Here is a 111,609-nt window from a genome sequence, read left to right on the forward strand (position 1 = left end):
CTTTATCCTAAAGATAATCACAAGTCGATCACAATGGCGTGACTATGGACTCGATCACAATGGCCGACTATGGACCAAACGAACCCGTCTGCCGATATCAGGTCGTAGAAAAAGCTTGCCTGCCGTTGGTCCTCAAAAGCCATAATATATATCGTCCCAACCAAAACCAGAAGAATCATATCGATCAAGCTAGCAAAATGGTACAACTGCATGCATGTCGGAGGTGAGTCACTACAGACGGACTCACGGGCCCCATCATATTCAACTTCAAGGACCACTAGCTGGCGAGGTCTTTTCTTTTAGCCCACCCCACTCACCGATCGATCGATCATCATCTTCGTCTTTGAAACACAATCTGATCAATATCTGTGTGCTTTAGAAGGAGTCGCAATCGTTTTGATCTGAGTCCAAATCATTGAGGACTAGGATGTGATAGTAGGACAACGTGGTTGGCTGAAATTAAGACCACCCTCATTTATATATGAATGATTATATATAATTTATTTGTACGTATTGCGCGCTGAAAGTAAGTAGTTCTTGTAACTTCTCCATCGAAAGATTTTTATAGTGAACGTTTAGTTTGACGATAATATATTTGTTTAGGTTTTGTTGGACGGTTCAGCTTAATTTAGAACTCTAGTGGTCAGAGTAAAGATCGATGATGTTTCTAATTAGCAGTTTGCATGATATTCTAATTTTAGGTTTACCGATGCGCATGCATAGTGGTGGTCTGCATGTGCGCTCATGCCTCCTATAACCAAATCTCTTTCTAGTCTTGTAGTGCTTCTATACATAGTCCTATATAGGAATAATGGGAATAATCAACTTGGTTTATATGATTAATTAAAAAGAAATAATGCAGCTGCTTGCTGGCGCTCCTAAAAGTCGAAGATATCACCTTCTGACAAAGAATAAGAAGAAGTTCAAGCTAGATCACAAGGACGCACAGATGGTAGACAATCAACTAATTCACGTCCGATTGATTAATCAGAATCAACAATTAAATTGAAGAATTACTTGTTCCGTATAATCTTGAGAGTGCAGCACTTGCGTCGTCACTCTTACAGTCTTACTTGAGTTACTTCCGACACATATTTCATGTCTTTCTTTCAGATAAGTAATGAAGAGTTATCATTTTAAGTACGCAATTCCTTACGAAAAAATATTACTCGGGACTCGGGACTCAACAGCATCGCCCCTCGAATCGAATGTGAGCAAAATGAAGCCTTGATCAATTAGATACAAATTAACCTGTTATTCCAAAATACAAATACTATATACTGACGTGAATTACTGAAGACTCATCGCTCATAATCATGGATTAAACAATAGTTGCCGATAAAAAAGTCCATGGATTTGATGTAACTATATGTTAACATGTATATTTTAACTTCATATCTGATTGCTTATGTATAAATTATTAGTATATATATGATTAAAACATCTTCCATTATTGAAGCCTCAACATTGTAATTATGATATATCACCCGCCACTACTGGTCCTGGTCCAAGACAGTCTTCAATTTTAATTAAGAGAATGAAAGTGCGAACTCAAACCTTAACCCACCACTACTGGATTAATGGATTCTAATCCAAGATACGTAGTCTTTAATCTATACTACAGACTTTTTTTAATGGTAATTGTCTAATAAGGAAGGGCGTTTCTCTTCTTATATTTTTCTATAAACGTGATATCATGAAAGTTTTCTGATACGAAAATACTAATAGGAATTATCCGTAATCTAATGAAGGATGAAAAAATATATACGTAATCTAATTAAACATGCCACCATGCCGCCAGCACTCCATAAAAAGTTTCTGTAGATCGATCTTATTATTAAGGCCATGCATCCGAAGAGTTCAATACCAATATTAGTGGAACATGACATATGGATTTCTCCATCCATGCATAAAACAAAATAACAACGCATTTATTTTGTGACCATTACCACTCAGTTCTCTCTGTTGGCTGCTAATACAACCACTAATTTATCTTCTTGTGTAGATTTTTCTTTTGTGCCTTCTGCCAATTACGTAAATGCATTTCTTCTTTGTCTCTTATTATCTAGCATTTCTAGGATTATCAGAACCTGAACCTCCTTCAAGAATAAGATGAAACAGTACACGTAACTAAAAAAGTTACTGATCGGCTCTTTTCGTTTCCATATGCTCATATAGCCTATATATAATGGAGCTCCGTGGGTCATTTGGAGAAGCAGCTAGTAGGAAACCTTAGATGGAAAAGATGGAGGAGAAAGATAATCATGTTCATGCTACAAGGAAAAAAGGAGGCTTGCTCACCATGCCATTCATCTTTGGTAATGAAGTTTCCTGTCTTCTTCTTCTTCTTAATTTCTTTAGTTATCCATCCATTTTATTCTTTTAGGCAAAAATTTATTTTCATTGTTTCGAACATGCATGGTGGATTGGTGCAGCTAATGAGGTTTGTGAGAAGTTGGCTGTGGTGGGATTCAATGCGAACATGCTGAGCTACTTGACAACTCAGATGCATATGCCGTTAACACAAGCAGCAAACACCGTCACCAACTTCGGTGGCACTGCTAGCTTGACCCCTTTGCTCGGTGCTTTCATGGCCGATGCTTACGCTGGACGCTTCTGGGTTATAACAATTGCCTCCATTATATACACCGTTGTAATTACACTAATCTCTCTCTCTCTCTCTCTCTCTCAGTATATACATGCGTGACGATTACTGCTGATTTAAAAACTTTAGTACTTAATTAGTGTTGTATAAACTAATTTGAGAGTTACGGACCCAAAGACTGAAAAAACTTGGGTGAAATTTTGAAGTTATTTTAGTTAAATTAGGTTAACTAATTACTAGATGATAATAGAGTTTTAATTGTTAGCTAGCTAATATTCCTGTACGTTCAGTTCTCATAGTGACATATTGAACCAAGCGTTTAAAGATTTCATATATACTCTAAAATGAATGTGAAGTTTCTTCAATTTCAAACTCCTACGCAAGTAATTTGTTTGATAAACAAATGGCATCTGTGGCTTTATGAAATTATAATTAGAATTTGAAACAAAGGGCAAAAATTTAGTGCTCAGTGAATTATTTGACTATGATACTGAACTGTAATAATGAAGGTCTGAAAAGTGATAAGCTTGTAGTTCAGTAGTTCAGTAGTTCAGTTTATTGATTTGTGATGAGATTCTAAACACAGTGTCGATCTTTTGTACTATGCAGGGAATGATCAGCTTGACAGTATCGGCCGTACTTCCTCAACTAAGGCCTCCACCATGTGAGCACAACCAAGTGTGCCAAGAAGCCGACGGCGGACAGCTTGCAATTCTATACATATCTCTCTTACTAGGAGCACTTGGTTCCGGTGGGATCCGACCCTGCGTGGTGGCGTTCGGGGCGGACCAGTTTGACGAGAGTGATCCAAAGCAAAACACTAAGACATGGAGCTACTTCAACTGGTACTATTTTGTGATGGGGGCATCCATACTAGTTGCTGTGACAGTTCTAGTGTACATCCAGGACAATATCGGATGGGGTTGGGGGCTTGGAATTCCAACTATAGCCATGTTCCTTTCGGTTGTTACATTTTTGATAGGGTACCCGCTATATCGGAACCTGGATCCCGCTGGGAGTCCGTTTACCCGGTTGATACAAGTCCTGGTGGCTGCTTACAAGAAGAGAAAGATACACATGGTTTCTGATCCTAGATTGCTGTATGAGAATGATGAACTTGATGCTCCTATTTCCTTGGGTGGCAAGCTTCTCCATACTAAGCATATGAAGTAAGTGCTCTACTCTCCAGCAGTTCTTTTAGTATGCTATATTGAACAGAACCATTAACTTTAATTTCACACAAAGAAACGTATGCAAAATTAGCTTTTATGAATTCTTCGTAGTATCATATGTTTCAAAATCTTTTAATCATTGATAAATTAGAGTGTGGGCAAAATTTCATCGTACAGACATGACCGACATATCGGGTTGTGGCTAGCTAATAGAGCCCCCTTATCGTTATCCATCTTAGCTGGCCAATAATATAACGATGTCATCTTTAGGTGGATTCATATTGCAGAATGCAAAAGATGACTAAATCATTTCGTCCAAGAAACTATTCATGGCATGAAAATATGGATGTAGGGACTAGGGAGTAGGGACCATATATAATATTGACACTTTGATCTTTCTTGACCAGTAGAGCACTAGAAACTTGGGCTTCTATAAATTTTGGTCTGTTCACTTAGGAACGACGAGAGCTTGTTTCCTCTACTCCATTATCAGAGTTATCCCCACCTCCACGGTCCATAATGACCTAACAGCAGCCAAGAACATATAATCTAGACGCCTTTGCTTGTTTCCGAGTACATGTTGGCCTAATTTGCTACTTCACATGTTCACCTATCATATGTTCACCTATTCCGTAGACAGATACCATCAGTACAATAATTGGACAAGAAACAACAGATTGATTCTATCCCCAAAACACCCAAAATTTACTGTCGATGTTTCAGTTACTCAAATTTAATTTGGCTTAAGTTTCATATCGTTGATCAAATGCCCAATAGAGGTTAATGTGACTAGTTGTTTGCCCTGTATTTATCTTGGTAAACAGTTTTGAGGATTAAATTTATAAATTATTAAGCCTAAATTTGTAAGTAGCTAATCAATACAACTTGTGGCTGGAAATTGCAGATATTTTGACAAGGCTGCCATTGTGGTCGAGGAAGACGAAGTCAAGTCACCAAACTTGTGGAGGCTCAGCACCGTTCATCGCGTCGAAGAACTGAAATCTGTGATTAGAATGGGACCAATATGGGCATCAGGCATACTCCTAATCACGGCCTATTCCCAACAAAGCACTTTCTCACTCAGCCAAGCAAAAACCATGAACAGACACCTCACAGATTCCTTTGAAATCCCAGCAGCCTCTATGTCTGTGTTCACTACAGTCCCTATGCTTTTAACAATCGCATTTTACGATCGAGTTTTCATACCCCTAGCCAGAAAGGTGACAGGTTTGGATAGGGGGATCACATTCCTTCACAGAATGGGAATCGGTTTCGTCATTTCTGTACTGGCTACTTTCGTCGCTGGATTCGTGGAAATGAAGCGAAAGAAGGCAGCATTGGAACATGGGCTTTTGAATCAACCACATTCCATAATCCCCATTTCAGTGTTTTGGCTTGTGCCTCAATACAGCCTTCATGGGATAGCTGAAGCTTTCATGTCCATCGGGCACCTCGAGTTTTTCTACGACCAGGCGCCAGAGAGCATGAGGAGCACTGCCGCCGCACTGTTTTGGACTGCGATATCGGCAGGGAATTATTTAAGCACCCTCTTGGTTTCCTTGGTGCACAAGTTTAGTGCTGGCACTAATGGATCCAACTGGCTGCCGGATAATAATTTGAACAAGGGGAAGTTGGAAAATTATTACTGGTTGATCACCCTGTTACAAGTTGCTAATCTGATTTACTACCTTTGGTGCGCTAAGATATATACGTTTAAGCCGATTCAGGTGAAAGGGATAGATGGAGCTGAGTCTCAAGGAAAAGGTGTGGAGCTTGCTAATCGAGTTCAATAAGGAGTTTCAATCTACAACTAATTAGTTATTAGTCGTACATATAGTTTAGAGGTTGGTAATGTAGCAACCAGTGAGAACACTGGTGTACTTTGAATAATGTAATCCCCTCGTATGTATTGGTCAATATATTACTGATCTTCCAGTAATATAGTTCTCACATTAGACGGGAAGAAGATCTTCTTCTTCAAAAGCAGATGGCTGCCTTTAATCGGTGGCAGATTCGCATTTTCGATTCAATCTATATTGATTTTAAACATTCGTAATATGGAGTTTAAGAAAAAAAATTACATCTAAAATATTCATTATTCGAATCTTATAATATAGAATAGTTCAAAATACAACTAAATTAAAATAGTTCAAAGTTCATACAATAATATTAGAATAAAAGTTTTATTCAAATACAAATGAAAAGTTGTCACGACATATTACTTCTTTAGTTTGCTCGATCTCTCTTTCTACATGAATGGTGAATGTTCTTTATGGACAAGACCTGATAGGTCCTAAGCTCTGGTAAGGCAAGGTCAAAAAATATTGATGGAGTGACAAGGTAGCCTGGGAAAGGGATATGGTGAAAATAACTTTTTAAAATCGTTACAAAGGAAATAAACAGAATTGTGAAAAACCAGTAAAGGAAATTACACTGCAACTTTTGTTTTTTGTTTTTTTATTTATTTAGAAAAACACCGCAACTATCTCTTGATACAATACGACCATAAAATATAGGAAATATAAAGACCGGCTGCAGCAATAAACAGCGCACCAGCGCAGTACACCCAGATTGGTATTTTTGCTTTCTTGGCACTCGGCTGACCAGAGGAATAAGTCATAGTGATCTCAGCAAGTGAAGAGGCCGGTGGTTCTAATAGGCTTGGGGTTGAGGGTGATGAGACATCAGTTAAATTCGTGTCTGAGTTCAATGGTTCTGATTGGGTTGGGGGTGATGAGGAGTGAGTTGAAATCGGCGCAGCACCTGATGATTTTAGGGTAGGAAGTTTTGAAGCAGCAGTTACGTTAGGAGTTGAATTTGTGGCAGATGATGATCCAGACAAGCCCACGTCGTATGTCACAGTTCCATCAGGGAGAAACAGACCGAAATTCCTCTCCGAAGTTGGTCCCGTCTTCTTATTCTCGTTGAAAAGAGCGAAAATATAAACGTCAAGATTAGGCTTCAAAGGTGTACCTTCGTTCGCCAATTGCCTCTTCAACAAGTTCCCATTATATGTAGCAGCATTCTCTAAACTTGCACCAAGTTAATCAGGATCCCCTTTTGATGGCCACCCAGTTTCAGCCACGTTAACCTCTATATCATTAAACCCTAAAGCACGAATGGCAAAACTGACTGCATCTACTTGAGCATACAACAAGTTGTCATAGTGCAAATTGCTACTTGGGTCAATTACTCCTTCTGATGAACCGACATTGTTGAACAGAGCGTAGTCTAGATTAATTTCTTTGGAGTTGCCTTTATATGCAAAGTAAGGATAGGCATTGATCCAAAACGGTGCCTTCGTGGTTGACAAAAATTGTAGCAATTGCGGCATTACATCGGAGAACTCGCTTTTGAAACTACCGGCAGAAGGTGGATACGACTCTTCTATCACGGAATAAGAAAAAGGCGATGACACCTTGATGTGTGAATCAAGACCTAACTGAGACAGTGCTCGTTGAATGCTGGTCATGGCTGGTACAAGACTAGCTAGCAAATCTGTTGCATCAATCTCGTTTCCTATCATAATGCTTGTGATCTTAGTTGAGGGAAGGTAAGGCTTGATGCGTGTAATTACACATTGTACGGCTGCTTCAGAGCTAATTAGTTGGCTTATCATATCGTTTTCCACTGTCACAATGAGCTCGATATCTGAATTTGCAAAAGCAGATAGTATCTGAGGATTGGTGTCGTAAATTCTTGCTTTTGTGATGTTGTTGGATTTCAAGAGGCTCACAACTTGTTGTGGCTGTGGTAAATTGTCTCCAAGTTGACCATAGTTGATACCAAGAGCCTCAGCTCTTTGCACGAATCCAAGTCCAAAGAAACAGATCAACCAACAAAAAAGAAGAAAAACAACTTTGATTTTAGCACCCTGCCATGGTGAATTTTTTCTATAGGGGTGCAAAGTTCACTCGCAGATCACTTGAAATTATTAGCACTTGCTTCTCAATCTCAAACGAGAACACATATAACCTCACTAAATACCCAATGTACGTATTTATAGACCTCTACTGTAAGCCCAGAGCGCCTAGGTAAAACTTCCCTCAAACAATTAGGAAAGAGATGTTCCAGAATAAAGATGAAAACAAAACGGCTAAAATTAGGAAAGTCCAGTAAATAATCCTAAACTACTTTTATATGATCATCCTACATTCAATAGGTAAAACTATTGAAGCAAGTGCTGAAGCCCTCGACAATGTATTCAGCTTCATCTGAATCATCTCTCTCGATGAATTAGTCTGATGAAACCCTCCCTTCTATAGTGAATGGTAAAGTACAATTTCGTTAATGTCAGCCTAGCACGAAAATTAGACCTCAACACAATTGTGCTACAGAACTCACTATGTACTTATGCAGTGCCAAGCGAGAAAACGCATCATTTATCTTAGTTAACATGAATCATATCTTAGTATCTTCATTGTTTTGGATCATATTTGTTTTAATGTGGACTAAGGAGGTGTAGCCAGGGGTAAATTTGTTGCGCCTACAGCCTATGCTACAAGAAAGTAGTTTCCCCCTTCATAATTGAAGTGGCTTGTTGAGTGTTGACATAGGGACTGTTGACATATTGCACTATGCTGTTGAAACTCACAACTAGTGTAAAATGCAGAAAGAGACTAATATTTTGGATCGAACTCAGAATAGTTCTGCATATATATACTCATTGCATTTGCCCTCTCCAAAACTTGCTATTAGAATTGTTGTTAGCACAGATGAGTAGCGCATCTACGGCTATCACAGAAAATCTTATGAGCAAACGACTAAACTTAAGGCTCGTAATCACATTCACGGCTTCTCAAACATTTTAACCTTACATGAGTAAAGTTGTAATGCCATGACATAACGACAAAAACCAGCACCATGCTTTCTTTTTCAATATACTCGGTTACCAATAGTTTGGGAAAGAGACTTCAGCTGCGTGGTCCATTTATCTACAGCAGCATGCTTCTTCCTTCCCTTTGACCTGAGGTATTTGCCAAAATATCAGGGGCAATCATATAATGTAAACATGAAAAATAGAATCACAGAAGTAATAACATACCTGTCACTACGCTCCATGAGCTGGTTCACCTGATCAATATGCCCATCGATTCTGTTATCTAAAATAAGTGAAACCAAGAGCTGCTCAACATCTTTCTCAGGGACATTAAGCTCCTGAACACCAAAAAGTTTAGTAAGTTTCCAGGGAAAGCATAGCTGTAATTTATAGCAACAATAATGGCTAGATTACAAATATTTCTAAGGAATTAATAACTAAAGAAGCCTAACAATACATTATCTACAACAGCAAAAGATAAAAACTAGTGAAACCAGGGTTCACCTTTGATATGAAGGGAATTCGAATTCGAGTATATGGCTTGATGAGTTTAAGCAGCACTTGGGTTCTAATATTCTTCAACAGATCTTCAATATAGTTTCGAATGAATGGATCATCCATGATCGTCTTCCTATTACTCTGAAGAAAATAAAAACAGAAGGTCAATTGAGGGAAGCAAGGCAGAAAGAGAGAAAAACTAGCACATAACCAGAGGACAAATCAACATCGCAGATATACAATATAATGTACAACAACTACACCTTCAGAATTTTTTCAAACTCCAATATCTCATTTCGTTGATATGCTGCTACCAGATTTGTCATTGCCAAGATCTCAGGATCATTTTTATACCTGTACAACAGAAATACTCAAAACAGCAAATAAAAAAAGAGCCACTTCAAAGAAAATGTGTCTTTTTCAAAACTTACGGCTTTGCTTCTTGACCATCAAATGGATTAACCTCGGACTCCATCAGCATGTTAGCCAGAACCAAATATCTGCAGAGCCGTGCAAAGTAGAGAAATTTATACAAGATACAAAGCACTTCCTCAAATTATAAAGTATTAATATCCAAAAAGAATGTATTGTATCCAGTTCCAGAGTTCCCTCAGCTGAAAGGACACCAACCAAACTAATGTATTCATCGATACAAAACACCTGCCTAAAAGCGACCCCAGGACATCACAAAACTAGTTTTCAGCAAGGAATGAAGTTTGTCAAGTTACAGTAGTCCTCAATTTCAATATTCGTCACAAAGTGGAGACACTAAAGACATATCGGACATATCAAGAAATTTGCTACTAAAATTAGTAATCATCGGAAAAAGCTCCTATGGCATCTGAAATTAATAGCCTTATATCCAAACAACATGGGCACTTAATCCAAATGATCTTGCAGTCTACCTTGTCAAAGCAACTTCATTACTTCCAAACTTATGCTTACTTAGCACGATCAAAGAGTTAAATGTGGTTTTATAAAATCAACCCAACAACCGACATAACTTGCTCCTTACAAATGACAAAACATGTAGTGGACTCACTACCAATTAATGAATTGTAAACAATTGATTATATATACTGTGTGTGTAGAGAGAGAGAGAGAGAGAGAGAGAGAGAGCATACTTCAAGCATTGTATACGCCTCTGGTTCCCTGCTTCATCATAGTTCTTAAAGGCTTCAAAGAAATCTGTGGCAGCATCTGCCCACTGACGCTCTGTCATATGCATCTTACCCCCACACTCTCGTATAATTCCCATGATCCTAGGATGTGGTATTGCCGACTTGATTGCAAGAGCCTTTTGGTATAATTGCTGCATTCAATGTAGAGTCAGATGCTGCTTGGCAACAAAGGTAAACAGAAACACAGAAAGTGACTAAATCCCACTATGAATATTTACTGGACGATTTATAACCATTATAAGATATTACGGCCTTGTTGAGCATTTTTAATATAGTCCACTAACTATTAAGATCCATTAAATTATCACAATAAACTACCACTAAACACCTCTGTGATAGTATCTATAAAAAAATACATCATACAGCCACCAGTTGCAAAAATTTACCATAACAAACTTGAAAAATCCCAACCTTCCTGCAACATAGCTACTATGACTCATTGGACCAAACATAGAAGAAGATGAAGAACAGGTCCTAAGAAGTTGACACCAAATCAGCATTAAGATCATACTTTCCTGCTTTGACTATATGAATCTAACATGTTATTCGGGGGGGGGGGGGGGGGGGAGGGAGATAGGGATAGAGTTCATCAATCACAGAGAAATAGAAAGGCATTATGCATATGACAAAGATTCTTACCTTCAGCTTTTTGTTATTTTTAGTCTCAGTGTACATTTGGATCTCAATTGCATAAACCTCCAAAAGTTGACTTCCTTTCTTTTGATCATCAGTACCATCTTCTTTTTGACAAGACTTGTGGAGTTCCTTCAAAATCTAATAGTGGACAAAGGTTACTGCCAGCCTATGACGAACACAATATGCATAGTGTGATGCTAAAAGGTGATAATGATAGACATATACCTTACTCATTCGCCCATATTCACTCATATCAAACCAAATTTTGCAAAGCTTAAGATTTGTCTTGAACCAAAGCCGCTGCACAACAAGTCAGAACATGGCATGTGACTTATAGCAGAAAAAACACATAAACATAAAAAATAATGAATTTGAATCACCAAAGCTCTTGAACCACAAGCTGAACACTTACTGATGAATTGAAAATAAAAAGAAAAACCTTAATGCGAATGTAAACAATTGAATTCTGACCTCATTCTTTGCCTCTTCAAGGGCCTTTAGAGTAGTCTGATAAAACTCTTGCAGGAGGCCAGAGTTCTGACTAGCTGAGCCGGACACAAAATCCATAATGTTGTTGATACATTTTTCACTGTAATTCCGCGTTACAGCTGATTTGATGTACGTCAACATCTCCCTGTACGAATCCAGCATATCCTTATACCTCCCTAGCCGATAGTGAATCTTCACAGTTTGCTTCAAAGCTTTAAATCCCCTGGAACAAAACACAAATTCATAATTACAGAGGAAACAACAAGTGGATCGACCTCCTAGATACACAACGTGACGGTCTCTCGTGTGAAAAATAACTCAAGCACTCGGTATAAATTCAGCGGCCTTTGCCCAATTCTAAGTTCTAACTTAACAGATCAAGCATGTCAATCATTCCAAACACATTATCAACCTCCAATTCTCTAAACAAATAGAAATACAACACTATAAATTTTACTTCAGTAAATTTTGCAGGGAACAAAAAAGAAGTTAATGGTGTATAACTCACCACTCGGCCTTCTCAGGCTCCATGCCAATTACTTCTTTGAATCCTGAAAGTGCTTCTTCTGGATCAGACTCAACCAAACCTGAGAAATCAAACACACACAAAAATAGAAACAAATTAATAAACCCTAACGAAAAGAAAGGCTTAGAATTTAGATGGAAAAATCGGAAGGCTACCTTTGGAGTTGTAATACTGGTTTTCGATATCAACGTCCTGCTCCTCAGGCTCTTCATCCGAGTACTCGAATCCGTAATCCTCCATATCTGCATCTGCGAGCAAAACGAAAAAGGCGACGTATTATACCTAATGCTGATGCATTCAACTGATTCTCCTTCGAAATTTTAACCTAATATCGCAGAAAAAAGAAAACGAATTGTGAGTGTTGAATAACGGAGGAGAAAAATACCGGAACCCATGGCTGCTCGAGCGGCTGAGGACGGAGTCGGAGATTGTTTGGATTCGGACGCCACTGAAAGCACAGAACTAATGCGAAGGGAGAATATGAGTGGTTTTTATTTTCGTCCTTTTATTTTATTTTATCTCAGGGGCGTAGCAGTTCCAAACAGAACCTATTGTTACAAAGTCCCAACTAATGTAGAGCTCTTTTCAAATGCATCAGGTCAGGTCAGAAGATCAATAATTATAAGTCTTCAATTTATTTCTTTCAGTTCTTCCATCAAATCTGATAAACTCTAAACATTCTTAATATTCAACATAAGACAACAATTGACAAATATCTTGGCATTCACAATATTATCTTCTGGAAGGATAAAATTAATGCAAATGAACGACTTTTCAAAATATTTAACAAGCTTGCATGTTGGAAGAAAGGTACTTTGTCTAGAGATGAGAGATTAACTTTAATTAAGACTAATCTCTTCTCAATGCCAAATCACATCATGACCTATTTCAAATGTCCCAAAAAAGTGACAAATGAAATAGACAAAGTGGCCAGAAATTTCTTATGGGGATCTCATCATAAATGCTCCCTAGTGGCATGGGATCAAGTTTGTATGCCTAAAGCTATTGGAGGGCTCGGTATTAGAAAGGTTGTCTTCTTTAATAATGTAGCTTTAGGCAAATTAGCTTGGAAAGTTATTACTGACAATGATGATTGGTGGTCTATGATTGTTAAGAGAAAATATCTCTCAAAAGATTCCTTCTTTCAGGCAAAGAAAAAGCAAAGATGTTCAGCAGCTTGGAACGGCATTCTTGACACTAGACAACTGATCATGAAAGGTATGCGCTGGATTGTTGGTAATGGTAAGAGTATTAACTTCTGGAACTTTTAATTGGGTTTTTTATACTCCTCTAATCAATTTTATTCCTCTTCATATGAGAACAAACATTAACTTGGATGATAAAGTGGCTGACTATATTGAGCATGGTAAGTGGTGCAAGGATAAACTAAGCTTGATCCTTGACAGTGAGATTATGAAAAGTATTATCAGCATTCCTTTACCCTTGTATGAGCAAGAGGATGAAGTCATTTGGGGACTTGCTGCTAATGGCAAGTACTCCATTAAATCTGCTACTTGGATCCAACATGATAATCTTAACAAGCATCATAATATAAAGCTTCTGAACAAATTGTGAAAGCTTGATGTCCAACCAAAAATCAAGTTGTTTAGTTAGCTTTTGATCAGGGGTCGTCTTAAGATTAGAGATAGATTCTCAAGATTTGGTTTACATAATGATAATTCATGTGTCATGTGTATTGAAGATAATAAATCTACTAACCACCTCTTCGGTGAGTGTAGGTTTGCTCAACAGGTTTGGAACTTGGCTGGAATCAACCAGGCTGTTAACTGGTCTGATGGTTTGATTAAGGTTATGGAGAACCTGTTCCTTGTCCAAAATTATGATTATGACATATTTGCAAAAGTTCTAACAGTTGCTTGGTTCATCTGGAAAGCAAGAAATGATTTGGTTTTCAAGGAGATTAGGCCTAATGCTAATGTTTTTAGTTTAAGTGCAGCAAATTTCCTCGCTGCAGCTGTGACTAAAAACTCCATTTCTACGGGGATTATATCTCAACCATCCTCGGACATTATTAAATGGCAAAATCCTCCTAGAAACATAGTAAAGATAAACTTTGATGGTTCAGTTAGCAATGATTAAGCCGCTGGAGGATTCATCTTGAGGGGTGAAGATGGTCAGCCAATCTATGCAGCAGCTACTTCTTTCGGACGCACTTCGGTTCCTATTGCTGAAGTTATGGCGCTGAGGAACAGTTTGAAAGTAACTCTAGAACGTGGCTTTCATTCGGTGGATGTTGAAGGTGACACGAAGATGGTCATTGATGCAGTTAATGGAGTTACACAACCTCCCTGGAGGCTCCTTGTGATTATTAGGGATATTAAAACCCTAGCTGCCCAGTTTAGATGCATTAGCTTCCGACATGTTTTTAGGGAAGCTAATTTTGTTGTTGATGCTCTAGCTAATCTAGGATATTCCTCGCCGGCTTGTTGGATTTAGAAAGTTCTTAAAGAGGCTTCTAGAGCTTTGTTATTTGATGTTGTAAACTCTGGTTGCTCTAGGGGTTTCAAATTATAATTCAATTTCCTCTTTCAAAAAAAAAGAGACTACAAGCCCCAAAATTAAGAAACCACGACAACCATTTTATTTCGGATCTCAAATTTTTCAAGGAGGTCTATAGTTTGTTTGTCATTGTTCTAAGTTCCGATCAAGATTTTGATAGATGCAGTTTAGTACGCCCTGGTGCCGATTCCTCGTCCAAGATATTCACCGTCTTTGGTCTTCTTGGTCCTCAGGTTAATGTCCACCATGAGGTTCATTTTGCCGCAACCAAGCTAGCTCATAAGTATCCCTTTCTACATCTATTATCTATATAACTGAAGAGTAATTAACCCCATAACTTACTTAAAATAGTTACAACATAAACAAAGATTTATACTCTAACGTATTGTACAAAATATTTGTTAATTAATGTTGCAACTGCTTATAAATGTACTGAAACATGCTATACAAATTGGTTTTAAGTATAATTTAAGTTGACTCCAATATCTTTTGAATCAAAATTTAACAAATTGTATGAAGAATGATTTCATTGTAATTTCAAACTCTGAGCAAAATAATGAAATTACATATGTATTATTACAACATATCATGCAAGTTGTATTGGTAATTAGCTTGATCATTTAATATGTTAAGTTACAAATTCATGACTTGTTCACATAGATTGTCACACTATTGCGTTCCATCTCTTGCTCATGCACATCAACATATATAATTGGACTCCTTCTGTTTCTAATAATTAAAAAAAGGGGAAAAAATAAAAGAGTAAAAGGAGTTCATCATAAAGGAGAGAACCGTCTCATAAAACCTTGAGGAGCAAGAAATAGCTAGACCCTTGCAGTCGTTGAGTTGACCTGCAAAAAGCGGTTCTCCTTCTTCTTCCTTAGGCAGCCCGCATTCTTAGCGACACCTTCAATTGCCTTACGTTCTCTCGCTTCACCCCCTTTCCGTCTTCTTCAATTTTCCTTTCTTTTTTCTTTTTTCTTCCTCAAATTTTTCCGCTTTCGGATTCGGAATTTATGGTTCTAGGGTGGAGATACAGAGCAGCCATTAACGGTATGGCAGAGATGTCGAAAGACGACGACGACGCCACGTCACCGGCGCCTCTGTCCTCCATAGTCGAGGCCTTTGAGAAACTCGCCAAGATTCTTGATTCCCAAGAACAAGATGGTGATCTGCAGCTGGATACGTTTTGCCAAGCTTGCTCTTTAGTCTCCATTCTCTTCAGCTGCCTCGGCCTCGCTTTCAAGTTCGCCGAGATGGAGTACGTCTCCAAGGTTTCATTCACAATTTTCAAACTTTGATTTGCTCAAATTTTGTTGTTCCTGTTTTTCAAAAATTGGTCAATTTGTTCATGTTTTGATTGATATAGAGGAAGATTGCTTATTGTAGATTGATAATGTGGATGATGCATGTAGCAAAACCCTAGGATTTATCCCGATTTACGGACTTTTGATTGTGTGTAGAAATCATTTGCTTGAGGATGTAGTTGCTGATCATGCACATAATGTAAATTGTGTTGATATTGCAATTATAAACCATAGGATTCGATGCAATGAAACTTATGAGATTCCAAGATTGTTATCAGATTATTTGTTCTTGTATGCTTGACATGTTAGTACTTTAATTGCTTGGTTGAACTTATGAATTGTTTGTTTGTAGGAAAATACTGTATAGTTAAAGCTTTTCATCCACATCTGATGTTGTGTATCGATCATCGCTCTTGTTTGTTGCTGAGTAATAGTCCTGAGTTACTTTTAGTGTTTTACAAGCACAACGTCCGAAGTAATTTTGCAGATATTTGAGTTCCTGTAATTCAATCATTATGCACTTTATCGTTGTTACTTGTAACCAGTTTTGCTTCTCAAGTACTTGTTTTTTCTTTCTTTCTCTAATATGATTCATTATATCAATCTCGATGCTCTTCACTCGATGCATTAGCTCACACTGTCCTTGTTTCATGAATTCAGGTTAATGATCTCTCACAAGCAGCGGTGAATTACGACACTCTAGAAAACATACTGGATTTTGATGTTGCAAATGACACTGTCAAATCGCCAGGCAGCCGTTCACGCAACTTACGTCGGGTTAGGCAGGGTCTTGACCTCATCAGAGCTATATTTGAGAACTTTTTGGCAACAGAGTATGTTCTGCCTTATAATCCTAATATATAACTGCATGTTCTTTATCAAAATATTTCATTCTGCTGTTTCTATAACTTGTTTCGACCATTTCACTTTCAGTGAAGACTCTTTAAAGGAGGCAGCTTCATCGGCTTATGCCCAAGTTTGTGCCCCATACCACACTTGGGCAGTCAGGACAGCAGTTGCTGCTGGTATGTATGCTCTTCCTTCAAGGGATCAACTTCTGACGAATCTCAAAGAAACCCGTAAGTACCAAAACATTTATGGTTGGAACTCAGCATTTCAGATTTACTTCTTCTACATCAATTAAACCATGTTATAATAACACTTCTTTTCATTTCTCCAACCATTAGTAATATTATTAGGATATTGTCTTTGTAAAGAACCTGCGAGAATTTGTTTTACTCAATAGATTTGAGGGGTTTCAGTTTAATGTAGTTTATCCTGATCTAGTGAAGATTGAAGAACGCACAGATAGGTTCCCGTGGCTGTGGATGCAGACAATAACTCACTAAACCATTTCTTAAATAACTGTGAAATGCCTGAGCTTAAATTTCAATTGCAGCACTTATTCCTGGCTGAATATCTTTATTGCTCATAGGCAGATTAAGTTAGCTCAAGTAATGATTCTCATTGCAGGTTGCATACTAATTGTTGATTATTATCAGACTTGTTACAGACCAGTTTAGAAATTAAATGCTAAATTGTTGATTATCACTAAATTTTTTGCAGATGAATCGGCAGAGATTAAAATGAAACAGTACATCGGTGCCGCACTTCCGGTTATAAAGTACATCGACAACCTGTACCTTTCTAGAAATATCGTTTTGGACTGGTGACTTTGATCTTGCTGATAATAAGAAGGTGGTACCAGTTGAAGAGAAATATGCAGCTCTCTTTAGTTGTTGAGTAGTATTTTCATATAGTAGGTGTATAATTTTTGTCCTGGTTCTTGCCAAGCGATTTTATGTTCTCAAGAACAAAGAGGATCTGTACATATATGTTGTTATCCTGCCAATTATTCGTTTTATTAGGAGTTGTTTTATTAGACCACAGTTTCTGAAATTTTGTTAGTTCTGTTAAACGTTTGTTACATCGTAAATCGAATGCTCCATTTGGCAATACCACAATTCATATTATTATGACCTCTATGTTATAACTTATGAAAGCATCTGCCAAAGAATGTGATAATATTGAACAGCTGTGGGTATCTGAACTAACTACCAGAGCAATGTGATATTATTGAACAGTGTATATCAAAAGATACAACACAATGTCAAGTTTCTATTCCCTTTTCTTCAAAATTTTCTCAACAGTAACAGTGGAAATTACTGCAACTGTGTGTTCCTTAGTTGGGCACCCCGTTTGAAAGATGATAATCCCCTTGTTGCTGATGAAATATAGAGGCCGGAGGGTAAAAGCTTTCAATCATGGGAGTCCTGAGCATTATCTACAATGTCAGGCTTTCTGGATTTTCAACAATCTTTGCAAATGACTTTAGGAAGGCAGCCAAATCAGCTCCATAGACAATTCGGTGATCAGCTGTTACATTCACCTGTAGACATATCCCATAAGCAACTCAATAATTTTCTGTTCAGAGAAACAAAATGATCAATTGAATTTAAACATTTTGTGTTTCTGAAGCAATGGAGGAATAGATTGTCTACAATGCAAGGCTGTTTCCCTCCTTTCACAATAGAGATGGATGAGGATTTTTACTTAGAAGGTTATGTATCTCACTACGTTCTCTCGTACAAACTAATTTACCAGCATGACGACCAAAAAAATATAAAAATCCAACATCACGTCCAATTAAACAGGTTTCATGCATTTAATCTTAAGGTAGCAATAACAGCTATCTTCTAAACATTGTACCATATACACAAAGCTTCTTATCATTCTTTTCCTTCAGCAAAGCTAAAGAACCATTAATATTGAGTTGCATACTACAGTACTACACAGTGTATATATAGAATATCAGTATATCATGGAATGTCAGTAGACCAAGGACAACTGTAATATGAATAATAAAGAAAAACGGTCTCTTTTCTAAGTGTAACAAGATAACTGTCATGCACTCCTTTCATTCTGTATGCTATTCAGTGTTTTTGTCTTAGGATTTTGATTCTCAAGAAAGGTGTAAAAATTTTAGGTGGGTTATTGTAAAGCTTTCCAACATATAAGTGCATCAAACACTAAGAAATATTACATTCTTTAAAAAGGAATTGCATCTATACTCACCAGCATTTTACTTTTTACACTGAAGAATCCATCTGCATCAGCGACGACAGTGGGTTTTGAAGCTCCAACAGCCATGATAGCACCCTGATCATCAATCCGAAATATCAGCAAACTTAAATAAATCTAAACTTTCAAGGATCAGAACAATGTCATCAGTTAATAAAATTGCAAATTCCTAGTTTTAGACTCACCTGGCCAGGAGGAAGAATAGCATCAAACCTGTCCACTCCAAACATACCCAAATTGGAGAGAGTGAAAGTTCCTGCATAGGATTCAGTATAGCCTAATGAGCACATTGTACAACAGAATGCAATGAGCTAAGACTACATGGACAAAGAGTTTCGATGACGGAAACCTGAGTTGTATTCATGGGGCTGAAGTTGCTTTGAGCGGGCCTTCTCCACCAGCTCTTTCCACTTCTGAGATAACAAATACAAATCCACCTGTGCCAACAAAAACAAACTTCCACTCAGTAAGTAAAACAAACCATTACTAAACATTACAAAATTAAATCCTCATAATTCACAAAAAATAGCACACCTTATCTGCATCCTGAAGAACAGGCGTTATCAGGCCCCCATCAATAGCCACCGCTACCGCAATGTTGATGCTACTGTTGTAGTAAAAGCTCTTCCCGTCTTTGCAGGTAGCATTCACAACCGGATGCTGAGCAAGTGCCAGAGCAACCGCCTTGGCAAGCAAGGCAGTCATGGTCACACCCTTTCTTTTCACCTGCACAATGCCAATAAAATCAAGCTCAAATCCTAAAACATGCAAACACCCATCACCACCAAATCGACATTCCAACTATAAAATCATAACTTCAAACAATGTACCTTGGCATACAGGGCATCAATGGCATCACTGTTCACCGCATAACCCACCCGGAAAGTCGGCACCGAAAGACTCTCAATCATGTTCTTCGAAACCGCCGCCTGCATTGTGGTGAAAGGCACCACAGTGGACCCCGGAAGTAGAGGCAATGCCGGAGCAGGCACAGCAGCAGCTACTGTCTTCTTGGGCTGAATTCCAGCGGCCGCCTCCACGTCAGCAGGAGTAATTCGGCCGAATGGGCCGGTGCCGACGACTGCGGCAATGTCGACCTTGTGCTGCTTCGCCAGCTTCTTAGCAAAGGGAGTGGCAACAGTCTTCCTGGGCCCAGCCGGAGCCGCTGACGTGGCAGCAGGAGGAGGTGGTGGCTGGGGGATAGCAGGAGCAGGAGTGGCAGTAGCAGGAGGAGGAGCGGGCGTAACGGGAGTGCCCCCGGAATTTGCGGCTTTAGCCTTGGCTTCTTCGAGCTCGGCTTCAGACTCGGCGAGAATCCCGATGGCGGCGCCGACGGGTGCGGTCTCTCCCTCGCCAACGACAATCGCGGCGAGAATGCCGTCGTAGAAGGTCTCGACGTCCATGTCGGCCTTGTCGGACTCGACGACGACGACGCTCTCGCCTTTGGAGAGGACGTCGCCCTCGGACTTGATCCAGGAGACGATCTTGCCCTCGGTCATGGTGGAGCTGAGGGCGGGCATGAAGATCTCCCTGATCTTGGCGCGGACGGTGAGGGCCCTACGGCGGGGGTGGGAGCGGAATGCGGCGGAGGAGGAGGAGGAGAGAGAAGGGCGGCATGGGAGGGAGGTGGAGACGGCGGAGGAGAAGGAAATGGTGGGCTTGGTGGAGAGGAAAGTAGAGGCCATCTTTTGGGGTGCGGAGAATGCGAGGGAGGAGGGAATGAGGGGTTTTGAGAGGGAGGGTGGAGTTGTGGGGGAGATAATGAAAGGAGGAGGGCGGAGAAGACGAGGGTGGAGTTGGTTGGAGGCTTCGAGCTAACCGTAACTGAACTTTTAGATTGTTTACATCGCCATAAGTCTGGCACTTATGCCACTGGCTTCCAGTTCGTTGTTACTACTTTGCTAATTAGATTTTACATTTGGGGGTAGCAATTTCTGCGTTACATTACATCAATGAGGTTTCAAGTTCAAATGTTTTATCATCGTTTTGATTCCATACTGTAAAGTTTACACTGCTCGTAATCTGTGTGTTGAAAGGGTTACACAATAACAATTAGAAAATGATCGTGTGAGGTTGAAAAGCAAAGGCAATTGCATTTATATAGATCACTCGTTTCAACCGAGCTGCCAAAATAATGTATCATGTCATTCATGTACGTGCATCAAGAATACGTGAAGTGATAGAGTGAGGTTGCAGCACAAGGGCTCTGGTATATGGATCACTCACAATATAAGAACATTCCAAAAGTGGCTTGCGGATTTTGAAATATCGATAGAAATTTGGAGTGTCTGATCAAAATCTTTGAGGAATTGGATTAAAAAAGAGATTTCTTATAAATTATTTTAAAGAAGTGTTAAGGCCACTTTCAAAAATGAATAGATAGGCCCTGATTTGCTTGAATGATGGGCCAATTGAGCAATACATGCAGAGGAGAACAGACTACAGTAGTACAGTTCAACACTTCAACCTAAAAAAACCACTGCCGACGGTCCATGACCCATCTTCCTGCACCACCGTGCGGCAGTCTTGTGTTGTCTGTGTTAACATCAACAATCATCCTTCACATTGAGACAAACAACTGAACAAGTGCAGAACCTTCATGACGTAAATCGTAACTCCACTCCACGATGGTTACCATTATATATTTTACCACTCTAGCTAAAGCTCAATCATGGCTCTAGTGGACGACATGTAGCTTTCTATTTAAACTTTAAAGCAATGCTGAAGCCTATTTAGGGATCTTCCATTTATACCCCCACTAGTTGATGACATATTGATGACCTTACTAACTGAGTGATGGAAATTAAAAATTAGGAATTAAAAGAAAAAAAAATTGGCGGAGAAGACTCCCGCTCGTTTAAGAGTGATCGTGGTGCCAAATATTGAGGGCGGCTTAGCTGTATTTTGGAGCCATTTCCGATGGCCCACTCTATCGATTTTGGCCTTTATTCGCGTCTCTTATCCCTACCAACTTTTTCTTTTCTTTTTCCCGCGTTATAACGTGTGGTTTTTATTTACGCCTCTAAAGTTACTTTATATACCTATATTATTTTTTTTATATTTATTTGATGTCATGACATGCAAAGACATATAAATACAAATATGTTTTTTTTATAAACTCGTGAGATTGCAGCCATTTCGTCTTCTTCTATACATTATATCAACCTCGTGCAGTTCAAATTCTCCTAAAATTGGTTGGTAGATGATTAACTTAGTATAATACGAGAACCAAATCTTGCTACAATTGTTCTCATGCCCGTAATTATAATTGGAACTCAAATTGGACATTGCCCCTTAAGGATGATTCAATCGTCTTGCTAGTATCACTCAAACTCTATTATCGTTCAATTGTCTTTGATAAAAAACAGTCTTAAGAACCAAGGTGCAATTACTATTCTATTGTACTTTGTTCTTTCTATTTTGCTACACAATGAAAGTCTGCCCAGCATTGATCTAAGACTTGTAAAAGAGGTCAAACGTGATGATTGCATCTTTCTCTCATAATCAAAACCAAGGGTTTTGGTAGCCATTCTCACAGAGAGATAAAGATTTTGGATTTCAGTACATAGTTTATAAGATCTATAACTACTGTAGATATTTCATTATACAAAGGAGGTGTACTTACAATTTTTAAATAGTTAAAAAGTAAAAATGAGGTACAATAAGTAATAAATGTATGAAAAGTAATTTTAGAGTTGCAAATATAACACCCCCTTATAATATGCTCGATTTGAGATTTGGTGTATTGAGGTTGTATCGTAGTGCTGTGGTCTACAGACATGCTGACATGAACCGGTGGTGGCATTAGCAAGTTTGCGCATGGACTTGCTTCTTTGGTCTTTGACCATGGAACGGTTGCAGATTAGCGAGTTGTTTTCCGGAGTTATTCTCAGTTCTCACGGTGCAGTTAGGAAACATTTCCAACACCAGATGTAACATTCCCCGAGTTCATCACGAACACACATCTCCTACTCTCATATAATCCCAGTAACCCTACCAAGTACAACTAAAAGTTTGGGTCTCTTCTTCCAAGCGCACTCATTGAGTTACTTACGGAATACAAAACTATATTTTCATTGTTGATATATTGTAGTACACTGGAATATATATATATATGTTCATCGAAATATGTATGTGTTAAACATATCTCATGTGTGATACTATTTATAATTTGCCTAACTTGACACATAATGGTTAGACAATAAGACACCTAAAACATAGAGCTTAAAGCTAGCCACAAAATGTAAACTAAGAGAACTTACAATGCATAAAGAGATAAGTGCAAAAAGAGTTACCAAGTAACCAAGGACACTATCAAGATAGACCTTGAAATTACGTTAGACCTATCTCAACTTGTTCTTAAAAATAAAAAAACAAACTACTCCAACCCCATGTAATAACCCTTTACCAAAAACCACCACACCACACAAGGCCAAAGATCATGTCCAACACACCGAGTCCAAACATATGCTTGAGAAACCCTAGCCCACAATCAAAGCTTAATCCGAGCAAATGCAACCATCACATAAACAAATGACCAAAGCATAAACACCTGAATCAAAGCCCATGACAACGGTGAAATTCCGGGTTGGAACCATTTCACATGGGTCCCGTCAGAGATTAGTTCCACACCGGAGGTATTATCTTCGGCCGTGGGATACCCTAACGCCCGGTTTCTAAACTGGCCCCTCCGCTTCGGTATGCAACGGTGTACTACCGTGAAATATTGGAAGGCTGTCATCCGCTGGGTTTGCCTTCGGACCCCACATAGAAAATGTTTTGGAACTGAAAAAAAAACCCATGACAACATAGTTTGCGAACCCAAAACCTCCTGAGCTATTTGATCATCGACGAGACTCCTCAGTGTCATCACTACAAAAACATCAAATGCCAATCGCTAAGAACCCACCATCGCACACCGAGGCTTGATGTCATCCGTTGTTTGCAGTTGTCCTTGGTTGAAATTTCGCCACTGTCAACAAAGATGTCCTTGCCTCTTCGCTTCTATACCACAAAGTATTGATGTTGCCTGGTTTCAGGAAGCACTAGGTTTGTCGCTGCCACCACAAAATTAAAACCTAAGTTTCGGCTTTTCAAATCAGTTCATTTAAGAATTTTATATTAGACGTTTAACTAAATATATTAATAATCTATGTATATATTCATATGTTTCATAACATTTTTGACATTTTAGATTTTACGGATACTTTAACGAATCATAACGACATGAAATTTTGCGGTATACGTTACATAAAAGAACAATTCCACATCTCAAAGGACTCTTCATCCTCTACTGTTTTCACCCGGAAAAACGTGAGAGATTAATTGTGAGGATAGCGTGGTGAAAAAACTAAAACGTGATGAATTGACTCTTTTTAGCAAACCGTAAAAACTAAACTCCCAAACGAGGTGAAAATTTCACCTTTCCCCCAGACAGCTGGCAGCCAAACCTGAGCGAGTCTTCCTTTTTACCGGCAATTGCGGGCACCACTCCCTCCCTCAACTTGTTCCATGTCCCGTTGTCCTTCATCCAATTTCCAACATGTGAATTTTCGCAATTCCCCCAATTATGCAGGGGCATTTACGTAACTCCCTAAACTCCTTGGATATCTTCGCAGCTTCCTCGCAACTTTCATGCGGGTCACGTCCGTGGACTCGATCTCAGCCGTCCATCTCAGTTCCCCCAAATCTCGAAACCCTAGCATCTTCCTCATCCGCCTTAAAATGAAGTTTCAAACTTCCCTGCAACCCTCCCATTCCATATTCTTCTTCTCTTTCTCTCTCTCTTCTGTTTTCTCTCTCTTTCTTCCCTCCTAGGGTTTTCTACATGCAACCAATTAGAGCCGGAGCGGCGTCGTTTTAATCTCAATTCGGGGGTGAGAAATTGAACGTATGGAGAGACTGGCGGAGGCGGCGGCGATGGGGTTTGTGAGGTGGGAGGAGGTGTTTGTGTCGGCGGATAAGGGGCGGAGAGAGGTTCATTATTATCTAGAGAGAAGCGACGGGAGCTCAGATCTGGCGGTGATAGGGAAAGAGAAGAGCTTGAGGCACATGTCCTATCACTATGCCTTGAAAAACCGATCTTTGTTTCCGGCGTCTTCGCTTGTGAAGCTCAAGTCGAGGAGGGAGGTCGTCGATTGGCTCAAGTCTGTTGTTTCAGGTAAGTTTTTGGTCTAATTCTTCATCTCCCATCTCTCTAATTTCCTGGGTTTTTGTTTTTGTTTGAGAAAGATTGACTTTTTAATTTTATTTGTGGTTTTGTGTTTGGCAATTCGATCTTTTATCAGTGTCTTGTGCATTTGTTTCAAATTTTCCCTGAATTTTTGCGATCCTTCATTCGATCATCCGGTCAGTTACAGTTGATAATTTGCCGTTGTTGATTGGATTCTTTTTTCTGTGCAAACAAGTCACATTTTTTCTGGAATCCCAGTTCTGTTTATTAGGATATTTCCGCAGATTTTATTGGGGCCGCTTTCTACAATGATTCTGCCAGTTGAGGTTTTCTGATGTCTTGTGTTTGGTCAGTTCAAACATCCCTTCTTGTGAAAGTCATATTATTTATTGCTAGTCTTCCGTTGGTTCCATTTGTCCCTCTTTGATGTCCCCTGGAATTGTTAATCTTGATAAATATGTGCCGTACCTTAATCTGGTAACTCCTCTTTAAGATCTCTATTTCTGGCTTCTTCTTGGAGGAATGAATCTCCCTTTCTATTGTTAAACTTCATCTCTTCTGGAATCTGGGTGCCCCTTTCTGTTGTATTTTTAAAGTTGAACATCTCTTAATCTGTGTCACTTTGTTGAACAGTGATTCATTAACTACATACGCTTTCTGTTGATTGTTAGTAAAGTAGCATATAGGTGGCTTGGCCTGTATTTATGCGTTTCTGTACTTTCATCCTTGACCATATGCTATTCTTCAACCCTGTTGTCGGTGTTCCTGTTTCTGTGAACTGACGATGATCTGGGCTGCAGGATATTTAGTTAAGTTGTAAAGAGCTGGTTGAGAGCAACGGATTCAAATTGCCCTCAAAATTTCTAGGTTAAGACCCTTCACGGCCAATTATGCTCTTTCCTCAAAATATTGCTTGAATATGTACTTTGTTCTTGTTTTTGATTCTTTTCTGGTTGATGTTCTTGGCTTCTTGTCTGTACATATGTTTAATGTCTATTTTTTATATGTCTTGCATCCTAATTCTGGTGAAATTTTTCATATTATTAACTACTTATTTTTGTGTGAATCCTGTAGATGTGCTCCCACCATCTGGTTTGGTTGGACGTGTTTTGGATGGTAAAGATGCTGGTGAGGTGGACATTGAACTTTTGAAGGTACTATTTAGACGGCCCATATGACTATATTGTTGTCTATATCACTTTATTAATTTTTCTTAAAGACCTATATTTCTTAATATGTAATTATTTATAATGTTCTAGGTTACTCATTCACGGAAGATGGGCCGTTATACAACAGAGTTTATGTGGTTAGGTTCTCCTTTGAAGGGAAGGAAAAAACGGAGGCACTATCTATCGTTCAGCCGAAATGGAGTTATAGTTTCTGTAAGTTCCTTTTTTTTTGCGACACTTTTTATTAGTTAGTTCGTGTTTATGTTACATAATTGACACAATTGTGTCTTTTGAAAAGCTAATGTCATCTTACTCATTTCCTGTTCTGTTTCTTTCCAAATACTTTCAGGTTCATGACTTTGTATTTGTTTTAGCAGAGGAGGATAAGCGTCTTGTTGCCTACTTAGAAGATATGTACGAGGACTCTAAGGGAAACAAGATGGTTGTTGTTCGCTGGTTTCACAAAGTTGATGAGGTTGGTATGGTCTTGCCCGTCAATTTTAATGACAGAGAGATTTTCTTTTCTCTTTGTCACCAACATCTCAGTATTGAATGCATTGATGGATTGGCTACTGTCCTCAGCCCGTTGCATTTTGAGAAATTTCTGAAAGAGGCGAAGCAAACACAGCTGGAACCCTTTGTGTGCCACAAACAGTTTGAAAATGATGATGTAAAGCCCTTTGACATTACTCAAGTTGAAGGTTACTGGAAACAGGAGATACTTCGATACATGCACACACTTATCCCTTCAAAGGTTCATGTGAGCTCTCAACAAACGGTTGATGAATTGAGAGTGGGAGAAATTGCTTATGGCAGTGATATCAGACCTAAAAAGAGGCAGTGGTCTTCAAAAGATTTTGATATGCATGTTGAAGGCCTTGACAGAAGGGTGTCTTTTGGTGCAGCACGTGGGCAGGCAGGCTATATAAATAAAAATGGTACTCATTGTAAAAGTAAAAGAGATTCTGCAGTTGATATACCTTGTCCAGTGGTGAAACATACCCTGTCGTTGCACATATCGGTAGGTTCCCAGGTTGAAGTCCTCTCCCATGATAGTGGCATTAGAGGGTGCTGGTTTAGAGCATTGATTGTCAAGAAGCATAAAGATAAGGTTAAGGTGCAATACCAAGATATTCAGGATGCAGCTGATGAAGCTAAGAAACTTGAGGTCTGAAACAATATCTAATTTCACGTTTTCTCATTTCCTGCTTTTGAAATTTGTATGCGGTCCTGTTCTCTTCTTGACTAAGACGTTCATTATTTTGGTGATGCAGGAATGGATTTTAGCATCAAAGATTGCAGCTCCTGATCAACTGGGTTTTCGCCTTTGTGATAGGCCAAGTATTCGGCCATGGATACAATCAAATAAAGGAAGAGTTTCATGGTCTGTTGATGCTGGGAGTATTGTTGATGTCTGGTGGCATGATGGGTGGTGGGAAGGCATAGTACTTCAGAAGGACTGTAATGAGAGACTTCATGTATACTTCCCAGGTTGGAATCAGCTTCTCTTCTCATATTCTAGTCGTGAAGATGATTTTAAGTTCATAATTTTTGTACTTTTTAAGGTATTGGCGTTATGTTTAAATACTCATCTTTCCTTGTTTAACCTTGCAGGAGAGAATCGGGTTTTAATTGTGGGTCGTAGTGAGATCCGACACTCTCAAGAGTGGCTGGGGAAAGAGTGGGCTCATATTAAGGACAGGCCAGACCTTGCGGCCTCAATATCAAGTAACTTAGAATCGAAGAATGCTGTTGGAAACTCATCTGATGGCGTGTCAGGGCTGTCTGAAACCAGTGATAGTGGGGTGTTGAGGAAACGTGAAACATCTGGTCTTTCATCCGATAATGACAAGGATGAGAAAGTTAATGAAGTCGACAAGGTTCCAGATCTTTTGAAGGATGTTCTCTTTGCCCAACTGAAGTGGAAGTCTTCAAGGAAGAGAAGACGTGGTAATGGGAGCTCTGTTCAGAAGTTGCATTTTGGTACTGGTGGTGAAAGCACCTCTGGCCTCATGGGATCAAATTCTTGTGAAAGATATTTGATTCCGTCATCTCTCATGGTTGACCATGAGAACTGCAAATATGTAGGGGTTTCGATTTTCAGTTCGTCAGTTGCGCCTCCACTAACAAGCTTAGTTATGTAGTCTTTCTAGTCACAGTATATATCAGCTCGGGTGCATCGAATCGATGCGCTGTGCTTTAGTCAGTCTAGCTCAGCAATGTCATCCTGGCGTGTTTTTTTGTTTTGAGAGGTCATGGCATCCAAGTTCATCTTATTTATGCAACAATCAGCCTGTAGAGCCTTATGCCCTATTGTCAGGCTGAAATTTTGGGTGCAATAGAAATCTAGAATAGGCCTTGTAGAGGAGCTAACTTTTTTTTTCATATCCTTATATGTTCCATGTAATTATTTTGCATAATAAAATTCTTTTGTTGCCACTACCTTCAACTTGGACCTGGTCTCCTTACCAATTCCATTTTGGTGTTTTGCTGTTGGAACTTGATATCATGATTTCCTTTAGCTTCCAGGAGCCTTTCTTCTGTGTTGTAGCCGTTGTTTTTTGACTCTGTTGGGATCCTATGTTTTTGGTTGGAGTTGGCCTTGTCTTACAGTCTTTCTGATAGGAGTTGGTAAAGTAGTTGACATTTGCAAGAGCTGAGCTTCAAGAGTTGGTAATCTACGACTTATCTATACGATTGGAGCTTAATACAGCTGTTTAGTACTTGTATTCTACAAGAAATGAGAATGATTGGACTCGTATACATCGGATTCGTAATTAAAAAGTAGACTAATGAGTAAAGTTGGAGGTACATCAAACTTCTTATGGAATATACAAAGAAGAAAGTAGCACATACTAATCACTAATGTGATTGTGGGGCTGCTGCATAATAGCATTTGAGAATGAAGCATCGGTGTCCACTGTACATAAAATAAAGACCCTCCCATTAATCTCTTTGCTGTTCTATAAAGTCTGTTCTTGCTTCTCATTCTGTCCAACTACCTTTTCCAATTGCTGTATCAGTAAACACAAGGAGCGGCTCCTATATCCTTTTCACCTTAAGAGAAGCATTGATGGGATTCGACTTGGTACCTTATTCTGTATGAGGGTCTATAATTTCTTCTATTTTTTTAGTTGAGTTTCATATGCAACAGAAGGAAGCCATGGGATGCAGTCTTGCTCAATGAAGTCGAGTAGAAGCTCATCGGTTTCTACAACCAGTCTCGCTGCTGTTGAATCCTTATCCATGCCTCTCGTGTGTACTTTCTCTCCTTCTCTGTTGCATGAGTTTTTCTTTTGGTTTGACTTCATGTTATGCAGGCCTGATTAATGAGTTTCATTTCCTTCAAAACATGCAGTTCCAGGAAGTTGTTCTCTCATCTGATATAACGTGTACTGGATGTCAAAGCAGACTAGCGGAAATGATGTCCAAAATGGATGGTAAGATTTTGACACAAGATTCATTCTTCGGATCCTCGTAGTGAATTGAGAAAGATCCTTCAGTATTTAGAACCTGGCGAAGTAGTTTTATTCTTTGGTCATGATTCTGCAGTTCTGTTTATGCACCTTGAACTTTGATTGCAGCTGCCTGATAGGTGACTTCTTCAAAGTCACGACTAGAAATTAAGGAGCACTATGGTGCAGTATGGTCCAGTTGTATATGGTTGTCTGCTAGTTCAGCTCTTGGCTTAGGGCTTAGAGTAGAGTATCTTCCTTAGTCCTTATTAGCAAAGGGACCACTGCATGTGTCTTCATGGACGCTTTTGTTCATAGTCATGTAGTTTAGCAACTATAGGGTCTCTCATGGTTTCATTACTTTTCTGAAGTGAAAATTTATTACTCTCCCATAATAGTACTTGATCACTCACTCCTTTAAGCACAGTAACTAATAATGCATACTTATTCTCACATGCTTCAACAGATATAGAGTCTGTTGTGGTGAGCGCTTCAGAGAAGAAGGTTACACTCATATGTAGGTATCCAAGTACTGCAGCAGCCAAGCCGCCAGGTCGGCTAGTTCCTGTGGTACACAAGAATCCTCTTAACAAATTTGCCTTGATTAAACGCATACTTCGTTCTTCCTCGAGTTGATGATTACAAGCAAGAGAAGACCAGCACTACATGATAGATATAGCAATGTTTTTTGTGCTCTGACTTTGATATATGTGCCAGATTTTTTCTACATTGATCTATAGTTGATATGTGCAGAATCTAATGGTAACTGGTACAGTAAAATAAGGGAGATACCGGGGATGATTCGGGAGGATCTAGAAAGGATTTGAATGTTGTTTTTGTTTGGAAGAAAAAAACTCGTAGAGACCCTTTTCGAAAGGGACCTCAAGTTTTTATATGTACGTCTTTGAGTTGAAGAAAAGAGATAGCATCAATGCATATGCAAAACTTTGCCATTTTCTGAGGAAAACAGATAAAGCTTTAGAATGAAGTTAAGGATAATAATAAGTTAAATGCATAAGAAACAAAATCCTCTTTCTTAACTTGGGCATAATCAGATTCTAAATCAAAAAGGCAAAAATTTGCATTGGAATGATCCACAAGTTGGTTCACAACAGATTCTCAATATTCCTCAGTATTAACCTTTTCCACTACCTCTTTTCAAATCATCATACCAGGCAATAATTGATCTCAGCTCTTTGGCAACTCCAACTTCATGGCAGGAAAGGCAAGTCATGTTGCGTCCTTGTCATTCCTTTACGTTATAAAACACTTAGGTGTTCTTGAGGTTTCTAAGATTGTTTTGTGCAATTTCAGTACTGTTGCATGGTGATGAGGCTCAATGTTGATTGCAATGGATGTGTTAGGAAAGTAAGGAGAGTACTTCTCAACATGAAAGGTAATTAGATGCACAACAATAGACATATCAGTCATTCTAACTCTTTCTAATTGTGAATGATCCCATCTTTGGTTTTGTGTTGCAGCAATAGAGACACATCTGATTGAGAAGCAGCAGTGCAGGGTTAGTGTGTGTGGGAGATTTATACCAGCAGATGTGGCAATTAAGATGAGAAAAAAGATGAATCGAAGAGTCGAAATTCTGGAAATCCAAGAGTTTGATGAAAATACTACTGAACAGATGGATCAAAGGCCTATGATTACTGCTGCCTATTGAGAGAAAATACAGAAGGAAAATAGAGCATGTTTGGATTCCTTTATAGTAGTACCTCAATTGAATTATAGGGTACATGTAGTTTCGCCAGTGATCTATATAGTGTGAATAAAAATTCTTGAGCATCCTCAATTTGAGAGTTTTACTTCGTAACAAAAGAAATTACCAGCCATGATGACTAATAGCAGTTATGGTTAATGTTTGATTCCTAATTAGCTCAAGTATTTAATTTTTGTTCGTTGGAGACTTGGAGTTATAATTTGTATATAAGATTTATTGTTGTCCTCTTCCAGACTTGGCTAAATTGAGCAAATCCAAAATTATTGTCCTTTTGAGCGGCCAAAAGAAGATAGGCCTAGTTTGATTCCCTAGTCCTGTAATTGGAGTTGACTTGAAATAGTCCCCCCCCAAGTTTGATTCATTTTCATAATATTGGGCCCAATAAGGCCCAAGCGAGCCGAGTTGTAGACCAGGAAATCCACATGCCCTTTTCCCAATCCAACTCTTAAACAAAAAAATAAATAAATAAATAAAGGTGATAAATAGCCAAAATCCAACGCGGATTTTCTCTCGCGCCCTCACAAAATCGAGACCTGAAATTCCAACCCCAAACTCAAACCCTAGATTTTTCCCCCAATGTCCGGCGACGACCAAGATTCGCGTCGAAAGCACCGCCGCGATCACTCCGACGACGCCGACGACGCCGATGAGTCCTCCAAGCGTCACAAGCACCGCCGCCACCGCCACCACCACCGTCACCGCCACAGCAGCAAGAAGCGCGAAGAAGAAACCAAGGCCGCGCCTGACGATATCGAAGCTCCTTCGCCGCCGCCTGCTGTGCTATCACTTTCCAATACTCCACGGCCGGCGGAGGACGTGGAGGAAGGCGAAATTCTTGACGACGGCGGCGTAGTGGACATGAAAGCCGACTCCGGTGTCGAGTCCGGTGAAATTGAAGCTCCTGGAGCTCGCGAACGTTCTGATAATAAGAATCTGGTGTGTTCTGATTGCCCTTATCTCTCTTGTTTTCAATTACATATGCCTCTAGTTGCTTGTTCATGTTCCTTTTTTTTTTTGATTGGTTTTCAAACTTTTAAAGCTTTTTCTTTGAAATTTTCAACTACGGGAAAAGTGTGTGATGGTTTTTCAATGGAAAAGAGAGCTTTTATCTCTGTGTTGTTTTCGATTGTGTGATGAATTTGTTTGGGGTGAGAGATTGTTCAAGGTGGCTGAGCCAAAGCCATTTTTCCTTACATATATAAGAACCTGCACTTGCACTAGCCGAACATGAGTCAATTGCACAAGAAGTTTCATAGGGCGTTTCGTCATTGAAGGCTGATGGCTTACTGTTAATTTGTAAGAGCTGGTTACATTGCATATTGAACTAACTGTTATTTTTTTGTTCTTTGCTTTTGCCGGATTGGTGTTAAGTTTGAAGTTCGTGCGCTTACTTGTTTCTCTTTTGGAACTGTTTGGCAGGGACTTTGTAGTGATGATGATGCCGATGGGTCTCATAGTGAGGCTCGCAAAGAAGAATCTGTTTCCAGAGTTGACCTGGAGGACCGTGCCATTGGGAATTTGGAAAAGAGGCGGCACCGAGAATCTGGGTCGCCTTCAAGAGGAGGTGGTCATAGAAAGAAATACAATAGTGACAATGTGGATGATGATAGAAGCAACTCAGTCAATAAAGAAAAGTCGCCCCATAGAAGTAGTGGTGATAGGTACCACAAAGTTCTGCGTGGCGAGAGCAGATCAGGGTCGCGTGATCATGTGAGAGAAAGATCTCGTTCCCGTAGTCTAGTTGAAGAGGGGGCACCATCGAAAAGAAGATCTCATTCTCGCAATATATTGGAAGAGGAAGCTCTATCTAAAGGGAGGCGTCATCATGATCGAGAAAGCTCAGTATATGCCGAGAAAAGCAAGGTCACTCACAAGTCTGATGATGAAGGTGGTATAGTGAGGGATGATGAAAGGGAACGCTGCATCAGTTACGGAAGATACTCTGGATTAGATCGCAGTCGGGGGAGAGAGAAGAGTAGAGAAAGGGAGGTGGATAGGGTTAGGAGAAGTGAGAAAGAACTAGGTAGGAACAGGGACACGGACCGGAGAAGGGAGAAAGAAAGAGAAAGAAGTAGTCACAGGGATTTGTCTAGGGACCGGAAAAGGGTTATTGGACGTGGTGAAAGCATTGAAAGGATGGTTGATAGGGAAAGCAGAAGGGAAGAGCGACATAGGAGCAGAGACAGGACAAGGGAGGATGATGTTGATAGGAGCAGGGGCAGGGTCAAGCCTGCTGACAGAGACAGAGATAGAGATATGGAGAGGGATTGGGCTAGGGATAGAGTTACAGATCGGAAATGGGAGAGGCGAGATGATAGATATAGGGACACGGTTCGAGATATGGAGAGGGAGAGAAACGAAACTGAAGGCGGATATGGTACTAGATACAAGTATAATCATTCTGGTCCATCAAAGTATGAAGAAAAAGAATATAACCAGGACAATTCAACAAAAACTGATCAAGCAGAAGTTCAGACGGAAAGGTGTTCCCTTCTCTCCTTAGTCTCTTTGTTGTTTCTTGATCCAGATGATTTCATTCTTTATGTTGAGATGACATGTTTATTTCTTGATGCATGAATTCCTTCATTACTGTAGATATGATGATGAACAAGGAGATGATGAGGAGATGGTCGGTTTGCAAGTGGCTGATCAGGAAGAGGACGATCTTAACAGAATTAAGGAGGAAAGCAGGAGGAGAAAGCAAGCAATCTTGGAAAAATATAAAAGTCAGCAGTCACAGCAAGAGACCACGATACAATTTGAGTCACAGTTAGAGCAACCCAATCAATTAGAGGGTCAAAATCAAGGTAATTATAAGTTTTTCTTCGTTATGTTCAGCCAAATTCATGTTTCTAAACAAATTGCTCGCATCTGCATGTTGTACTGCTATGATTTCCTTTGGTATTCTGATAGTGCATGTTACTACTTGTGGTCTGTTATATTCAATGATAATAACATAATTTGCCTACGATAATGTGATCCTGCAGATCATCTGGTTGGGGTTGCCAATTCCATAGGAGAAGTTGATGCTGCTCAGAGTCTTGGAGGCTTATATAGGGATGATGCAGTTTCTACCACAGCTCGGCACAATGGTGCCCCAGGGCTTGGGGAGGGTACCCCAAAGGTGTGTTCTCTCTTTTTGAAAATTTGAGTACCCACACTTTCTAGGATAGTAGTTAAAGACTTGCAATTAGATTGATGTTTAACAACATTGTAGTATCTGATATTAAGTTATTTAACTTGCTTCTTCACATTCAACTTTTGCAGAGTGAAAGCTCTGGTGGCTTAGAACCCAAACTAGAAAGATCTGATGGTATTATATGTGATGATATCTTTGGTGAGACCCCAACTGGAGTTCGAAAATTGGTAAGCTTCATCCTTTATCTACCAACTTTTATTCTTGTGTTGTTATATGCATATTTGACGTTGAAAAAATTGATAGTGACTTCAATATGCAAATTGATAGGGACTTCATCCTAATCCATCCTAAACAATATTGAAGTATTATTGTTTGGAGTTATGAATTTTATTGTATATATATCTATTTTAATTTCAGCGCTAATTATATCAGGATTTAAATTGTTTTATTTTACTGTGCAGGAAAAAGGAGATGCTGTACGAATTGAAAGGAGTGGTCTCCGTGACAACTGGGATGATGCAGAAGGGTATTACAGTAAGTATCTGACCAATCTATGGTATTTAATATTTACAATTGTGCTTTATTGTTGGATGGTAGTTACTTGCCAACATCTATCCTCCCCCTTTTCACCTTTTAGCTGTTTTTATCCATTGACCTGCAATCCGGTCTTACTCTTGTTCTCTCAAAATGAAGCAATATTCCCCCTATCCAATTTAAATAAAAAGTTGAAGTTTTCTAACTAAAGTTTGACATACTTGTAAATTTATGCATAGAAATTTAGTTGGGTTTCTCATGTTTATGTTTTTCTGTTGCAGGCTATCGATTTGGCGAATTACTTGATGGCCGATATGAGATTACCGCTGCTCATGGGAAAGGTGTATTTTCAACTGTTGTTCGTGCAAAGAACCTTAAGGTTGGTAATGGTGAACCAGAAGAAGTGGCAATTAAGATTATTCGTAGCAATGATACTATGTAAGTCATTGTGATACTTCTGCTGATTTTGATTAATTTCTGTATATATATGCATTATTTGGCCTTCTTGATCTTGGACTAATGGCTGATTATATGTGATGTAGGTACAAAGCTGGTATGACTGAGTTGGCCATACTGAAGAAACTAGTAGGTCAAGATCCTGACAATAAGCGCTATTGTGTTCGTTTCCTATCAAGTTTCAAGTTTCGAAATCATCTTTGTTTAGTTTTTGAATCTCTGCATATGAATCTTCGTGAATTATTAAAGAAGTTTGGACGCAATATTGGTCTGAAACTAACTGCTGTGAGGATATATGCTAAGCAGCTATTGATTGCATTAAAGCATCTCAAAAACTGTGGTGTACTTCATTGCGATATAAAGCCGGATAACATGCTGGTATGCTCTTGCTCTTTGATACTATCTGTGATCAGATTTATTTATCTTATGTTTCTTACCATTTTTCTGTAATGCAGGTTAATGAAGCCAAAAATGTTTTAAAGCTTTGTGATTTTGGTAATGCCATGTTTGCTGGAAAAAATGAAGTTACTCCATACCTTGTCAGCCGATTTTATCGTGCCCCTGAAATAAGTATGTCACCCTGCCACTATAATCTCTTAATCTGCGTCTTGAATCATATACTTTATATTTTATTTCGAGTTGGTTAGTATATTGCATGTGATAAAGTTTGACTTGATTTTCCTTTGCATGTGTTGCAGTCCTTGGCTTACCGTATGATCATCCACTGGATATCTGGTCTGTTGGTTGCTGTTTGTTCGAACTTTATACTGGAAAAGTGCTTTTTCCAGGTGCTACGAACAATGATATGCTACGTTATCACATGGAGTTGAAAGGCCCTTTTCCTAAGAAGATGCTTCGGAAGGCAGGTTTTTGCTTGACACTCCAGTGTTTGTATATCCAACTGGTTATATTTCTCCTTTCTCTGTTTGTTAGTTTCAGTGATTTTTTTTTCTAATCGGTTTTTTGCTTACAGGGAGCATTTACACACCAAAATTTTGATCAGGATCTAAACTTTCATGCCACAGAAGATGATCCTGTTACAAAAAAGGTGAGCATCTATCAAGCTGCTTGTTTCTATGTATTTCTTGGCTTGCATTATATCTTGAGTTCAGCTGTCGATCCTTTCTGGTTTGTTTCCTGTATTATGCTGATTTAGGTTTCAAATTTTCTTATGCAGGTCATTAAACGCGTAATTCTCAACATGAAGCCAAAAGATATTGGATTAATGATAGCAAATTCTTCTGGTGAGGATCCAGATCCCAAGCTATTAGCTGATTTTAAAGATCTTTTGGATAAAATGTTTGTGCTGGATCCAGAGAAGAGGTTGACAGTTTCACAAGGTTTGAATCATCCATTCATCACTGGCAAGTGAACCGTGTTGCTGATTTTCTCACTCCGAATACTTGTTCTGCTAGATGTTTGTACATTTAGACCTATTCATATTCAGTTTCTAATCATTGGGCATTATGTCTCTTCTATGTGGTGGCCTGAGAGCTCTGAAACAGTCTGGCATGGTTGAAAGGGGGAAATATATGTCAGGAGAATTCACTACTGGCTGGTTCTCTCAGTGGAGTGTACTGTTTCTATTGTAAGACAACTAGCCGCAGGCGTTTTTCCTCTTGTAATCATTCATGACTGGCCACTTTTAAATTTCAATTACATCTTTTATGACTTCCCATCATGACTAATGTGTACTTTGAACCTGGTTTCTGCAATATAGCTTGTGTTACAACAGAAGATAAATATATATACATATATCTTCATCCGCGCAAAGACATAATAAATGCAGCTTGTCTTTTTACTTACATTTTTTTGAATTTCTTGCCTAGTCATGAATTTTTCTTTCTTTCTTGGCTTCTGCATTCCTCAATTTCCAGACTTTATGATGTAATTAGTTGAATGTTTGCTAAGCAAGCTTTTTTGTTCATATTGCTTTTATCTGTTGTTTCATTATAGCCTCTTCATTCTTAATATTCGCTCTGGAGATTCTAATTAGGCTTTTCATTCAGGATATCTGCCACTGCTTTGAGGCAACCCTCCAGTGCTTAGATGCTTAAAAAAGGAAATCAGGAGAAGGTACCTTAGTTCGTTTATTAGGAGAGTTTTGTGAGGGACTTGGAAGTTGTTTTAAATATGCTGCATGTTTATTTTTATCTTTTCGTTGATAAGAACTACAGGTTTTCTTTAAATAAAAAAAGGATTAAATACTTGTGACACCCTATATTTTAGGTGTAAAAACAGTTTTGTCATTCTACTTTCAAATTTAATCTGTATATCCTTTAACTCTTATTTTTTAACAGTTTTGTACTTTTTTTTTAACAGTTTAGTCAATTCCGTTAGTTGACCGTAAAAAAATTCCGTTAAGCCGTTAAAATGCAGAGAATACCCCCAATTCAAATAAGATTTTTTTTCTTTCTTTTCTCATGCTTTTTTTATTTCTCTTTTGGTTTTTCTTGGTTTTAAATTTAATTCATCATATGTGCTATTCAATATATATAATTGTAATCAAAACAAATTATCAAATTAATTGTAAACAAGAGGAGAATTAATGACAATTGCTTAACATCAAGTTGGAAATAAATAATTTGAAACTATTTTTGCATCAAAGTATGAATATGATAGTAGAAGTCTTTTTTGTCTTAGCATTATTGAAATTAATCAAAATATGTTTGTAGAGCATCATAATATAAAAGAAGTTTATAACTGGATTTGAGTACTGACACTCACATGTCATTTTAGGCATTATCCAATTGATTATAAGATGTTTACAATTAATTTGATAATTTGTGTTGATTACAATTATATATATTTGATAGCACATATGATGAATGAAATTTAAAAACTAGAAAAACAAAAAGAAATATCAAAAGAGAAAATAAAAAAAGCATAAGAAAAAAAGAAAAAAATATGATTTGAATTTGGGGTATTCTAGACATTTTAACGGTTTAACGGAATTTTTTAACAGTCAACTAACGGAATGGACAAAACTGTTAAAAAATAGAAGTTAAATGGTATACAGATTAAATTTGAAAGTAGAAGGACAAAACTGTTTTTACACATAAAGTATAAGGTGTCACAAGTATTTAACCCATAAAAAAACTACTATGTTTACTTGTAAGTTTCTTTTGGCAAACTTATTATCTGAGGTCTTTTCTTTGTTTCTTTCTGGTGAGTGCTTTTGGTTGGCTGGGTAGATGTGTGTTTTTGTAATTCGACAAGTCAATTGTACTCACTTTCTGAAACATCGGTTTCTGTGCCCACTGTTAATTTATTGGTCTTTCTGCACCATGATTTGATTTGGTGAACTATACTGCGGGATGTTCATATGCTTTCACATTGATCTAGTTGCATGCATTTGTATTCTGTCATACGTTGCTGGTCTGTTACCCTTAATATGCCCATATCCTAATGAGATTGCATTGCATCTGATCCATGGTCATTCTGGAGGCATTTGCACAGGAGTCATGTGGCTGCTGTCTGCATCAAAAAGAAAATCTGAGTAAGTAATTCTGCCTATGGATTTACTTCCCTTTGGGTCAACTCTGAGTCGTTACTGTCTGTATTACATTTATACATTCTAAAGTTCTAATTTCTTGTAGGGTTTGCCCTCCATGCTCCTGCTGTGCTTGTAGGTAATATTCCTGAAAATGACTCCATATATCACTGTTTTCTGTGTTGAGTTTAGATCTGCTACTGTGCTTTTTTCCACTATACTGATGTGTGCGTGCTCTATAGATGCACATTATCTTGATTTGCAACAAATCTTTTGTACTTCTGTGATTCTTATTATGCTGAGATGTTAGAGAGGCCAAGTAGTACCTGTTATGGCAGTGGAACAACAGTTAGATGTGTCATCAGCGAATAGGGAATATAAAAGAAATTGAACATCTCACCACTGTTGATATCAATGATTTCACCATTGTTAGTCAGATTTTTAATGTAGATTGTTGGCATGGGCTAATAGGATTACATTGTGTCCAATACTTGTAAATTGGTTGTTTGGGAAAAATAGATGCATTGCAAGGTCTTAATCTGTTTTTCCATTTTTAAAATTCAGATTTGCTAGTTCAATATTTTCAGTTTGATATTAGATTTTGTCCGAGTCTGGTGCTCCCGTGCGTTGAATGTCAGTTACTTAACAAAGGCTCATATCATATTGCCAGATTTGCTAGCTAAACATTTTCATAGTTCAGTTTTCGTTCCGTCCCTCCATGACTGCTGAGGCAAGATTTGCTTCATCCATATCGTTGAATGTCAGTTACTGAATAATGTCATATATCCTGTTGCCAGATTATAGATTATTACTTGACAAGGGGAGGAGATAGGGGGTTGGGGGGAGGGTATTGCTTGGCCTGTGAGCTTAGCTTAGATTATCTTTAGTCCTTGAAAACTACGAAATTGTTTTTGTCAAAAAATATGTTGGCTTATTCACATGTGGGGTTTGAACTTCTTAACTGTTAAACGCATTTGTTGACCGGGCTTTTTACTAAATCTTTATTATGTGAATGAATGACTTGCTATATATTGCCTGCTATTAAGCAATCATGGATGAGTATTAGTTGGGTTTTTCTAGAATAGCGACTCCAGATTGTTCTGTTTGTGCTCATTTTATCACTTCGGTGCTGACTTGATGTAAATCAAGCCTCCTTATAGGCAGCTGGCTTGCTACATTTTTGATGTTTTAATCCTCATTCCAACGGCTGGAGGGAGCCGAAGCGGGCTTGCTCTTCCTTGCCTACATTTGTAATGAATGTAATCTGAGCGAGAATGTGTATTTACCATATTGGTCTAAACTATAAATGAAGAGTGCTAATGCATATCTACCAAAATGTGTCCAATATTACTACCATATTATTTGTTTTGCCAACTCTTATATCCAATAATATCCACCTCCTAGGTCAGAATCCAATCAAGTTTCCTGATGAGCTTCATTTGGAATGCAACCTGTTTGATTCTCCATCGAGTCTGTAATTAGCCAGATACTCCTGGACACTTGGTTTATCCTTTCTCCGGTGAACTGGGGGAAAGCTCTAAGAAACAAGATGCCTCTAGTATTCATGCAAATTGATAATCTTTCCGTGAATAGAGACATTTCGATTCCATAATTGCTGATTCTATTATTCTAAACGCCTAAGAAGATGCATTTCAAAATAAAATCGAGAATAATTGCAGTAAGACACGAAGATGGATATGTGATCGCGTGCATGGTGACCCTGATCATACTGTTCAGCCCGAGATTTGCTTATCCGAGTTGATATTATGTTGGTTTCAAGTTGACATCTCAGACTGAAATCTGGTTGTCTGTTGCAATGGATGCATCCTTTCAGCCGTGCACGAAAACCACAACGAGCTAAAGTATTTTCATCATGGCATTATTTACAGGTGCATGACAATACGCCAAGCAATTTAGTAATCTGTTTGGTATCCTGTACCTCTGCCTTGTGATATAAGAGTAGGTGTTTTAATAGCATAAACCGATGTTAACATGGTGCCAATTAGTAGTGGTGTTAAACGTCAAAGAGGTGGGTCACAGGAAATTTACTCTTCTAGACTTTATGGTGGGGTGTCTTCTGTTTTCAAAATGAGCATTGTAGAGGTCCATATTTATGTGTTTCCTGGGAACTTACATAGAGATGGTGAAAGCTTCACCACTCATGCAAGTCTCCGGGACCGCACTCAAAGATTCATAGCCCGCTGATAAGTGCTTAAAACTTGAAGGAGAATATACGGAGTTGAAATTCATCTATGCTCATACTTTGTGCAAGTTAAAACCATAACTGTAAAAATGGATTTCTGTTTGAATTACATCTAGTGTGATAATGTAGTAGTGTACATTCATCTACTACCGAGTAATACATTTTTCTGAACCATAAAGTCATTTCCAAAAGATTTAGTGAGGGTACCCAAATGACTTGGTCAGTATCAAAATTTCTCCTCAGAATTCTATTTCCATACGCTGATTTGCGGCCAGATATATTCGTAGACTTTCTGGATGTGCAATGGGCAATTCTTATTTTTGAAATCTGATCTGTAATTAAATAATTAAGTAAATCGTAGCTAAAAGCCAGAAGAGAGAAAAGGACGCCAATGGGCAATTCCCACCGTGTCGACAGCGTCTCACGTGTCCGAACTTGGTCACACCAAGTAGCCTCTCAGCTTCTCTTCCAAGAGATTTCCACGTAGACTTTAACCGAACCGCGTCAAATTACACTTGCATATATAATCATGCATCTAGATACCTGACTTAGCTCCGAAGTTATTTAAACCCCAGGACGTCGTATAAAACGAAGCACGCAAGAAACAGAACCTACCAGTCTCTTAAAAGGTCGCACTTTCATATTTCATCTTCGTCATTTCAAAAAGGAGCAATCGACCCTGAGCTTCTTTGTTCTGTTGTGATTTGTACGAGAGCAGTAGAGACCAAAGGAGCAATATGGGAAGAAAGCTCAACGCTTTGCTTGGAAGGAGCAGCAAGACCTCCAAGTTGAAACCACTCCTCGCTCTCGCTCTCTCCCGCCTCGCCGTCCTCAAGACCCAGCGTCAGGCCAAGTGTGGCCTTTCCCGCTCCGATGTGCTCCAGCTCCTCCAGCTCGGTCAGCATGAGCGAGCACTTCTTCGAGTAAGCAAGATCGAAATGCTTCTGACTATTTCATACCGTGTTTTGTCTCATTGACTTTGGACTGATGAGAGTTTGTTTTGATTGTTTGCAGGTTGAGCAAGTGATCAAGGAGCAGAACATGCTGGATGTGTATATCATGATCGAGCGTTACTGCAACCTCTTGATCGAGAGAGTTCACCTTATTGAACAAGAAAGGTTAGTTTGTTAGTTGATTCATTTCTGTAGTGTACGTTTGCTTTCAATTCTAGTCTTAGGCTGAGGCTGATAAAATGTCTGTATGTATAGGGAGTGTCCAGAGGAATTGAGGGAGGCAGTATCGAGTATACTGTATGCTGCTTCGAGATGTGGAGATTTCCCGGAGCTTCAAGAGATTCGTAGTATTCTCAGCGCTCATTTTGGCAAGGAATTTACTACTCGTTGCCTTGAATTGCGCAACAATTGTGCAGTCAGCCTTATCATGACCCAAAAACTGTCGACTAAGATGCCAACCATGGAGAACAGAATGAAAGTGCTTAAAGAAATTGCCGTGGAAAATTCCATTGCTCTGAACCTAGAAGAAACTTCCGGTCCCATTGAGGTATGCGACTTTAAAGAGAAACAAGAATTGCCATTATTTGCTTTGAAATTGAAACAAGATTATTCATGGCTCTGGCTCACCATGTGACTAATGCAGGATAAGTCACCAACGCACCAAGTGGCCAGTTCAAGTGGCACGGCTGGATCAGCAGAGGTTCTGCAGGCTTTTAAAGAAGAGACGGAAAAAGATGACAAGTACTCTAAGAAGAAATACAAGGATGTGGCTGATGCTGCTCAGGCTGCTTTTGAGTCAGCAGCTTATGCGGCGGCAGCTGCAAGAGCAGCCGTGGAGCTGTCCCGATCAGATACTCATGATTCTGATGATCAAAACAGTCCTGGTCCTAAACGAGGCAAGTTATCAAGCAGATATATATCCTCAAGAACTGAATTTGGATCACAGAATGAGCACATTACTGTTCAGAATCAAGCTGGAGAATTGAAGAGGTCAGCATCTTCTTCAGGTTCAGATTCAGAAGGTGATACATCGGAGGCGACTCCTCCATTGTCCTCGGATGCCGTAGGCCAGCCCAGTCATTCAAGGAAGGATATAGTTTTTGATGAGAGTGACAATGAACAAAGTACCATTGCCCCATCTTCTATGAAAGTTCCTTCAAGGGTTCAATCTGGGATGAAGATCGAGCCGGAGGGATCATCTAGAAGGCTAACGTTAGACCTAGAGAAGGGACCATTCTCTCTGAGAAATAGACGGATCTTTGGGCACTGAGAAGCATAATGTTGTTGTTTGTTGATCTTCATGTAAGTTGTTAGTGTGCGAATATTTTCACTTTTTTTTTCCCGTCTCATACATTTTCTTGAAGTGTAAAACTTGGTGTATTAAGTTTTGAGGTTCTGATATTATTCTATGGATTCTGTTGTTCTTACAGTAAGAACTCTTGAAAACATTAGTGGTGCTATATGTTGACGGACTTGGATAGACAAATCGCGGTTAAGGTCTATGGTACAACTACAAACACCAACAGGTTTAATAACAGAAACAGATCAAGCTTGTGTGAAAACCCCTTAAACTGGTTTCAGCATACTAATCTCTTCAGAGGTTTCAGTATGTTGTTTCAGCATATAACAACAGTTGGGTTAACCAACTCGGACACATAAACTTACATTATAATCTCCAGAGTATGCAGAATATACATAGCTAAATAAGTATACTATCATTTGTTAAATAAAGCAGGGATCCCATTTCCGACCTATGACCATGCGCAACTCAAACCATAAAACCTCACCAGCCTCTAGGCCGCTTGCTACTCTTTGGCAGCAGGTCACTGAATGACTGAATATCAACACCAACATCTTCATCATATTCAAGCCCTAGCTCTTCCTGCAATAGCATAAGAGATCATTAAGAATTACACCATAACAGAATCCCGGAGCTTAAATAACAAAGTAGTCAACAAACCTTGAACTCCTTGAGGTCTTTAGACGAATTCTCAGTAATAGTGTCCCAGAGATCTCTGAAGATCCTCTTACGCTTCCTCCACTGACTTATCTTCTCCGAGTACATCTGCTCAATAATCTTGCGGTCTTCAGGCTTGACCAAGGTAACTCCTCCTCGCAATTTCTCCAGCTTGTCTTCCAGTTCCTTAACCTGATACACAATTCAAAACTCCACAGCTTCATCTTTTGACCTACTGCTAACTTCAAACAGTCCCATTTAACTTACCTCCTTTCTCAGTTTGGTGTCTTTCTCCTTTATCTGCTCCAGTGTCAAATTCGATTGCAATGCTTTAATCTCTGCAACAACAAATGCATCACGAAACCAAGAATCAAAATATCGAAAAAACCAGCAACACTTTTTGGAAAGCCATGGCTATGTAATACACAGACACACCCAAACAATATCAGTACCTCCCTCGACCTCGCCAACTGCCCTCTTTTGCTCAGCCAACTGTTCCTGCAGCTTCGTATTCGCATCCTTCATCCGGTTAAGCTCCTCACTGTTCGGAATATCAAACTGGTCCTGCCGAGCCAGGTATATCTTCTGCTTCCCATACTCCTTAAACGAAATCTTCCCCCCATCAGCAAGACTGTCCAGCGATTTCTGTATGGCCGTCTTCTTAAGGTTGAACTTCTGCAGCGCATCCGCCACATTCTGAGAATTCAGCGGCTTATTTTGCTGAAGCAAAACACAAACAAGTCTACATCACCATTTCCGAAAAGGCTAGGTTATTCTGTGAGCCAAAATCACCTCACACAAATCTGAAAAATTTCCTGCACTAATTCACTTATCATCATTAAGTTATGAATCCTAATAATCGAAACAACATCCAGTCAGATTCAGCACAATCGGTTGATCCAAGAAGGCTAGGTTAAGCGTAATCAAGATTAACTCGAATTCCAAACCTCCTAAACAGACTAAAATCAGGAACAGGAAAACTAAACAATTTCAGATCTGAAATTAGAATCAGAAATCAATAGCAGAAATGAAGTACTGATTGGAAATCGAAAAGGAATAGTGAAGTGTAATCTGAGGTTACCTCATTCACGAATCTGAGAACGATTGCTGCCAAGTTTTCACAAATCAATACCAAAAGAGAGCGATTAACCTTCACTAAATATTTAATCAGAAATTAGAGGAAGTAAATAGAGCTTCGTAGGGTGTGATTACCGTCTGTGTTATCCGATTTGGGCGCCATTGTTGGCGGGAAAAAGCTTCTGAAAACCCTCTGCTTCGCTATGACCTACTTGCATTATAAGCTGCTTCCTAGTGCGACGACGTCGTTTTATCAGCCTTGTTTTGGATAGACGACTTTACCCTCAATCGTAAGCTTAATTTACCAAATTTACCAGTCCCCTATTTAGTGAAGAGAGGAAAAGCCACGCCGTGCCGTTTTTTATTTCCAGAGAAACAGATGGCCGCTGTTACTACGACACCTCAGCTTCTGCTCTGCACCAACCGCGCCATTTTCGCCACCCGGACCCGGGTCCGTAAACCCGACCCGATTGCCTTGGGAGCCAGAAAATGGCGTTCACTGTCGCCCGTAAAGCTCGGAGAGGACTCAAAATTGAAGCCACTAGTTGCGTGCCACGCGGCGCGTCGGAGACCCACCACCAGTATACAGCCGGAGACTGAAAATGAAGACTCCCGGCGAGTGTTTCAGACCGGTCTGTGGGTTGCTGAAGCAGTCTACATTCTGTGGCTGTTTCTTCTTCCTTATGCTCCAGTGTGTAATTGTGCTTCAAGTTTTACTGGGTTCAATTTTTTTTACTGCAATGAGTGGACATTCGTATCGAGAATTATGGCCCTTGATGGTTTTGGTTTTCCTAATGCTGCAGGGAGATCCAGTATGGGCTATAAGTTCAGAAACAGTGAATTCTCTTGTGGGCCTCTCTTTGAATTTCTTCTTTGTCTTGCCTCTACTCAACTCGGGTATGATCAATCAAGTTGGTTATGCATTTTGGTGGTGAAGTTTTGTTTAGCTCTGTTCTTGATGATTTATGTGGTTAACTGTATGGCAGAGTAGTTGGTATTAATGTTATTGATGCCCCAGTTCTTCACCCGGTATGACTGTAGTAGTTGATTAAATTTGGTTAATCTCTTACTGTCATTTGAAGCATGAGTTTGACTTTGGTATTTTTTGGGATATCAGATGTCTGAAGGGCTGTTCAATTTTGTGATTGGGTGGACGTTCATGTTTGCTCCTTTGCTTTTCACTGATGGGAAGAGGGACAGATACAAGTGGTCTCTTGATGTCCTATGGGGATTTCAGATGTTCCTCACAAACAGTATGCCTTCTTTTCTTAAAACTCTGATGTTTGATGGTTGAATGAGTGAGCCTAGTGTTTGATTAGCTTAACCATGTAGAACACAATTGCACAAAGGAAAAGTAATCACTGTACCTTCATTGTTGACTCCATATATGTGCATATCATAGATCAGCTACTCAATTGGTTTCGATTGTCCTTCTAATGATTTTACTGTTACATATCAAACTGTCAAAATGCCAAATCGTACAATATCCACATTCCACCTAGTTCTTACTGTTTCCTTGGCTTAAGCTGGTTGCAGTAGATATGTGATTGCAAGAATGATGAAGTTTTGTTTTGACATTGGGATGTTTAGAGTTAAGTTACATTTCCATCAATGACTTGATTCTTGTATATGTGATGTGAACAGCATTTTTGATACCTTACATGGCTATTCGGCTGAATTCACCTGAATTGGACTACACTCCCAGCAAGCGCTCTCAGCTTGGTGATGTTATGACCAAAGGTGCTCCAATCGTTGGACTCGTCGGTGGAGGGATATGCCTGATATCTGCATTGTGGGCACTTTATGGCCGAATGGATGGTGACTTCGGTGGCATTGCTGAGCGATGGGAGTTCTTGATCAATTATCTGGGATCAGAGAGGCTGGCTTATGCATTCATTTGGGATATAGTTCTCTATAGTGTCTTCCAGCCTTGGTTGATAGGTGATAATCTTCAAAATGTTAAGAGCAACAGGATTGGTATTGTAAGTTACCTTAGATTTGTGCCCGTGGTTGGCTTAGTTGCTTACCTTCTTTTTCTGAACCTTGATGAGGAACTGTAAATATACATTGTATTTATCGTGCAAGAATGAATGATAACGCAGCTTAATGATATCCCAGTTGATAATTATGGTTGCTTCTTAAATTTTCTATCTTACAAGAATCAAAGATCAACAACAGGCTTCAAAATCGCCAACATAAACATGAAGTTTCCTCTTCTTTTATCCCTGCACAGAAAGACAAGGAGACGAAAATTCCTCAGCACAAGCCAGTGGTCCAATAACAACACATTTCCTTTTACCATCGTCTTCTTCCCAGAAACTGAGTTCTCTGAATTTTTTTTTTGGCACTTTATACGAGCACTTCAAGGGTTCAAGCCGTTCGGCATGAAAAAAGAAAATTAAAAGAGCTAGAAAAATTTGTTGAGCTCTCACCGATTAGCTGGAAAAATCTGTTGTATGACTTGTATCAACTGATGTGACCATAGGATGCACATGTTAAAATGTTTCAATATATAATGCCAAGTGTTTAATAAATAATGCCAAGTCTATTTGTCCCTCATTTGCGCAAGCATAATGTTACTACCTCCTATCTGTCTTCTAACTTGTGCTCCGACATGGACCTGAGGTGTGTGTGTGGGTGTAGTAAACGACAGTAGGTGTATTCCATTATTTGCTAAAAATAGTACTCTACGACAAATAGCTGATATTATGTCTCTTCGCATCAACTTTGTCCCCTTGGTACTCCGTAGATCATTTGGGACTGAAGAACACTTCGGCTTAAGTGTTTCTAATTAAGTGCTTGAGAATTCTCAATTGTATTCAAAGAGCATGGAAAAGCCACTTTTAGTTAGCTTCAAAGGAGACGAGCATATAAGAGAGAGCAGCTGCAGTTTCTTGGGCCAGAAGGTAGTTAAGTTTTGGGAAGATGTGCTTGAATTTGCTCCCAAAGCTTTGGAAATGGGTCGTTCTGATCCCAGAAAAGTCATCTTTGGTATGAAAATGGGACTGGCATTGTCCATTGTTTCTTTGCTCATATTCTTGAAAAAATCATTCCATGATATCGATATTGGTCAGTACTCAATCTGGGCTATCCTCACCGTCATTGTCATGTTCGAGTTCAGCATAGGTACTACTTACAATTGAGTGAATTGACTGAGACCCTTCAGCAGTATATGAGTTAGTGTTTTATGTTACTCACTGGTTTCAACTATTTTTTCTTAATGCAGGAGGGACTTTCATTAAAGGATTTAATCGTGGGCTAGGAACATTGATTGCTGGAATCCTAGCTTTCTGTTTTGCTGAGCTATCTCTTCTGGCTGGAAAATTGGAGGAAGTTGTAATTGTCATAAGCATTTTTATAGTTGGTTAGTATCAGTTTTCCCAGCTTAAACAGGAGAGTAGTACTTGATTTTCTCTTCTAATTACTCTGCTTTACTTCTTGTGACGCTAGGATTTTTCGCGTCTTACTTGAGGCTGTATCCAACAATGAAACCCTACGAATATGGATTTCGAGTTTTTATGTTGACATATTGCATTCTTATGGTTGCTGGGAATAGAACGAGAGCATATAACGAGGCTGTTACAGCTCGTTTAGTGCTTATTGCAGTGGGCGCTGCTGTGTGTTTGTTTGTTAACATCTGCATATGCCCAATATGGTCAGGAGAGGATCTGCATAACTTGGTGGTCAAAAATTTTAAGGAAGTTGCTGCTTCATTAGAAGGTATACATAAAAGTACTTAATTTCCTTGGTGAAACTTTAGTTGATGATACTTGCTAAGGAAGTTTCATTGCTTAGGATGTGTTAATGGCTACCTGAAATCCGTTGATTATGAGAGGACTTCATTGAAAATTCTCGCATACCAAGCTTCAGATGATCCAATGTACAAGGGCTATAAATCAGTGATGGAATCTAAAAGCCAGGAAGATACTCTGGTGTGTATGATTTCTCTATTTCTGTGCTTATGATTTTTGTAGACATTTGAAATCATGGGTTTGGTTTATGTTTTTAACATATGCAGTTGGGATTTGCAATCTGGGAACCACCTCATGGCCGCTATAGAATGCTGAATTATCCTTGGAAAAACTATGTCAAAGTGAGCAGTGCCTTGAGGCATTGTGCATTCATGGTCATGGCACTCCATGGATGCCTTCTTTCTGAAATACAGGCACGATTTTTATGTATACATCTTGGATTGGAATTTTGGATGTATGCAACTGCAGCTTCCTTTGCATTTTTGTTTAACAGTAGGTGTCTTTTTCTGATATTGTACACTGCAGGCCCCAGCTAAAAAGAGACTGGTTTTTCAAACGGAGCTCCGACGAGTCGGAGCAGAAGGTGAAAAAGTTTTGAGAGAGCTTAGCAAAAAGATTGAGAAGATGGAGAAGTTAGGCCCCGGAGATTTACTGAAAGATGTTCATGACGCAGCAGAAAAGTTGCAGAAGAGCATAGACCAAAGATCATACATACTGGTCAATTCAGAGAGTTGGGAAATCGGAAGACGACCTAGAGAACAAGATGTTGAAAATGTTTCGGACTCAATGAATATGGGATGTAAGTCTTTGAGTGAAACTGTGCTTGACCTGAGGTCAGTTTCTGTAGCATGCACACCTGCAACACAAGGTGCATCCCCAGAATGCGTGTTTAGGGACCAACCATCTTGGCCATTTGAAGTGGGCAAGGAAGAGAACTGCAGAACATATGAAAGTGCAAGCGCCTTGTCCTTGGCCACATTTGCTTCGCTTCTGATTGAATTCGTTGCCAGACTTCAAAATGTGGTTGATTGTTTTGAAGAACTTGGTGAGAAGGCAAAGTTTGGGGAGTCAATCCTTAACACACCGCCTACTACCGAGAAATCATGGACCAGTTCCATTTGATATGGTAGTTTTGTTTGTTACACTAGTTCAAAATAAGTGTGGAATGTACCAAGTAACTATTGATCTAGTTACTCTTTCCAACAAAATCACTGGTCAAAACACAATTTCATAAATTAGAGTTTGAACAGATTACACACGTCCAACAAGCAACTCATCTCATGAGCTTATATATCACACCCAACTCAGAACATCTAAGACTTTGAGCCCTTGGATTTCTTGGATTTCTTTTTTGAAGGTTCTCCGGATTCTGCAAGATATGCTTCTGGATTGACGTTCTCAATCAACTTCTGTTTTCCATACTCTTTTGCCTTTTTCTGCAAAACAACACACAAGTGCATTAACGGAAGAAAGATAGGCCAAAAGACACCAAGGCCAGTAAATTATTGCAGTTTAGCTAAAAACATGTGACATGTTCTCAAGCAATAATCCATCACCATGTAATCTTTTTAAATGCCTTGCTGTAAGCTACTCATTGTGTTTTGGTGAAGGTGATCACTGATCGACATTAACTTTCTAGAAAATCCTTATTACAAGTCATTACAATAGGGTTCTTCACGTACCAAGCAGACTACTTGGACAATCAATTAATAGACCTCATGAAAAAGAAAATAGAAAAAAAGAACCACCAGAAGTTTATTATCCTATTTACCTTCAGAGACATGGCCAGGGCAGTAACATCTTTGTTGCCATCATCTGACTTGGGATGCTGTATTGCAGGCTCCTGATTTGAGTAAGAGGACAACTAATTACAGATGGCATGGTAAAGAAAAGGAAGTGTAATAAAAGAAGTCACAGCGAAAACCAAATAAAGGTAGATGGATAAAGCATTTATGTCAGACAACTCCTGTACCTCTGGAGGAACAAAAGCAGCTTCTCTTTTTCGCTTATTTTCTGCTGTTTTTCCAGCTTGTCTCTCCTGCTGCTCTTTCCACTTCCTTTCCGATTTCACTTTGTCACTCAGAAAGTATTCTCCAGTGGCCAATTGTATGTCAACCTAAAATAAGATACCATTGCACAGGCAGATCAGTTACAAATATCATTTTGTGCAATTACTCGATAAAGAGAATGTTGACAGAACATATCAATAAACTTCAAAAGAAATTTACACAGCAAAGCCTGAGCAACAGGCAAAATCTCTGTAACAACTAAACTGCAAGTTTGAGGTGATAAATAGTTACCTTGCTAGGTGGTTGAGGAGGTGGTAAGGGTGTATATTCTGGCTTCTTCTTTTTACTCTTCTTAGGTTTGGGTTGATTAACATTTTTCCTGGAAGGAGAGTAAGTTCAGAAATATATGAATAAATATCTAACACAAGAAAATAATCTCTTTACACAATCTGCAACGATTAACAAAGATGTCATACTTCTTGAACTTAGGAAGAAATCTGTCCCAGTTCTCCTGAGCCAGTGTTGGATCCTTTTCGAGTTCTTTCCTCACCATGAGAATCTAGTTATCAGGAGGAGAAACAGAAAATACTATTAGATTTATCCATTCACATGTCTTCTGGTGGAATCTGTGATCTAGGAAAGTGAAAAAGGCAATCCAGTAGAATCATAAAATAGTAGTATAATCACCTTAATATGAAATATTGGATGCATTTTATTCTCAATGCAGTCTTCCACAATCCTCCTAACTGTTTTTAATCCTTTAAATGAACCCATTGAAGCAACAGTGTTTCCCTGTTTATTTACAAGCCAAATTATATAAATAAACCATGATCTAAACTTCAATATGGCTGGTAGGGAACCAAAGAAGGAATATACAATATGACAATCAAAATGAGAAAGAACAGTATCACTTACTTGTATCAGAATATAACAGCCTGTCAGTATTTCCAGGGCCTGCATCCCAAAATTATATAGGTAAAAATTAATGAACATAATAAATAGTTAAACATTTACTAACATAATGTGATAGAATTTGGTTATAATTTATGATCATTTTATTTGGGTGAGAGCAGTCAGTACTGGACTATATGAACCTTTAGAGTGGAGGAATTGGGGCCAATGAGACGTTGCCTTCGTTTTATAAATTTTTCCTGCACAGAAGAGATTAGAATAGGCTGGTAAGTAATAGTTTTTGAATATTTTAGACCATATAAGTTCAACAACCACTATTTATGATTGGAGACACCTAACTCCCTCATATTCCTGCTTCACTGAACCTAACTCCTAATATCTCAAATAAGTAGGTTTAATATAAACTTGATACCAATCTAACCCCTGAATTTGAGCTCTAGATACATATTCTTTTTAGTTTATCAACCTAGATCCCTCACACTCCTGATTCACTGAACCTAAACAACTCTGAACATCACTAACACAGAAAATAAAACCTTCACGCACCAGAGTGCTGATATACAAGGGTCTTGCATAAGAAAACGGAGAATGCTTCTAAAAGAATGACCGGAGATTTCATTTGAGTATTGGAAGGAATGTAAGATATACATACCTTATTTCTCACCAAGTTGCTAATCTTGATGATGTCACATTGCATTTCATCATTCAGCACTTTTATTGCCTATAACCAGAAATTTGGGCACTTGAATTAGACATGAGTCCATATATGTGAAATCCTAAACCAGTGAAGAGAGTTATACTATAGCAACTACTTGAAAACCATTCAATCAAGCCAGGTTCAAATAAAAATATGGCAACAGCAGACAATGCAACATTCATACCTGAGGAGCAGGAACACTTCTGGACAAAAGTTTGATAAGATCCCTAGCTTTGACTATAATATAGGGGTCTCTAGTCTTTCTGGTTGTGGACACCGTCATCGAACCCTCAACCTAACACAACCAGTAACACAAAAAACATCAAAAATCATTCAATAACTCAACACAAAGGTCAACAACACCAGTACACAAACTCGACAAAGTAACATACCAGATTCAATTCGCACGTAACACCGTACTCTTTTAGAGCAGATTTCACCGACGGCCACGCGTCTTGCAAATACTTCTCTGCACAGACACAATGCCGAGGCTCATAAGTCGAAAGCTACAATGTTGAACCCCGTGAGGGCAATCCATACTTCATAACAGCCTAACTGATAGTACAAACAGGAAACAAATTTGTCGTTCACCTCTACTTTGCCCGCCCCACGCTCACCTCATAAATAAATAAATATCGTGTCTTTTATAATAACCATGGTTATAAATTTGTTGAGAAAAATGACTTTGACATTTATTTATGAGGTGGAGGTGGGCGACAAATTTGTTTCCGTATAAACGCTCTTCTACTTCAAACTTTGCTTAACCACTAACTCATATCAGTAAATCCAATTTTAAACTATCTATAAGCAGTTAAAAATTCATCAACTGTATCTAGTGAGCACAGTAAAAATTTCAAAACAAATTAGGCAGATTAAAAATCCCAAAGATAATAGAGAGAGAGAGAGAGAGAGAGAGAGAGAGAGGAGGGACCTCTGTAACGAGGGAATAGGGTAGAGAAGGAGGTGACGTCAAGCATGCCGCCCTCGTTCCAGGAAGGGTCAAACTTCTCAATCTTCCACCGGTCAATATCCGGGTCATCGTCCCAAGGCTTTGGCTTGTCGTGCTTGCCTTTCACCTTCGGCTTCCTCTGAACGGCGCCGTTTTCGTCGTTCTCCATCGTCGCTGTGGTGCCGGAGTGTTAAAAGAGAAAAATGTGCGGCGAGAAAAGAGTAGGGGTCTTCGAGTGTTATAAATTATATGTTTTTATTTAAATAAGGGTGGGCCGTCCAGTCTGCTAGGCCCAACCCACTAAGATCCTAAACCCGCTTCAATTATACAGACCACAAGGTCCCGCGATCGTGTGGCGACAGCAGCAATCCACATAGCTAGCTAAATAAAAAGAGAAGATGCATGGGAGTATCAACATTGCGCAAACGTCGTCGTTAATAAGGGATCACTAGTTGCATGTAAGCAGAGCAATCGTTTACGGTAATTTTGTTACTATTTTCCCTCATTTTCGTTTTTCTTTTGAAATCTTCACACTGATTGACTGTACGTGTTTCATTTCGTTCAGACAACAACAAGAAATGGCGGCCAAAATCGGGTCATTCCGGCACAGCTTTGCCGAGAGGAGCAAAGAGAGGCTGCTTTCGCGTAAAGGGTACTCGGATTTTGGGCTGAATGGCGAGGAGAGAAAATGTGGGTGGTTTCGGAGAATGTACGATGGCTTCGTCAACGTTTTCAACAGCGTTCCGGAGGTTACGGTTAATTTGTATAAGATGGGCCGCTCCGATCCTCGGAAAGCTTACTTCGCCGCCAAGATGGGGTTGTCGCTGGCCATCGTATCGCTGCTCATATTTTTCAGGGAGCCTCTCGATGATGCTAGCAAATATTCCATCTGGGCGATTCTCACTGTTGTCCTCATTTTCGAATTCACCGTTGGTATTTTTTGATTGCCCTAGCTACTGATCTTATCTCATTTCTGGTTTTTGTGGTTAAGTGGTGATGGTTATGTTGTTTATCGCAAAGGTGCGACGTTGAGCAAAGGGTTTAATCGGGCTCTGGGGACGTTATCGGCCGGAGGGCTAGCTCTAGCCATAGCACAGTTGTCTGTAATGGCCGGAAGTTGGCAGGAGATTGTGATTGTAGGCAATATTTTCCTAGCAGGTTAGAGTTTGGATCATTTTACATATCAAAAATTGGAAATGGCTGATTCTGTCGACGTTATTCTGTGTTGATTCATTGACTGTTTGGGTGTGTGATATTAGGTTTTCTTGCTAGCTATATCAAGCTTTATCCGCCAATAAAGACTTATGAATACGGATTTCGGGTTTTCTTGTTGACATACTGTATAGTTTTGGTATCCGGGAGTGCATCGTCATTTCTCCGAACAGCAATTTATCGATTGATACTCATTGCACTGGGTGCTGGTATCTGTTTACTTATCAACATATGTATATGCCCCATCTGGGCAGGGGAGGATCTCCATAAGCTAGTGGCCAAAAATTTTAAGGGTGTTGCGACTTCTTTGGAAGGTAAGACTGGTTTTCGCTGATTACGTACTTACGTATGTTTTAATCTACTCAATAGCAGAAACTGGATTAATTTCATTTTTGTTTAATTTGTTATAGGTGTTGTTACCGGATATCTGCAATGTGTCGAATATGAGAGAATTCCTTCAAAAATACTCACATACCAAGCTTCTGATGAACCAATGTATAATGGATATAGAGCCACTATACAATCTTCGACACAAGAGGAAACCCTGGTGCGTTGATACATTCCATTTGTTTTTCTAGTCGTCTGAATTTGAACGGAAGAATGTAGGATATGTTAGGTCAACTTGGTGTTGTCTATTAATGCAGTTAGACTTTGCACTATGGGAGCCACCTCATGGTCCTTATAAATCATTCCATTATCCTTGGAGAAGCTACGTCAGAGTTGGTGGTTCTCTGAGGCACTGTGCTTTCATGGTGATGGCAATGCATGGATGCATTCTCTCAGAAATACAGGTTGATATAAATCTATTTCCAGACTTCCCTTATTTCTTGCTGTCAGTGTGCAGAGCATATATTATTTTTCTGTACCCCTGCGTAATGAGTATTTAGTTTCGAACGTCCATAGTCGGCCTAGGAGTTCTCGATCATCAAGTTAAAATGACTAGGGAATTCTTTCGATTGTCACTTCAAATCTAGGTTTTACTTGAAACATATCTTTGTTTTTGGGCAATTGTTATTTTCTTCGTAGAATTTAGAGTACAATCTACTTCAAGTAAGAAGTTATCAATAGTACGTGCTCGATCAATAGTATGTGTAAATTGCGCGCTTTCCATTTTCATAGTAAGTATTGTGGATGTGTTTCTTTAGGCACCACCAGAGAAGAGATATGTTTTTGCAAAAGAGCTCCTGAGAGTTGGTACCGAAGGTGCTAAAGTATTACGCGAGCTAGGAAGCAAAGTAGAAAGGATGGAAAAATTAGGTCCCAGAGACCTACTTATTGAAGTGCATGAAGCTGCAGAAGACTTGCAGAATATGATAGACCAGAAATCGTACCTACTTGTCAATTATGAAGGCTGGGGACCGGAAATACTAGGGCACAAGTTTGAAGATCCTGACAGTTTTGTTGATAAAGAGCAGGATAATAAGAACAATGTGATTGAGTCCCTTGGTGAACGCTGCGATTCTCAGAATTCTGGAAATGGCGGCGATGGTGATCCTTCAATGTCACGGTTGATATCTACAGATAGTATGTTAAAGAAAACATTAGCATCATGGCCTTCACGCCTTGCATCTTTTAACAGCAATTCGATGCAACCTCAACCTGAACCAGAAGAATCAAAAGTATATGAAAGCGCCAGCTCCCTGTCTTTAGCAACATTTACATCGCTTCTGATTGAGTTTGTGGCAAGGCTTCAAAATTTAGTGGATGAATTTATAGAACTTAGTGAGCAAGCAAACTTTAAGAATCCGATGGACTTGCAGGAGACCAGAGAGGTGGGAGGATTCTGGACCAGAGTATATCGCCGCTTCCGATCCAATAAGCATGAAGAGTTAGCTTGATACTATTTAAACTATCATTAACAGAGCATTAAGAGTTAACACGTGTGAATTTTTAACATTTCATTTTTATTTTGGTACCATTTTTTCTATTTAAGTAACAGCGACTTTCTTTTTAATAGTAGATAAAAGTCATAAAAGTGATAAAACACTCAAGTGAATAGCTATTAGGTATGTCGAAACAAATGGTTTAATCTATTATACATCAATGATATACATTTCTCATCTGACGTTTGATAACGGATATTATTATTTTGACCTTACTCATAAAATAATATCAACCGTCGGATGTTAAATATATAATATATATTAATATATATTAAAATTTTCCTATACAAAGTGTTGTTATTTGCTTTATTCGTTATTATTTGCTTCACTGGGGTTACTCTCAAGAGTATGTAAGACCATAAAACTCATCTTCTCAGCCCTTTCTGCCTTTCTTAACAAGCCCTCGAGCATTGAGCGAAGGGAATGGGCTTGGGTGATTTTGGAAGTATAAGCTCCATTTCACATTGTTTCATCTGTAACTCGACCACTAACACAAGTACTTTCAGTCCTTACTCTAATAAGCTGAGATACCTAACAACTTATCGACTTGTGTACTTAAGTTATAAAGCGCTTCATATATAACTAATTTCACCATCTTGGTAAATAAGATAGTGAAATTAACAGGAAAATAAATAACTAGTACCGCACGTGTCATGTAAGTTAGCATGTAACATTTCATACTAGTTTTCACATTTTGAAAAAGACGATGTATGTGTATTGAAAATAACATAAAGGAGGCTCCATGACAACTAATGCCGCTGATGTAGTCATGGTTTTCAACATATGCCCTATCTCTCTTTTCATCTAGCCTTTACAAGTTCTCACACAATCCATGATGCATCGATGGAAAAGGCTTTTCCATCTTCTTTCAACATAATACTGATATCAAGAAAGAACATGATTTTTAAACGGTTTATATTATGTGAAGTTACAAGTTCTTGGAATTAATTGTCTTGCAACTCTCTTGCAATGCCTTAAAAATGCACCTTTTTTTGGGGTCCAAATTTAAAAAAAAAAACATCTATGAAGTCCTCATCATTCCTCTTCTAGTTTGGAGTCGATGAACCAGTGACAATATCGAACTAGATGTAAAGTAATGTTTTGATGCCTCATATGAATTCCGCAGCATGACACATCTCTTTGCTCGATTTGCCACATATTGGTGCCTCTTATTGTATTGCTACCTATACTAAATCCCAAAGGCCAATATTGTTTTCGTCATTTTGCAAAATGAACACGTGAAATTATAGTTTCATTAATTGTCATATTCCAAAATGTGACACAATCTCATTTCTTAAGAATAACAACTTTTGGAGAGGGAGGTGCTTCACATGATCAAACCACTGACGGTGGCAGTTTTCCTCTCCAAATTCACGTCGGGTATTGTTTTTTGTCTGAAAATTGTCAATTTCGGTTGCTACAAATACCCACAATCGAATCGCATAGTTACACGTGGAAATTACTGAATCCGGATCACCATAATCTACAACCCAACATGATTTTGCGAACTGCTGAATCTGAAGTTCTGAACTACATACACTGATACACACTCTGGAAACCATGATCTGTCCACTTGCAAAATCTCCATCTTGTCCTTTCAAATCTGTATCTATGATCATGATTCATGATCATCTATCTCCTCACGTCTCTAACAGCCTAACAAGTAACACCACGTAAGCAACTCAAGCAAAGTGTCACCACTCAAGTGACTCAAATCGACTCGACTCGACTCGATCAATTCCGAAAACGACGTCGTTTTTAATCCCGGACCATCATAGTCTTATTTTTGGCTCGTATCTCTCGGTATCTGGAACCCCCACTGTTCCTATTTTTCCCCCTTTTCTCGCTTCTCAGGTAATGAAATCTCCACACTGACTCTGCTTCATTTTCAGTCAACAAAACCCAAATGGCGGCCAAAATCGGGTCATTCCGGCACAGCTTCGCCGAGAGGAGCAAGGAGCGGCTGCTCTCCCGGAAAGGCTACTCCGATTTCGGCCTCAACAGCTCCGAGTGCGGCGAGGAGGACCGCGTCAAATGCGGCTGGTTTGGGCGGATGTCCGATGGCCTCGTCAGCTTCTGCAACAGCGTTCAGGACTTTTCAGTCAAACTCTACCAAATGGGCCGCTCCGATCCCCGCAAGGCTTACTTCGCCGCCAAGATGGGCCTGTCGCTTGCGCTTGTTTCGCTGCTCATATTCTTCAAGGAGCCCCTCAAAGATGCTAGTCAATACTCCATCTGGGCGATTCTCACTGTTGTCGTTGTTTTCGAATTCAGCATAGGTTAAATTTCTGACTGCTTTGCTTTACTGATCTCATCTCGTTTTTTGGTTTTGATGTGATTTAGTTGTGATGGTTGTACGTGTTGTGGTTTTGATTGTGAAGGTGCGACGTTAAACAAAGGGTTTAATCGTGCTCTGGGGACGTTATCGGCCGGAGGACTAGCTCTAGGTATAGCAGAGCTGGCTGTAAAGGCCGGAAGCTGGCAGGAGGTTGTGATCGTTGGCAATATTTTCATAGCAGGTTAGAGTTTGGATCAGTTGCTATATAGAAATGGTGGGTTTTTGTAGTTACTGACTGTTTTGGGATCTGTGATGTTAGGTTTTCTTGCGAGCTATATCAAGCTTTATCCGCCAATGAAGAGTTATGAATACGGATTCCGGGTGTTTTTGTTGACATACTGTATAGTTTTGATATCCGGGAGTAATTCATCATTTATCGGAACAGCGCTTTATCGATTGATACTCATTGCAGTGGGTGCTGCTATATGTTTGGTTATAAACATATGCATATTGCCCATCTGGGCAGGGGAGGATCTCCACAAGCTGGTGGTGAAAAATTTCAAGGGTGTTGCTACTTCTTTGGAAGGTGGGATCAATGCTCGCTGTGTAAGATGTTTTAACCTTTTCAATAGCATTAACAGAATTGGTTTCATTATTTGTTTTCTTGTGTTATAGGTGTTGTTAATGGATATCTGCAATGTGTTGAGTATGAGAGAATTCCTTCGAAAATTCTCACATATCAAGCTTCCGATGAACCATTGTATAGTGGATATAGAACCACCATACAATCTTCAACCCAAGAGGAAACTCTGGTGCGTTTATACATCTTGTTTGTTTTTCCAGTCATCTGACGTTGAACCATATAAGGTTGGACTTGTTAAGTTAACATAGTAGTTGGTGTTGTCTAATGCAGTTAGACTTTGCACTATGGGAGCCACCGCATGGCCCTTATAAGGGATTCAATTATCCTTGGAGAAACTATGTTAGAGTTGGTGGTTCTCTGAGGCACTGTGCTTTCATGGTGATGGCAATGCATGGATGCATTCTTTCAGAAATACAGGTATATATAATATATGTTAGAGTTGGTGGTTCTCTAAGTATTTAGTTCTGAATTCGATAGACTTCAGGAGCTGGATCTCATGAAGTTAAAATGACTAAGGGATTCTCTCATGCTTAAAGAGAAATGAGAAATGAGCTTCCAAATATTCTCACCTTAAATCTTAGTTTTACTTGAAACATATCTTGGTTTTGGGCAATTGTCATTTTCCTTGTAGGATTTTAGACATATCTGCAATCTTCTATATGTATCCGCTATCTAGCAACAATGTAATATTCTTTTTTGAGAAATACCATCAGTGTAATTGCGTGCACATTATTGCTGGGAAATTTTTCATGCCAATTAGCCAAAGATATATTTTGAATTATTTTGTTTTTGATTAAATACACTGTTGATTTCATGCCGATTACCTTGAAGAATAGCCTCGAAAGCTTCTGTTACGGATTTTATGTTTAGATAGTTGCTTAAGCAAAACCATAATCCTATGTGTTTTGGGTTACCAATTGGTTTATCATGTGTATGCGTTCAGTATGTTGAGACTCCTACTCCATCCACTTTCTAATTTCATGCTTTTGTGGATGTGTTTCTGTAGGCACCCCCAGAGAAGAGACAGGTTTTTTCAAAAGAGCTCCTGAGAGTTGGTACCGAAGGTGCTAAAGTATTACGCGAGCTAGGAAGCAAAGTAGAAAGGATGGAAAAATTAAGTCCCAAAGACCTACTTTTTGAAGTGCATGAAGCAGCAGAGGACTTGCAGAATATGATAGACCAGAAATCCTACTTGCTTGTGAATTATGAAGGCTGGGGACCCAAAATACTTGCGCGCAAATTTGAAGATCCTGACAATTTTGTTGATAAAGAGCAGGACAATAAGCACAATGTGATCGAGTCCCTTAGTGAATCCTGGGATGCTCAGAATATTGGAAACGGCGGCGGCGGTGATCATTTAATGTCACAATGGAGATCTACAGATAGCGTGTTGAGAAAAACGTTAACAACGTGGCCTTCACGGCTTACATCATTTACTGGAAATCTTATGCAACCTCAGCCTGAACTAGAAGAATCAAAAGTGTATGAAAGCGCCAGCTCCTTGTCTTTAGCAACATTTACATCGCTTCTCATTGAGTTTGTGGCAAGGCTTCAAAATCTAGTGGATGAATTTGTGGAGCTTAGTGAGCAAGCAAACTTTAAGGATCCTATGGACTCATCGGAGACCAAAGAGGTAGGCGGGTTCTGGACCAGAATATATGGCCGCTTCCGGTCCAAGCACGAAGAGTTAGCTTGATACTATAATTTTGATTGAATGCCTCTTTGATTCATTTAACAGGACTTCCCTTGACGATTGTATGAAGATTGTGTAGAAAAGTCGGTGTATATTTATTTGACCTAATATTTTATACCATTTTGATGAAAATCAAAAGAGCTCGGAAATCCCTACTTGAACTAGGAACCAGACTTCGTTTATCTTCTTGGCTTGTAATCTACAGAAAGAGCTGTACAATGTAATGTATGCTTGCGCAAAGGTGGTTTCCAATTTTTTGGGTCAACCACCCCAATATGAAAGAAATGAAAATATCTTGTCAGTTTCAAACTAAATTCTAATAAAATAATCCATGCAGTGAAACATCCTAATATCTCTCGATCTCTAACATCGCAATGAGTCTCACTCACTACAAGATCCTTTTTTTTTTCATAACTAAGTTAGATAGTGAGGAACTGGGGATGAGTTAATTCACATCCCCACATAACTTCTTCCAACTCTCTCGACACAATTTTACAATTTACATGGGTAAACATGTTAGTGACGTTATGCATCAATCTTGTTGCTGAAGCCATGACCATTAATGAAAAATTATTTCATCTGTTACATACTTCTTCTCAAGCTTCCGTTGTTGAAGGGATTCCAATACACTTCTTCTCAAGCCATGACCACTCTTTATATTCGTTTTCTCACATTCATTTTGAGTGTCTCGGTTGCTAGTTGCCACTTTCCTTTAGCAACTTTGAGTTTGACTTTTTTTTTTTTGGGAAAAATTATTTTTTCTATTGATTAAACAAAAAAAATGTAAAAATAAGTCTTTCGTGAGTTGAATTCATAACACATTTGCTGCGAGAGGACTATATCGCTAAAACAAATGGTCGTGGGCAAAGCACGGTTGAAGTTGAAGTTGTGTGTATTTGTTTTCTTTTTTACTAAATAAAAAAGATTTTTTTTCTTTTAATAAAACCCAACTGGGTTGGGCTCGGATGACCCGACCCGAACGCTCTCTGGCCCTAAAAAGCTCAAAGAACAATAACACCATAGAAAAGCTCTCCCCGTCTCTCTCTCTCTCTCTCTCTCTCTCTCTCTCTTCACAAATCATCGAATCAGAGGCAGCCGGCGGTTGACATTGAGATCGGTACGTCCATTTCCGCTCTCTTATTTTCTTATCACAATATGCAAACCTTCGTTTCTCTTCATCAGTTTTGCTTAATGTAGCTCCTGCTTCATCTCTAGCCCCCTCTTTAATTTCTCTAAAAGGAAAAGTAAGCAAAGAAAGAAATCAAATTCCGTATTATCTATTTTCGGTGTTCTTCATTTTCTGGATTTTAAGAAATCGCTCGATTCTAATGAGCTTAGGTCGATTGGTGATTCAGTTGTTGATTTTTCAAGTGCATTGGCTAAGCGGAGAGCTGAAGTTAGCGTCTTTGGAATCGAAGAAGTTTTTCTCTATTTTTTGTATTGTTTTTCAACTTTGTGATTTGAATTCTAGGGTTTTCATTCGGTCTGATCTGCTGGTTTTCTGTTTTGTGCTCTATTTTATAGCTTATAAGCTTAGCAATCGAAATCCGTTACGAAATTATAGTAATTGTGTTTATAATTGTAGCCTCTACATTGTCAATTTTCTTAGTTAATAGTAATTTGTTGTTAATGTTTCGAAGATACCGATCCTCGTGATAATTGTGAACTTTTTTGTGTGGCTGAAGGTTCTAGAAAAGGTTGAGTTACAATGTCTGTGGCTGATGAACCGCTATACCCTATAGCCGTGCTCATAGACGAGCTGAAAAATGACGACATCCAGTTGCGGTTGAACTCCATCCGCAGGTTGTCGACAATTGCCCGTGCTCTCGGGGAAGATCGAACGCGGAAGGAGTTGATTCCGTTTCTGAGCGAAAACAATGATGACGATGATGAGGTACTTCTTGCAATGGCAGAAGAGTTGGGGGTATTTATTCCGTATGTTGGCGGAGTGGAACACGCACATGTTTTGCTCCCGCCCTTGGAAACACTTTGCACTGTTGAGGAAACCTGTGTGAGGGACAAGGCTGTGGAGTCGTTATGTAGAATTGGGTCTCAGATGAGGGAGGGTGACTTAGTCAACTGGTTTATTCCTCTTGTCAAGGTTGGTTCTTATTTTATTTTCTTTGTGCAACATCATTTGAATATTTCTTAGCAATAGGAGTGGCACATCTAGTTCAGGCTTTGTAGATACTGTTCCTCGCTTATATGGGCTCATAGATATTGATTCTTGCTTATATGCATCTCATGTAGAGTTGTAAATTGCATTTTATTGTTCTTCCTTTTCTTGTTTTTCCTTTCCTGGAGTGATAATTGGAAAAGGAGGTACTTATCCTCAAAGCAAGATGGAGAGGCAGGAGTACTATGAGAGGAGGACTTATGATAGACAGTGAGTAGAATTGGTGGACATCGTGAGTGTTCAGCAAATGTGATATTTCAGCTGTTAGTAGAGTTGAACCTGTGATGTTGCATGGCAATATGAATTCATCAAATGCATGTGTTTTCTGCAGTATATTTTCTTTTATAATTTTACCTTCACTAAGTTCCTAATACATGCAATTGTTGTAATCTCTTCTCAGAGGTTGGCAGCTGGCGAGTGGTTTACAGCCCGAGTCTCTGCATGTGGCCTTTTTCATATCGCGTACCCAAGCGCATCTGAGACATTAAAGACAGAGCTCCGGTCGATATACAGTCAGTTGTGTCAAGATGACATGCCTATGGTTAGGAGGTCTGCTGCAACGAATCTGGGGAAATTTGCCGCAACTGTTGAACCAGCTCATCTGAAGAGTGATATCATGTCTATATTTGAGGATCTTACACAAGATGGTAATATGTTCACCTTAACGCACATCTGTAGTGCAAGCTTTCCAAAATGCTTGACTGTTTTCTCTTTAGGTTGAGCTGTTAGGTTTTACACTTTTACTATTCTGTTGGTAGTTATTGAATCTTGTATTCTCCTTTAGGCCTATGTGTTGCATGCCCTGCAAAATTTAGGATATAGTAATAACACCCTTTAAAGTAATGAAAGAAGCATTGTTGCCGATAGTCCATGCCATCGGCTTAGTTGTGGTGGATATAGTAGTTACTGGGTTATTAGGTTGGCAAAGACGGTTATATATGAAGAAAGTGGAGACTTCATATCCAAGAGACTTATATAGCATGTTAAGTGGCCAAGATAAAGGTGCTGTGAAGAGCAATCAGCATATTTGGAGGTTTAAGCTGCCAATGCCTGATACCCTGACAGCTTAGCATCCTATCTTTACCCTGAAAACATAACATGTAAGCTTCCAAACGGTTTTGCACAAACTGGCCTGATGCCTGCTATGTGGGTAATTTCCTTGGCCTCTATGATAGTAAGACCAGTAGGGAAGCAGTGCTTACATTTTTCCTTATATCATATACTTTACTGTGAGTTACTTTAACTTTTTCCAAATTGTGTGCATCAGTGATGCATATCACTTCTTTTCCAAATATAGTTGTAAACTGCAAAGTTATGCAAAACACCTACCTGTATGATATGTGTCACAAGATGGCCAGAAGGAAGGATTGTTGCTATTTAGTTTTTGAACATAATTTCTATTTGATTGCATGCTTAAGTCATTCAGAAGTTACAACAAACTTCATTGGATCTATAGTACCTCTAAAGGCTGGAATCCAGATGAGTTGATCTAATGTTTAATCGCATCATTTCTTTCCTGCATCTTAGCTTCTCCATTATGTTGTGTAGTTAATTATCTGTTTTCTAATAAAAACATGATTTATATATTTTTATAATGTTATCTCAGATCAAGACTCTGTTAGACTACTGGCTGTTGAGGGTTGTGCTGCTCTTGGAAAGTTATTGGAGCCCCAAGATTGTGTTCAGCATATCCTGCCGGTTATTGTCAACTTCTCTCAGGTAGAGCTAATAATTTGAATTTTGAATCTACTTGTAGTTTCTTAATGTTTCTTTGCTGGTTTATTCCAGCAAAATGACTTTATATTTGACAAATAACTATAACATGGAGAACAAAACTTCAACCATGAAGCTTAGTGCTCCAGGTTATAGTTATAAGGCTGTGTGGAGTCACTTAAATATTTATGTGTTAATGATGTCATTAAATTTGGTTTATCTGTGTCTTATTTATGTTTGCTTTGTTTCTGAAAAGGATAAATCTTGGCGTGTGCGGTATATGGTCGCAAATCAACTATATGAGCTTTGTGAAGCTGTGGGTCCTGACCCTACAAGGTATTGACATCATATTGTTTGAAGGATTAATGTCTGCATGCCCATTATTTTATGTATTTTCCCTAAACTAAACAATATACAAAGTTGATTTCTTCATTTGAATTATATTGGTTTGTGATGGTTGTATTTGTAGGACTGACTTGGTTCCAGCATATGTGCGATTGCTTCGAGATAATGAGGCTGAAGTCCGTATAGCCGCTGCTGGAAAAGTTACTAAATTTTGTCGGATTTTAAACCCCGAACTTGCGATTCAGCATATTCTTCCTTGTGTAAAGGTGCACATGCTCTAATCAGAACTTTCACCTTCTTAAGTGATGTCAACTATCGACTCCACCATATATACACTCTTCTGTTAACTCTATTAATACTTCAAAACCACAATTTATAGGAATTGTCATCAGATTCTTCCCAACATGTCCGATCTGCTTTGGCTTCAGTTATCATGGGAATGGCTCTTGTATTAGGAAAGGTGAGAATGCCATATAGTGGCCACTGTTGTTATTGTTATATAAGAACATTTATCACATGCAATTATGGCTGCATTCCTTTTTGTGTATGTTTGGGGAGGGGATATGGTTGCTCTTAGTGTTATCCTGCTAGTTGTAGAATGAGGTGTTTCTTTGACAAATCAATCAACTCGATCTGATGTAAGGTGAATATTAGTTTATGTCACATTTCTGGTTATGGTTGGATAGATTCGGATCATTTGATGAACATCTGCTTAATATTTTATGTACCTGTAAGAAGTGCGAAAAATAATAATCAAATATGTGTGTCAGGTTTAGCTTCCGGAGTTAGATTTAGATAACTAGTTTGCTCAAATCAATTTAAACTGTCGATGTATGCCATTGATACTCGTGAGTCGTGACTAATTTAAGTTTACTATACAAATTTTCATGTGAATTAACATTATTTGTGCATTGCAGGATGCTACAATTGAACAGCTCCTTCCCATTTTTCTTTCACTTCTGAAGGACGAATTTCCTGATGTGCGCCTCAATATCATTAGCAAGCTGGATCAAGTGAATCAGGTTAGTTCAAGTTTGAGAGAGTCGTGTTGGGGTTAAACACTCATGAGAGTCGTTGGTTGGTTCAGGGCCTCCCTTTTTATTCCTCGTTAGACTTTAATATTCATTCTGTTCAAAAATTGAAAAAGTAATGTTGGGGCTACATGCATTATACACATGTTTCCCATGCATCTTTGGTTAATTCAGGACATCCCTTTGCCTGCCTTTTGAAACCTTATTTTCCGTTGGTGTCAAGGAAATCAGAGTATAGCTCCTAAGCAATTCAGCTTTGCAGGTTATTGGAATCGATTTGTTATCTCAATCCTTGTTACCAGCCATAGTTGAGCTTGCTGAGGATAGACATTGGAGGGTTCGACTTGCAATTATAGAGTACATACCTTTGTTGGCAAGTCAGCTGGGTGTAGGGTTCTTCGATGATAAGCTCGGTTCCCTTTGCATGCAATGGTTGCAAGATAAGGTTAGTGGATAATTACTTTTTACAAGAAAGATTTTCAGTGTATGTCCCTCCACCCTTTTCTGTTTCATCATCTTCAACATCTATTAATAAGTTTTTCCCATGCTTATTATCTTTTGGAATTAATGCAGGTTTACTCAATTCGTGATGCTGCTGCTAATAACTTGAAGCGCCTTGCTGAAGAATTTGGTCCAGAATGGGCAATGCAGCACATTGTTCCACAGGTACTGTGACTTATTCCATTCCTATTCGTTTTGTCATGGGAGATTCTGGAATCATGCATTCTACTGTACTTCTATTCAGTTATTATTATTATTATTATTATTATATAAATGTCCATTGACGAACCATTTCGGTAGGTTCTGGAGATGATTGAAAATCCACACTATTTGTATCGAATGACAATTCTGCGTGCAATCTGCCTCCTTGCCCCCGTTATGGGTTCAGAAATCACATGTTCAAAACTTCTTCCGGTGGTTGTCACAGCGTCAAAGGACAGGTATGTATATTCTATAAACCGTGACTACCAAATAGGAAAGGATAGTGTGGAGAGATGCTTGTTTGCTGGCCTTAATCTGTTTTGTTTCTCTTCAGAGTACCCAACATTAAGTTCAATGTGGCAAAGGTGTTGCAGTCCCTTATCCCCATAGTTGATCCGTCGGTGAGTATCTACCAGTCTCTTAACAAGTTTATTATTGAATATTTATGCAATTCAGTGTTGATTCCATGGGGAATGAAAATTGTTATCGTGCAGGTTGTGGAGAAGACAATTCGTCCCTCTTTGGTTGAGCTCAGTGAGGACCCAGATGTTGATGTCCGATTTTTTGCCACCCAGGCACTTCAAGCAATTGATCATGTAATGATGTCAAGCTAGCCAGGTTTCTTTTCGTACTAGTTGTTCAAGAGTAATGGTTAAGAGGAAGATACCGTTTCCACAGATCAGAGTAGTCATATAATCTTTGCTGGAGCTTCTGAGTGTGCTAGTACTTTGTGCCTAACATGTGGGACTGTTTTGGCCACTGAAAGTTTATGTCATCTCGTATATCAGTATATGTTATAATTGTATGATAATAAGCTTTCAAATTCCTTCGTTTCTTTTTGCTTATTTCGGTCAGCAATTTGTTGTTTCTATCGGGCCTTTGCGAGTAGGACAATATTGTTTAGAATTCGACAATCATTATATCTTGTTGGTGAATAATATGTAATATTGAAGCACATGTTGAAAGTAATTTTTCCCCACACATCAGATCATGTTTTCAGTCTGTTTCTTACATACATCTTAATTAGTACTAACTAATTATTCACGAACATTACTTGTTGATGCTTGAGATGTATGGCCCGGTATATTACCCGTCTTGCGGTCCCGATTGTGTCACTCCGTGCATTTCCCAAACATTTTTATGTTAGTTGGGAAGGTCATCACGTCATCCCGCTATTATTAGATTGTTGTTTGCAATCGAAACGAAATGAGGTGCTTTTGGGTTGGCTTGCCAGTGTTGTTTGGTTTGCACTCTCCACTCACCACTGAGATGGAGGCCGAGCTTCCATCCCACGTGATCGTTTGGTGGTTTACTCAACGGTAGGCTAGTGTGGAGTCCAATTTTTCCCCCAAGTTCGATTCTATATTATGGTGGAATAACTCTTTTCCAGCTCAATCTCTAGTTCTGTTGTTTTTTTTTCTGTTTTTTTTTACTTTTTACAGGAAATAGATGCATTAAAGACCCGAAGTTTCTTTCAAACAGTAAAAAGGGTGACCGAAAGTCGATTGGAATGTTTGGTGTAAAGAAGGCTGACTGCAGACGGAAGATGAAGGAAGACGTCATTCTTTAGACTAAAGTGTCGAAGAGATTTAAATCTTTAGGTCAAAAGTCAGATATACCGTAAAGCATTGGTCTAGTTATCTAAATATTAAGAAATCGGATAAAAATAAAGTGACAAAAATGTCCCTGAAAATTAGTGGGAAATAAAGCTACTAAATGTATTAATTGATGAAATGAATTAAAATTAGGTTGAGATAGAGACATTAGGTATTAATGTGATAGTTTCCAAATATAAGATACTAAAAGTTAATATGGACAATAATTGGGGTATTGTTTAGTGAAATTTCCCCTACTTCTATCTATATTAGAGTTTACCAAATGTTTTCTTAAAACACCGCTAAGGTTAAGGAGAAGTATGAATTCGTAATGAAATTAGATGAACTATTTCAGTGAAACCAAAAAGAGCAAAAATACGTATGGAGGTAGAGGAGTGGGTGATGAATGAATACGTGCATAATAAGACTTACCGGCGGACCCAGAGGGGTGCGAGTGAGGGCAGTTGCCCCCTGCGAGTTTTTGAAATCTGCTGTATAAACTTCTTCAAAGCCTTGATATATGATATTTTTTAGAACTTTCTTGTCATGACATTGCCCCCACTCCACAAATATGTGCGTAAAAGAGCTTTATTTTACTTAAGATGCATAAAATTGTAGGCTATACAATTAGAGCATCTGCCGCTATAATGCAAAATTAGTAAGGTATAAGAGATATATGACTTACCATTTAAGCATATTTCTTAGCATATTTTATACATTTAGTTTATGAGTTCCCACCATAAGGTATAAATGATAAGGTATACATAGGGTTTTGGGTTTGCAACGACTATTATTTATGCAAGAGGTGACGATGATCTTACATAGTACTGAATTTGATGATTAGTGACTTCTTTTAATATTTATGCATTATTTAGTTATTTTACTTTTATGCATCAATGTGCATGATACTTTTTCCGAGCTCGGGCTTCATACTAATTCCTAAGATAAGATTGGGCAAAACAAGTGAGAGATGGTTTTAAAAAGACCGTTAATTATCGTTATTAAATTATAAATAATTATTATGTATTAAATAATTTAACCTTGATCATACTCAATATTAGGCTCATATGAGTAGTTTATGCCAAGAAAATTCATAATGTTTCTCAGTTTCTGACTTACTGCTATATGAATATTAATGATATTCGTCAAAGTTTCATTGTGGATTCCAAAAAAAATTCGCTCCCTCTTAAATATAATCCTACGTCCGCCACCGATAAGACTCGTATAATATCATTGATTACTAGTAAGGCGAGGAAGAATCTTGTCTGAAATTTAAAGTAGCTATGTGCCTTGTATGCACACTACTCAACATTGATGGTTCAATAATGGTGATGGATCATAGAGATTGTCTGCGTCGACAGTAAGACTACAGTTCGGGGGTTGAAGCATACTGTTAACAACGACCGATGGTTCGCACGTACCTGGTTCCCACCAACTCGATTTTTACTCGCTTGCTTTGGTTGGTTGAAGGTGATCTATCATTATGGGATTCGTCGTTGCTTATAAATACAAACCCATATATATATATTATAACGTTATAAACCATACAACGCAATTTAAGCTAGCTAGCTAGCAGAAATACTAGTTCAGAACTTTTTGCGCAGTTAGAAACTCAGAATACATTTCTTATATAATATATGCTTCTTCACAACATGGAAGTAGCTTCACAAGAGACACCAGAAGAAACAACGAGATCACCGGTGCTATCTAAACCTCAGGTAGACACTAAGTTCTTTCGATCTGGGGAAATTGCGTATTGTTTATGACATATATCTGTCTGTAATAAGTTAGTTCTTTTTATTGTCTATTAATAAGGTAATTAACCAAAGATTGTTCGTTGTGTCAGCACGAAATTCATCTGGCGTACTCATTTGAGCAAGAATGTATCACGGAGTTTGGTAGGCGAAGGTCATGAACGGTAGGGAGTTTAAGAAACCTCGACCACGAACCTTCATATATGCCCACGGCGTGTTGGTGTTGTATGGGAGAGGTTTCCGGCCTTCATCAATCATACCACCAGCTTCTTCTAGGGTTATTATAAGAGCAGACATCGCAGTATCATAGCCTTAAATTATAAGCTACCTAGCTAAGTTACCCCCATCTACTTAATAAACAAAGATAATTGTTTTTTATCATACGTACTTATATTTCCTCAGCTAGCTAGCTATGCTATGGTGAAGATATGTACGCGTATTTTTGTTCAAGACTATGTGCAATTGATATGGATATATACATGTTAACAGGTGCATATATGCAACCTAGCCTGAGAATTATTGACATATAAACATGTCAATAATCCGTACGGGCATTCTCTGATTAATTATTTTCAGCATTTACAATTATTTATTTTGTTAAGATCGAAAAGTGTGTTGCACAATCTTTCTTTCGTTTATAATTAAGTGGAAGATTGTGAGTTCAAATCATGATATACTTTGTTTAATATTTGAGTTGCATATATATTTATTCGATAGAAAAACAAGTGTGTTGCTCTAGTTTTAGTGGCCATATACTTCATGTATTTCATCGATGGTGAACTGCAGCAGCAAGTTATAGTGAATGCTTGCAAGTTATGGTAAATACATTTACATTACAAATGCTTAATTGTCTAAAGTATAAGGGTTTAGTAATTGATTTTTCCACCATTTATACTCACATTAATCACATGTGAGTTAGATGGATCTTGTTTGTTCAGCTCATATGTGATTATTTTCAGCATTTACAAATTACATTGTTTTATTTTCTCAAGAAAAGTGTGTTACAGTCTTTAGGTTGTAATTAAGTGGAATCACGATAGACTTTGTTTTAGTATTTGAGTTGCATGTTTATTCGATAGAAAACGACGTGTGTTGCTCTACTTTTAGTGGCCATGTACTTATTGAGTTCTTGTATTCCATCGATTGGTAAACTACAGCAGCAAGATACAGTACGTAAATGCTTGCAAGTTATGGTAAATACATACATTTCCTTTTATAAATGCACATTACAAATGCTTGTCTAAAGTATAAGGGTTCAGTAAACTTTTAGTACATATAAACGAACGCCTTAATATCATTTATCATCTCATGGCATCGAGTTTGTGCAAGCATAGACTTATCTAGTACCTGAAACGCATGCCCTACACCTCTGTACACCACAGTCTCAACTTTCTTCCCTGCTCTAGCCATCGCACCACAGAACTCGAACTCCCTGTCTTTCAATATGTCTAACTCCGAAATACACACCATCGTGGCCACGCTTTCCGAACCCAAACACAAGCCTTTCGCCAAAGGGTTGCACCATGGATGGTCGCGGTTGGAACCAGCCGGCAGTGCCAATCTCCAGTAGGAATCCGAAGCTGCCAGGTTCAACACCGAATGACGTGGCTGCACCTTGTAGTAGTACTTCTCCGAACTCGTCCTTGCCTCTCCCCCAAAAAATGGTTGCAGTAGAATTACACCTTTAGTAGTTAAAGGCGATAGAATTGTCCCAGAAAAGAACACTCTTGTGCTCACATTATGGGCAATATTGGCACCAGCAGTCCAGCACTATCCCCCACTAAGAATATTCTAGAAAAGTCGCACTGCATTGACCACCACTGGTGATTCTCCTCCTCCCCACCACGTTCACATAAAGCTTCTTGTTTTAGCCACACCAGGGATCTGAGTCCATCTTCATACGCTGCCGGAAGAGGGTGTTCAGGGGCCAGACGGTAGTTTACAGACATGATAATGCAACCAGCTTCGGCAGCTAGTTTTGCCAAAAACTCATGGTAACAACTCCAAGCGGCTGAGCCAACGCAAAACCCACCTCCGTGAAAATACACAAACAAAGGGAGCTTCTTCATCGGATTCGTCCCGTGGCATTTCGGAATATAGAAACGTGAGGTAACGTTTGTGAACCTGTCGATGACTATGTCCATGGATGTCACGCCTAACTCCGGATCGGCCACAGCGGCCGAAACGCACGGGACGATCTGCGGTCTCTCCACATGTCCGTCTTTGTACACTTTGATAAGCCCTTGGATTTCCTCGATCACAATGTTCTCATGCTGGTGGTGATGGTCGACTATTGTGTTGTTGGTCTTCTGCTTAAAAAAGATTGGATCTAAGGTGATATCAGGCACCATTATTTGGGTTCTCATTACGAAAAGGAGAAGATAGAAATGTAGAGAATGCGTGGTAGCAAGAGATCTGGAACTACTTTGGGTGTGTATGCAGAATTGCAGATCCTTTTATAGGAAAACTGAAAAGGGTAGGCCGGGTTCGTCTGTTGTATGCCATATAGCATGATTGGACGGTGAATAGAGAGAGAATATATTGATGAATGTGTGATGGAAGTTACTGTTGTATGTCATACAACAACGCACCATATAATTTTTCAGGCTGAAGCTAATAATTAGATGTTTCGACATGACAAATTACTAATTGTCATGTGTCCTCACGTGGATCAAGTGTTTTAGGGCCCCTTGTTATATTTAGTACTCCGAATTTCCGAACACCGTTATATTTTAATTTTTAATAACAATTAACAGTTACTATATTACCAATATTACCAATACGCCAATACGTCTGCATATCAATACTCTAAGCATCTAAAATGTCTTCGTTTAAACATAAACATATATCAAGTCCAAACAACTACATACTTCCGTTCATTCATTGACAATACCTGACAATATCAAAATTTAACAGTACTTCACCTCGAAAAGAAAATAATGTGAACTAGCGCAGCAGAGAATATGTCAATCTTTGTCAATCGGATGCTAATTAGTGGGTAAGAGAACTCTCAACTGCAAAGTGTTGGCGGAAATGTGGAATGTAGCCTAACCTTTGTCAACGACATAGTCATGTAACTCTAAAAGGCAAATGCTAAACAGAAGTTTAATAAAAGCAAACATCATACATGGTTTCCCATATGATGTCCAAATTAAATTATAGATACCTGCTCTCTTAGAAAAGCTTTTAGTAGTTGTGCATGACATTGTTAACATTTTAAGGGACACGACTGGAGTCAAAGTACCACACAAGGGAGCACCTAACTTTTGGTTGCCACCCAATAACAACATCGATCTATCCACCCAATTAAGTTGAAGCAGATCGAGCATTCTGGATTTCCAGATAGCTCTTTCACTAAGTAGAAGCTTTGTTAAGTGGCCGGCTTTTGAAAATCAAGCACTAGCGAATGACTCCCTGTATTTTAGGACATCCATGGAACATGCATGCATGCTAAACCAGAAAGCATTATTTCCGTAGTCAAAAGCTATTAAAATTCCAGCACACATTCATGCACATAGCTAGTTTTTCCAACCTTTAAGACCACTGACTCAAAACATATATAGCACTCAGAATTTTCACAAAATGAGTTGGAAAACGTTGGGTAACTAGAAATAATAAGAACAGAAAAATGTCGTCTGAGAGTATTATAGATTACATATATATTTTGGATTGTAATGTTACTGGACATCAATCGCTCAGTGATTCATACCGGTCTGAAGTTGTGGAGGCATGGTTGCTGGCGGTGGCTGCATTGCGGCAAGTCGTCTCTGCCTATGGACGTTGCCATTCCAACCTATGGTCATGTCAAAACCCAGGTTCTGAAGGTGTCGGTACTCTTGGCATAGAACGCATCCCTCGCAGCAAAAATGGACGCAGCAATCTGTGCATGGCCTCTCCTCCAAGAAGTACTGCCCTCTCAGTCTGGTTCGATAGAAGCACGAATACAAACACGAGCAACCCATCAAGCACATCATCAAACCGTATATTGTTCCACTCACTCCACAGGCTGCCCATTCGATCAGTATGTTACTTGTGTATATGCGCATATGGAACTTAACAAATTAAATTTCAATCTTAATTTTCCAAAACAAATCTCCTGGAAGATCGAGTACGTTGAATGTTATACATGGACACCAACACGTTAAGCAACCTAGATGGATCGAACAAAAACAGTTAGGGTTTCTTTTATATCTTCCGAAACAAAGTAACTAAGTAATGATACTTAATTAGCAATGCATGCATGCATGATGCATAATAGTACATATATATGATCAGACTTACAACTGCTGAGATCTTCACAACAATCGCACAGGCCAGAGGACCAAGGGGCTGGGGAATGAGGAAGGGTCACCGGCATGACCGGAACGCCGGTGGTTGTGAAGGGCTGAACTTTCGAATCAAAATGAAGTGGTGGTGCTGATGATGGTGTAATCCGAGGGCTTGGGAGCGGCGCTGATGGGGCCAGACGAAGTGACTCATTCTGCGAATCGGCCATGCTAGAATACATGTGTGTGTATTTCCGATATATATGTCTCGTAGCCAAAACGATGAAAACTTAGAAGTCACCGTACTTTTCTTTTGGAAAATGTTTTAGCTCTTCAATTTTCTATGCATGTTACGTTATTTTGTCACGTCACTAATTAAAATAATTACATTATATCATTTATAATAGAAAATACAATTTTATTTTTGTAATCCAACAGTTATATATTATTATATAAAAATATAGTTTTTATCTCTTTTTTGTCTTTTCTTTTTCATCATTGTCATACTTTTCAATTTGTTTTTTGATACAACTTCATGATCATCATCATGCTTAAATTTACGCTCCGATACATAGTGAAAACTCAATATCTTTTAGAGTACTTGTTCGGGTATTTGGTGGAGTTTTAATTTTTTTTTGTACTTCGATAGAGTTAAAGTTTTAATTCTTAAATGTAAATAAAATTTATATATTGAAAAATCATGATTTAAATTTGAAATAATTTTTGACTTATTTAGTGTCACAAAGATTGAAACTTTTATTAACATCGTAACACATGATAATTAGAGTAAACATGAAAAAAAATATTTATTACCTGACATCTCCTATAAAATTTAATAAATTATCATAAGATCAAAATCACTTGTAAGATTTTTTTTAAATATATATTGAATGAATAATGATAAGATTTTATTTTCCTCTAAGAATATGGTGTAATTATTTCAATTGGTGTGACAAAATGAAGTGACATGCCACATATAATTAAAGCGTCAAATTCAACGTCTCATTAAAGTGCTCTAACAATGCTCTTTCCTTTTCTTTTTTTTGAAAATGGAGGGCTGGTGTGGCTACCATCTATCATTCATTAATGAAACCGTCGAATACAAAGGGGGACGTGAAGCCTAAACTCCTCATTAAAAAGACACGAGTACTCTTTCCCTTTAAACTAGCTATTGAAGAAAGTAAATTAAATAGTTTTAATTACACTGGGTACGTGCCTTTTAGTAATTAACGGTCAAGGCCACGTACATTTATCCCCCATTACTCTGGCAATCTCTTCTTCTTTTTTGTGTGAAGGGATACGATTTTAGAACTACCATTTGACTAGCCCCAATTCAAAATTAATCCTTCTTACATACTATACATACTATAGTACAATACACAGTTTTTGAGATTTTTCTTTTCAAAAAACTGATCAACAATTTTAGGGGTATTTCATTTTACACCCATTTTTGGAATTTTCTTTTAAAATAAACTCACCTATCATTTAATTCTAATTTTCCTAAAATATTTTCAATTAAGCTTATAAATTGTCTTTAATTTTAACAAGAATTACATAGATTACCACTATTTAAATATGATTAGTCAACTATAAAATTAAAGTATCTTTTTAAGTAATTAATTATAGATTGCTTGTGATTTCCTTTACCTCATTATTATTGCTAAAATTATAGAAATTTTGTTTAAAATTTTAATTCAAATTAAGGTAGATAATGAATGTAATATTTATGTTTTGGTACTTTCAATTATCTTTCATAAATGTAAATTTTTATGTTGAAACTTGAAAATTTGTAGGTTGATATTTGCAACACTAATTTTTCTGTATTCATTCATCTCTTTATAACCTGACATAAAGGTAGAAGTTAACATTGTTAACCTAGTTAATAGGTACGAGACAACCTAGTTAATAGATATCTCTTTTAATTTCAACCTAAAGATTAGAAACATTTTTTTACAAAACTTCACTTCAATAAAAATGTAATGACATAGGGGAATTTTATAAATTTTATTTGTACCTCTTATCTAGGAAAATATGCATATAGAGAATTTTAATATACCTCTTTATTAGATTTGTAATGTATACATATACATATGCTTCTCGTTCTAAAAAATAGTATTATACCTCTTACAATTGATTTATGTTATAATATACTTAACATGAAGAAAATAAAATGTCATTCAAGAATAAAGATATGTACGTACCTTACGATAAGAATTTCTCATATAATCTTTGTTTCACTAGCTCTTATTTCTTAAAAACAAGAATTGTGTAAAACTTTACAAAATTGAATTGATTGATGGAAGAACAACAACAAAAGCTATGAAAAAATTGAAAATTAAATAGCTCAGTGATGAGTATATATATAGATTGAAGTTATAATATGAATTTAAAACAATGAAATAATTATGGATGAAAGACCTAAGATTAATGAAATAATCTAGTCTAACTTTTTATATATCAGAAGGGCAAATCAGATATTTATAAAAGGAATAAATATTGATAATCAAAAAATTTGGGTATAAATTGAAAGAGAAAATTGGGTGTGGATGTATTTTAAAGAGAGGACTTCAATATTGGGCTTATATCTAATTTTCTCACAATTTTATAAAAGTATACGTAAGCTTGCATTTTCCTGAAATGATAATAGCATAACACTCCTATTGAAGTTTCCTTTAACCATTCAGGCTTCTTATTGACCCAAGCAAAGCTGTTTTAAAAGCTACTTACGGAAGATCAACTAATAAAAACTGGGTACCTATCATCAAAGTAAACCACTACACAGAGTCAGGTCAAACTTGATATATAGCATTAAGATTAAGTTTCGTAGAAGTATCCGTGAAATGCAATTAGATGTTGAAACATGTTAATTGTCAACTGTAATTTTTGCTCGTGTCATAAATATACTATTCATAAGATATAGGAAGATGTTGTAATTGGTCTCATGCTTGTGTTGAATTAAGTTTAAAACTGTGAAGAATTAAAGGAAACTGGCCGGGTATCCCTTCCATCAAATCAAGACATGTACATTACGTATACACATACACATAGTCAAGTCAAACTATTATATCCGAACTTACTAACTAATTTCATCTTCTTTTCTGATCTTGTTGAGAACACTTCAACTTACTTTCAGTTTGATCTTGAAAAATGATTACAAAATCATTCCATTATAATTGTGATGATGGATGAAGCAGTCTAACCTAGTACTTATATATAAGAACCAACTCCATAGCCCAGATTGGCATTAAGCAAGAAGCTATAGCTGCTAGCTACGTACATTCATCTGCATATCTGCAAGAATTAGCGAGTTCAAAGTTCGAACAACTCCGTCCAAAATTCCAGTATGGCTCGATCCGAAATGCAATCTCACCAAGGACAATGGTCCACTGGCCTTTACGATTGTTTGGAAGATCGTTCAACTTGTACTTATTCACTTCCGTCAGAGCTATTCTAATACCTTTCTGTATCTAACTTCCTTGTCGTGCGACATTATCTCATAATTCTTTGCTCTTTTGAACCAGGTCTTCTCACTTGCTTCTGTCCATGCATAACCTTTGGGCGAATTGTGCAGATTGTTGATAGAGGAACTACATGTATATAATTATGAACATCATAAAACCAGCTTAGTTTTTAACTTTTTATCAACATCTAGTACGTTAACTTTCCATAATTGCATTATATAATTAAGGTAGCTGATGTGAACGAATGTACATGCAGCGTGTGTGGTGGCCGGCATGATCTATCAATTTCTGGGTTCTGTAGGTTGTGGATGGCTTTATGCTGGTTCCTATCGAACCAAACTGCGAGGACTCTTCTCACTACCGGCAGCGCCATGCCATGATTTTCTGGTTCACAGCTTCTGTTGTGTTTGTTCTCTCAGCCAAGAGTACAGAGAACTCAAAAATCATGGAATTGATCCCTCAATAGGTAACTATAAACTTGATTTCCTCACATATATAATTGGACCGTCGGAATTACACACAGTAGGAATTAAAAACCATCTTGTATGAACTTAATTAGGCGGGAGGTTTTTTTATTATGTATATGCCAAACTTGTAATTCTTACAGTACTCCTAGGTACATAATTGTATTGATAAATAGTCCTGATTTAATGTCAATCGTGGTAGGGTAGACTTAAGTTTCATGTAAAAAAATTGTTTCCACTTACATTACCAACAATTACATTGTTACGTACATTTGAAGGGTGGCAAGCCAATGTTGAGAAGTGGAACCGAGAAGGAGTGAAGCCTCCGATGGTCGAGCCGTCAATGGCACGTTAATTGTCCGACCAGCAATAAGCCAATAATGGCATCTTAATCGACGAATTGGCAGTGACACGTTAATCGTCGAGTCGGCAATGCCATGCAGATGCATGTTAATATCAGCATCCCTTCCTTTCAATTGTTGTGTGTTTGATTTGGTTATCAGTTTAGTTTTAGTCTGCAAGCGTTTGATTTGATTTGGTTATCACACCCCGTGCTGGTATACGGTATTTTCTTATGGATTGTAAATATATTTGTAACGTTGTGTTGTTTGTTAGCTTGGATTATAATAAGATTCACTTCATCGGTTGCTGACATCCTATCATTTTGCGTTTTAACCTTTCGGAAGCAGAATACAAAAATGGTCACAAAATTAAGCCTCTTGTATACTTCGTATATGTAATTGGCCAAGTTGGTTAAATTATTACGCGAATTTTTTACCTCTAATTTTTCCCATCCATGAAAGGTTAGTCGAGTCTATAATCTAGGATTCGTTAATTGTTCGCCACTTAATTAATTTGGGTAAATTTAATTACATCACCAATATGAAAAATTTCAATGTTTCGATCAAAAACTTAGTTCGCGTTTAACTTTCTATAATTTGAGAAATGTTTATTGTAGAACTAATCTTGTCAACTTTTGCTGATGTTATTTGATCTAGTGAATTAATAATCTTAATTTATAAGTGGGATGTTTCGAGTTCATTTCTTTTCGTTGTGCTTCGGAGTAGTATTTTAAGTTGTTTATCTGAGAAAAATTATAACTATATGTCTTTGGAGGTTTCGGTTCCTCCTATCCAGTGGTGGACGCAGCAAATAATGTTTGTGGGGGCAAAAAAGAAAAAGAAAATTAGGCTTATGAACATTGTATAAGCCATGCACTAGGGGTAGCATTCGGTTTAAACGGTTCGGTTTTAGGGTCAAATTGTAAACTAAATTGAAATTGAATTTCGGTTCAGTTCGGTTTACTGTTTGGTTTTTCAATATGGCAAACTGAAAACTGTCGGTTTTTTTTTTTAAAACTGAAAACTGAATTTCGGTTCGGTTTTTTTTTTTTGAATTTTTTTTTATTATTTTTTAAAAATTCTAGTTTCAAAATATTGTCGATCGACACCAATAGATGTGATGAACATATATATTTAGAGACCATGTAAAAATTTCATCCATTTTGAACATAGTTTGATCGTCCATACTAACGATTAACCAAAAAAGAGGCGTTTTCACATAATAAAACCCCATTGACCGGGTCTTTGCCAAATGAGTTTCCTTGTTTCGACCACGCACGATCGATGACAAAAATTATGTGATTTCAAATATGTAAACAACTTTTCTCATTCGCATCTTGGTAATGGGTCCTCCCTTAGGGTATATTAGTGTTGTTTTCGGTTTACCGGAAATTCCGACGGTCAAACGAGGTCCGAATTGGATGAAATTTTAAAATGGTCACTAAATATATATACTGATCACATCGGATGGTGTCGATCAATTCCGATAAGTTTTCTTCATATAGTCGCTTCATAATGTGATAGTTTTATTATAACCGTAATATAAAAGGTTATGGTATATTAGTGGACACTTCAGCGATCGACAACTCCAGTTTGAAATATGGTCGATCGACACCAGTAGATGTGATCGGTATATATATTTAGGAAACCCGTAAAAATTTCGTCCGTTTTGAACATGGTTTGACAGTCCGTACCAACGGTCAACCAAAAAACATGCGTTTTCACATAATAAAACCTCCATTGACCGGGACTTTGCCAAATGAGTTTCCTTGTTTCGACCACGCACGATCGATGACAAAAATTATTTGACTTCAAATATGTAAACAACTTTTCTCATTCGCATCTTGGTAATGGGTCATCCCTTAGGGTATATTAGTGTTGTTTTCGGTTTACCGGAAATTCCGACGGTCAAACGAGGTCCGAATTGGATGAAATTTTAAAATTGTCATTAAATATATATACTGATTACATCGGATGGTGTCGATCAATTCCGATAAGTTTCCTTCATATAGTCGCTTCATAATGTGATAGTTTTATTATAACCCTAATATAAAAGGTTATGGTACATTAGTGGACACTTCAGCGATCGACAACTCCAGTTTGAAATATGGTCGATCGACACCAGTAGATGTGATCGGTATATATATTTAGGGAACCCGTAAAAATTTCGTCCGTTTTGAACATGGTTTGACCGTCTGTACCAACGGTCAACCAAAAAACATGCGTTTTCACATAATAAAACCCCCCATTGACCGGGACTTTGCCAAATGAGTTTCCTTGTTTCGACCACGCACGATCGATGACAAAAATTATGTGACTTCAAATATGTAAAAAACTTTTCTCATTCGCATCTTGGTAATGGGTCCTCCCTTAGGGTATATTAGTGTTGTTTTCGGTTTACCGGAAATTCCGACGGTTAAACGAGGTCCGAATTGGATGAAATTTTTACAAGGTGACTATATATACATATCAATCATATCGACTGGTGTCGATCGATCTTGAGAAGTTTCTTTCATATAGTTGCTTCATATTGAGGCGGATTTAGTAATTACACATCCGCTTGTATATATATATGTGTTTGTTTTAGCAAACTTATTTGAAACATACATATATGGGCATACATATAAACATAGATGATTATATATACATATATAACACTACAAAAGTGAAACATATAATTATATATAATATAAACCTAAAATCACATTAATTAAAATAAATATTCGGTAAGATAAACGTAAAACGACATTATTTTATAAATAATTCGGTTTTTCGGTTCGGTTCGGTTTTTTATGTGCCCAAACTGAAACCAAACCGATTAATTCGATTCGGTTCGGTTTTTCTTGTGTTCGGTTCGGTTTGTATTCGGTTTAATTTTTTTCAGTTTCGATCCAATTTTTTCAGTTCGATTTTTAGTTTTTCGGTCTTAAGTGCCACCCCTACCATGCACAAATCTTCGAACGATTCCGGTAAATAACAATGACACCATTCTTGTGGATTTCGTAAATTGTTGTTGGGTAGAAGATAGCCAATAGGTTGCATACATGTGTCGGCAAAATCAATGAAAGAGATCAATGGCACCCAGTCGACCCCCCCCCCCCCCCCCGAGTCCGCCACAGGTACTTGTCCTATCGGCCGCATTTTACCATGATTAAGAATTTTGAATATGAAAATTTTGGTAGGACCAGTCCTATCTCTCGGCTATTAACAAAAGTATTCTTATCTATTATTATCATTGACATTACCTTATATTTTATTTTTGTCAATCTTTTTGAATTTGAGACATTGCATATATATCGGTGTATATCCAATTCCGTATAGTGGATTATCACAGATACTCTACGCTGTCAACAAGCACATTCAATGAATTTAGTGAGCACATTTGTGTGACATCTCAGCTCCCTTGATTTGCTTATTTGGATGCTACAGGAAATGAATTCTGCAAACTCTTTCTCATCTGCTTGCTTGAATAGGCAAAAGAAATTTAATATGTACGTATAACTGATATAAGAATTAAGCATGCGCCAACAAACGAGCCAGACATATTCCTGGACTTGGATTCATTTGTGGACCACAATGCAAATAAGCATTTTCCCGAAAACTTCTGACCACAAACAGTGTATATTTTTATTTCCTAAAACCCTATATATAAGTTCATCCCATTCACTCATCTCACACCAAAACCCTAGTCACCAATATCATTGGGAGTTCAGGACTCAGAAAAGAAAACGTGAAGAAAAGTTGTTTGCCATGGAGTTTGATTTGAGTCCTCAGTTCAACTTCGACTTGGGTATGAACACGAACCCCAGTCTTGAATTTCTCGAGGATGATGATGATGAATTCTATACTGAGATGAGGAGGCAGATTATGATTCTTACTGGGGATCAGAAAGATGATTTTCCGGAGACCAAAGTCGTGAAGCCATCTTATTGTAGTGTCACCAAAGTCGTTAAGCCATCTTATAGTAGTGCCAGTAAACCAAGAAGCTTAAGCATCACATCATCACATGGCAGCATGAGCCTGTGGCAATATGAGTATAACAGTACCAATTCAGAAGCAGTACCAGTTCAGCATGCAGAGTCCTGGGGAATTAGCACAGGGACTGGAGTTTTCATCCCTCTAAGTACTGTAAAACCCATAAGAAATAACAAGCCAAGTATGTACCCTGATTTTTTTTTTTTAAATCTTCTTCTTTTAAACCTGAAAAAAAAAGGTTGATTATTTTTCTTTTACCGTCGATTTCACTAACTTATTGATGTTCTTGCCAGAATCAAGAGGAAGGGTAAATGACAGAAGAATTAAAAAGCGAGCGGACAACAAGCACTGATCAAGAAAACAACCTATTGCCTAGAGCTATGGCTCACCCGGAATTTTTATTAATAAATTGAATAATAAGTTAAGCTAGCCACATTCTTTTTTCCCAGATTATTTAAAAGCAATTACAAAGAATACCCCGAAGAAGTGCTTGCTTTAACTGTATCATTTCAGATCCATTTGTTGTTGTCCATGTTCAATTTTTTCATTTGTTTTCGTATTCAATATAAAAATTGACCCCTGCCATTGTTCTCGTGATATCTTTGTTGATGCCATTGTTTGGATTTAGCAAATAATGTAAAAATGACTGGTATATATCCCCAAGAAGACATTCTTAAATTAATTTACATGTTGGAGGACCACCAAATCAGCCGTTACTAGATTCTACAAATGCCAAATGAAGCATAATAAAAAAGGGGGCTTCATAGCTGAGTCTGCATTTTGACGAGTAGCCATCTTCATGGTCTCAGCACTACTAAGCTGATTTACTAATACTACAGAGGTACTACTAACCATCATCCCTTTATGTAAATCCTGAGGCCAAGTTGAACTGAAAGCGAAACTATTAGTCCCTAGGACGGGCCATCCACAAAGAACTAAGTGCTCTGAGACGCGAGAAGTAATCGTTGATAACAAGAAGAGCACGAGCAGCTTGCCGAGTGGTCAGAATTCGATACAATTGTTGCAGAGTTTGCTGCCTCAACAAGTCAGCCTAAAGAGGAAAAAAAGCATGCACATTATTACCACAACAAGATACATTCATATCTCATAAATGGGGATGCATAATAAGTAACAAATCAAGCTTATCACCTGGATAAGGAAGTTCTGCAGTGTGCCAAGCTTGCCCATAGCAACTGCCATCTGCCCCATGTAATCGGCAACATCTGCAGAACCAGTAGAGCCATGAGCACTGGAGGACAGTGTGTCTACAAGCGATTGTTGCAAAGCTTCCATCCCCTGTGATAAGGCATCTTCAGTCTGTTGAGAAGATTGTTGTAGATTGCATATCCCCATCAACTGCTGATCTGTTAAAGGCTCAAGTTGATTCCCAAGTATCTGGTGGACACACCCAACAACAAAGTTAGATCCCACAATTGCATACCAGAAAAACAACTTGTACTTGAAAAGAATCAAACAGATGATTGAGCACCTTGAGAAGTTCAGAGGAGCGAAATCCACCCAACCACATAAAACACCTTTCGGCAGGTGTCTTCCACATGCCAGAGAGCATATGGAATACATCAGCCTTGGCGGCAACACTCTTTAACCTGAATATCTCATCATAGTGTGTCATAACACTATCAACATGAACTCGCAATCCATTATCTACCAGATGAGAATTTACAGCCGATCGCAGCTCATGTATTAGGCGCTGATGTTCATCAAGCCAGCGTGCATACTCAAAATCAAAAATTAATGCCCCTGAACAATCAAAACACTTTATCAGGGAATGGTTATCAAAGGGCATATATCTTAGCTGAACTTAAATTTTCCTAAAGACTGTTGGTGGTATGCAGCTCAGAATATGGGAATCTATTTATCTAGGCCATACAAGTTAATACCTTAAATCAATACATCAATACAAATTAAAATTTCCTTAAACTTAGTACAGGCTCTATGGATGAATCAAAATCATTGAAACAAGGCCAGGAATAGAAGCAAAACAAGCACACATGTATCTAAAGTAACTCACCACTTCCCCCCACAGAGTGACCTTGATCCCCTGACGGTCCAACAAACATACCCTGCATTGACATACCAAATCAAGAATGACAATGGACTTGAAAGAAACAAAAACCTTTTCTCATGTGTGAAATCTACAAAATTGTGCACACCTGCTGGCGCGCTCGTTGCAGCTCTTGCTCAAGTTGCGAAAGCTTGAGTCTACTATTCTCCAATTGCTGGACATATGCCTATCCAAAACCAAAACCTATAAATGTTCCAAATATACTTCATTCATTAACTTAAAGTCAATGCAATTATTTTCATTAAAAAGATCCCAGAGTTTACTCAAAACGACCTAATTGATTAAAAGGGAGCACAAGTGACTATGAGAGGGGCAAGTTGAAAAAAGGCTTAGTCATTCAAGAGAACACTGGGCATTTATATCAAACCTAACTATAGCTGGCTGTGTATCTACAGGGTATTCTGGACCTAGAAATTCATGTCTTAATACAGATTAACAGTAGCCTAGAGCTAAACATGTAGTAGTCATGCAGGCTGCCCTGCTACGCAATAAAGACCATTAATGAAGAGAGAAGATGAGAAATGACATCATATCAGAAAAGATGCTTACTTTCTTCCTAAGTCGACTCTTCCTAGCTGCTTCTCGATTCTGAGCCAAGCGACGTAGTGACTGCAAGTTCATTAGCCCCAACAAATCAAAATTAACACTCGAAATAATTGGCTTCCTAAGAACAACAAACACAACAAATTTACAGTATAAGTTAGGTTGGAACCTTTTGGTCACTTGTTCTTCCATTGGCCTGCTCTATGGAATTGGAATCCACTACTACTAGTGCTCCATGCTGAGCTCCACGAAGCTATAACAAAATCATAAACCTACCAATCAGAAACTTTCAATCGCATAACAAAGCACAATTCCAGCACTACAAATCCACATTCCCGGGTATCTAAGTTTTACAGCAACATATCAAACAGAACAAGCACTAAATTGGACCCTTCTGGAAGATCAAAACAAGTGGAAAATCCAACAGTTCTAATTTGAAAACAAAAAAAAGATTCTAAATCCCAGCATGACCCACCAATGCTAAACTTTATAGATATATAGATTCCCCTGAAGCAACATAGTAGAAGACACTGTATATGAAAAAAAACACAGTGAAAGACGCAGCATATGTTCAAGAAAATAGAGACGAGCGCAAAAGAGGTATACAAGGTTCTTGTCTTCGGTGTCGATATCTGTAGAGGTGTCAGTCTGCTGACTGTGCTCCGCCATAGCCGAATCACCCCAGTTCTCAAAGTGGCCGTTGTTTCCAGACGACGTCGTTCCTTTGTGATGGTGGTACATGTACGGCTGCTCTCCCCCTGTTCCCGACAGGGTTGAGCCTATGTCCAAGCACCCCGGGCTCTATAACACCGCCATTTAATCACCAAGTTAACAAAGTGAAACAGAAAACTATGATTTCAATAAGTACAAAAAGGAATTTCTTGACGATTGAAGAGTGTACCGTGTTGAAGGTCGCATAGTGCAAAGTATTAGGTACAACAGCAACGTTGTTGTTGTGGTTTGCTTTTAAGCTGAAGATAGAGCCTACAACACAAAATAACACATACCTTATTATATGAGTAAAATGAAAGATTTTGTTTCATAGTTGATATACTAAAAGAGGAAGGATCATACTTGAGCTTAAATCAAGAGCATCGTCTTGAGGAAACACAATAGCGGAATGATCAAGCTCTCCAAGATCCGCAAAACGCGTTTGGGTGTCATCTCCTCTGTTTTTATTACACAACATAGAAACAGAGGAACCAAAAATTTAAAGGCCTCATCTTTTTGTGCAAAACCAGCAACCAAAAGCAAAGGAAGTAAAAACTTAGCTAGAGACTTGTGAAAATAATAAAAGCAGAGCCAAAGAAGCTATCTTCTACCTGAAATAGAAAGAAGAGTGTGAATACAATTCTGGGTTCGTTGGAACTGGTTTGAAGCTCTGCATTTCTTGAACTTCGTTGAAGGTTCCTAACAATCTCTTTAAGGAAAAGGAAGGTAAAAGATGATATGGGTCAAAACTCTTTCAGTCTTTTGAGTTCGAGAAGGAGAAGGAGAAGGAGAAGGAGAAAAGAGAGAGGCAGTGAAGAGAAGTGAGGTGAGTTAGAAATGAAAAATATATAATCTTGGTGTAGCTTTAAGAAGAGGATAGCGTATCAGGACTCCTAATATAATAAATTTTAGACACTGAGAGGCTTTTCCTTTTATTATTGATTTCTGACTTGGGATTTTAGCTTCCCAATACCCCGCCACAATTCTCTCTCTCCTCCCCACTCTCTCTTCCTGGTGCGTCTCTCTCACTCTCCGCTGTCTCCCATGTCACTCTGCTACAGGTAACAAAGGAAAACCCAGATTAAGAACATGGAATCGACAAGTGCCACAATCGAACATGTGTCATCACCAACCAGAATACTCTTTTCTTGCTTATTCATCATATAATATATCATCAAATATAACACAGAGATCACATTTTTTCCAGCTTTTGATACTTAAACATTAACATGACATGATAAGATGAAATGAGTTAATTGCAAAATTAGCTTCTCGCTAATTATGTCCAAACTTCACATTACGAAATGTAGTAGTTAACCGTTACTCAAAAATGATAGTGAGTGATGTGAGAGTGGATCAACCTTTAATATGATTTTGTTTAGTTTCGACATATTACAAAATGAAGTAGTTAACTGAAAATGACAATGAGTGATGTGAGGGTGGATCAATTTTTAAGATAATTTTGTTTAGAGTAACTTAACATTTGACGGATTGAGGATAGTTAACGTGGGGATTCACGATGGGAAGAGAGAGCGTGTGAGATGATCAACCCAACTTGGCCCAAGACAAAAGAAAACGGCCCCTACTTAGTTGATGTGATTCTCTGTTTGTCTCTCTCTCTCTCTCTCTCTCTCTCTCTCTCTATGCCTCTCTTGCTCTCTCACTAGGTTTAGGGTGTCTCTTCCTACTCTGAGCTTGCCTCATTGATTCTAGCATATACTCTCTATCCAACTCTAAAACGTACACTATCGATTCCCTCCAGCCCTGGCCCTTGTAGACCTGAATTATTTACTAGTATCACTGCGAGGATCTGCAGCTATCATACGTACCATGGGGAAGAGCGCCTGCGCGCGAAAACTGATGGGATGTGAATCAAATGAAACCAAAAAGAAAGAAAAAATAGAGAAGAAAAACTAAGTAACAGTGTTGGTAATTTTATTATATTCCCTGTTTGGCGTGGCTTGAAAGGAACCTCTTGGTAATGGCAAAGCAGAGCTTCGAAACACGGCCGCTTATTTACTGTGCCTTTCTTCTGCTTCTTCTGTCTCCCTGCGTGTGGCAGACTCCATTGGCAGCATTGCATTTACAGTCTTTGCATGCAAACTGCAAAATACATTTTTTTTGGGCCAAACGGGGAATATGACGCTATCTCATAGAGAGGCCAGTGGTACACTAATGGCGTGTCAGTTTCCCTCTTGGTGTTTTAGCCTTTTGGTTCTCGCCCGATGCTACTACTGCTACTTGTAGACTTGTAAGACTTGTAGTAGTAGTACTAGTACTTGGTGCATTGTTTGGTGTGTTTCAGAGAGACAGAGATCTTGGTGGTGATGCAAGCACGAGAGATATGGCCTCACGTGACTTTCATCTAATGAGTTCATCATGGTCGCCATGCCCATCATGCTCATCATCACAGAGCCTTCTGCTGTTTTCCATCTCAAGCTTAGTTTCAAGTTTCTGTGTGTAGGATCCCTTCTGCAAGCTCTGAGCTTCTGCAAGTTTCCTGGGGTTGTAAATTTGTCATCTTGCATGCCAAACAGAAGAGAAGTCATGGCTCTTCTTTTGCTACTCAATTACTATTTGAATTAAAAAAAAAAAAAAAAGGGAACTTGGTACCAGAACCAAGAATTGGGACTTTGTAAGGGTTTAAATTTTCTGACACAAGATAATTTTCCAGACGCAAAAGATATGCCCCAGCTTTGTGGCTGAACAATAATGACTAAATAAGATTGTGGTTGTGCAATAGACAAATTCAAAAGTTACATTTAAGTGCTTAACCAGGAGGCCAACACAAAAGGAGAGATGAAAATGTCATACAAAGGCAATCAATGACCAAGTTAAACAATTGAAGTTGCTCGCCTGCTCTAATCTGTGTAGCTTTAAACCTAATTGACCAACTTCTTTTGAACTCGGACCCCAATCGCTGAGCCGCCTATCGGTCAAGATTTGCGTTGGATGAGTAACTATAGAGCTAACCAAAGATCAGCTATCCTATAACCAAAATCAAAAGGATTTGCGTTGGATGAGTAACTATAGAGCTATTAATTACATTGTACAATTTATGAGACGAGTGATTATTCAAAAAGGGAACGTTTCAAGTGTTTGGTGGTTATCAACCCGATTGTGGGTTAATACTTCCCTTGCCCGGGCACTCCTATATTGAAGACGCTGGTGTAGCATCTCCGACATCTGATTGAAGAATTCAGCATCCCACCTATGTATTAACAATGGATCTTCAGCATAACAGATATAGATAGATGTAACGGCGCTCTCCACAACCACCATTGCTATTCCCACCTGAAAATTACATGATCCATGGTATATTTTCTCTATCAGATAAATAAACGGCAAGAATGAGTATGATACTCCAAACAAAGCTCAATCTGGTTGTTTAGAATAGGCAACCAAGAAAGTAAACTTGTCAACATGTTATCCAATACAGTCAAGGCCAATCGCAGATAGTGGTTATGGTGACTATTTGATCGTCAACTAGGGGTGCTCTTCACAGTTTTCTTCATCTATATCGTTTTAACTGATTCAACATGGAAAACCAAGGGATGCACTAATGTAGTGGACAAGACTAAAACAAAGAAGGGAGCTAATGCAAGAATGGGAAGCTATGGAAAGTAGAAATGCATGCCAGTATCAACTCAAGGAAAAAAAACAGACAAATTTAAATTGTGTCTATCTCAACATGATTAGTATTACGAGAAAACTTCACTGAGTTCGCATAAAGATCCAGAAAGCGGCAGAGATGAAGCACTACGATCTAAGAAATCCCATTAAAAGTCTAAGCAACATTAAACAAGTTATGAATTATCTTTCAAATTGCTTACTCAGAGCACAAAAAATTCTGCAAAACGAAGGGCTATCTTCATTCAAGGAACTTACCAAGATCATTCCCATCAACATTGCAGTGGACCCGACCATAGCCACTCTGTCCTTATATTTAATCCATGTCCAGATCCCCGAGCAAGTTCCGGTAATAAGCCCACCCAACAATGTGCCCATCAATAATACCGCACCTGAGCAATCATAGGCAATGAGTGCCTCAACTCCAGTAGACTGAAATAACTCCCAAGCATCCCTCGCTGAATGATTGAAATTTTTGCCAGAAACAGCTATCTGTAGGGAACAGGAAGCATATCACTGAGCAACAACAAAGTCTAAACAAGTTCAGGACAATAGCAAGAATTAACAGGTGGTTTAGGCACTGAGAGCGCACCACTATCAAGGATAACTTTTTTGTTAAACATACATATTCGGGAAATGCAGAACATGTAAATGGACGATAAAAGCAACTGAATGTAAAAGGTAAGGCTGTTATTGTGAAAATTACAAACAATGACCAGACTTCCGGTAGAAGTCTTGCATATAAATAGCAAAATACTTCTTTTAGGTTAATTAATATTTCTGCTGTTTACATTCTTGGGAAAGTTTTTTTTCCCTTGCACTCCAACTAAACACTGTAAGGTTGATGTATTAATGTAAATCCAAGGCAGCAAATATTCAGGAGTAAAGAAAAAAAATGTAGCTTTGATAGTTTGATCCATTAACAAGTCAAATGCAAATAAAGCAGACAAAGGCTTCTCAATCACAAATTACCTGGACGTAGGCATACTTGTTAAAGAATCGGACAAGTGTCTCCACGAGATGAAAGAGGAAATCGACAAAGCAAAGTAGACACTCATTGTTGCCAATCTTAGACCGGACTCCCCTGATCTGAATTATATTTCAGAAGTTAAAAACTAAAATAATCACTATCAAATGTATATGGAAATGATTTGTGAATATCAGGATGAAAAAAGTGTGCAGGCATGTTACCGTCCAGCGCAAAGTCCGAATGGCAGCTGTGAAAAGTGATCCATAGCAGATGCTGCCAAAAGAAGTGGTGACTGCATACCGAAGAGACTTCATTAGTGACTTTGGAGGTATTGATGAGCCCTCTCGACCACCATGGGATAGAACAAGAAACACCATCCCAGACACAATAACATGCACAGTATTACAGAGAACAGCACCCGTCCAAAATAAGCTTACAGAGAGAACCTACGTGCATTCGTGACAGCGTTATTAGTCCATTACCTGAGGCATATTTTATGTTTTATTGCATTTCTATGCCATGAGAATAGATGAAAGAAGAGCAAAACTTGCCAGCTCACCACAAGAAGCCACCAGCGTCCACCATCTCCAATGCCTAAAGCTACAACACCAGCTGCCCCAAAGGACCATATACCCATCCATAAAAGCATAATAAGCATGAATGCATATGCTACCCTCATAACTTCAGGGAGATTCCATACCATCTTGACAGCTGCTTGTAGCACCAGCATGGTAAAGGGTAGTCTATTGATCAAAACTAGAATCAGAAAGACTGCAAGGGAATCTGATTATTTGGATTGTAACTTATGCATGTAATGACATATCTAAGTTTCACATCATTTGAAACTAACTGGATGGAATAGAGTGTGTTTACAAATTACAACCTAGCTAAGAATCAAGATTAATGTTGAATTCTGAAACCAAAAAACAGTATAGGCAACTGGAACTCCCAATAACTAACTACAAGATACTACCGTGATCCACATCATACTAAATAGATATAACAGACAGAAGCTCTAATTAGTAAATAATTAAATATAGGTAACCCAGCAATCCAGCCCTGAGGTATAATGCCAGATTGTAGACATGTATGTAGAAGAATCCTTATAAAGCCATCAGATAGCCATCAGATTCCCAAAGCTGTGAAGGTGAACCTAGACTAGCCTGGGCAACCCCTTTCCCCGCTTTTTCACTTATAATCTACACAAGTAACATTCAAATCTTTTACATACAATATGCTAATGGTCCAACAGAAGAAACACATGTATGTGAGCAGTGCCATATGAAGTTGCAACCAAACCATCCTGATCTATCAAACTCTACTTAACGACATTGTCTAATACTTGAAATGCACCAAATTAACAGCACAAACATAAGCAATAAATTTGTACCTGTCTACAACTGCCAATAAATACAGGAACAACAAACCAGCACCAATCGCAAATGCAACCCCCCAGAAGAACTGCTCCATCCAAAAACACAGAACACTGAGCACAGCAAGATAAGTGGTCAAGATATGCACCGCAATCTTCATCATGTTACCCGCCTGAGATCCAAGAAACAACAACCAAGTCCATCCAAGAACAGTCCCAACTCCACCAGCTAGAGCATAAAGCGGCCAATAATCCTCAGTCAAACCCTTCTGATTTTCCAAGTACTTTTTGGTGAACCTATCTAAGTTTAGCCTATCTGATTTCTTAAACCTATTGATCCCCAAAACCGCCAGGGCACCTCCCACCAAAACCAAATGAATCATAAATATTCCCAACCAGAACACATCACGCCACCGCCGTGACGACTCCGCCGCCATGGTTTGGCTGCCGTCAGCACTCCGGCTCTGGCCCACATTCTATAACAGAAAATTTAACAACCTTTTTCAATACAAATTGAGCTGAAACCAACAATTTCAACTTAAACAACATAAAGTTGAGTACTTCACCAGACATTATAACAGAGCTGCTTAACTGAACTGATCAGACGCCCGAAATATATATATAACTAGTAAAAACATCCTAGTATGATACAATTAGGTGGTTAAAGCTTGAGTCTTTGCGTGAATAGGTAAAAAGAAGGGGTGGGATTACCGGATCGGAGGCGGAAATTGAGGCGGAGTTGACGGACGAGGAAGAGGAGGAGCTGTGAGAGATGTTATTCATGCTGAGTTGGACTGAAGGCCGCGCATTATTATTGGTTTAAAGGAGTTTCAGGGTTTTGTGGGGAGTTATATAAGAGTTGAGAATTAAGACGCAGAAGAAGAAAAACGTGAGGATCAAGGCGAAGAAGGAGAGCAGGTCAATGATGGAGAAGGGTTAATATAAGGGTTTTACTGTGCAGGGTTTTGGTTTTTTATTTTCATTATTCAAAACAAGGAAAAAAGGGTAAGGAAGAGAAGAACAGAACCGAGAAAAGGGGCCATCTTTGGCTTTGGTTTGCAGTGTTTGAGTTTGACCACTGTGCAGAACTGGTGGAATGTTCTGTTTTGCAGGTTCAGAGATTTATGAGGGGTTGATCTGGGAAGACTGATGAATAGGGAAGACTAGTCAATTTAAGAGACTTCAGTTCAGTTTAATCAATCATCTAGAAGAAAATAATGGACGAGTTCAAAGCGGCCCAATTTGCAAGAGTGGCCAACAAAGAAGTTAGGGCTGTTTTTTTTTAAAGGGGGTTGGGGGAAGTCCCCCGACTCAGAAGAAGTTTGGGCATTTTAGAACAAGAAGACGATGGATTCTGTTTTCTTATGAGAGAAAACATACACAAGTGAGATAAGATTGAGAGATAAAAAATTGGTGGGAATTGCAATTTTTCAAGCTTATGCAACAACCACTTCACTAAAAAAAAAGGGTGCTGATCACTTTTTATTTGCTCACTTTTCAAGTTTATGTTATGTGTTTTTTCTCAACTTATAGTTATATAATAATTGAGCAATTGAACACATAACATGAGTTTATAATGGTAAAATGTGGTCAGCAAATTTATTTCTGCATCAATGATATTGATAGATTTTGGCAGATGACCAAATGCTAGTAATTAAAGCGAAGGGGCTAATTGTGAGGTAATTTAGCTGGCTGCCTTATATTTCCTGTTTTGGTCAACTCAACTACCTTGTAATCTCCCTATCAGAACTCATATAGGTATGAAAGCAAATTTATCGTCCACTCTATGCCCACCACCTTAAGTAAATAAAAAATGTTTTTTTTCTCAACAAATTTATAAGTAGTATTATAAAATACATTGGACATTTATTTAAAGTGGTAGACATGATAAGAGTGGGTGACAAATTTGTTTTCGATACGTATATCTCTCTACTCCAATTCTTTAAGGTGTATCAGTCTTGAAAAAGACATTTAAGAATGAAATACGTGGAACAGATGGAAGAAATTTCATAAGGTGTAGCATGCCTCTTTCTTTTATTCTTGTTGGAAATATTCAAGTCAAGGTTCCAGAGCTCTTGGGTTACTAGGAAAGCCCATACCTCTCTCAAATCAATTTATGATGATTTTTGGCTACGAAGACAGACCCTATTCCTCACCATCTAATTTTATGTCACATAAAGAGATACAGTTTTTTTTTTTTGAAAAAAAAGAAGAAGACTAGAAACGGCATCTCTCACATCGTTGCATGAAACTGTAGAACACAGTTTGTAATAACATCCCGAAATAATATCAGGAGAGACATTCTAACGTGCACGGCTTAGCATATAGTGCAACCATGACTACTTCATCTGCTCTACAAAGCGAGCATCATCTCTTTAGAACGTTTATGATGATGATGTAACTAGACATGAGACATCAATTTATATCGCGGGCATTGAGGTGGCAAGCTGAAGGTAGAACCAGTAATCTCATTTACAACTTTGCAGATTATTTATTTATTTTTGGTTAGAATAATACTTCATAAAAGCCCAAAGGCAGAGAATAGAGAGAGTCCAGACACAGCTGAGACGAAGGAAATACAGAGCAACTAAATGAGCAAAGCAAGCCAAATCAAATCTCAATCACTGGGGAGGAGGAAGAAGAAAGTAGCTTCGCACAAAAGGGCGGTGGAGTGAAGCACTCCAACATATCATGGAGCGTGAGGACAGGGGAGCCCGTCGTTCCTCAGGACCATCATGAGAGTACAACTTTGCAGAATAGAGGCATGTAGTTACAATGATTCAGTTCAGTTCGATGGGATATCAGTATCGGCGTCATTGATTTTAGCCAATTTCTAGAGGGGGCCATGGTATAGCTCCGTCCCTAAGAGAGGCCTCGAAGGGAAGCTAACTAATCGGACACATTTATCTTAATTTTTTTGTTACAAGGAGGGGAATCGAAATCCTGAAACACATCCTATACTGTATTCTTTTGATCTTTTCCTACCAACAATTCTAAGTGCTAGAGAACTAAACAATAATAATTCTATAAACTAAGACCACTACTCTGTATTGATAATAATCAATGAAAAAAAATAAAAAAAAATAAAAGTAGCAGATATTTGCAGCGGTCCAATTCTAAACCCTTCATCTCCAGCAATCCAAACATGTGTTCTTGTTGAGCACGAATGTGACCTAAGACTAAGGGCACTAAATATATTTGGTTTGGTTAACATCAACACAGACGCACAACTAATGCACTTAAAAAAAAACAACCAGGAAGAACAAAGTGGCCAAAAGTCCAAACCCCACGTAAACAACCTAGCATTGGTCCGCAGAGAATCCAACCACCGAGTTCGCTGTGTCGAAACTAACACGTGTCCCTTGCTGCTGCACGTTCCCTATTATCGACATACCCGCGCTCGTCGGCGCGAACGCGAAGCAGAACGTCCCCTGCGAGTCCACCGGAATCAGGTAGTTCTTCGCCGGCAACGCCAGCTCTTTCCCGTCCTCGAAGTGAAACGACACCGCCGGCACGTCCACCGTCTTCATTGACGCCAAGTCGTAGCACGCGTCGAACAGAGCCACGCCGCTCGTCGACTGCAACCCCTGCGTGCCGTTCACGAACGCGCTGCGGAGCGCGTCGTAGGTCTCCGCCTGCAGCCTCGTCACCGCCGTCCCTGAGTCGATGATGATTCCGCCGTTGCCGTTCTCGTCTATCTTGAACGCCGTGTTGGGAGTCTTGATCAGCTCGCCGCTGACGCTGATTCCGGTCAGTCCGACGTAGTAGAATGTGTCGAGCTGGGGGTTGCGCCGTAACGGAGCCGTGACGGTATTGTGGGGGATTGCCGAGTTGAACTCGAGAGTCGAGGCCGAGTCAGAGTCACGGTTCACGAGACAGTAGGAAAACGACGTGGCGTTGAGCTGGGAAGGAAAGGACAACGTCCCGCCACCGAGCCCGAGCAAGCCAGCCGCGCCGACGAACAGCCCCTCATTGGTGTGCCCGCATCCGATGGCGACGTCCTTCACGGACTCCCCGCCGATGCTGATTGTTTCCGTCACGAAGTCGCCGACAGTGTAGGAGCCGTCGCCGTAGGCGACTTCGTAGAGGCACGTGTTGTTGCGGCATTCAAACACGTCGAGGGACTCGCACCGAGTGGACTCACACGACAGCGGCGCGTATGAAGCCGAGGCAGCCGGCTCGAAAATCGGGTCGGCTTGCTGGTAACAGTCAGCGCACGGGGCGCACTGGACCCAGCTGACGTCACTGCCGGTGTCGAGCACCACGTAGACCTGGCTGGGCGGTTTGCCGATCCCGACCCGGGAGAAGTACTCGCCGCTGCCTTGGCTCGTCCCGGAGACAACGGGGCCCTCAAACTCGTGGGTACCGAAATTCTCATCAACGGGTTTGAGATCCGACGTGGCAATGCCTCTGACCGCGAGATCTAACCGGGTGGAGAGAGATCTGACTCGGGCCGAGTCGCGAGCGAGTCGAGCTGCAAGAAGCGACTTGTAGTCCGGGTGAGAATGCTGTTGGAGTGAAACTCGGGAATGTAGTGGAAGAGAGAGTGAGGATGAAACTGAGAGGGTTTGGTGTTGTTGGGTCAGTGACTGAGTGGCTCCACTGTACTGAGACGACACGGCGTTTAGGGTGTCCTGGATGGAAGCGGCGACGTCGAGCACGGTGGTTTTGGAGGTAGTGGTGGGTACGCTGCGGGAGTGAGCAGAGTAAGAGAGGAGGGTGAAGAGAATGTAGCAGCAGAGGGAAACCATGAGGGCCATGGAGGTTTGTTGGAGATCGACTAACTGTGACTGTGGGAATGCTCGTGGGGTTTTAAGCAGGGATTTATCTAAGGGGTTAAATTTACAGAGATTCACGTAAAGAACGTTGGAAGAAAACAAATGGGGGGAATTTATGGGGTGGAGCCGTGGAGAGGAGCTAGGTTTGGATGAGAGCAAATGGGGTTAAAATGTGATAAAGATTGAGGGCCCAAAAACAAGAACATGAAGCAGAGAGACTTGAGGCGTGTCAGGTTAAACATTGGTTTAGTGCTAATTAATCTATTCTGAGGCTTTAATAACCTTGGATATAAAAAGAGAGCTTAAAGTAAATAGCTTTGTGGGGATAAGCTTTGTAACGTAATGCTTTCTTTATCAGTACTTGTATGATCTACAACTATGAACTATTGGGTCAGAAGGAAAAGAACCTTGAGCTCTAGTAGTGATGCACTTGCCATTGATTTAATTATGTGACAGCATGAATAATTGAGTATCATATTCTCATGCATTTCGTGGCCATAATGAATGTTCTCGTGAAACTTGATGGTTTCGATCAATGCCTTATAAATGAGAAGTATGAATGTATGATACATCATTTGGTCAGACTGTGTGGGACTTTCATGCCCTACTTTTCTTGATTATTAAAATACCGAGTAAACAAAATAGAAGATTTAATCCACTTAGATCATTTAATTGTTGTACAATTGAACAAACTAAAATTCAATTAAGTAAAAAAGGATGAACTAATAATCATGGTAAATCGTTATGACTCATATATTTCACGAGCCAAATTGCTTTGATGATATAATATAGTATAATTGTGTTCTTATCTTCCATTCCAGTGATATTAGTTTACTAGCTAGTTTTGCAAAATATGCAAATCATTCAATGGTCACAAGTTTTTTTTTATGAGAAAATGAATAACTTCATTCGGCCTAAGCCAACCATGACCAAATATTACTAGGTTAGGGCTGTTAAGCACTCAGGCATGAGAAAATTCCGATACAAAAACAAGTTCATTATCAGCTACCAACGACGAATGGCACAAAAAATAACCAAACAAATTGTCCAGCAAAATGAAAAACGAAAAGCAATACGAAAAAATTAATCTACAATTCGAGGGAATGACTTGAATGCGAAGGTATCAGGCCTTAGACCTAGCGGTGTACCTTAAACGAACACGCATCAAGTGAACCCTAACCTCAAATCGTAGGAATCGTCCATAGACAATAAAGATTGAAGGGATCACCGATCATTCAGGAGGATGACCTCCCCCCTCCGCCATCGATGATGTCTCAAGAGAAGCCTACGGCGAGGCTTGAAAACAAGCACATGTCTTCTCCACCAAACCAATCACCACCCTCAAACATCGAACTCTGTCACAACACCCCTGCTACCAAAGCCGATAAGAGAGGCAAGGAGAGAATAGCTTTGTAGTCACACCACATATTCAACGACGTCGCCCACCGAAATTGAAGCCGTCAATCCCACTACCGAGTCGAAAGCAACCTGGTATCAATCCGATGAAGAAAACCCAATGACGTAAGACATCCTAATGGATAGAAACATAGCAAAAGTCCGCCGCTACCATGCTCTCACTTGTTATATAATTTGATTCAAATCATTTAATATCTTACATTGTTTATCATATAACTTGTTATGATGTGAAAATACAATGAAAAATGATAAATTTTTGTCTAATATACCATAGTTTGTGAGTATACGCGTTAATTTTCTCCAATATCTTACGATCAATCATAGAAAAAAAGAACAAAAATTCATAACAACTTAGACCAGGATATAAACTAAAACAACTAAAACGATTATCATGGACTCTCGTAAAAGAAAATGATCTTAAACCGTTATGTATTCGGGTTATATATGCATGAGAGCCATAAGTTGCCTGCCCTCATCAATATCAGTTTTGTATGACTGATTAGATTCATTCGCTTTGCATTGCACATTTTGATCAACGTACAATTATATTATTAGACTCGTTAAAAAAAAATTCAAGTTTCAAGTGAAATGAATCCTATTAAGTAACGAGTGATGCTATTGTCACCTTACCATATTCTTTGCTCACTCTACCTACTTATTTCACCCTACATTTATATTTCAATCTAAATGTACTCATCTCACCTATTTCTTTTCCCGAAATATGATCCAATGTTAGACGTTAATTAAAATCTTTCATGTAATATATGGCAATGAGAAACAATAATAAAATTTACATTCGAAGAAAATTTATTTCCTAATATAATTAGATTAGAATCAACTTCCATCTTCTTATTACAAAAACAATTTTGATGTCCATCTATTTCGATTTATGTCAAAAGATTCAATATTTGAACCAACGAAGAAGAGAGTTCTTTTGAATCTAATTTGTATTTGCTATTGTACAAATTTTCATCAAGTTAACACTAATGGTTTCATGAAATGAATAACAATCAAAGATGATGAGAAAGCAAGGAAAAAAAACAAGGAACTCTTCATCATCCAATTAAACATTTAATTTTTCTAATAAATTAAGTAAGAAATTAGCGTACATACTAGTTATTTTACATGTGGGTAACATAGTCTTTTTCAATAAATGATATATGTGTAGAGTAATAAAGAATATGATAGGGTGACAATAGTTGCACCATTTAGTAGTGGGGGAGCCAGAATTTTGTGTTTACTGGTGCACGAAAAAAATAAAAATGTATATGCACAATTAATGTTAACTCGTCAACGAGATTTTGTAATTGTAAATAGTAAATGTTGAACAAGCAAAAACAAATAGAGTATCATATCATATGACCAATATTAATGCAACACATCTAATATAAGAAAAAAGAAAAAAGAAAAAAGAAAAAAGAAAGGTTTATAGTCTACAAGTCACTTGAGAATAGAAAAAAAAAAACAAAAAAGATAGTGCAGCAAACCACTACACCAAACTGCCAACATTGCCACGGGACTACTGGTGCACGGGACCAGGTACGCACCAACGTAATTTGGAGAAGCTAATACACATTCGTAACTGTTGCTTATACGCAACATAATGTTGTCACGTCTCATGTAGAAATTCGATCACAGTCACCAGTCACCAGACAATCTTGAACTGGTGTCAAACGCAGATTTCGCCCTTCACTCTTTTATTCTGCCAACCCTCGCCCTCTAGCTAGCTTTATATCTCCCTTAATATTCTCTATTTTCGTATTTTCTTTCAGTTGCATCTTATTTCATAAATTCCACCCAGCACTTCTGCACGTGGGGGATTAATTTGTACTAGCAAGAATGCATGCAACTGATCGATGCGCAAGATAAAGGGTTATTGACAATCAAGTCATGCCGCAATTTTGGCAATTATCGTTTTTGTTTGGCTCCTCAGCTCTGATATCGATCTTAACACTAGAGGAAAAAGAACACAATCTAATATATATGAATATATATTAATTGGCTCGCGAAGATATTATTCGATCTTGTAAAGTTGTAATCGATCGGGTTCCTATATCATTTGGTTACCTTTAAATTGTTCTTTCACTAGCTATATCTCAAGGTATTGTACGTAGTATAAAATTGTTAGGAATAAGTACCACTCACTGTAACTTTTCAGATCAATAATAAGGATTTCAATGGTATAAGGCAGGTACGAAATGCATGTTATTATAAGGACAAGAGGGCAGTCCGATCGAGCATCTATAACTTTTGCTCTGGATATATTACATTGAAGTCATTCATCAGGCTTGATTAGTTTGTACTATCTTCTTGGCAGATTGCCAACTGTTATATTATATATAATTGACAACGTTAGAAATATTAGAAGATAATATATATATATATATATATATATATATATATTCCCTGTGTTTTCCGTCACTGAAAAATTGCCATCCTCCATATTCGTAGCTTGTTGATATTTGTTTGAGTTGTTTATGTGATAATTGACCTGCAGCCAAATAATCGCTGTCGATTAGTAGAGAATACAAAGGTAGCTGGTAGTTGGAGTACTGGGGATACTGTTGCTGCTTAGTCAATTATATTCGAGGTTGATGAGTACTGCACGCTAATTTTTTCGATCTGGTTCTAAACTCATCCAGCACCTAACTTAGGTTTACTCAGTCAGTCGTGCTATTTGTTTTCACTTATTATTTCCGTGATTGTATTATATTCATTAGATTTTTCGTTCAATTATCATATACGTCTTTCGAATTTACGACTAGTTCCCAACAACATCAAACCAGAAAATAAGAAACAATGTTTGCCCTCTACCATCGTTCATGAATCATGATCGCTAGCTTCCCTCTTTTAGCTGTAATTAAGGTCTTTCAGTTCGTATATTATGAATAGAATCTCATCACAAACGTATCACCTATGGGAGTATATATGCATATAAAGCCTTCTATATTCCCTTATGTTTATTCGGTTCCACTAGTTGATCAAACCAAAGAATATATTCAAAATCTCAAAAATTACGCAAAAAAAACAAACAAAACAAAACCCCAAAATCCCAAATGCCTGTAGTAGAGTCAACGCTTAGACTGTTAAGTAGAACACTGTACGCGTAGAAGAGAGTTGCTCTTTCTGTTATCTAAAAAATCCTAAAAGAACACTTCCAACCTTTTTCATTTCCCGTAGTCTAAAAATCTTCCTAATGTTGCAGACCAATTAATAGCCTCGCACGCGCGACACGCTTGAGCTGCGTTTGTATTCCTCCCCACTTCTACTTGGTCTTCGACGCAGCGAGACAGTATCATCTCCCTTTTTCAGCGAGACAGTCAGAGCTTCCCTTAACTCTCTGACTTTCTCTCCGCTTCTTCTTCTTCTTCTTCTTCTCCTCCGCCCCGCCAGAATGAGCACCGTCGTCCAGGTATTCCACCTCTCTTAATTCCCAAACTGCGTTCCTTGTTTTGCTTCAATTTCGATTTGTTTTCAGCTATTTGAGTTTGAGCCGTCAATTAGGGTTTCACCAAGTCACTTGCCATGACCGTGCTCTCGGAGATCGGCGACAAGACCTTCTTCGCCGCCGCGGTGAGTGCATGCTTGTTTACTTTGTCATATTCTACTGCCAATGTTCGCTTGAGTTTAGATACTATTGTGGAAATGTGATTACTTAGTCAATTGGAAGTGATTTGTAAATGTTTGGTGTGTTTCAATTCTAAAAATAACATCAATTTTTTGCTGAATTTCACTTTCTCACTGTTAAGCAGAGCTTGAACTCAGTTGCAATTTTGTATTATATGTATATAGAGATCTATATGGTTTTGTGGCTGTGATTTTCCAATTTAGAGCAAGTGTTACAATTCGGTTGAAGATTTTTAACAGTGTGTTTATGTGTATCTGCTTACTGTTTTTCTGTGTGGTAATTTGACACTGTAACATTTCGTTGAAGATCCTTGCGATGAGGCATCCCAGGAGACTTGTTTTGTCAGGTTGCTTAGGAGCTCTTATTGTAAGCAGTTTCTTTCCAGTTCATATATGTTTACCAATAGTGTGATCTTGCAGCAATTGCATAGCTGAATTTTGCTTGCGTTTTAGGTGATGACTATACTTTCTGTTCTTGTTGGCTGGGCTGCTCCTAATTTGGTAAGAATTATGACTCTACCGCTCCAAAATTTCTTTTATAGTTTGCGGATATTTCATTTTTATAATTCAAACAAACCAGCATGGGATTGGTGGTATAGTCTATCTACTCCATATGGATCATTCTGTCATCTTTTGTATTACTTCTCTATTCTCATATGAATACTGAAAAGGGAGAACACTGAATTTCAGCTCTCACGGACATGGACTCATCACATAACAACAGTGTTGTTCTTTGGTTTTGGCCTATGGTCTTTATGGGATGCTTTTAAAGGAGAAGGGTAATGGATTTATTAATTTGTGGACTTCAATTCAATGGTTTCTGCTTGTGGTGGAGTTTAATTCTGGTTTACTAAACAGGGGGGAGGATGAATTTTCAGAAGTTGAAGCGGAATTGGTTGGTTTTTTTTTACCTTAACATTTAGATTACTTACAACTAGGTACTCATTTGCTTCCTAATTTAATATGTCTGGTGTCATCACTCATCAGGATGCCAAGTCAGGAACGACCAAACAGAGTAATAAGGTGAGCCAACAATTTCTCCGTTTCTTGCGCTTGATTAAGCATGCAAGAAATCCACACACAGACTCTCTCTCTCTCTCTCTCTCTCTCTCTCTCTCTCTCTCTCACACACACACACACACACACACACCCACCTTAATTATGTGTATCAGATGTGTTTCAGACTTTCAGTCTTTCAATTGGCTTGTTTTTGTATACATGTTGAGTCTTGGGACATGTGCTATATTTTTAGTATGGTTTGAAATCAAAGTACCAGTTTTAAGTTAAATGTGCTGATTTGTGTAACTATGGAAATTTTGGCTTTTCAGGATAATGATGAAACGAAAAAGCAGGATCGTTCATTTTTCTTGCAATTCTTTTCACCCATTTTTCTAAAGGTTGTTCTACCTTGCATTATGAAATTCCATTGCTTTGTATAAAATTCCGAACATTTAGTAGGCCATTTATTCATACTGAACACTAAAATCATTTCCATTCGGCAGGCCTTTTCTATTACTTTTTTCGGTGAATGGGGTGACAAGAGCCAGGTGAGCAATGCCCCACTGACTAAATCTTCAACAAATTTTCGCTTCTGCAATATCTGGTACTGAACTTGCTATGCTTTCAGCTAGCTACTATTGGTTTGGCTGCAGAGGAAAACCCATTAGGTGTGGTTATCGGTGGAATCATGTAAAAGCGCCTGTCCTTGTACTCATGTCTTCCTCCATTACTCTACTTCCAACCCCATCAAAGTGACCAATTGTGTTTTCTCTTTTCCTTTTCCTTTTCCTTTTTCTTTCAGAGGGCATGCTTTGTGTACCACTGCTGCTGTCATTGGTGGAAAGAGCTTGGCATCTCAGATATCTGAGAAAATCGTAATTTTATAGACCTAAATCTTTAGACAAATTATAGCTCTGGTCATATATCATATCTGTAGCATCAAAGTTGTAAGTTGTCACTGTTATGTTTCAGGTTGCATTATCAGGTGGAGTTCTTTTCATCGTTTTCGGGCTCCAATCCTTCCTTTCAACAGTTGAGGTGTGATACATAGTCTGATTAGTGGCCGGTAAGTGTGCAGTACAGTGTAGAATATACCATACGATAAATTATATGGTCAAGTCCATCAGTTGGGAATACAATTTTAATGAAGATTCTAACTTGTGTGCAGGAATGGAAGGCTGACTCATTCAATTAATGAACCTCCATCTACGCATTCTTCGAGGGGTGTTTAAAACTTACAAGGATAGCATCTTTTATTATACATGAGAGCAATGTACTAATCAGAAAATGAACTGATTCAAAGAGTTATTGTTTACAAGAACAAGGCTGATATTGCACCCTGGCATGGGTGGGAGCTACACTATCTGTTGCATGCATGTTTATCCAGACTATAATTTTAGAGCATTTGATCTGCAATTTCATGTATTATAAGCGCTCTGGAAAAGTATTACAAGTGCACCCTATTTATAGTAAAGCAACTTTCTGATGGAATCTGGCAATCTGCACCAGCTTAAAATCTATACAATCTCTCAAGAAGAGAAAGAATCTAACTTTGCAAACAGTTTGGCAGAGTTATGTTGAGTGAATCATCTTTCTCATAGAAAAGTAATGCTTGCTTCCATCCTTTGAATCTCGAAAGCCCTTCTGAAGTGGATGAACGGGGATCTCAATTGTGATGCTAAAGAGTACTCGAGATGAGTCCTGGTGATATAAACGTGACATTAGAATGAAAATCTGGAAGTCACTGATCTGCTCATAGCCTCATATCATAGCACATACCGATGCATGTGAACCAATTTTTTTTAAGGGGTTTGGAACCAAGCCAAGCCGGGAGGCTCAACCCCATGCCCGGATCCAATTAATAAAAAAATTTAAAAAAACTTCCGAACACATTTCCATTTCAACACTGATTGCTTATTTGATTCAATATTTGTAGGGTAGTTGTTGCATTAATGAAAAAGAGAGAACCTGAATTCTATTTCATACCAGACCAAGAAAATGGGCAACAGAATACAGATTAAAAAACAAACAAACAAGTGAACAACCCACACTAAAAACAGACACCAGAGGCCCAAACCTGACGAGCCCGAACTGGAAACCACCCAACAAGAACTCAGAAAGACGTCGATTCTCGATGGCGATAGCAAAGAGTATTGATCAGACTTACACACGCACGGGTTCAATGAAGAGAGAAACTATAAAATCCTTGATCCCAGTAGTGGTGAACCCGTCCTCATCATTCTTGATTAGAACTTCACTCGAACGTGCAAGATTCAATATAATTTGTAGGAAGGGCTTGGGGATTCCAGCAGTAGAGTGGAGATGCAGCATCTCTTGGTTTAATTCTTTCCATGCAGCATCTGTTTGTTTAGTTAGCTCCATCTTCGCTTCTTCTTCCGTCACACTATATTGGTTCATGTACACTTCCACTGCTGAGGCACGTTGTTCTTTATTTTGCACAAACTACATACACAGAAACACAGCAAGGTTAACGACAGAGAATCAGAGATGGATATGTACATAATTGCAAGTATTTATAAGAAGCGTACCTTGTAGCCAGACATGTCATTCTGGAGTCTGCCAATTAATGAAATAGCCTTTATAATCTTAGGTTCATTTAACACCCAATCCATTAAGTCTTTTGTGACAAGACCTCCCATTCCAACAAAGGATGTGATTGCCATGGTATAGAAGGATGTATGAAGTTCATTTGATATATATTCGTCCATTGTTGGTGTGTACTTTTCCTTAAACCATTTGGCTCTTTGGAAGTAAGCTCTGACTAGAATTTTAATCTGAGAAAATCAAAACCACGAACAACTAAACCATACACTCAATCTTTTAGGCTCAAACCGCTCAACTAGTCTATACAGTTGAACACCTCTTTCCTTAACGTCGTTGTTTATGTACATATATAATATTGAAAACTTATATCTGTGCGCTTTCTTGCAAGTATTCAAGATAATTACCGATCGAGACTTACTGCTTCTCTTGTATAGTGGATGAGATACAAACTTCCCTCGTCTGCAAGTTTTTCTTCGAATCCAGAATAACTATCAAGAAGCCCCTTGTAACAAGCTTTCATATACTCCGGCAATTGCTCGCCAGCAGAAGTTTCCCACCTGAGCGAAAATTTGAAATTTAAATTACTAATCAGTTCACTCGATCACGTAATTCTACTTATATCGAATGGAAATAGGTTCTCAAATCAATATGAACCTATCTACAGCATGAGTGAAGAGCTCCAAGTCTTCGTATGTGCCATAGACATCGTAAACGTCATTAATGACTGTCACTAGAGCAATATAGATGCATAGTATCATCCGAGCAAAGACATATTCAGGTTCAAAGTAGGTTTCTAGAGCCCAAAAGTAGGATTCAACAATCCTGTCTCTTGCAAGAGGTAGTTTGTTTGTTAAGTCCAAGTCTCTCCACCACCTGAAAGTAAAAACCATAAATTTAGTAGAAAATACCGTATCTTGTGATCTTCAATTCGTATTTAGCATGCACCTCGTAATTATTCGATCGTAGCTATATATAAATGTGTGTATTTAAAGTAACCTTGTCATATCACTTAGTTCTTTCTGATGTACTTTCTGCACTAGGTTGAAATCCATCTTTGCAAGATTTAGCAGAGTTTCATTGTGCGAGTCATCTTCCTCATATATAGACAGGTAATGCCTAGCTTCTAACCTTTGAAATCCCTTCCATAGTGGCTGATACAAGGCATGATTTACTTGTTTTGATAATGGAGAGCTCAACCGGGGTGCTATAGACTGGAGATGGGTTCTAGAGAAGGTCAGTGCCTCTTCAAGTACGTCTTCTCCGTGAACCCTGAGATGAGTGGCTTCATACAAGCTTAACAATCCTACCACATCACTCATTAGGGATTCCTTAAATGTCCCTCTACATTCCTTGAACTTGTTGAACACATCTACACATACATGAAACAATTGGATAAAGCAGTTTAGTGAATACTAATACACATCAACATTAGAAACTAATGAAAAAACAAACAAATGATAAACTGATGAATCATTACCACATGAAACATTATAGCCTTGTTGTCTGAGCAATCGAAAACGGAGAGCTGTAGCATAAAGGTCATCATCATTTACCAACTGATGCTGATTTTCACCGCCATGGGAATTCTTGTGGACTTGCTTCAACATTGCATCAATCTCATTTTCGAAATGATATGACACGCTTAAGCGTTGAATGTTATCAACCATGTCTAATATGTACGAATCAGACTTTTTATTAACTACAACGTTTAACATTTTTTTCACCTCTTCTTTCAGTTCTTGGACACGTTGTTGAAGTTTAGTATCAATTTCCTACATACGTGGGCAAATTGGAGAAACGGAAAAAATGGTAAGTGATTCCGAAATTTACTATATATAGTTTACACACGCAATCTAATTAGACGATCCTCATTAGAAATGACTTCTATGTATATATGTATGCGTATCATCCTAACATAATTAATGTGTTACTTACCATAGAAGCATAAGACAGAAAATGATCACCCCAAATGTTGGGGACATAAATCAACGAGTGTCGCTCAACGCCGAATGCTGATTTTGGGGTTTGTGCTTGAGATGCTAAAACTTGATGAAGAGACATTTCGCTCGATAACAAATGAAACTTATATAGTCAATATGATTGTATTGTAACGAACTTAAATGCAGTTCGTTTGAGTTGAAGCATGATGTTGTTTATATCAACCGGTATATATAGTGACATAAGTGCGTTTCGAGACAATTTGTCTTTAAACTTCAGAGACGGCTCAACTGCTCAAGGGAGAGGACATTGGCGAAGGTCTCAGCCACAAAGGTACGTAGCAGATATGCACGTTTTTTATTTATTTGGTAATAGTAGCAGATATGTACGTTTTTATTTGTAAGAGTTTTTTTCACCAACAGTCTCTCAACTCTGGTGTACCTATCAATGTGATATCTCAACTCTTAATCGTACCAATGTGATACCCAGACTCTAGTATTGCTATCATTGAAGTACTTCCGTCAGTTTTTTTTCAACTTCTCCGTCATCTTGATGACGTGACAAGTACGTGAGGCCCACAAAGAGGGTTAAAAGATAAAATTAACCCCATCTGAGAGGAGCAATGTTTTTCCCGTCTTTTACATTGAGAAAGACACCCAACAATTCCAATTTTGGCGCCAATTTTCCCTCTCTACTCCTTAATTTGTGTTTCTTATCTAAACTAAAGAACTACCGCCAACCAGTCGACCACAATCTGATAAAATCTAGATCAATCTCATTTTCTATTTGTACCCTAGCACTTGTTAAACTAACAGAATAAATATAGAAATTTATATGGAACATCTCATTTCCACAATCTCATAAGAATATAGAAACGCATAACTTAACGAAATTCAAATACATGTTTAAGTACCATTAGTTGCCACCTTTTATGTTGATCTGCCATGATTTTTGCTTGTAAGAACTAATGGTACTTAAACATGTATTTGAATTTCGTTAAGTTATGCGTTTCTATATTCTTATGAGATTGTGGAAATGAGATGTTCCATATAAATTTCTACATTTATTCTATTAGTTTAACAAGTGCTAGGGTAAAAATAGAAAATGAGATTGATCTAGGTTTTATAAGATTGTGGTCGACTAGTTGGCGGTAGTTCTTTAGTTTAGATAAGAGACACAAATTAAGGAGTAGGGAGGGAAAATTGGCGCCAAAATTGGAATTGTTGGGTGTCTTTCTCAAGGTAAAGGGCGGGAAAAACATTGCTCCTCTCAGATGAGGTTAATTTTGTCTTTTAACCCTCTTTGTGGGCCTCACGTACTTGCCACGTCACCAAGATGACTGAGAAGTTGAAAAAAACTGACTGAAGTACTTCAATGATAGTAATACTAGAGTCTAGGTATCACATTGGTACGATTAAGAGTTGATGTATCACATTGGTAGGTACACCAGAATTGAGGGACTGTTAGTGAAAAAAACTCTTTTTGCAATGGTAGCAGATATGTACCTCCCAAACTATTTTTCTGTTTTTGTTTGATTTTTCAAACTCATATGAAAAGATCAATAAAGGACAATGATATAGATAGAAACAATTGATTTTTGTTTTACTCTTTGTACCTCACCACAAGAGTCTTTAGAACAGTACAAAACCCCAGAAAACTTGGATATGATCAAGAAGGAAGACTTGAAATTAATTAGTTTAGAAAAGAGAAAAATGATAGATACCCATTGAAGCAAGTCAAAGTTATTCACAAGTCATGGAGTAAAAAAAACATCATCAAAATTGTAGATTAATCACCGTGTTGGTCTCTGGGGCCATATTACAAATTTAGGTTAAAGATATTCCTTCATTGTAATTCTTCATATAAGAATATTTGTAGATGTCTCCATATGGTAACATGGTCTCCTCTCTTCCATCCATCCACTTTGATTTGCTCTCATTTCATGAGAAAAATTTGCAATTGTCACAAAAGTAATATAGTGCCCAGAGAATGATACCCATTTGGAGTTCATTATAAAAAAAAAACCCAAAAATTTAAAACCGATTAAAATGTGAAATCAATTTCGATGGTACTAAATTGAAGAGTAGAGAGGGAGGAGTCTCATCGGCTCATATTCAAACTACCAAAAATTACTAAAATTCATCATGTGTGTTGTGTAGAGCTAGTTGAGAGGAGAAAGAAATCTCGCCACATGTAGATCGAAAAGAGAGTTTATATATATATATATATTATTTATTTATTTAATAGGGAAAACTGCCTTTAATTTATTGAAATCAAACTAACAAAGCAGGGGGACAAAATAAGAGACCTCATATGTCTGATAAGCTCCAACAAAGAGAATAAACAAAAGCTCAATCCGGCATGTGTACACTCATCCATGTAAAACTATATATATAAAAAACTCGTAGAAAATAGCAAACTCTCTGCCAAGAAACTCTTAATTAAAGGACGTGATGAAGCTGGTAGCATTGACAGACAGTTGTGAGATACCAAGGATAGAGAAAATAGACACATCGTAATGTTTCTTGTAAGGATGAAAAGAATGCAGAGCAGACTCTCTGAATAATTCCAAAAGATGACGTTAGGCTTCCAACACATTAAAATCTTACATTCGAAACGCATCAGATTCCTAGTGATCTAAATAAACCAAATTAGATTACAGGAGACTAAAAACCTAGGTAGCACGGACACGTGCTCATGGCACCGTATTGCGTGTCAGACACGGACACGGACACGCTCGGACACACGTGGACACGTGAACTAACTTCGCACACGACCCGGACACGCGAGTATCAAAATCGGACACGCGGACACGCATCAACTCATAATAAAAATGAAAGTGCTTATGGTGAGAATCGAACCTTGGTCATCAAAGGCACTCAACAACTCCTCAACCATTCTAACAAATTCAGTTTTTGTTATATTTATGCACACTTTAATATATATAAGAAGAGAAACTCGTGATAAAAATAAGAATGCTTGTAGTGGGATTCGAACCTTGGTTATCTAAGGTACTTATCAAGTCCTTAGCCATTCTAACAAGTTATGTTTTCATTATTTTAATGCACATTTTGACATATATATACATTTAAAATTCTAAATACTTTCAAATTTATAAAATAATTTTTTAAATAAACATATATATATATATATATATTAAAAATAATATTTAATTAACGTGTTCACCACGTGTCCGTGTCTAAAAAAATTTATATATGCCGTGTCTACGTATCGAATCGTGTCCGTGTCCGTGCTACTTAGGTAGCTATACTCATGCCAACAAGCGCTTAGGCAAGATTACGTATGAGTAGGAAGCTTTTCTTCCAGGTTGTAGATATAAATTACGTGTAAGCCTCATAATCGCACCTTAATTATTCAACCCAACAATGCCTTAGTATCTTAATCGCACTCGTATGCGTATGTATTGTGCCCCTGCTCCATCACCAACAGTTTACAATTCATGTTCCGTATGACTTGACCCAAAAAAATTACGGATAAACGACTTGACGTGATGTTAAGTGTCACGTACCGTCACCAGCCGGCCGGTTATGCTAAGATAATAGAGCAACGTAATTAGGTTATAGTCTTCGCGAGTCGCGGCAAGGATTATGATGAGACAAACAGAAATAGTTAGAAGATGACGAAGCAGTGGCGGCAATCCTGTTATCAACTTGATTAAGCATTTAAACATGTTGTAACACCTACGAAACGTTTTTTAAAAAAATTTTCTATTAGTAGTTTTTTTTTCCTTCTGCAGATTGCGAGTGTAACGATATGTATAGTGCGACTGCAATTATTATAATTGTTTTTCAGTCTTCCTAATCTCTAGATATAAAAATATAAGTGACAACCCAAAAATACTTCTAACGAATATAATAACAATAATAATATGATGATGAGGGTTAACGGTCCTAATATATATATATATATATATATATATTGTAAATTGACCT

General features: G+C 38.4%; 25 protein-coding genes and 1 pseudogene across 39 annotated transcripts; 15 read left to right on the top strand and 11 right to left on the bottom strand.

Annotated features, from left to right (window-relative positions):
- Positions 1-2,047: 2,047 nt before the first annotated feature.
- Positions 2,048-5,754, top strand: LOC126791957 (protein NRT1/ PTR FAMILY 3.1). Its single transcript, XM_050518463.1, has 4 exons — positions 2,048-2,318; positions 2,436-2,653; positions 3,215-3,774; positions 4,682-5,754. The coding sequence occupies exons 1-4, from the start codon at positions 2,237-2,239 to the stop codon at positions 5,568-5,570; spliced, it is 1,749 nt and encodes a 582-aa protein (XP_050374420.1). The 5' UTR covers positions 2,048-2,236; the 3' UTR covers positions 5,571-5,754.
- Positions 5,755-6,259: 505 nt separating this feature from the next.
- LOC126792417 (glucan endo-1,3-beta-glucosidase 14-like) lies at positions 6,260-8,000 on the bottom strand (annotated as a pseudogene).
- A 419-nt stretch (positions 8,001-8,419) lies between these two features.
- LOC126791965 (COP9 signalosome complex subunit 2) lies at positions 8,420-12,460 on the bottom strand. Its single transcript, XM_050518472.1, has 12 exons — positions 12,312-12,460; positions 12,082-12,174; positions 11,909-11,987; positions 11,383-11,623; positions 11,137-11,211; positions 10,915-11,049; positions 10,219-10,406; positions 9,526-9,594; positions 9,358-9,448; positions 9,101-9,235; positions 8,822-8,934; positions 8,420-8,743 (listed from the first exon to the last, which is right to left on the bottom strand). The coding sequence occupies exons 1-12, from the start codon at positions 12,319-12,321 to the stop codon at positions 8,653-8,655; spliced, it is 1,320 nt and encodes a 439-aa protein (XP_050374429.1). The 5' UTR covers positions 12,322-12,460; the 3' UTR covers positions 8,420-8,652.
- Positions 12,461-15,249: 2,789 nt separating this feature from the next.
- Positions 15,250-17,709, top strand: LOC126791984 (ACD11 homolog protein). 3 transcript variants are annotated; one of them, XM_050518492.1, is made up of 5 exons: positions 15,278-15,368; positions 15,473-15,720; positions 16,414-16,586; positions 16,687-16,832; positions 17,320-17,709. In XM_050518492.1, exons 2-5 carry the CDS (start codon positions 15,502-15,504, stop codon positions 17,424-17,426), a joined length of 645 nt encoding a protein of 214 aa, XP_050374449.1. In that variant the 5' UTR covers positions 15,278-15,368; positions 15,473-15,501; the 3' UTR covers positions 17,427-17,709. The 3 variants fall into 3 exon arrangements, with proteins under 3 accessions (XP_050374448.1, XP_050374450.1, XP_050374449.1); XM_050518491.1 differs by having other exon boundaries at positions 15,250-15,720; XM_050518493.1 differs by having other exon boundaries at positions 15,250-15,720; positions 16,692-16,832.
- Positions 17,710-17,795: 86 nt separating this feature from the next.
- On the bottom strand, positions 17,796-20,688 carry LOC126791962 (dihydrolipoyllysine-residue acetyltransferase component 4 of pyruvate dehydrogenase complex, chloroplastic). Its single transcript, XM_050518468.1, has 6 exons — positions 19,665-20,688; positions 19,369-19,560; positions 19,184-19,271; positions 19,020-19,090; positions 18,829-18,912; positions 17,796-18,142 (listed from the first exon to the last, which is right to left on the bottom strand). Exons 1-6 carry the CDS (start codon positions 20,517-20,519, stop codon positions 18,038-18,040), a joined length of 1,395 nt encoding a protein of 464 aa, XP_050374425.1. The 5' UTR covers positions 20,520-20,688; the 3' UTR covers positions 17,796-18,037.
- Positions 20,689-24,556: 3,868 nt separating this feature from the next.
- On the top strand, positions 24,557-28,770 carry LOC126791956 (uncharacterized). 3 transcript variants are annotated; one of them, XM_050518462.1, is made up of 7 exons: positions 24,854-24,994; positions 25,807-25,927; positions 26,081-26,160; positions 26,266-26,388; positions 26,525-27,343; positions 27,450-27,666; positions 27,790-28,770. In XM_050518462.1, the coding sequence occupies exons 4-7, from the start codon at positions 26,284-26,286 to the stop codon at positions 28,317-28,319; spliced, it is 1,671 nt and encodes a 556-aa protein (XP_050374419.1). In that variant the 5' UTR covers positions 24,854-24,994; positions 25,807-25,927; positions 26,081-26,160; positions 26,266-26,283; the 3' UTR covers positions 28,320-28,770. The 3 variants fall into 3 exon arrangements, with proteins under 3 accessions (XP_050374417.1, XP_050374419.1, XP_050374418.1); XM_050518461.1 differs by having other exon boundaries at positions 25,807-25,873; XM_050518460.1 differs by lacking the exon at positions 25,807-25,927 and having other exon boundaries at positions 24,557-24,994.
- Positions 28,771-29,067: 297 nt separating this feature from the next.
- On the top strand, positions 29,068-30,525 carry LOC126791996 (uncharacterized). The gene is made up of 3 exons (XM_050518508.1): positions 29,068-29,430; positions 29,534-29,615; positions 30,097-30,525. Exons 1-3 carry the CDS (start codon positions 29,344-29,346, stop codon positions 30,264-30,266), a joined length of 339 nt encoding a protein of 112 aa, XP_050374465.1. The 5' UTR covers positions 29,068-29,343; the 3' UTR covers positions 30,267-30,525.
- A 151-nt stretch (positions 30,526-30,676) lies between these two features.
- LOC126791997 (heavy metal-associated isoprenylated plant protein 26) lies at positions 30,677-31,377 on the top strand. Of its 2 annotated transcripts, none has more exons than XM_050518509.1 (3): positions 30,677-30,855; positions 30,945-31,026; positions 31,112-31,377. In XM_050518509.1, exons 1-3 carry the CDS (start codon positions 30,844-30,846, stop codon positions 31,300-31,302), a joined length of 285 nt encoding a protein of 94 aa, XP_050374466.1. In that variant the 5' UTR covers positions 30,677-30,843; the 3' UTR covers positions 31,303-31,377. The 2 variants fall into 2 exon arrangements, with proteins under 2 accessions (XP_050374466.1, XP_050374467.1); XM_050518510.1 differs by having other exon boundaries at positions 31,118-31,377.
- Positions 31,378-31,885: 508 nt separating this feature from the next.
- On the top strand, positions 31,886-40,579 carry LOC126791952 (uncharacterized). 8 transcript variants are annotated; one of them, XR_007671896.1, is made up of 16 exons: positions 31,886-32,295; positions 32,779-33,842; positions 33,955-34,166; positions 34,347-34,483; positions 34,627-34,725; positions 34,960-35,032; positions 35,314-35,470; positions 35,575-35,866; positions 35,944-36,058; positions 36,187-36,354; positions 36,466-36,536; positions 36,666-37,076; positions 37,498-37,564; positions 38,936-38,987; positions 39,088-39,120; positions 39,224-40,318. XR_007671896.1 is itself a non-coding variant. In XM_050518456.1 (12 exons), the coding sequence occupies exons 1-12, from the start codon at positions 31,936-31,938 to the stop codon at positions 36,858-36,860; spliced, it is 2,943 nt and encodes a 980-aa protein (XP_050374413.1). In that variant the 5' UTR covers positions 31,886-31,935; the 3' UTR covers positions 36,861-37,490. The 8 variants fall into 8 exon arrangements, 1 of the variants encoding a protein (XP_050374413.1); XR_007671893.1 differs by lacking the exon at positions 39,224-40,318 and adding an exon at positions 40,386-40,579 and having other exon boundaries at positions 37,498-38,987; XR_007671895.1 differs by lacking the exon at positions 39,224-40,318 and adding an exon at positions 40,391-40,579 and having other exon boundaries at positions 37,498-38,987.
- Positions 40,580-41,764: 1,185 nt separating this feature from the next.
- LOC126791148 (uncharacterized) lies at positions 41,765-43,546 on the top strand. Its single transcript, XM_050517554.1, has 4 exons — positions 41,765-42,107; positions 42,199-42,302; positions 42,393-42,684; positions 42,781-43,546. The coding sequence occupies exons 1-4, from the start codon at positions 41,922-41,924 to the stop codon at positions 43,405-43,407; spliced, it is 1,209 nt and encodes a 402-aa protein (XP_050373511.1). The 5' UTR covers positions 41,765-41,921; the 3' UTR covers positions 43,408-43,546.
- Positions 43,547-43,621: 75 nt separating this feature from the next.
- LOC126791151 (homologous-pairing protein 2 homolog) lies at positions 43,622-45,449 on the bottom strand. Of its 2 annotated transcripts, none has more exons than XM_050517557.1 (6): positions 45,307-45,449; positions 45,176-45,201; positions 44,547-44,814; positions 44,362-44,432; positions 44,098-44,286; positions 43,622-44,019 (listed from the first exon to the last, which is right to left on the bottom strand). In XM_050517557.1, the coding sequence occupies exons 1-6, from the start codon at positions 45,332-45,334 to the stop codon at positions 43,921-43,923; spliced, it is 681 nt and encodes a 226-aa protein (XP_050373514.1). In that variant the 5' UTR covers positions 45,335-45,449; the 3' UTR covers positions 43,622-43,920. The 2 variants fall into 2 exon arrangements, with proteins under 2 accessions (XP_050373514.1, XP_050373515.1); XM_050517558.1 differs by having other exon boundaries at positions 44,547-44,836; positions 45,307-45,344.
- On the top strand, positions 45,447-47,277 carry LOC126791149 (uncharacterized). 2 transcript variants are annotated; one of them, XM_050517556.1, is made up of 5 exons: positions 45,462-45,862; positions 45,975-46,068; positions 46,163-46,200; positions 46,289-46,424; positions 46,816-47,277. In XM_050517556.1, the coding sequence occupies exons 1-5, from the start codon at positions 45,551-45,553 to the stop codon at positions 47,229-47,231; spliced, it is 996 nt and encodes a 331-aa protein (XP_050373513.1). In that variant the 5' UTR covers positions 45,462-45,550; the 3' UTR covers positions 47,232-47,277. The 2 variants fall into 2 exon arrangements, with proteins under 2 accessions (XP_050373512.1, XP_050373513.1); XM_050517555.1 differs by having other exon boundaries at positions 45,447-46,068; positions 46,158-46,200.
- A 722-nt stretch (positions 47,278-47,999) lies between these two features.
- LOC126789883 (aluminum-activated malate transporter 9-like) lies at positions 48,000-50,058 on the top strand. Its single transcript, XM_050515948.1, has 6 exons — positions 48,000-48,297; positions 48,398-48,535; positions 48,622-48,891; positions 48,967-49,103; positions 49,190-49,336; positions 49,449-50,058. The coding sequence occupies exons 1-6, from the start codon at positions 48,000-48,002 to the stop codon at positions 50,043-50,045; spliced, it is 1,587 nt and encodes a 528-aa protein (XP_050371905.1). The 3' UTR covers positions 50,046-50,058.
- Positions 50,059-50,131: 73 nt separating this feature from the next.
- LOC126789884 (KRR1 small subunit processome component homolog) lies at positions 50,132-53,692 on the bottom strand. The gene is made up of 12 exons (XM_050515950.1): positions 53,473-53,692; positions 52,934-53,010; positions 52,726-52,836; positions 52,497-52,565; positions 52,027-52,083; positions 51,848-51,886; positions 51,620-51,724; positions 51,409-51,491; positions 51,224-51,311; positions 50,896-51,039; positions 50,695-50,766; positions 50,132-50,359 (listed from the first exon to the last, which is right to left on the bottom strand). The coding sequence occupies exons 1-12, from the start codon at positions 53,657-53,659 to the stop codon at positions 50,237-50,239; spliced, it is 1,155 nt and encodes a 384-aa protein (XP_050371907.1). The 5' UTR covers positions 53,660-53,692; the 3' UTR covers positions 50,132-50,236.
- A 376-nt stretch (positions 53,693-54,068) lies between these two features.
- On the top strand, positions 54,069-56,540 carry LOC126791329 (aluminum-activated malate transporter 4-like). The gene is made up of 6 exons (XM_050517767.1): positions 54,069-54,423; positions 54,511-54,648; positions 54,750-55,016; positions 55,113-55,249; positions 55,347-55,493; positions 55,848-56,540. Exons 1-6 carry the CDS (start codon positions 54,069-54,071, stop codon positions 56,538-56,540), a joined length of 1,737 nt encoding a protein of 578 aa, XP_050373724.1.
- Positions 56,541-58,410: 1,870 nt separating this feature from the next.
- Positions 58,411-61,490, top strand: LOC126790126 (aluminum-activated malate transporter 4). The gene is made up of 6 exons (XM_050516270.1): positions 58,411-58,864; positions 58,967-59,104; positions 59,183-59,449; positions 59,539-59,675; positions 59,777-59,923; positions 60,513-61,490. Exons 1-6 carry the CDS (start codon positions 58,492-58,494, stop codon positions 61,200-61,202), a joined length of 1,752 nt encoding a protein of 583 aa, XP_050372227.1. The 5' UTR covers positions 58,411-58,491; the 3' UTR covers positions 61,203-61,490.
- Positions 61,491-62,232: 742 nt separating this feature from the next.
- LOC126792932 (serine/threonine-protein phosphatase 2A 65 kDa regulatory subunit A beta isoform) lies at positions 62,233-68,152 on the top strand. Its single transcript, XM_050519451.1, has 13 exons — positions 62,233-62,316; positions 62,885-63,300; positions 63,776-64,022; positions 64,982-65,094; positions 65,345-65,424; positions 65,558-65,699; positions 65,813-65,893; positions 66,351-66,455; positions 66,727-66,909; positions 67,038-67,130; positions 67,266-67,405; positions 67,501-67,567; positions 67,661-68,152. Exons 2-13 carry the CDS (start codon positions 62,908-62,910, stop codon positions 67,778-67,780), a joined length of 1,764 nt encoding a protein of 587 aa, XP_050375408.1. The 5' UTR covers positions 62,233-62,316; positions 62,885-62,907; the 3' UTR covers positions 67,781-68,152.
- A 3,629-nt stretch (positions 68,153-71,781) lies between these two features.
- Positions 71,782-72,881, bottom strand: LOC126792418 (probable carboxylesterase 17). Its single transcript, XM_050518840.1, is given in 2 exon segments — positions 71,782-72,276; positions 72,279-72,881. Coding segments are annotated over 2 exon segments (1,098 nt in total).
- Positions 72,882-74,210: 1,329 nt separating this feature from the next.
- On the bottom strand, positions 74,211-75,022 carry LOC126792419 (protein PLANT CADMIUM RESISTANCE 11-like). Its single transcript, XM_050518841.1, has 3 exons — positions 74,797-75,022; positions 74,628-74,665; positions 74,211-74,567 (listed from the first exon to the last, which is right to left on the bottom strand). The coding sequence occupies exons 1-3, from the start codon at positions 75,020-75,022 to the stop codon at positions 74,211-74,213; spliced, it is 621 nt and encodes a 206-aa protein (XP_050374798.1).
- Positions 75,023-78,049: 3,027 nt separating this feature from the next.
- On the top strand, positions 78,050-79,078 carry LOC126791704 (protein PLANT CADMIUM RESISTANCE 12-like). Its single transcript, XM_050518167.1, has 4 exons — positions 78,050-78,202; positions 78,302-78,373; positions 78,498-78,707; positions 78,984-79,078. The coding sequence occupies exons 1-4, from the start codon at positions 78,124-78,126 to the stop codon at positions 79,058-79,060; spliced, it is 438 nt and encodes a 145-aa protein (XP_050374124.1). The 5' UTR covers positions 78,050-78,123; the 3' UTR covers positions 79,061-79,078.
- A 3,803-nt stretch (positions 79,079-82,881) lies between these two features.
- Positions 82,882-83,415, top strand: LOC126792538 (uncharacterized). Its single transcript, XM_050518943.1, has 2 exons — positions 82,882-83,202; positions 83,315-83,415. The coding sequence occupies exons 1-2, from the start codon at positions 82,899-82,901 to the stop codon at positions 83,371-83,373; spliced, it is 363 nt and encodes a 120-aa protein (XP_050374900.1). The 5' UTR covers positions 82,882-82,898; the 3' UTR covers positions 83,374-83,415.
- A 272-nt stretch (positions 83,416-83,687) lies between these two features.
- LOC126789840 (transcription factor TGA2.2-like) lies at positions 83,688-87,088 on the bottom strand. Its single transcript, XM_050515901.1, has 11 exons — positions 86,973-87,088; positions 86,725-86,819; positions 86,552-86,634; positions 86,257-86,451; positions 85,820-85,903; positions 85,657-85,716; positions 85,196-85,273; positions 85,054-85,105; positions 84,511-84,782; positions 84,171-84,416; positions 83,688-84,072 (listed from the first exon to the last, which is right to left on the bottom strand). The coding sequence occupies exons 1-11, from the start codon at positions 87,035-87,037 to the stop codon at positions 83,926-83,928; spliced, it is 1,377 nt and encodes a 458-aa protein (XP_050371858.1). The 5' UTR covers positions 87,038-87,088; the 3' UTR covers positions 83,688-83,925.
- A 1,959-nt stretch (positions 87,089-89,047) lies between these two features.
- Positions 89,048-93,607, bottom strand: LOC126790206 (uncharacterized). Its single transcript, XM_050516365.1, has 7 exons — positions 93,045-93,607; positions 92,352-92,809; positions 91,521-91,704; positions 91,183-91,407; positions 90,964-91,080; positions 90,250-90,483; positions 89,048-89,655 (listed from the first exon to the last, which is right to left on the bottom strand). The coding sequence occupies exons 1-7, from the start codon at positions 93,114-93,116 to the stop codon at positions 89,437-89,439; spliced, it is 1,509 nt and encodes a 502-aa protein (XP_050372322.1). The 5' UTR covers positions 93,117-93,607; the 3' UTR covers positions 89,048-89,436.
- A 1,969-nt stretch (positions 93,608-95,576) lies between these two features.
- LOC126791250 (protein ASPARTIC PROTEASE IN GUARD CELL 1) lies at positions 95,577-97,204 on the bottom strand. The gene has a single exon (XM_050517671.1). The coding sequence runs from the start codon at positions 97,091-97,093 to the stop codon at positions 95,633-95,635; it is 1,461 nt and encodes a 486-aa protein (XP_050373628.1). The 5' UTR covers positions 97,094-97,204; the 3' UTR covers positions 95,577-95,632.
- Positions 97,205-101,788: 4,584 nt separating this feature from the next.
- Positions 101,789-104,644, top strand: LOC126790572 (GDT1-like protein 4). The gene is made up of 13 exons (XM_050516866.1): positions 101,789-101,939; positions 102,032-102,100; positions 102,462-102,521; positions 102,608-102,655; positions 102,845-102,933; positions 103,013-103,049; positions 103,142-103,177; positions 103,483-103,551; positions 103,657-103,701; positions 103,782-103,843; positions 103,956-104,028; positions 104,126-104,219; positions 104,322-104,644. The coding sequence occupies exons 1-12, from the start codon at positions 101,922-101,924 to the stop codon at positions 104,195-104,197; spliced, it is 678 nt and encodes a 225-aa protein (XP_050372823.1). The 5' UTR covers positions 101,789-101,921; the 3' UTR covers positions 104,198-104,219; positions 104,322-104,644.
- A 574-nt stretch (positions 104,645-105,218) lies between these two features.
- On the bottom strand, positions 105,219-107,779 carry LOC126791685 ((-)-germacrene D synthase-like). The gene is made up of 7 exons (XM_050518150.1): positions 107,654-107,779; positions 107,196-107,490; positions 106,715-107,087; positions 106,373-106,591; positions 106,137-106,275; positions 105,703-105,948; positions 105,219-105,616 (listed from the first exon to the last, which is right to left on the bottom strand). Exons 1-7 carry the CDS (start codon positions 107,777-107,779, stop codon positions 105,317-105,319), a joined length of 1,698 nt encoding a protein of 565 aa, XP_050374107.1. The 3' UTR covers positions 105,219-105,316.
- Positions 107,780-111,609: the final 3,830 nt, after the last annotated feature.

This window comes from Argentina anserina, chromosome 4 (assembly GCF_933775445.1).
Source record: "Argentina anserina chromosome 4, drPotAnse1.1, whole genome shotgun sequence".
Lineage (NCBI taxonomy): Eukaryota > Viridiplantae > Streptophyta > Magnoliopsida > Rosales > Rosaceae > Argentina > Argentina anserina.

Excerpts from the sequence above, each read along its gene's own strand:
- LOC126791956 (XM_050518460.1), top strand. The coding sequence starts at position 24,727 with ATGGAGAGACTGGCGGAGGCGGCGGCGATGGGGTTTGTGAGGTGGGAG. Across the intron at positions 26,161-26,265 it reads TGGACATTGAACTTTTGAAG|GTTACTCATTCACGGAAGAT; the intron begins GTACTATTTAGA and ends ATAATGTTCTAG. Across the intron at positions 26,389-26,524 it reads GAAATGGAGTTATAGTTTCT|GTTCATGACTTTGTATTTGT; the intron begins GTAAGTTCCTTT and ends AAATACTTTCAG.
- LOC126791250 (XM_050517671.1), bottom strand. The coding sequence starts at position 97,093 with ATGGCCCTCATGGTTTCCCTCTGCTGCTACATTCTCTTCACCCTCCTC.
- LOC126791704 (XM_050518167.1), top strand. The coding sequence starts at position 78,124 with ATGGCTCGATCCGAAATGCAATCTCACCAAGGACAATGGTCCACTGGC. Across the intron at positions 78,203-78,301 it reads TTTGGAAGATCGTTCAACTT|GTCTTCTCACTTGCTTCTGT; the intron begins GTACTTATTCAC and ends CTTTTGAACCAG. Across the intron at positions 78,708-78,983 it reads TGGAATTGATCCCTCAATAG|GGTGGCAAGCCAATGTTGAG; the intron begins GTAACTATAAAC and ends GTACATTTGAAG.
- LOC126791685 (XM_050518150.1), bottom strand. The coding sequence starts at position 107,779 with ATGTCTCTTCATCAAGTTTTAGCATCTCAAGCACAAACCCCAAAATCA. Across the intron at positions 106,276-106,372 it reads TTCACTCATGCTGTAGATAG|GTGGGAAACTTCTGCTGGCG; the intron begins GTTCATATTGAT and ends ATTTTCGCTCAG. Across the intron at positions 105,949-106,136 it reads TCCACTATACAAGAGAAGCA|ATTAAAATTCTAGTCAGAGC; the intron begins GTAAGTCTCGAT and ends TGATTTTCTCAG.
- LOC126791148 (XM_050517554.1), top strand. The coding sequence starts at position 41,922 with ATGGGAAGAAAGCTCAACGCTTTGCTTGGAAGGAGCAGCAAGACCTCC. Across the intron at positions 42,108-42,198 it reads ATGAGCGAGCACTTCTTCGA|GTTGAGCAAGTGATCAAGGA; the intron begins GTAAGCAAGATC and ends GATTGTTTGCAG. Across the intron at positions 42,685-42,780 it reads AAACTTCCGGTCCCATTGAG|GATAAGTCACCAACGCACCA; the intron begins GTATGCGACTTT and ends TGACTAATGCAG.
- LOC126791962 (XM_050518468.1), bottom strand. The coding sequence starts at position 20,519 with ATGGCCTCTACTTTCCTCTCCACCAAGCCCACCATTTCCTTCTCCTCC. Across the intron at positions 19,091-19,183 it reads GCCCCATGAATACAACTCAG|GAACTTTCACTCTCTCCAAT; the intron begins GTTTCCGTCATC and ends AATCCTATGCAG. Across the intron at positions 18,913-19,019 it reads CTATTCTTCCTCCTGGCCAG|GGTGCTATCATGGCTGTTGG; the intron begins GTGAGTCTAAAA and ends ATTGATGATCAG.
- LOC126791957 (XM_050518463.1), top strand. The coding sequence starts at position 2,237 with ATGGAAAAGATGGAGGAGAAAGATAATCATGTTCATGCTACAAGGAAA. Across the intron at positions 2,319-2,435 it reads CACCATGCCATTCATCTTTG|CTAATGAGGTTTGTGAGAAG; the intron begins GTAATGAAGTTT and ends GGATTGGTGCAG. Across the intron at positions 3,775-4,681 it reads CTCCATACTAAGCATATGAA|ATATTTTGACAAGGCTGCCA; the intron begins GTAAGTGCTCTA and ends TGGAAATTGCAG.
- LOC126790572 (XM_050516866.1), top strand. Across the intron at positions 102,101-102,461 it reads AGACCTTCTTCGCCGCCGCG|ATCCTTGCGATGAGGCATCC; the intron begins GTGAGTGCATGC and ends ATTTCGTTGAAG. Across the intron at positions 103,552-103,656 it reads TTTCACCCATTTTTCTAAAG|GCCTTTTCTATTACTTTTTT; the intron begins GTTGTTCTACCT and ends TCCATTCGGCAG.
- LOC126791329 (XM_050517767.1), top strand. The coding sequence starts at position 54,069 with ATGGCGGCCAAAATCGGGTCATTCCGGCACAGCTTTGCCGAGAGGAGC. Across the intron at positions 55,017-55,112 it reads TGTTGCGACTTCTTTGGAAG|GTGTTGTTACCGGATATCTG; the intron begins GTAAGACTGGTT and ends AATTTGTTATAG. Across the intron at positions 55,250-55,346 it reads CGACACAAGAGGAAACCCTG|TTAGACTTTGCACTATGGGA; the intron begins GTGCGTTGATAC and ends CTATTAATGCAG.
- LOC126792419 (XM_050518841.1), bottom strand. The coding sequence starts at position 75,022 with ATGTATTCTAGCATGGCCGATTCGCAGAATGAGTCACTTCGTCTGGCC. Across the intron at positions 74,666-74,796 it reads TTGTGAAGATCTCAGCAGTT|GTTGCTTAACGTGTTGGTGT; the intron begins GTAAGTCTGATC and ends CGATCCATCTAG. Across the intron at positions 74,568-74,627 it reads GTCCATGTATAACATTCAAC|TTCCATATGCGCATATACAC; the intron begins GTACTCGATCTT and ends TAATTTGTTAAG.
- LOC126791151 (XM_050517557.1), bottom strand. The coding sequence starts at position 45,334 with ATGGCGCCCAAATCGGATAACACAGACG. Across the intron at positions 45,202-45,306 it reads CAAATCGGATAACACAGACG|CAATCGTTCTCAGATTCGTG; the intron begins GTAATCACACCC and ends AAAACTTGGCAG. Across the intron at positions 44,433-44,546 it reads AGTTGGCGAGGTCGAGGGAG|AGATTAAAGCATTGCAATCG; the intron begins GTACTGATATTG and ends TTGTTGTTGCAG.
- LOC126789840 (XM_050515901.1), bottom strand. The coding sequence starts at position 87,037 with ATGCAGAGCTTCAAACCAGTTCCAACGAACCCAGAATTGTATTCACAC. Across the intron at positions 86,452-86,551 it reads ACTATGCGACCTTCAACACG|AGCCCGGGGTGCTTGGACAT; the intron begins GTACACTCTTCA and ends GCGGTGTTATAG. Across the intron at positions 85,274-85,656 it reads AGAGTCGACTTAGGAAGAAA|GCATATGTCCAGCAATTGGA; the intron begins GTAAGCATCTTT and ends GGTTTTGGATAG.
- LOC126791984 (XM_050518491.1), top strand. The coding sequence starts at position 15,463 with ATGGTTCTAGGGTGGAGATACAGAGCAGCCATTAACGGTATGGCAGAG. Across the intron at positions 15,721-16,413 it reads AGATGGAGTACGTCTCCAAG|GTTAATGATCTCTCACAAGC; the intron begins GTTTCATTCACA and ends TCATGAATTCAG. Across the intron at positions 16,587-16,686 it reads GAGAACTTTTTGGCAACAGA|TGAAGACTCTTTAAAGGAGG; the intron begins GTATGTTCTGCC and ends TTTCACTTTCAG.
- LOC126791952 (XM_050518456.1), top strand. The coding sequence starts at position 31,936 with ATGTCCGGCGACGACCAAGATTCGCGTCGAAAGCACCGCCGCGATCAC. Across the intron at positions 34,167-34,346 it reads ATTAGAGGGTCAAAATCAAG|ATCATCTGGTTGGGGTTGCC; the intron begins GTAATTATAAGT and ends GTGATCCTGCAG. Across the intron at positions 36,059-36,186 it reads TTATCGTGCCCCTGAAATAA|TCCTTGGCTTACCGTATGAT; the intron begins GTATGTCACCCT and ends CATGTGTTGCAG.
- LOC126790206 (XM_050516365.1), bottom strand. The coding sequence starts at position 93,116 with ATGAATAACATCTCTCACAGCTCCTCCTCTTCCTCGTCCGTCAACTCC. Across the intron at positions 92,810-93,044 it reads CAATTTCCGCCTCCGATCCG|AATGTGGGCCAGAGCCGGAG; the intron begins GTAATCCCACCC and ends TTTCTGTTATAG. Across the intron at positions 91,705-92,351 it reads TTATTGGCAGTTGTAGACAG|ACTACCCTTTACCATGCTGG; the intron begins GTACAAATTTAT and ends TTTGATCAATAG.
- LOC126790126 (XM_050516270.1), top strand. The coding sequence starts at position 58,492 with ATGGCGGCCAAAATCGGGTCATTCCGGCACAGCTTCGCCGAGAGGAGC. Across the intron at positions 59,105-59,182 it reads TGGCAATATTTTCATAGCAG|GTTTTCTTGCGAGCTATATC; the intron begins GTTAGAGTTTGG and ends CTGTGATGTTAG. Across the intron at positions 59,676-59,776 it reads CAACCCAAGAGGAAACTCTG|TTAGACTTTGCACTATGGGA; the intron begins GTGCGTTTATAC and ends TGTCTAATGCAG.
- LOC126791996 (XM_050518508.1), top strand. The coding sequence starts at position 29,344 with ATGCAGTCTTGCTCAATGAAGTCGAGTAGAAGCTCATCGGTTTCTACA. Across the intron at positions 29,431-29,533 it reads AATCCTTATCCATGCCTCTC|TTCCAGGAAGTTGTTCTCTC; the intron begins GTGTGTACTTTC and ends CAAAACATGCAG. Across the intron at positions 29,616-30,096 it reads AATGATGTCCAAAATGGATG|ATATAGAGTCTGTTGTGGTG; the intron begins GTAAGATTTTGA and ends ATGCTTCAACAG.
- LOC126791997 (XM_050518509.1), top strand. Across the intron at positions 31,027-31,111 it reads AGTACTTCTCAACATGAAAG|CAATAGAGACACATCTGATT; the intron begins GTAATTAGATGC and ends TTTGTGTTGCAG.
- LOC126791149 (XM_050517555.1), top strand. The coding sequence starts at position 45,551 with ATGGCCGCTGTTACTACGACACCTCAGCTTCTGCTCTGCACCAACCGC. Across the intron at positions 46,069-46,157 it reads CTTGCCTCTACTCAACTCGG|AGTAGTTGGTATTAATGTTA; the intron begins GTATGATCAATC and ends ACTGTATGGCAG. Across the intron at positions 46,425-46,815 it reads TCAGATGTTCCTCACAAACA|CATTTTTGATACCTTACATG; the intron begins GTATGCCTTCTT and ends TGATGTGAACAG.
- LOC126791965 (XM_050518472.1), bottom strand. Across the intron at positions 11,988-12,081 it reads CCAGTATTACAACTCCAAAG|GTTTGGTTGAGTCTGATCCA; the intron begins GTAGCCTTCCGA and ends TTGATTTCTCAG. Across the intron at positions 11,624-11,908 it reads GAGCCTGAGAAGGCCGAGTG|GGGATTTAAAGCTTTGAAGC; the intron begins GTGAGTTATACA and ends GTTTTGTTCCAG.
- LOC126789883 (XM_050515948.1), top strand. The coding sequence starts at position 48,000 with ATGGAAAAGCCACTTTTAGTTAGCTTCAAAGGAGACGAGCATATAAGA. Across the intron at positions 48,536-48,621 it reads CATAAGCATTTTTATAGTTG|GATTTTTCGCGTCTTACTTG; the intron begins GTTAGTATCAGT and ends TTGTGACGCTAG. Across the intron at positions 49,337-49,448 it reads GCCTTCTTTCTGAAATACAG|GCCCCAGCTAAAAAGAGACT; the intron begins GCACGATTTTTA and ends TGTACACTGCAG.
- LOC126792932 (XM_050519451.1), top strand. The coding sequence starts at position 62,908 with ATGTCTGTGGCTGATGAACCGCTATACCCTATAGCCGTGCTCATAGAC. Across the intron at positions 65,894-66,350 it reads TGGCTCTTGTATTAGGAAAG|GATGCTACAATTGAACAGCT; the intron begins GTGAGAATGCCA and ends TGTGCATTGCAG. Across the intron at positions 66,910-67,037 it reads TGCAATGGTTGCAAGATAAG|GTTTACTCAATTCGTGATGC; the intron begins GTTAGTGGATAA and ends GAATTAATGCAG.
- LOC126792538 (XM_050518943.1), top strand. The coding sequence starts at position 82,899 with ATGAGGAGGCAGATTATGATTCTTACTGGGGATCAGAAAGATGATTTT. Across the intron at positions 83,203-83,314 it reads CATAAGAAATAACAAGCCAA|AATCAAGAGGAAGGGTAAAT; the intron begins GTATGTACCCTG and ends TGTTCTTGCCAG.
- LOC126789884 (XM_050515950.1), bottom strand. The coding sequence starts at position 53,659 with ATGGAGAACGACGAAAACGGCGCCGTTCAGAGGAAGCCGAAGGTGAAA. Across the intron at positions 52,566-52,725 it reads GAAGTGTTCCTGCTCCTCAG|GCAATAAAAGTGCTGAATGA; the intron begins GTATGAATGTTG and ends TTCTGGTTATAG. Across the intron at positions 52,084-52,496 it reads GCAACTTGGTGAGAAATAAG|GAAAAATTTATAAAACGAAG; the intron begins GTATGTATATCT and ends TCTTCTGTGCAG.